At 39.5% G+C, this 141,133-nt stretch overlaps 3 protein-coding genes and 2 pseudogenes across 15 annotated transcripts; 1 reads left to right on the forward strand and 4 right to left on the reverse strand.

Annotated features, from left to right (window-relative positions):
* The first annotated feature begins 471 nt into the window (after positions 1 to 471).
* On the forward strand, positions 472 to 24,028 carry DUSP14 (dual specificity phosphatase 14). The gene is made up of 3 exons (XM_045836806.1): positions 472 to 624; positions 20,764 to 20,850; positions 22,708 to 24,028. The coding sequence occupies exon 3, from the start codon at positions 22,800 to 22,802 to the stop codon at positions 23,394 to 23,396; it is 597 nt and encodes a 198-aa protein (XP_045692762.1). The 5' UTR covers positions 472 to 624; positions 20,764 to 20,850; positions 22,708 to 22,799; the 3' UTR covers positions 23,397 to 24,028.
* Positions 21,883 to 22,214, reverse strand: LOC123817238 (annotated as a pseudogene).
* A 3,325-nt stretch (positions 24,029 to 27,353) lies between the features above and the next one.
* SYNRG (synergin gamma) lies at positions 27,354 to 101,420 on the reverse strand. Of its 12 annotated transcripts, XR_006785361.1 has the most exons (24): positions 101,222 to 101,420; positions 95,555 to 95,595; positions 90,387 to 90,508; positions 80,249 to 80,379; positions 79,272 to 79,377; positions 78,352 to 78,463; positions 75,313 to 75,519; positions 74,121 to 74,354; positions 73,136 to 73,213; positions 71,032 to 71,228; positions 69,902 to 70,150; positions 68,381 to 68,514; positions 63,251 to 63,369; positions 62,999 to 63,061; positions 58,216 to 59,163; positions 47,682 to 48,275; positions 46,399 to 46,562; positions 45,327 to 45,380; positions 44,720 to 44,816; positions 42,326 to 42,474; positions 29,421 to 29,531; positions 29,071 to 29,106; positions 27,758 to 28,065; positions 27,354 to 27,652 (listed from the first exon to the last, which is right to left on the reverse strand). XR_006785361.1 is itself a non-coding variant. In XM_045836259.1 (23 exons), exons 1-23 carry the CDS (start codon positions 101,299 to 101,301, stop codon positions 27,934 to 27,936), a joined length of 4,155 nt encoding a protein of 1,384 aa, XP_045692215.1. In that variant the 5' UTR covers positions 101,302 to 101,420; the 3' UTR covers positions 27,354 to 27,933. The 12 variants fall into 12 exon arrangements, 11 of the variants coding, with proteins under 11 accessions (XP_045692215.1, XP_045692218.1, XP_045692217.1 ...); XM_045836259.1 differs by having other exon boundaries at positions 27,354 to 28,065; positions 90,387 to 90,505; XM_045836262.1 differs by having other exon boundaries at positions 27,354 to 28,065; positions 47,682 to 48,137.
* A 2,155-nt stretch (positions 101,421 to 103,575) lies between these two features.
* On the reverse strand, positions 103,576 to 104,996 carry LOC123816876 (annotated as a pseudogene).
* Positions 104,749 to 126,965, reverse strand: DDX52 (DExD-box helicase 52). 2 transcript variants are annotated; one of them, XM_045836767.1, is made up of 16 exons: positions 126,847 to 126,965; positions 125,636 to 125,834; positions 119,814 to 119,944; positions 118,381 to 118,566; positions 116,484 to 116,627; positions 115,701 to 115,812; positions 114,816 to 114,888; positions 114,094 to 114,297; positions 112,571 to 112,661; positions 110,512 to 110,634; positions 110,244 to 110,394; positions 110,006 to 110,081; positions 108,685 to 108,756; positions 108,029 to 108,121; positions 106,371 to 106,480; positions 104,749 to 105,204 (listed from the first exon to the last, which is right to left on the reverse strand). In XM_045836767.1, exons 1-15 carry the CDS (start codon positions 126,931 to 126,933, stop codon positions 106,372 to 106,374), a joined length of 1,851 nt encoding a protein of 616 aa, XP_045692723.1. In that variant the 5' UTR covers positions 126,934 to 126,965; the 3' UTR covers positions 104,749 to 105,204; position 106,371. The 2 variants fall into 2 exon arrangements, with proteins under 2 accessions (XP_045692723.1, XP_045692725.1); XM_045836769.1 differs by lacking the exon at positions 106,371 to 106,480.
* Between the last annotated feature and the right edge of the window lie 14,168 nt (positions 126,966 to 141,133).

Here is a 141,133-nt window from a genome sequence, read left to right on the forward strand (position 1 = left end):
TCCAACAGTTACCACGAGATTTATTTTCCCTTCACTCTTGGATCCCAAATCCCAGGTTCTCCCGGCAGCATAGAAGGTGGGGGTGGGGTGAGAATCGGTGATTAGTCACTAACTGCAGTCTTCGCCCCTTTTATAATAGTTTTCTTGCCTTTAACCCTCACACAACCAGAAAGAACCCTAGTACTTCCACCCCTGCACCGGGGTCCCAAACCTGCCTTGTAAAAGGTGAAGTGGGAAAGAGAGAGAGACAGAAAGTGAGACAACAGGGGACCCCTAAAGAGGATCTGTGGGGGGCACGGGAAGCGGGTGTCGCAGACACTGGGGGCGTGCCCGGGACTAGCCGCTGGGCCACGGAGGGCGCATTGCGCATGCGCACCGCTCGCGGCTCCTTGCGTCCCTCCCTGGCTTCTCCCCCGCGGCGCACTTCCCCCTCCAGAAGCCCCGCCCCCGCCCAAAGTGCCCCGCCTCCACCCCGGGTGAGGGCGGTGGAGCGCAGGGAGCGTGCGCACGGCCCGCCCCGGGCGCGGGCGGAGGTGAGAAGGAGGGGTGAGCAGAGCGGCCAGTCCGCAGAAGCCGGGAGCCGAGCTGGAGGACAGATCGTCAGCCGCGATCCCAGTGGAACCGGTAAGTGGCCTCCGGCCCAGGGGGAGGGCGACGGGCAGGCGGATGATACTTGGCACCGATACGGCTCCAGAGCGCTGGTGGTACCAGGCGGCCAGGGCCCCGCGCGACCTTCGTCTTTGGAAACTTTGTGCCGGCGCCCCCACCTGCTCCCAGGGGTTCTCGCATCCTCTGGGTGGCTGGGAGAGAAGAAGCCCGGGGCCCTCCGCGGCGCCCCCTCCTCATCACACAGTCCCTGCCTCGCTGGCTCTCCGCGAGCACCTCCTGCTGCTCTCCTTATTCGGCGGACACCCCGAGGACCCTATACCGACCCTCGGGCTCTGGCACTAGCATCCTTGTCTGCTTCCCCCGCCCCCCACCCCTCTGCTCTGCGGCCCCGCCACGGCCTTTACCTCCTCACCCTGTCGACGGCATTCGCCCGCTCTGAGCCACAGCAGCCAACGGCGGCCTTTAGCATCTGCCAAAGGTTTCTGGTGCATTGATAGAAGCAACTTGACTTTCAGCAATGCCAAGTATTCAACTTGAGTATTTTTCTCTGCGGTGATAGATTGGTGTGCACAGTGCTAATGTGTCTTATTTTTTCTGAGTACCCTTGCTTCAGAGCGAAGTTGAGTTGTTTGTATGTGAGGGGAATTGCGTGCTGTAGCTGCCTTAAGTGGATTGTATAACAATAGTATTTTATTTAGTGGATGTTGCCAATGGTACCAGTCAGTGTTATGGTAACTGAGCATCCCAGAGGCGAGGGAAGTGACTTACAAATGCAGTTCTCCTGAGTAGGGATTTATTAAAAACAAAACAAAAAACAACCTTGTACTTTTTATCCAGCAGAACCTCAAGGCATTTAGCAGGTATTAACTAGTTTCTGTTCATTGTAATTTTATGAGCGGGGTAGGTAGAGAGCCGTACCATCCCGCTTTACAGATGCAAAATTGGAGGAAAAGAGCCAAGACCCGATTCTTTACTAACTTTAAAGGAATATGGACCAAGAGATTTAACCCAGAGTTTCCTGGAATTTCTAGTTCATGAGGCCATGAACTAGTGTAACGCTGGAACGTCCTCCCAGAGGTTGTGCAAATCAGTTAAAAATCAAAGAGTAGGGGGCCAGCCTTCTACTCCATGCTAGGGACTGAACTCTGTCACAAAGTGAAGTTATACTGGACAAGTCACAGCTGTTCTGGGTGTTTCCTCCTCTTTAAAACAAGGGGAACAAAGGTGCTGCTTCCTTTGCAAAGTTGTGTGCTTCTGACTTGAGCTGCATTTGGTGATTGTTACTTGTTGTGGACTCATAAAAGCCCCCATTCTTGAGTTCGCTTTAAAAACTCAGGGACTGAGGCACCCCCAAAATGAATAGCTTCCTCTCTTCGCCAGAGACACCTGAGAACTCATGGCAGGGAGCGCCTGAGGCAGGGACCCCATCCTGGGTGAGGGAAGAGGGTTGCAGTCGGGAGGTGGGAAGAAGCCCTGCACAGGCGGCTTGACACATGGGCACTATTCCTGCCTCCAGCTCTGACTCATCTTCTGACGCTTGGGGAAGGAGAGGTAGTTGCTTGATATTTTTGGCTCTCCCCCATAAAAGGGGAGATGGTTTCCTTCATTCCAAATCGTTTTAACGTCAGTGTCGAACGTGTCTGTGCTGCATTCTCATCCAAAATCTTTCATAGTGGTTGAATGCAGGTATGATTTCTATAATATCCTTTCATAGAATGTCATAAATGTATATATTTATATCATAAAAACTGGCCAGGTGAATAACTTCAGGAAATCCTTTAAAACTTTAGCATAAAAACTGGCATTTTTAAATGATGGTCTTTAGGAAGGTATCTGGGTGTGGTGGACTCTTTTGTAATTGGAACTTCATTTTAAGGCAAAGTGGATTAAAATACTTAAATATCACAAGAAATACTTTTAATCATCCTTTATGTAAAACATTAAAACTTTACAGAAGGTTAAAGCCTTTGGAGCATCTTTTCCCAAAGCACCTGCTGTGTGTAGGTTTATCTGTGTGTATCATTTTAGACTTTTCTAAGCATTTTCATGAATGTCCTTGCACAAAGTGTATTTTTATCAAAATGAATTATTGCAAAATTAACTGGTCTGTTCAAAGAGATTTGATTTCTATCTAGAACAGGTAGCATGCATTTTAATTACAATTTGGTTGTGAAGTTTTGTTAATTTTAATCACTTGGTAGTCTTTCCCTGGACAATGGCAAACAACCTCTTCTTAACCAACTTCAAAGCAGTTAAATCATTGAGATCCTGGGCATTCCTCTCAGTTGCAGATGAAACTTTACCTTTAGAAAAAAGGAAGTCTAGGGCTACTGTGTATTCATCTTTTCTTTGCTTATAAGGAGGCATAAAGGGAATGGAAGGCAGGGAGAGTCGCTAAAGCAACAGTGCCTGGGTATAAACTTACAGAGCGAACATTTAAGGTGGTAGCTTTAGTTATTTATGAAAGCTTTACTGGGCTGAAGACAAAGAAGGAGAAGTGTTAATGTGGGCACAGTTTAGAGCAGTAATTTCAGATGGGTGAGTTAAAACAAAATTCACATCAAGAGTTTGTGGGTTTAATTGTTAGATAGTTATTGAGGACTTTTGCCACGCCAAAGGCACTTGTGTGACTGCTGGGGTAGAAGGCAGAAAGGTCCCCGGCCTATGACAGACTCATAGTGACATTCAGAGAGGAAGTGCTCTTTCCCAAGATTTGCTAGAATTGTACTGGTTCCGAATCCCTGGAAATCAACATTGTAGTTATTTAACCTTTTTAAAAATTCTGAATCGTAGCACACAGAAAAGGGTATAAAACGTAAATGCACAACTTGACTATTTTACATAAAACACAATCTAAGCGCCTTGCAGGTCAAGAAGTGCCCTCATCCCACTTTCCCAGTGACAGCTTCCCTCGCCACCGCGGTAACCCAGCCGGCGACCAGCCTCGATTTGTGGAAAGCATTCCCTTTTCTCCCTTTTGATTTATACCCTAAATATAGATCTCTGAGCAGTGCAGTTTCATCTCGCCATTTTTTTTTACCTTCATGCAAATGGGATCAAAGTAGGAATTCTTTTTGTTGTTATTGCTTAGCTTTTATTTCACAAACTTAACTCTGTGATCTAGTTAGACTTGGAAGGGGTAAGGAAAATATGGAACCCAGTGAACTATAGCATTCTTTCAAATCTTTTTTAAAATCAATATTGTGGTAGCAATATTGATTATGATTAATATTGATTATTGAGTAATTAAAAAATTATGTGTAGCTACACAGACACATAATTTTTTGTGTAAATTTTTGTAGCATTTTTTAAGACTCATCCATGTTGTTTCCTGTGACTAGAATTAGTTTAATATATGTGTATATATGCATATACAGATATATATACATATGCACACATTAAGTTTTGTTTTTAAATTCTTTTAGCATTACATATTTTATGTTGTTTCATTCATGTTGTTACCTGTGACTATAATTACCGTATTTTTCAGACCATAAGATGCACCTGTTTTAGAGGAAAATAGGGAAAAAAATTTGAAGCAAAAAATGTAAAATATTTAATAACAAATAATATATTTCACCAATGTAAATGTAAATAGAACTTAACAGCAGCATTAACAACCATTACTCCTCCCAAATGGGGGGGGTGCGTCTTATAGTCAGAAAAAATGCGGTAGTTCATTTTTGTATGAACATACTACAAGTTATCTCTTCGTCATTGATGGATATATGGGTTGTTTCTCGTCTGGTGCTGGGTTGCAGGTGTGTGTGTATCCAGCTTTACTAGCTGATGCCTATTTTCTATAAAATAGAAATCTAAGTTCTATTTTATAGAAAACTAATAAACTAATAAAATCTTGGGGAAAAAAGAAAACTAATAAAATCTTGGGGAAAAAAGAAAAACAAAGATGACACCAGCCAACTGAGCTACCTGGCCAGGGTCTGGATATTTCCTGAAACGAATGAGTACAAGTCACCTATGTGGACTGATCCCTGTCCCTCATGTATCATCACATTTACATATATGTATGTGTAATTGTATGGTTTGGACTAACATACCACCCAAAGGACGGAGATGGTTTTTCCACTCTGTTTAGTTGACAAATACCCAATAGAACCTTTCCATTGATCTTTTTTTACAAAACAGATATATAGAGAAATTTAAATATGCAAAATGAAGTATTAAAAATAAAAATACCAGTACCTACAAGTCTTTTAAAGATTTTGGGTGAATCCTATCTCTAGGGCTAGTGGATAGCTTGACTTGTGTCCAGCCCAGAATGTGCAAGCCAGCATTGCTGGCTTTAGTGTGTGACGTGTGTAGGAACCCAGGCCAGTTCTTGTTAAAGCACCCCTGAGAACAGGTACTCACATGCTTGTGTACATGGGCAGATCCCTAAGAGGTACCAAGCACAGACCGTGGTTCGTTTTTCCTTTGCAATTTCAAAGGAACCATAGTTTCTTTGCTACTGGAATCAATGATTCTTACAATCTTTAAAGTGTACTTTTCTCTAAATCTTTAATATGAGACAGAAGATCTAGTTTAGAACTACCTCTTTTGGTATAGAGAATTTCTGTTTTCTGAGTACACAGTTGCCTGGTTAACTTTCATTGCCTGTGTTTGGTGTTGCTAGCTAGATTTAAAGATAGGGATGTGAGGGGGAAGGGAAATGAGAGAAAGAGAGGATATGGAGATGTGGGGAGGTCATGTTAGGACAGTTATTAAATTATTAAATTCAGGTATTTGTTGAGTATCTACTGTGCCTAGTATCTGCTAACAGTCTGTTTCTATCCTTAGAGCAGAAAGCTCTACAATTCTGTAGGTTTAGAAAATACCCTCAGAAAGATGCTTTTTCTTAGCTGGAGGGATGATGGAAGAACAGTAGCTCAAAGAATGTGAGATTTTCAAATTCTTTTTTTTTTAATTTTTAAATTTTATTTTATTTTTAAAATCTTCTTATTTTGTTTTTAGAGGGGGGAAGGGAAGGAGAAAGAGGAAGGGGAGAGGGAGAGAAACATCAGTGTATGGTTGCCTCTCTCATTCCCTCTGTTGGGGACTTGGCCTGCAACCCAGGTATGTGCCCTGACTGGGAATCGAACCAGCGACCCTTTGGTTCGTAGGCAGACCCTCAATGCACTAAGCCACACCAGCCAGGGCAATAGCCATTTGTTGTAGTTAATTTTTTTCTGTTCCAAATAATTTTTACTTTTAGAAACTGCAATAACTTAGAAAATTACGAACAACAAATTAACCAACACTATTACCATTCAAAATTGGTTATACTTTATCACTCTTTTATTAAAAAAAAGAAAAGCACTATAAAGTTGATGCTTTCTTGAGTCCATTCTCTCTATTCTCCACCAAGACAACCATCCCTATGAATTTGGTAGGTTTCGTTCCAACTCACTTTACTTAAATACAGTCGTGCGCCGCATGACATTTTGGTCAGTGATGGACCGCATGCTTACTCTATGATGGTGGTCCCATGCGTTTATATAGAGCTAAGAAATTCCTATCCACTAGTGAGGTCATAGGCACTCTAACTGAAGTCACAGTGCCATGCACCACTCATGCATCAGTGTAAACAGACTTGTGCCGCTTGTCATAAACGTATAGCTCATACAGTCATGTGTGGCACCTAATACTTGATAATAAATGACTGTTATTTATTTATGTATCTAGTATGCTGTACTTTTTATTGTTATTTTAGAGTGTACTTTTTCTACTTGTAAACAAAGAGTTTGCTATAAAACAGTGTGCCCTGCTATGCTGGCAGCCCCCTCACGTGTTTCATGTTTATTTTGTCTTTTGATTGCATTATTTTCTCTTGTGCTTGATTTGATCTTGTGTTGTTTTGTTCATCGTGGTTCCTAAGTATACAAAATCCACTGCTAATTTTGCCTGTATGAGGTTACGTTGGGTGATTGACCTGGAAGCAGAATTAAAAGTGATTAAGGACTGTGAAGGTTGGACATCAGTGATGGTTATAGCTCTCCGGTCAGGCATGTCTCCTTCCACCATAGCTACCACCTTGAAGAACAGGAACAAAGAGATGGAAGCCCTTAAAGGATCTGCTTCCTTGAAGGCAATGAAACTAACTGGTTTCAATGGAACTACAAGGGCCTGTGTTAGACGTAGGTCAACTTCTGATGACCTAGACTGAAGACCAGACACAGAAGCACGTTCCTTTCGGCACCCTTGTGGTAACTGCCAGAGAAAGGAGGTTGTTTTTTCCCCCCCAATATTGAAAGAAAAGGCTGAACCCGACGAAAATGTTGAATTAACTACTAACCTTGGGTGGCTTAAACAATTCAAGAATTATTAATTAGGTAATATGAAAGTGAGGGGTGAAGTCTATGAGTGCTGATATGAAGAGAGCAGAAGAATTTTTGGAAACTCTAGATAAGCTGATTGTGGAGGAAAATTACTTGCTAGAGTAAATATTCGTCATGAATTTAAACCTTCCTGTTCTGGAAACAGATACTTGAAAGGACTTTCATCCATAAAAAGGCCCAGTCAATGCCAGTTTCCAAGACAGGATAACAGTGTTGCTTGGGGGCAGTGTTTTAGGCCACAATTGAAACCCTCTGTGACCTGGCACAGTGAGAACGTCGTCGGGGCCTTCAGGCTTATCAGTGAGCACACACAGCCAGCGCATGGCGGGAGCAGGAAGAAATCGTGGGTGACTCAGCTCCTCTTCCAGCGTGCTCTCCAGAAGTGCTGTGCTAGGGAAATGGAGAAGCACTGTCTGAGAATAACAATACCTTTCAAGTATTTGCTAATTGTTGATAATGGCCCCTTACAGTTACATCCTCCTTTTATTGGTGATTTTCATCCCACTGTCAGAGTGGTGTTTGCCCCTCTAGACACCACCTCTTTATCCAACCAGTGGAACAAGGAGTCCTTTAAGGTCTACAGTGTGAGGAGGAACTTTGCCCAGGCTATTGTTGCCACTGAGGGAAACACTGATGCAATTCTGGAACAATTACATCATCAGTAGCTGCATCAAGAATCTTGTTTGAGCTTGGGGTGATGTCACCAAAGAGTGTGTGAATGGCATCTGGAAGAAGACACTCAAGAGGTTCGGTTGTTGGTGACTTCAAAGGATCAAGGATGAGGAGGCTACAGACATCAACAAGGCTGTGGCTGAGGTGACAAACACTTTAACCTGGGTGAGGAAGAGGATGACATTGAGGAGTCCTTAGGGGTGGTTCCTGAAGAATCGACTAACGAGTTGTTGGAACTGGAACAGGGATACGTAGCTGAAGATGAGGCGAGAGAAAAGGAACATCCAGGAGAAGAAAAGGAGAAACCCCTAAGAAAATTCAGAAATTTAACCAAAAGCTTTTGTTTAACCAAAGCTTTTTCAGACTTCAATAAGTTCTGAAAGAGTTTGAAAACATGGGCTCCCCAACACCAAAGCGTTTTTATTAATAGGGAGGAGTGTTCATGGCATTATCTGCTTAGAAGCAAATGTATGATCAAACCACCATGGACATAGTACTGAAAAGAGCGGCATGTCCTCAAGAAGAGCCTCAGGTGGGTCCTTCAGGAGTTACTTCAGAAGAAGGCATTGTTATCGTGGGAGACGACAGTTCCATGCATGTCATTCTCCCTGAAGCCCTTCCCGTGGGCTGAGATGTGGAGGTGGAAGACAGTGAAATTGGTGATCCTGACCCTCCGTAGGCCAGTGTGTATGCGTGTGTGTGTGTGTGTTAAGTATTAACAAAAAAGTTTAAAAAGTAAAAAACGTAAAATTTTAAAATAGGAAAAATCTTACAGAATAAGGATATAAATAAATAATATTTTTGTATAGCCGTACAATGTATTTGTGTTTTAGGCTAAGTGTTAGTACAAAGAGTCAAAGTTTATAAATAAAAAAGTTACAGTAAGCTAAAAATTTATTGTTGTAGAAAACTCTATTTTAATAAGCTTAGTGTAGCCTAAGTGTATAGCATTTATAAGTCTGCAGTAGTGTAGATTTTCACAGTAAGTGCCCTAAACAAGTGCAACTTTTTAAACAATATATTATTTTTAAAAGATTTTATTTATTTTTAGAGAGAGGGAGAGAGAAAGAGAGGGAGAGAAACATCGATGTGTGAGAGATACATTGATGGGTTGCCTTTTGCACGCTGCTAACTGGGGACCTGGTGCACAACCCAGGTATGTTCCCTGACTGGGAATCAAACCAGCAACCTTCTGGATCACAGGTTGGCACTCAAGCCACTGAGCTACACCAGCCAGGGCTATTTTTTAAATCTTTGATACTATAGCTTTACCTTTTCTATGTTTAGGTATGTTTAGCTATATAAACACCATTGTGTTATAGTTGCCTACAATACTCAGTATGGTAGCATGCTGTATAGGATTGTAGCCTAGGAGCAGTAGGCTATATCATTTAGCCTAGGTATGTAGTAGGCTGTACTATCTCTTGTTTAGTTGATTCTTCCCTTTGCTGTAGTGTTCTCAGACATACTCAGTTGCCCTCAAAATGCAATAGGCCTGCTGTCCCTCAGCGTGGAAAGGGTATGTAGCTTCATGAGGGTTCCTTCCCTACAGCTAATGCAAGAGTCTTATCAGATTATCTTATTCTGCTCGGAAACTCTACTGAATAATTATAGATGCCTTTTATTAATAAAGAAAAATGGGAAATTATCAGTACTTTATGAATGAAGTTAATTTGGTATAAAAGCACCAAAAATGTTGAGTTGGCCAGGGGTATGCTAATGAAGTTCTTGTAGGGAGAAAGTTGAGACTCACTGATTGAGTTTTAGGGATTTTGATTCATCCAATGAGAAATTAAAGGATAAGGTGATCAGGTGATGACCAGCTTCTCACTGTTGAACTCTTAGTCTTGTGCACTTTATTCTAATTTATAAATTCTTTTTTGTCTTCCTTAAAGTAATAATGAGCTTTGAAGGACTGAGATCTTATTTATGAAAAAATCTGCATTTTCTGAGATTTCATGGTCTTGCTTTTCAGAGGACAGTAGTGACTTTGGCAATTTTGAGGCACACTTATACCTACCTACCTTGGGTATAAATTCCTGACATTTTTTAAGTACTCTGCATCTAGATGTTCTGACCTATATTAATTATAGTTTACCACTTAACCAGAAATCTATGATTCTATTTAGTTTTTAGCACTTGCTCCTTGACAGTTTTAAAGTATCATTTATATAGGCTGTGGCACACACTGGCTTCCATTTATTACCAAACAAGTTTAAGTGTGATTCTGGAATTTTGCAGGCATTTTCTTAGTTTAGGTTTATCAGATTTTTCATAACCAAAGACCATCTCATACCACTTCGGAGTTTTTAGATTAATATTCAGATTATAGCTAAAGCACAATCAGGCTGACCTTATAACTCCTTGAGGTCTTTCTCTTTGCAATTTTTATATTCTTTCCCAATGAAGTACACATTTTGGTAGCCTTTAGGTCACTTGATCTGCTGTGGTCAGATTGTATGACTGACTAATCAACAGACAGACAACTCATGGAAAGGGGTTCTGGTCCCAGTGGGGTTACTGTGTTCTGTGTAGTCTGGGAAAGGCTTGTATCCTCCATTTACCTCTGATTCCTTGTCTGGGAACCATGACAGCAAATGATAGTGATCTGTGAGAGGCTGAGCATGCTTGTGTGGTTTAAATAAAACAGGTGCTTGAGTTTGCTTCTGCAAGTACAGTGGGACAGACTGAGGCAGATTAATGAGAGCATCGCCTCTCACACTTTAATGTGTATACCAATCACCTGTGGAATCTGATTCTGCAGCTCTGGGATGGGGCCTAAGAGGCTGCATTCTTCTAACCTCCAGGTTGATGCTACTAGGTCTTGGATCACACTTTCTGAGTAGTAACTATAGCAGAAAAGAGTTTGTGTTTTCCATCTGGAATCTAAAAATAAGGAGGCTCTTGAAAGGCAAGAATGGCAGCATGTTTTAAATGGATAGGTGAGAAAACATGATAGTATAATTGTAATCTATAAGACACCTCCCCAAGTAAAGGCAGTCTATTCAATAAATTGTGTTGAGAAAATTGGACAGATGTGTGCAAGCAAAAAAACAACAGCAAAAAACACTAGACCAACTTACACACACAACAGTAAACTCAACATGTATCAAAGACTTAAAACCATAAAAATCCTAGAAGAAAACATAGGCAGTAAAGTATTGGACATTTCTCATAGCTTTTTTTTTTTTTGCTATATCTCCTTGGGTAAGGGAAACTAAGGACAAAATAAACAAGTGAGACTACATCAAACTAAAAAGTTTTGCATGGCAGAGGAAACCATCAACAAAATGAAGACAACCCACTGAATGGGAGAACATATTCACTAATGATACATCAGATAAGGGGTAAATATCCAAAGTTTATAAAGAACTTGTACAATTCAACACTGAAAACTGTCACAATCCAGTTAAAAAATGGGCAGAGGACCTGAACAGACACTTCTCCAAGAGGACATACAGAAGGCTAATAGACACATGAAAAGATGCTCAACGTCACTCATCATCAGAGAAATGCAAGTTAAAACCACAGTGAGATATGATCTCACACTTGTCACAATTGCTGTCAATAAATCCACATCAGAAGATGGAGGCGTAGGTAGACACACTGTGCCTCCTTGCACAACCAAAAGGACAACAACAAATTAAAAAAAAAAACAAAAAACCAGAACTGACAGAAAATCGGACTGTATGAAGTCCGACAACCAAGGAGTTAAAGAAGAGATATCCATTCAGACCTGCGGGAGGGGTAGAGACAGGCAGTCGGGCAGAGAGGACTCACAACAAGGTGGCAGCTGGAGGACGGGGGCAGGCAAGGTGGCAGCTGGTGGACTCAGCGAGGCGGTGGATTGCAGAGCAGGGGTCCCACATTCGCGTGCGGATAAGCCGGGAGGAGAAAACTGGGGAGCGAGACAGACCACACGTCCCGGGGTTCCAGCGGGGGAATAAAGCCTCAAACCTCTGATTGAAAACACCTGTGGGGGTTGAGGCGGCAGTGTAAGGAACTCCCAGCCTCACAGGTGAGTTCATTGGAGGGACCCACAGGGTCCTAGAACGTACACAAACCCGCCCACCTGGGAATCAGCACCAGACGGGCCCAATTTGATTGTGGGTAGGAGGGGAAGTGACTGAAAGCCAGCAGAGAAGGGAGCAAGTGGCACTGCTCCCTCTCAGACCCCTTGCCCATGTACAGCAACGAGTTTTCCTGCCCTGGCGAGTACCTAAGGCTCGCCCCCTTACGTAAGAGGTGTGCAGAGACAAAAATGGCCCAAATGAAAGAACAGATCAAAGTTCCAGAAAAAAATACAACTAAGTGATGAAGAGAGAGCCAACCTATCAGATACAGAGTTCAAAACAGTGGTAATCAGGATGTTCACAGAATTGGTTGAGTATGGTCGCAAATTAGAGGAGAAAATGAAGGCTAGCTAAGTGAAATAAGGGATAATGTACAGGGAACCAACAGTGATGGGAAGGAATTCGGGACTCACATCAACGGTTTGCACTAGAAGGAAGAAATAAACATTCAACCAGAACAAAATGAAACAAGAATTCAAAAAAATGAGGATGCTTAGGAACCTCCAGGACATCTTTAAACGTTCGAACGTTCCAAATCATAGGGGTGCCAGAAGGAGAAGAGGAAGAGGAAAAAATTGAAAACTTATTTGAAACATAATGAAGGAGAACTTCTCCAATCTGGCAAAGGAAATAGACTTCCAGGAAGTCCAGGAAGCTCAGAGAGTCCCAAAGAAGTTGGACCCAAGGAGGAATACACCAAGGCACATCATAATTACATTAGCCAAGATTAAAAATAAGGAAAGAATCTTAGAAGCAGCAATAGAAAAGGAGACAATTACCTACAAAGGAGTTCCCATAAAGCTATCAGCTGATTTCTCAAAAGAAACCTTGCAGGCAAGAAAGGGCTGGAAAGAAGTATTCCAAGTCATGAAAGGCAAGGACCTACATCCAAGATTACTCTATCCAGCATAACTATCATTTAGAATGGAAGGGCAGATAAAGTGCTTCCCAGATAAGGTCAAGTTAAAGGAGTTCATCATCACCAAACCTTTAGTCTATGAAATGTTAAAGGGACTTATCTAAGAAAAAGAAGATAAGAAATATGAACAATAAAATGACAACAAATGAACAGTTACTAACAACCAAACCTAAAACAAAAGCAAACTAAGCAAACAACTAGAACAGGAACAGAATCAGAAAAATGGAGATTACATGGAGGATTAGCAACAGGGGAGTGGGAGGAGGAGAGATGGGGAAAAGGTACAGAGAATAAGTAGCATAGATGGTAGGTAGAAGATAGACAGAGGGAGGTTAAGAATAGTATGGGAAATGTAGAAGTCAAAGAACTTATATGTATGACCCATGGACATGAACTAAAAGGGGGGGAATGTGGGTGGGAGGCGGTGTGCAGGGTGGAGGGGAATAAAGGGGGGGAAGATGGGACAACTGTAATAACATAATAAAATATATTAAAAAAAATAAGTCAACATCAAGTGCTGGTGAGGATGTGGAGAAAAGGGAACCCTTGTGCACTCTTGGTGGAAATGCAGATTGGTGCAGTATAGCATTTCCTAAAAACATTAAAAATGGAGAGCAGTATAGCATTTCCCAAAAAAATTAAAAATGGAACTGCCTTATGACCCAATTCCACTCCTGGGAATATATCTGAAGAAAACCGAAACACTACTTCAAAAGAATATATGCACTCCTGTGTTCACTGCAGCATTATTTACATTAGCCAAGATTTGGAAGCAGCCCAAGTCTTGGTAAGCAGATAAAAAAGCTATGGTACATTTACTTGTCGGTGCACTACTGTGCTGTAAAAAGAAGGAAATCTTACTTTTTGCGACAACATGGATGGCCCTGGAGTATTAATGATAAGTGAAATAAGTAAGAGAAAGACAAATACCATATGATTTTACTTAAATGTGGAATCTAATGAATAAAATAAGCAGAATAGAAATAGATTCAGATAAGAAAACAGACTGACAGCTGTCAGAGTTGAGGGGGTTTGGGGAGCTTGGAGAAAAAAGGTGAACTTTGGCCTTGAGCAGAAGGAAAGAATTGAAACCCTCACAGACACAGACAACACTGTGGTGGTGACCAGAGGGAAAGGGGCTGGGGGGGGGGGGGTCGAAGGAGGTAAAGGGGGATAAATGGTGACAGAAGGAAACTTGACTTTGGAAGGTGAACACATAATACAACACACAGATGATATATTATAGTTGTATACCTGAAACCTATATAATTTTATTAACCAATGTCATCCCAATAAATTCAGTAAAAAATTTTTAAAAATGCACCTTCCTGCCTGGGCCTGTGTGGCTCAGCTGTCCCGTAACCAATATAGTAACTCAACATTTGAGTTTTATTTTTAATGTTCTATCAGAAAGCATTTTTCCCTTCATGAAAGATTGCCACACTGTGATTTTTATTTGTAAGATTACATTAACTTTTTTCCCAGAATACATTTCTGATATAATAATGAAAATAATGAGGAAACTAATATTTATTTATGACAGTGTAGGCTAAAAGGCTTCTGTGTTAAAAATGGTGACTTTAAGGTTTTCAAAAAACTAGATAAACATTTACTTTTATGGAGAAAATGTGATTATATAGGCTTTTCAAGTATGAAAAATAAACAGTGTAGGCCTCCAGTGTCTACTGGGACCCTCTGAAATTCCTAAACCTAAAAACACTCTAGCCAGATCAGTTTATACAGTCACCTCCAGCACCACTGTGGCCATTTCTGCTTCTTCAGCTTAGGGTGAAAAAGCAGTGGGGAGATTTCAGTTCTTCACCTGCTGGTTCTGGTGGCTGTCGTGGTTTTTAACAATGGGAAGCAGCCTCTGTGGCACTGGGATGGATGCTCCACATCAGGGTCCAGCACAAACAACGCCCCTTTTTTAATTACAAAATCATAAGCGTGTAATTCTGTAGCATGATATCACACCTAAGCACTCCATGTGGCATTTTAGGTAAAATGTTCAAATTAAAGCTCTGAATCATTGCACCCATATTATTACCCTGCCAACCACACTCGAGCAGGCCTTACTTCTGCCGGACCCTGTGGACTGTGACTCCTGGCAGCGATTCCGCGTCTGTTCTGGGTATGGACGCCAGTGCTGCTGTGAGGCTGGTGGCCACATGCCGGGAGCTCCAGTGCAGGGAGCAGCCAGTTGTTAATAGCTTACGCATTATGGAGATCACAGGCCCAATGGGCAGACATTAATTCTTCATTTCGTTTAGCACTTAGTGCTGTGATGCTTATTATTCAAAGAAAGCAGCTTCATCTCTGATGAGACATTGCTTATAACTTGTAAAAGAAACACCTCTCTGGGGTTGGCTTAGGACAGCTCCTTTTTGTCTGTCGCCCTGCCCCACCCCTTCCCCTGGCCGGAAAAAAGCATTCTTTCCCTGAGGAAGTAAATGCAGCTGTCAGAGCGACGTGGGAGGGCTGAGTTGAACACCACGGACAGCAACGGGGACGTCCTGGGGACGTCCCTTGGCTTTCCCTCTGGTCACGGTGTCCCAGAGGAGACTGTGTGCTGCTGTGGGAGTGTGTGTCACTCACAGCACCTCACAGTCTCAGACCCCTCGGGTGTGGGCCAGTCTCTTACCCTCCTAACAGATGCCATTGCTCTGTCTTCCAGGGTTCATTGACTGAGTTGATTTTGACACACCTGTGGTATCATACCCATGTTTTCTTTTATTCTCTATGAAGAATCTGCTAATCTTAGAACTGAGCAAACTGAGGCTTCTTATTGTGCCTACTCTGCTCAGGGCCCTCTTCTTGCTGAGATCCCTCTGCTGTCAGGAGGGCTTTCTGTGTCCCGAGCTGTGTGGCGGTATCTCCTTCCGTATTCTGGGCAGTAGGAGAGACTGGACCAGTGATCTGGGCTGTAAGTGACATTTAAACATGTTCTTAGGCAGATCCAAGACCCCCTTCAGGCGTTGAGGGCACTGGGCGGAGGTGTCAGAGTGCTGGGCGGCGGGAGATGAGGACGGCCGCCCCCGCAGTCACACGGAGAAGCGGTGTGAAGCAGCGTGCGGGCTTGAGCTGGGAGCCCGGGAAGCACCCCTCTTTTCTCCGTCAGGTGCTGTGCGCTGCGGGTTGAGGTCATCTCACCCTTTCTGCCAGGTCTCGTATTTTCTGATCGGTAGAAGAGGCCGGAGTATTAGGGGAGTGAGGATCTGGTGTCTGTGCTCTCGGGCAGAAGCTTTCCTAAGCCTTGGAGCCAGCAGTGGCATTTTAAGCAGGTTTGTTGGCACGAGACTGACGAGCAGCAGCAGGGAGCGAGCATCACGTCTGTCTCGCTTGGATTCCGCCCTGAGGACTCCCAGTCTGTTTTCTTCTCCCCGTAGCACCCAGCGCCCTATCGCTGCCCAACAAGGAGTGTGAACAGAATACTAGGCTTCTGGCCCACCCATTGCTTACTTTGGCCCTTGGTGAAGACTTCTCTGCTGAAAAGACCAGTGAGCCTGGGGCCCCTGCCTCAGGAGGGCAGGTGGCCTCCTAAACAGTGATTAGTTGGGCGACAACAAGACTGAGTCCCTCTTAATTAGGCAGTAACTAGATAACCTGGTTAGAAATTTGATTAGCATCTTCCAGATTTTCCACATCGAGGAGGGAGTTATCACCCGCAGTTTGAGAGCCTAATGTTGTGTTTAGTACATGTGACTTTGCTTTTTAAATCCCAGGATTCTGCCAGGGAAAGACTTGGGAGTGGCAAGTCACAGTGCTCAGCTGCAGGACAGGACGTTCCCCGGCAGCAGTTCTGTCCGTGCCCATTTCCATCTAACACCCACATCCGCACACCTTATGCAACCAGCTCCTCGTCCCTCCTTCTGATACGATTGCGTCTCTGTACTTCTCAGCGTACCCTGGTATCATAAGTCGTCAGGTGTGGGCCCCCAAGGAGGGGTGTAACTTTGGGTGAGGAGGCTCCCTCTGGACAAGGGCGGCTTCTGGGAAGGACTTGGGATCTCTCAGCACCAGTGCCCCGAGAGCCTCGGTTTTGAAGGGGGCTCTGGGTGGCGCCCCGCAGCACCCACCTCCGTGGTGAACTCGGAGTGTGTCCTCTGACCAGCAGCAGCAGCAGCAGCATCACGTGGGCAGTGGCAGATCTGCAGCTCCATTCCGGAACTGCTGAGTCAGAAACGGGGCGGGGGCCCTCCAGTGGTCCTGATGCACACTCAGGTTTGAGAATCACTGCATTATAAAGCTGTGACTATTTTTATTTTCTAGGGTTTTGTTTGTGTTTTTTTGAGGTATAAGTTGGCATGTAATGTACTAGTTTCAGGTGTACAACATGATGATTTGATACTTGCAAATATATTGCAAAATGATCACCACGATACATGTGTCACCATGCATAGTTATATATTTTTCTTGTTAGAACTTTAAGATTTACTCTTAGAAACTTTCAAACACATACAGTACAGTACTAACTATAGCCACCATGTATAGGTTACATCCCTATAACTTACTTTGTATAAGTTTCTATCTGAAAGTTTGTGTCTCTTAATGTCCTTCACTCATTTAGCCTCTCCTCCAGCAACCACTAAGCCGTTCTCTGTATCTATGAGCTTGGGTTGTTTTTGTTGTTGTTTTTAGATTTTACATATAACTGATACCATACTGTGTTTGTCTTTCTGACTTATTTCACTTAGCACAATGCCTTCAAAATCAATCTCTGTTGCAAATGTCAAGGTTTCCTTTTTCATGGCTAAATAATATTCCACTGTGTATATGTATGTGTATATATAATATATAGTTGTGCCAACCAGCAGGGATTGCACAACTATATGAGCGAGACGCAGGGCTTCTGGAGTCCCAGGCTTTCTTTTTGAGGGCTGTGCAGAGGTCACTTGCTCACAGACTCATCTGCTCTGAGCTCCAGTGTGGAAGAGGCAGCTCAGAGAGCACCAGGGACGTATAGGGAGGAACGGAATAGACTGACTTCAGGGCAGGGGCTGGAGGGGCAGGGGGCAGAGTAGGTTTCTCCGGGGATGGAAGCCCTGTCAGGTGCTGTCCCCCATATAGCTGTCCAGTGCAGAGAGGTGCCAATCTGAGCCCTCCCTTAACCTGGCCAACACAGTTTGCCCAATCCTGGTGATTCTCTGAGACCCCACTCCACCCAACTCATGTGCCTGGCCGGAGCCACTTCCAGCAGCTTTTCTACACGAGTGGCCTGCCTTGACTTGCACTTTGAACTTCCCTAAAGTCTCTCAGACAAGCAGTGGCTGGCCTCAGCATTCCCTGTACGTCTTGGTAAGTGGTTCTAAGCCTGGCACAAACAGCAACTGATCTCAGCTTGCACTGTAACTCCCATTAGGTGGCACCAAGCCTCGCATAAGCTGTGGCCAGGGCTGACCTGGAATGGTAGCTTCAGCTAAGCCCAAACCCAACACAAGAGGTAGTTGGCCTCAGCTCACACTTCGGTGTCCATAAAGGGTCCTAAGCCCAGCACTAGTGGCAACTAACCAGAGATCACTCTGAGCTCCCACCACAACCCCTGCACAAACAGCAGCTGACCTTGGCCTGTACCAGAGTCCCTCCCAGGAGCCTCCAGGAGCCTCCAGAACCAACACACTCACTCAGTGGCCAGCTTTGGGGCACACAAGAGCACCACCCAGATAGCTCCCCAAGTGACACAGCCAGAGGGTGCACTGAGCAGGCAACATTTAAAACTCTAATCTGAAAAGATACATACACCCCTGTGTTCATTGCAATATTATTTACAACAGCCAAGATATGGAAGCAACCTAAGTGTGTAAGAAGATGTAACTATATACAGTGGAATATTATTAAGCTATAAGAAGAAAGCTTTCCATTTGCAACAACCTGGATGGACCTAGAAGGTATTATGCTAAGTGAAATAAGTCAGAGAAAGAAAAATACCATATGATTTCACTTACATGTGAAATCTAAAAAAACAAATGAACAATCAAAACAGAAACAAACTCATAGATAGATTGAACTGATGGTCACCAGACGGGTTGGGAAGAGGTTCGGAACATAAGGTGAAGCTGGGTTAAGAAGTACAAATTGCCAGTTATAAAACCAGTCACCAGATGTCAAGTACAGCACAGGGAATACAGTCAGTAATATTGTAGTAACTGTGTGAGATGTCAGATGGGTACTGGACTTCATAGGTTGATCACTTCGTAAGTTATATAAGCTCCCAATCACTGTGCTACACCTGAAATACAAAACTGTATGTCAACTGTAATTGAGGGAAAGAAGTATGTAAATATGTACAGTCTTGTGGGACCACAAACATGAGTCCCGCTGGCCACTCAAGCTGGCCTAGATGTGTGCCGGAGCTGCAGCCAGCCCCTCAGGTCAGAGCTCCAGGACGCGCACAGAGGCCTCTTTCACAGAAAGGCGGGGTCTGTCTGTGCGGTGCTATGGGAGTAAAGCTGGCCACGGATTCTGTTTGCTAGTCCCATGGGTCTCAGGAACCCAAGTCCTGCTGTGCATCAGAGCTCGGCAGTCGGGGGGCACACCCTGGTCAGTACCCACAGAAGCTCCTCTCCAGGAAACACCAGCGCTCGGGAGTGCAGCGGAGGCTGGTGAACGCAGTGCTTGCCCTCTGTGGTCTCAGGAGAGGACTGCAGTGGGCCCTTACATGTGTGTCTGATTATAAGCCTGCCCCATGGGCTGCACGCTATGGCTGTTGAAGTTTTTTGAAGAAAACTACAGTGGAACCTCAGTTCTTGAACTTCATTCATTCTGGAAAACTTGGAGAAGTGATTTGTTTGAAAACTGAACCTCCTCGGTCTCCTGAGAGAAGTGTGAGTGATCACGGAGGCATGAGCATGAAAGCATTGTCAGGTGGAGAATCGAGACCCAAAGTTTGTTAGACAGCCGAGACATTTTCCCATGAACTTGGTCGAGAACCAAATTGTTCGAGAACCGAGGTTTGACTGTACTTTAAAATGTTAAATATGCCCATGTCATGTGCCCTTCCACTCCTAGGTATTTAAAATAAGAGAAAGGAAAGCATATGTCCACACAAATGAATGTTTGCATCAACTTCACTTGGGACAGCCTGAAGGGAACTCCGTTTCCTCCAGTAGGGGAGTAAACTGTGGTAGGCCTACCTGTAGGATGGGATACTGCTCAGCAATGAGAAGGAATGAACTGTTGATATCTTCAACAACATGGATGGATGTCAAAATAATTACAGTGATTGAAAGTCAGACTATCCCCCCAAACACTACCCTATGTCATATGATTTCATTATATAAAAATCTAGAAAATGCAAATTATAGTAACAGAAAACAGATCAGTGTTTGCTAGGGAATAGGGCTAGAGGGGGAGGTAGGGATGAATTATAAAGGAGCATGAGGAAATTCTGGGGGGTGATGGATATATTAATCTGAGGTCAGGGTGTCTCAAGACTATACACATGTCAAAACTCATCAAGCTGTATGCTTGGTGAAGTGATATATCAGTAATGCCTCAAGAGAGCTGTACAAAATAATTAAAATTTAAGTCTGATGGTCCCTGGGGAAGGCAGAGGGACAGGTGGGAGAGGAACATACTTTTAATGACACTCACAGGTGAGCATGATATCGTTACACAGATGAAGAAACAAGGGCCACCGTGGAAGGGGGAAAAATGAAATTCCAGATTGCCCCCTCGACACCACTTCCCGTAGTGGGCGTTGGTGGCTGCGGCTGCCCCTGCGGCGCGGCTCTTCATGAAGTGATCTCCCTGTGTCGGGCCGAGTTGTGGCGTCTGGCACACGACAGTCCCCACTGCTGGGCTGACCGAGGGCGCATGGAAGAGACGTCTGTCCTGTCTGCATCTCTTGCTGGCCTGTGAACAGTGTTTTACATTCCTCGATATGTTGTGGTTTCTGAATCTCTGGCATTTCAGAATTTGTCTGTTATGGCCAAAACCGTATTTATATTTATCACACCACAGGCTATGTGTCATTAATGAAAGCTGATACTTAGGTTGGTATTTCTGACTGCCTCATTCTTTAAAGGCACATCTAGATACAGCTAACATGCTTTCTTCTTCTCAGGTATATTCCAGTCAAACCCAGTTAGTGAAAACCCAGCAGGAATCTTTTGAACTTCTCGATTGGCCACATGCTTCCTTCCTTGTGTTTCTGCAGGTCTGACTTACACCCACGGCGATCAGCACTCGCTCAGGACTTTGCAGATCCAGACCCAGGGCTCCAGCAAACCCTGACCCCTCCCAAGTGAGTAGCCCCAGCAGTAACTGTGTCTGCAGAGTAGGGATGTCGTCTCACTGAAGTCCCTTCAGGCATCACAACGTCACCTGGGTGGCAATAAGCACACTTCCCAGGGGACACAGACTGTAAAGCAGTGCGAATTTGCAGGGGAGGGATTGATGTCTAAAATCTCAGGAAACCAATCATTTTGTTTTCTGTTGTTATTAATATGCACACATCTGGATTCATCTTGGAGCTTAGAATGGGCTGAGGAAGGTGAAGTTATTTAATCAAACCCAGGGTCAAGTTGGCTAAAATGGTCATTAACTTAGACAAAAGAATTTTTGAGACCATGGCCTTCAAATTGCCCAGGAGTATTTCCATGGAAATGCCACAGCACAAGTTACTCACATTTTAGTTGAATTTCCAAAGTGTTCACATGTCACAAATATGATAGGAAGAGCTGTTTTTTAAAGTAATAAAGGGCTAAAGTGGCCCTATGTCCTGGCTTTTCTGTAACTGATCCAATTCCGTATCTTTTCAGTTTATAAAGGCAGTTCATTGACTACATTACCCAGTGTGGTTTTGCAAGATCTCTATGTCTAGAATTAGGCATGGAAGTAGGCAACAGTGTATGAGAGAACATGGCAGTGGGAGGGATCAGAATTTTTTATTTTTAAAAAAGATTTTATTTTTTAGAGAGAGGGAAAGGGAGGAAGAAAGGAAAACATCAATGTGTAGTTGCCTCTCCTGCGCCTCCTCCTGGCGAATCTGGCTCGCAACTTACGCATGTGCCTTGACTGGGAATTAAACCAGAGACCTTTGGTCCGCAGGCTGGCACTCAACCCACTGAGCCACACCAGCCAGGGCCAGAATTTCTGATTTCTTCCAAATTACTAAGGAACACCACTCTGTTCAATAAGAGCAAGACCCTGCAAGGTTGTTGTACAGGAACTAGCTGGGCATATTTCTTTTACATTTCCTAAAATAGGATGACTATTTCCATCTAATGCTTCTTAAATTTATTTCCCCATTTTATTTATTTACATTTCAATAAGCTTAAATCCCTGAGGGGCACAGCATTACACGGATTCTGTGTCCAGTGGCCTCAGCAGGAAGGTTGCTTTGGGACTCAGCATGAGCCATCCACTGTTTCCATGAGCATGAGTTCTCTTTCCCCAGGTGACTCTGGCTTTGTTCCATTTGCCCCCAGGAGTCACTGGGTTGTGCTTTGCTTTGTACACATAAGCACATCTCTCACCTAGACAGAATTCACTTTCATCTCGAGCATCAACACCTTCGGTTTTAAGATGAGCTGTGTGCTCCCTCTGGTTCCACAGACCCCGCTTATAGCCAGCAAAAATGGCCTTGGACCACAGCCTTGCAGACATACTTGTCCTTACAGAAGTCCTGTTCCCAGCAGGCCTCCACAGGCTCCCAGACAGAAAGAGGAAGGCAAGCAAGTGCCCTTTTTTAAACAGAAACAGAGTGCTAAGTATTTTTATTTTTTTCAATTGATTTTAGAGAGGGAGGGAAAGAGAGAGGCATCAATTTGTTCCACTTATTCATTGGTTGGTTCATGTAGTTCCCTGACCAGGCATTGAATCCACAGCCTAGGCGTATCAGGGTAACACTCTAACCAACTGAGCGAGCTGGCTGAGGCCCAGATGGCTGAGTTTCACGTTGATTTTACATATTGGTGTCTGAGGCTATTTTTTCTAACTGATAATCCATAGATGATTTGTCTACATCCTTGAAAGAACATACTCTATTATAGAAAATAATGATTTCTTATCTCTTTACCTGCCCATTGCACAGTATTTGCAGAAGGCTGTGGTGACTCAATAGCATATGAAGTACTGACAGATAACCTGTATTTTGCAGGAAGGAGATCATAATTTCGGATTCCCTGGTGGAGGAAAACAAAACACTCTGGTCTTGCTTCCAATGACGCAAGCGTGATTGTTGGCGTCTTCATGGGCTCCAGAGGTCACAGCACACTGCCGCGGACTCTCATGGCCCCTCGGATGATTTCTGAGGGAGACATAGGAGGCATTGCTCAAATCACCTCCTCTCTCTTCCTGGGCAGAGGCAGTGTGGCCTCCAACCGGCATCTCCTCCAGGCTCGTGGCATCACTTGCATTGTTAATGCTACCATTGAGATCCCCAATTTCAACTGGCCCCAATTTGAATATGTTAAAGTGCCTCTGGCTGACATGCCTCATGCCCCCATTGGACTGTACTTTGACACCGTGGCTGACAAGATCCACAGTGTGAGCAGGAAGCATGGGGCCACCCTGGTGCACTGTGCGGCAGGGGTGAGCCGCTCGGCCACCCTCTGCATTGCTTACCTGATGAAATTCCACAGTGTGTGCCTGCTGGAGGCGTACAACTGGGTGAAAGCCCGGAGGCCTGTCATCAGGCCCAACGTAGGCTTTTGGAGGCAGCTGATAGACTACGAGCGCCAGCTCTTCGGGAAGTCCACGGTTAAAATGGTACAGACACCTTACGGCATAGTTCCAGACGTTTATGAGAAAGAGTCCCGACACCTGATGCCTTACTGGGGGATTTAGTGCCACCAAAGTCTGCATCAGCAGCCCCTTGGGCAGGACCAGCATCTGCTACACACCGTTTGCTCCCCTCTTCACCTTTCTTTTCAAATGGTTGACTTTCGGTTCTCCCTGAAGTGTTTTTTACACTGGGTGTTTGTTTATTTTAATGGGTATGGAGGAGGGGGAAACATAAGGGGAATGCGTTCACTGCTAGTAACATTTTTAAAACTAACATTTTGGAATAGTGTTTATGAAAATCTTTAACTGGCTTTTACTTTTTAATAATTTGAACAGTTTAATGAACTGTTTGGTTATGCTCCATTTTGAATCCCATGCCTTCTGGCATCACGACAGGTGCAGGAGGAGCTCAGTGCAAAAATCACCTTGGGTCCTGGTTAACCCTCTAGAGACAAGCTCTGCCTAAGGCTGCTGACCACCCAAGTGCTTAGAGAAGATGGATACCAGCTTCCGTCTCTATTGGATTAGCCCTACTCTTTCCTTCCCCCTTTATTATTTAGTAACTTTGTAAGTCAAAAAACAAAATTATTTAGCTGTTAAGTAATTATAATGAAATCTGCTGCAAACACCCTCTTGGAATCAATGTGCTCCAGGACTATATCAACATTATTTTTAATAAACCTATCTGCTTAACATATTCGAATTTTTACTGAGAAGGATTTCCGGGTGTGTGTGTGTGTGTATGTGTGTGTGTTGATGGAAGAAAGATGCTCTTCCATAATTATGTTAAAACATGGCTCCTGTGACAATGATGAACAAATCACATAAAATAGACGTCCCTGCTGAAGCATGTCAACATTTCACGTCCTTGCAGATGGGCAGGTATTGTTTACAGTGCTGGGACAGTGGAAAAGAGCAGAGAGAGTACACTCTGATAAAAGGCAGTTTTCAGTTCTCTTGGTAACTGGAGTGCACCAAAACGGAATCCTCCGGCAAAGAAACTGGTTTTCCACAAAGGTGTGCCTTTGCTTACTATTAACACACACAAATGCCCCAAACCAAACGTTAATGCAGGAGATAAGCAAATAACAATAGCTTCCCCTGTTGAAACCTGGACAGAGTTTCAACTGCTCCTAGTAAGTCTGACAATACAACTCATCAGGGACTTGGTGGTTTAATTAGTTCTCCTTTATTCCATTTCCTGAGCAGTCACTGGGCGTTGCCAGGCTGCCCCGTTCGTAGACAGGGCAGCCGCTGGGCACAGCGCCGCTTCTTTTTTTCTAGCTTCATTTGGCAGGTAGGTTGTAGCTAGCTTATCTGTGGAATAATTTTCTAGATTTTTGGTCTGTTTCAGCAAGAATCCATGAATGTAATGCCAGGGGCTGCATATTTATATAAATTTTATTTATCAGATTTTACCTGGTCTCTAGTAGGTGGTTTCCATCCAAATTCTACCTTTTCTTGTTTCATACCATTTGCCCACTTTTATAAACATGCATCATTACTGTCTAAATAGAAAAATTCCAATAGAGTTAATAGTTTCTGTGGAAATCAGAGGAACCAGAGATGCTATATCCGCACATGAATAAAAGTCATTCAAAGAAACAATAAAACAGTCCCAGGGCTATGGAGTCTGTGGCTGCTTTAGTATGAAGACAAACTGTAAGTGTCATAGTCTCTGGATAAAAGTCCAAAAAAATCACTGTCCTATAGTAAGAAAACACCTGGTGACAGATGTTCCTAGTAATTAAGGGCATTTCCTGCAGAAGTCCTGGCAAACACCACTACTGTACTGGGATGTAATAACTAAGCAATTCTTAGCCCCGGGGAAGCCTAACACCTTTCTGATCTAAATGTCAAAGAGTTTATTAGCTGGTCACAAAGGTAGGTGTGTGGCCTAGAAGGTGGTAGAGAAATTTCTGTGGTGATCCCAGGCAGGACAAGCATTTGACATTTCTGTAACATAAAGGCCCTATAATCTTTTCAAAGCTTAAGAACACACTTGTCATTAAATAAAAAGCAAGTAGAAGACATCTTCAAACAAAGAATACGCAACCTCAAAATGCTCAATTTAAAATATGCAACCTCTATAGAGTGCCACAGGAAAAATAAAACGTGGATAATATCCTAATATACCCTGTGCCACTTCTACTTCAAGCATGTCCAGACAAAAATTACACACCATGCCATGAAAATTTTAAAGGCAAAACAATTTTTAAAGAAGGGCTTATTAATTGCCACTCAAGCAGTGGGGTGAAGCTGCCAGCACAATACACAGTGTGGAAATAAGTAACCTTGGTTACTGTTTCCAAGGACACTGGACTCGGCTAACAAGAGCTGAGGTGAAGCTGAATGCAGTGTTGAGTCATTTTAATAAACTTGCATAAATAAAATCGGTGCAATGGTATTCCACACTCCCCAAATCCTTATTGGTGGTATCTAACACGACATTTCTGTAAACAGATACTGAAAGTAATGAGTACTTTCCGTAGCGAAGGCCTTTGTTGATGTTTGCTGTATTTTCCTTTTCCTCCTCCTGTGGAGGGACTAAACCTACCGTACTTGGGAAGGTCAGCAGTAATTAGAAATTTTATCAGTAATTAGAAATTTTATCTAAGAAATTGGGAATATATCTAGGAATGGAAATCAGTCTAGTTAGCAGGTGAGCATACTTTTAAAAACGTTATTGATTCAGGCCATTGTGACGGGATAATCCATATAGCATTTCAAAAACAAAAAGTCTCAGCAGTGTACATTGTGTCAAACTGGGTGATATTCCGGCCAAGGTAGGTTTTGTCATGGTCTATTGTGGCATATACAAAACCAATGAGAAGCCTGCTTGAATCCGGGTGCCCTTTGAAACCCTCGGTGCTGCAAGGCTGAGCTGGAGCACAGAGGCCTCGGGAAAAGCCTGCTAGAAACTGGCCCAGGTGCGCTGCCAGTAACACTCCACTAGTCCTGTGGCGAGCAAAGGCTCTGAAGGTCTCAGTCCTTAGTAGATGGACATGCTATCAATTGGCATGAATGAGAAAAACAGACTCATCTCATCAGCACCCCCTTGCATTCTGGTGCACAGGAAGGTGAAGCAGAAGCCTCATCAATCTCTGTTTAATGAAATATGTTCTATACCTTTTCTTGGAGAAGATGGAGGTAAAAGGTGTAACATAGAACAAAACATTTCCTTAAAGTTTTGTCCTGAGAAGGGAAGGGGACCTATTAATTATGCAAAGCAGCAATTTTATAGGCAAAACCAAATTTTTTAGTTCACAAATAAGAACAGCCTAGGTCAGAGAGCATAAGCCATACAAAATGAAACATTAGGGTTCAGAATCTCTTCACAAAGCACATGACTAACCACAGAAATGCGTGTCCTAGACGGGCACGTTCTCCCCAGGAAGAACACCGTCTTCCCCCGGTGGCTTCCCCCCGATTTCATGCATGTAGCTTGGGGTGCAAAATTCCCCACAGAGGCTTGAGCCTTTTCCTTCTAAAATTCAGTGCTCTTTCTGAACAATTTTCTTCCACTGCTTCTAAGTTCTGTAACCTTTTCCATAAACACACATCATACTATTTGCCTCACCAGGCCAGGAACTCTGGCTCCTAAGCCTGAATTTTCAGGTCTCTCATAGAGGTGCTGCTAGGGCAGGCAATACTGGTACCTATGCAGTCATTCTTGGAAGTCTGGACAGAGGCCACCGCCACAAAGAGACTTCCTTCAGCTGTCTTTCCAAATGGCCTGAAAACAGCACCCAGCCCACAGCCTGCGTGTGAGGCAAAACAGAAGGTTTTCAGTGAAGGCCCCTTAAGGGGAAGGATATTCATCTTGATACTCAAGGATTTGGGTCTCTGTCCAAACGAAAATCCTCCACGGCTCAGTACTCAGGTCTGTTAGGAGGAAAAGTCTTGAAAGTTGACAGTTTTAGAAACGAAGGAAGAGAGCAGAAAACTAACTGGTTCAGCTGCATCAGCAAAGTTAGGAAGTCTGCCCTTATCACTGTTCAATGGAGAGGGACAGAATTCTTTCTGTAAAAAGAACATTTTAATCACAATTTTCCTTTATTCATTTCAGATATGCACACACTAAATGGGGATAAGTGCACCCTACTTCACAAGACGTACGTGTTCTAGATATAAATAAGCAGTGGCTCAGCATTCTAGCCAATTCCAATCCTACAACAATAATTTAATTTTCTTCAAATATCAGTTCTTCACAGTTTCAATACTGCAGCAGCAAATTATTCCTTAGATAAAGAAAGTTGTGGTCCCTATTTTAAAACACCTTAGGAGAACTAGAGGTAAGTTAGCAAACTACAGATGACCTTTGTCCCCTGGGTCCTACATGCAGTTTGGGTAGGGCAGTTTTACCACAAATCCCAAAGACTGGCAGTGGGACCCAGGGGACAAAGGTCACCTGTAAGAATGACTGAAAACTACTGCAGCTTTTTTCACACCCACCCGTTGGGGAATTCTTCATATAAAACACAGGTGAACTTTGCAGTACTTGCATTCTGTTCATTGGTCCCTGTCACGCATGGGTGTGACCCCCCCAACCCCGCCCCCCCCAGAAAAAAACCCAGCTGGTACTTCGTAGAGGAGCTTTTCATAGCAAGTCAGGCAGGATGAGGCCAGGAGGTTTGGGTTCAACACAGTTGATCCAGAAGTTGGCACAGCTGGCGTGATACTGGTGTCCTCCGTACGCCAGCTTGAAGCTGTCTGTCTCCGAGTTGAACGCCTGCCGGGGACAGACAGACACGTGGAGCACGTCAGGCCTCTGCACCTCGGAGCCGCACGTTCACTTCTCCGGGTCACAGAGGCCAAGGCCAAACTGGCACACACACAAAAGCTAAGCAGGTAGCGATTGAAATCAGGTCAGAAAGTGTTTCACTGCTAACTAAAGGTATAAAAAAATCTTTACCATTAAACCCAATTTCAGCAAAAGGCAGCCAGGTTTTTCATGGGAAAGGCAGAGTCTGGGGGCGGGTAGGATGGTGTCATGAGAAGGGCAAGTAACCCAGCCCAAGGCCGTGGTTAATTTTTATCTCTCGTTGTGAAGAAGGAAGCCTTTCCCGGAAGGTAGCATTTGACTGTAACATGTAATCCCTTAAATTTGGTGGCTAATTACAGCACTATCATGAAAGAAAATGTAAAATTATAAACTCTTAGGGTCCAATGCCATTGGGAGCTGATAACTGAATCAACATAATTTAAAAGTCCAAATAGGTACAGGTTTGTTAAAAAAAAAAAAAGATATTAAACACAGGAGAATAATTTCCAGGTGAATAATGCTTATAGGTGAGTTACAGCCAGCCACTCCTAACCGCAACCACGTCCTGGGGACTATTTATAGTGCTTTTTAAAGCATTACAAATAAATAAATAAATAAATAAATAAAACGAAACTCTAAAACCCAAACAATTTGTTTTTTGTCTGATAATGGCCAAATCCTGAAGCTCTTTAATCTCACTGTGTCATTGTAATTTCCCATCTTCCAGAAGTTGCTCATTCTGTTGCTCTGCTCGTCACAACACCAGAAGCCAATTATGAGACACAAGCATGCAAACAAGACAGAAGTGGATCCACACAGACAGTTAGTTGACTAAATCAAACATGGGAACAAAGATGACTCAGTAAAGCATCCATGACTGGAACAGTTCGGGATGCCGTGGAATCATCTGATTTGCCTTCCACACTCAAAATTAAGATGGAGACACTAAGATAATGTGTAACTGGTTCATACTTTTTTAGGATGTTCCTCTGCAGGCTTCTCTTCTTTCTGAAATAACGTTGAAACCATAAGGTCAACAAAACATCCAGAACAGAGCCTCTTGCCTGCAAACGACTCCTTTTCTCATTACCACCCTACCGGGTGCGGCAGGCACAATGCAAACCCCACGCTTCCCCTCAACAGCTTCCCCCACTGCCCTTTTGAAACGGTATGTCTATTTCTGTGGTCAGATTTCAGGACTTCATAAAATCCCCACCACCTCTAGGCACAGACCTTGCAGCGAAGTGATCTAAATGGGGTTGTCCCCCAGGCCACGTTTAGAATGCACTTTGCCATCTGCAGGGGAAAGGCGTGTGACTTACCCGGCTCCTGGAGTCCACGTTTAACAGGCACACCCCACAAGCAAGTTCCTGAGCATTTTTAATACCAGGCCGCAGCATACAAGAGGAAAAATCCAGTGAATTTTCATCGGGCTGTGAAAATGAGATAAACAGATAAGAACCTGGTAATCCCAAATGCTTTTGGCTTCATTCCCTGATCACTCTTCCCCAGTAGGTCCAATAGCAAATTAAGTAAACTCTCTTACACCATCAGTACAATTCAATTTCCCCAATGTTTAGTGAGTATCTGCGTGTTCTGAGCACTAGGGATGCTAGCATGAGCAAAAAAACAGTGCCTGTCCTCTGAGAACTCAGTCTAGGGTAGGAGCCTAGGGCAGAACTCAGGGAGCACAGTGTGATGAAAGCCATACTAGGGGTAAGTACCGAGTGTCAGAGCCCCCGTGTGTGGGGGCTGAGGGGTGGCTTACCTCAACCCCAGGGGAAAGGAACCTGATGGCAGCAAATGCTTCCTAAAACTTAGATACAACTTGGAGGAGTCCTGATGGGTATATGCGAGGTGAAGGGGATGGGAAGGATGAGTTAGGGGAGGGAAGGACACTTATTCTATGTAGAACAAGCAGCCTGGGGAAAGGATCTAAGCAAAAGATTGGGTATGGGAAGAAGTCTTGGGGGAGGGAACCACACTTATGAAAAGGGTAAGGGATGGAACTGGAGCATGAGGCCTTGAAAGGCACATACGGTGGTGAGGCTTTATCCTGGGAAGCCGTAAGGGTCCTAACTGGATCATGGCAGAAGCCAGTGTGTATTATGGACAGATCCCTCTGGCTGCAGTACAGGCAGTGAATTGGAAAAGGTAATCTTTAAGGTATGGGCCTCAGTTACAAGGCTGTTGTAGTCCGGGATACAGACACTGAAAGTCTGAAGTAAGGTAGCAACAGTGGGGAATGGAGAGAAATGGACATATGAGAGCTAGGAAGGCAGTAGAGTTAACAGGTCTGGGTGATCAGGCGATCTATTTTTATGCCAGGAGGGGAGAGGTCTTGGGCAACTGAGGGGATTCACCATAATAAGGCACAGGAGAGCAGAACCAGGTTTGGGGATGGGGGATGGGGAGAAGAGCTCGGTTTGGTCCAGGCTAGTGGAGCTGCCTATGGCACAGCCAAGTCCTGATGTTGCATAAGCAGGCAGCGGGAGATACAGTCCTACTGCTCGAGAATGCGAGATCCGGAAGTCATCGCCTAGAGACAGTAACTCTAACAACGGCTAGTAAGTCAAGCTCTTACTTGTGCCAAGTACCACACTAAACTCTTTACATGCATTATCTACTTTATTCTTTAGAACAAATCTATGAAATATGGAGAGTGTAGCTCCATGAGTAAAGGGGCAGGTTCCAACTTTGGGAAGCTGTTTCTTGAAAGTTAAAATATACATTTACTATACAAACTTGCAATTCCACTCATAGACATTTATCCGAGAGAAATGAGAACATATGTTAACAAACGTCTTGCACAAGAGGTGTTCATAGCAACTCCATTCTTATTAGCCAAACGGGAAATAGTGTCTGTCTACACAGAGAAAATGGATTTTAAAAAACCATGGATATTTTCAGTGGATTGCACACAGGCCTGTGAAGCAAAGGGTTGCTGGTTCGATTCCCAGACAGGGTGCATGCCTGGGCTGCAGACTCGGTCCCCCATAGGGAGTGTGCAAGAGGCAACCACACGTTGAGTTTCTGTCCCTCCCTTTCTCCTTCCCTTCCCCTCTCTCTAAAAAATAAAATCTTAAAAAAGACATGGATATTAATACAGTGGAATATTAGCGGCAAAAGAGATCAAGCTGACACATAAAATGACATAGATGAATTTTTAAAACACACTATGCAGAAGAAGCCAGATGGGCACAGAACATTATATACATTACATAATTTCATTTACATACAGTTCTAGAACAGGCACATCCATGGTGCTGGAAATCTAGGGAAAACAGATCACTGGGTGTTTTGGAATCGGATCAGGGGACTGAGTGGAAAGTGACAACATGGAACTTTAGAGTTGATGAAAATACTCCGTGTGTTTGGGGTGTGGACTACATGACTATATGCATTTGTCAAAGCTCATCTAACTATACATTTAAGATCTGTGCATTTCATTGTGTGTAAATTATTCCTCAATTAAGAAAAACACTTGAAGCCCTGGCTGGCGTAGCTCAGTGGATTGAGCGCGGGCTGGGAACCAAAGTGTCCCAGGTTCGATTCCCAGCCAGGGTACATTCCTGGGTTGCAGGCCAGAACCCCCAGCAACCACACATTGATGTTTCTCTCTCTCTATCTCCCTCCCTTCCCTGTCTAAAGATAAATAAATAAAATCTTAAAAAAAAACACTTGAAAAGTAGAACAAGCAAACAAAAAACACCACTGAGGCAAAAAAAAAAAAAAATGATTCAGAAGAGTTGGATTCTCAATGTGAAGTTTTAGATACACCTAAACTAGTTTATTTTGCTTATATGTGCCCTAGAGCAGGGTTCTCAAACTTGCCAACACTGACATTTTAACTCGGGTAACTGTTGTAGGGTCTGCCCTCTGTGCTGTAGGATGTAGAGCAGGATCCCTGGCTGATTTGGGGGCAAAATAGTCCCCCCTCTCTCACCATTAAGCCCTGGCCAGTGTGGCTCAGTTGGCTGGACCTAGTCCCATAAACCAAAAAGGTTGTGGGTTCGAGTCCTGGCTGGGGCCTGTATGAGAAGGCCACCAATGTTTCTCTCTCTCAGCAATGAAGAAAATGTCCTCAGGTGAGGATAAAAGAAAAAAAAAGAACTGACTTTCCAAAGTGGAAAAAGTATAATGCACACAAGCTTGTTTATTATAAATGTCACTGATATGAAGGACATGTGGTACACAATTTACTAGTAATAAAATATATAATCATCTTTATTGCAAGTACAATAGCCACTTGATTTGCACAGAAGGCTTTGAGAATTTCTGCCCAACTCCTGGATCCATAATCAACCTACGCTCACACTTTCACGAAAGAGCAGAGTTCTGATGTGAATTTTCGTTGATGTTTTCTTGTCAAGGACTAGGATTAAAGTGAAACAGCAGAGACATATTTCAGAATTTCACTCATCTGTCAAATTTGTGCTCTTTGCTGAATCAGATAATATGGGGTTGGCTAAAAAGTTCATTGATTTTTTTCCGTACAATGGCTCTAGTAGTGCTTAGTTGTCTTTAACTTCATTTGAAACAATTTTGTTTGATTCTATTGTGACAACTGTCATATCCGCATGAATAAAAAAATTGGTGAATTTTTGGTGCAACCATTTTAATTTTGAAGATTAAGAAAATATGCATTTCTGGCGTAATATGCTTTATTATTTCAAGAAAGGTAAAAATGCAACTGAAACACACAAAAAAGATTTGTGCAGTGTATGGAAAAGGTGCTGTGACTGATCAAATATGTCAAAAGTGGTTTGGGAAGTTTCTTGTACTAGTGACATTTTGGCTAAATAATTTTTGCTGTGGGGCTGTCTTACACATTGGAAGATGTTTAGCAGCACCCTTGGCCTCTGCCCACTAGAAGCCAAGAGTCAGAGATAGCCAACATACTCAAAATGTTCAAATCAATAAAGTTATTGGTGAAAATGAAAAATGTATCATTTATTTTACAGAAAAAACTAAACAGACTTTTTGGCCAACCGAAAAATTCTCGAATACTGGAGAATGCTTCCTCAACTCTGTTCTAGTCACAGTGTGATGGCTCCAGACACACACACTTCTAAGTTTAATCTGCAATCCTAACACTTTCTCTATAACCTTCTTCAGTCTAGACAATCAACAAACAATAAATCAAGCCCTCGTTTGTAGCATTTGAGATTTCCATGGTATAAATACTCCCACCGTGGTTGATTTCAAGCTACCAGTGTGACGTCACTGAACATGGAGTTGAGAGGAGATGCCTGAGACGCCATCAGATGGAACTTCCACAGATGGCTGCAATAGACCGGGATGACCAATAGGCTGGCTTGTGCAAGACTGTTCTAGTTCCAGCTCTGAGGAAACCCTCGGTCCTGAGCAAACCAAGGTAGTGGCTCGTCCTAGGACAGACATAAATGACCTCAAAAGCCAAGGACTGGGCAGATGGCAAAGAAAGTCAAGATTGAAGGGAGTTGATAGGAACCAAGTAAAAGGGTCAAAACGACTGTCCTGTCTTGAGAAGCAAAAACGAGAGCAGTGTAAGTCAAGGGTGAGAAGGTTGGACGGCCACCAGTGTGGGCCCAGAGAGATGCCTGACAGGTGCTGCGGTGCGGTCCTGCGAACAGTGGCTGGAGGGAGGTGGACACCAGGGTGCCGCAGTGCAGTGGTCAAGGATCTGGGAGCCTGGCATGCTGGCTGGCTGTGTTGTCATCATGGATACCGAGGTGACCCAGGATGGCGGAAAATCCCTGCCAAAATAATAGCTACCTACGTTTTCTATAGTTATTTAAGGCTGAATCACTGAGGAGTTACTACAATGTTTTTATGTTTGCAAAACTATATTATTCTTCCCCAGAAAAAAAGGCTCCTGCCTAGAAAAATGTGTAGCTTATATACGATGCTTCCCCATCCCTTACTAATTTGAAACAGTAAACCATGGACTAGCTCTACAAACCTTTCTCAAACTAACCTGAGCTGAATCCACTCAACTCACACCTGAGGAAAGGAGGGCAGTCCTCGAAGAAGAGGGGGCGGGGGATGTCTCAACTGTGGGCCTGAGCACGCTGACCTCGGTGACTGCCGGAAAACTCCACGGCCTTAACTGACCCAGAGGATGATTTCCCCTTTTTAGCACAGTCGTGGCCACTTTTGTCAAATCTAGAAGTAGGTGGTATTATCATTTGTTTGCTGTCCGATGCTGTCACCTGTAAAATGGTTACATTTCATTTGCCACCCCCCACCCGCCGCCCCAGCTGGTGCCGGCGCCTCAGAGATGTAAGAAAGTGCTCTGGGAAAGGACAAAATACTCTGAGTGACTATCACAGCTGGTCACACTGACAAATGAAACTAACAAGTTTTCTGAAGAAAAACACAGCAGCATCTGAATCTTAAAATTAATCAAATTAACAAAAGCCCTTTAACATCTGTTTACCAAAGGGATAAGGGAAGCAAAAAATGAAAGGTCATATTGTAATCTCCAGTGAAAATTACAATGCTCTGCATAAACTGCCCTGTGGTTAATCTTTCAAATGGTAAAACCAAATGGTTAATCTTTAAAATGTATTTATAAAGGCCTTTATAATGCATTCTGCAAGCAGAGGGAGTGCTGCAGCACACAGTAACCACGAGACCCCCTCAGCGGCCGCAGTTCTGTGAGAAGGTGTGCCCTCTACAGGCCACCTTAAGTTAAACATCACTTATTTTAATTGGGAAGTATTTCATCCATTTAGTAAGAGGAAAAAAAATAGTTATATTATACATTAACAAGTCCCAGAGACAGACTGGGATATGTCATCCTGAATCTTTAGCCAATAATAAATTGCTAAAATGATATGTCCAAGAAAATCATTATTAAGGAAGAAGACTTTGGTAGTAATTACTGTTCTTAACCAATGTTCTCATTTCCCTTCCATGACACTAGGCATGGCCGTACAACTGGCCATGGTCAGCAGCCTGTGAGCATAAGTCACCTGTGTCATTTCTGGAAGGAAGCATTTACGACTAACATGCTACGTTCCCTTGACCTTCCCACTGTGACCAGCTGTATTCCACGTGGCGGAGGCTCTGTCAGCCTAGGTCCCTGGGTGAGAAGGGCACAGCACAGAGACCCCTCCAACTTGAGATGGGCATGTAGTAGGAGCAAGAAATAAGGCCTTGTTGTTTCACATTGCTAAATCAGGGTGTGTGTGCTGGGGGTGGGGGGCAGGAGGACCCTGGTTTGTAATCCAGCATAGCCTAGCCTAAACGGACTGATATAAAATATGATCTAGACAGAGGCTCCACAAGCAATTGCAGACTTTTGGTTTGCATTACAATGTAACCATTCTTCACTACAATGTATTGGTTAATTTCCCCTATTGCTGCTATAACAAATTTGCACAAATTTATTCACTTAAAACATAAATTTACTCTCTAGAGTAACAGTTCTGGTGGCTGGAATTCTGCATTCCCTGGAAATTCTAGGGGAGACTCTATCTCTTTGCCTAGAGCCCACCTGCATACTACTTGGACCATGGTCCCACAGTCCATCTTCAAAGCCAATGGCATAGCATCTGCCCATCTTTCCTTCTCGGCTTCCACTGTCTTGTCACTTTTTCTCATTCTCACTCTCCTGCCTTCCTCTTATAAGGGTCCTTGTGACGACACTGGGCCCACCTGGATTATCCAGGACAGATTCCCCATCTGAAGATCCTTAACTTAGTTCCATCTGTAAAGTCCCTTTTTACCACATAAGGTAACACACTCGAAAGTTCCAAGGGTTAGGACGTGGACACCTTTGCAGGCGAGGGCATTCTTCTGACCACACCCACCTTCTGTCAACTGAGAACAGTCCAGCAAGACATGAGAAAGGTTCTGTCTCCAAAACACTGGCAGACCGGCAAGATGATAAAAACACTATCATTATTAAAAATAAACTGTTTTCCTGATATGCCACAGTAACAGGGAGGACTCTGAAATTCACTGCTTATGTCACATGGAAGAGGCACAAAAGAATTTGTATTATACTGAGAAAACAGTGGAATCAAAGCGCCTCTGTGATTTTCAATTGACTGGAGCCAGGAGAATGTTTTTTTCATAGATTTTACATGGCAAAGACAGATTAGTTTTGTTTTCCAGGACTGAGTCCTTCTTTGTTCCAAACCTACTAAACTTCAACACATCTCCACAAGATAAAGCCTTGGATAACAATTCACTTGTCTCACTACAATAGGTGGGTTTTGCTTTCGAGTTCCCACGCGGTCTGGGCCTAGAGGAGACAGGCGTCCACCACAAGAGGGAGTTTGAGTCCATGGGCAACAGGTGTAAAGGAAAGGGGAATATAAAACCGCTGGTACAACTTCCAGCTTAAGTAAACATTAAGGAGCCACGATGTGAAGTTTAAGACTGTGTACTCTGCTCTCCTCAGCCCAGGCACCGTGACTGCAACGCAGCACTAACAAGCTGGGGTTCCTCACCGGAGCAAAGTACTAGACGTCCTTTAATGGGAATCATTACATGAAGTCTTCATGAGAAGAAACAAGGCTTTTTTAGCGTTCTTAATGCCAGGACTAACAATGTAGAAAGAAAGGACTTTCAAAGGATGACATGCATTCAAATCTCAGATTTGTCAGTGTCAGGGAAGTTTCATCTCTGAGCTGCAATTTCTTCACCTGTAAAAGCAGGGAATATGCTACTGACCTGGGACTGATACCAGGATTAAATGAGAACAAATGTAAAGCACATAGTGCAATACTTGGCAGTTTCTAGTTGCAAAATAAACAATGACTATTACATTAGCATTACCAAAATCAAAGAGCTGACTGTGGCAATTTGGTTCATTAAGGAACTTTAAATTCTACCTAAAATGAAGCAATGATGTAAACAGTTAAAAGATTCCTAATACAACCTCAATCCTGCCTCCTATTCTGGAAATGAGTTCCCTGCTTTGAGCTTCTAATCCAGAGTCCTTGCAGTGTGTACAGTTTTCTCCCAAGTGAACTGAACTACACAAGTGTTGGTTTGTGTCATTAATATTTATGCATCTAGTTTTAGATGCAGTACCTTCTTCCTGCCGTTTCATACCTGATATTTCCTCTGTAGAATGCATGCTGTTCTCCATGCAGTGGGCAACTCAAATAAGTTTTATAGACCAAGGACCTACCAGTTACCAAGAGGAAACAACATGGTATAATTAGGAAAAATACCTGAGCAGAGAATGACTGCTTTCCTGTTACAGCTAACCCGGTGAGAAAAGCAATCACAGAAAAGCATCGGCAGAGAAATGAACACTCAGTGGTGTTCGTGTGCAACCTGCAATGCATTCCTGTGCTGTCTAGTTGTAGCTAATTAATGTCTGTAACCTACCTGGTATCTAAAGACATGTCAGGTAAACTCACTCTCTAGACATAAATGCCAAAAATGGATGTTCCCAATGGGGGTCTGAAGGAGAGGGGACAAATGCCAGGCCACTCACCCCCCCCTTTCCTGACATTCTGTCACACGGGGGGACTTAGAACCACTATATGCGGAAAGGGCAACACTTTCCAGGCCACATGGGTGACCAAGTCCTAAGGCTTTCTTTGAAATCACAAATCAAATTCTATGGCTTCTTTAAAAAGGCCCGAACCAAGTTAATCATTGGCATAAAAAATCGGAACAGGGGTTACCTCCGAGTGGAGTGATGACAAAGCAGGAGCAGGAAGAAACTTTCTAGGGTGGTGGAATATTCTCTATCTTCACAGGCACATGGGTTATACGGGGTCAGTCTGTCAAGACTTAGTGAATGGTATAACTAAGATTTTTGCATTGTACCATATATACATTTAACAAAAAAAAAAAAAGAAGAAGGAAAGAAGAAGAAAGAAAAAAGAAGAAAGGCAGGGAGGAACGGTAGGCCTGAAGGGGCCATCAGAGCAGAGAAGGCAGACCTTTCTCATGAGCAGCTGTGCATCATGGGAGCTTAGAAGTTTGGGAGGATGTCCGTGGACAAAACTGGCCACCACCTCCTCGGGAGAGCAGCTGCCTTGAGAAATAAACATGTGACAGCAACCCAGGCCAGGATTCTCCCCAGTTAGCCTTTGTCCCAAACTGAGAAGGCTAATCCATACCAAGATTGGGTAATGCACTTGGTCTTCTGTGATCCCCTTTCTTCAAAGAGCTCACGGAGAACAGGGATGCTTTGCAATCACAGCCATCTTTTTCTAACAGTACCAAAGAGAAGAAATGGGCAGCTAGCTGATTTGAGGGTCTGTACCAAAATCTAGTTTTCGAAGTGTTAATTACAATGAGAAATGGACTGCCACCAAAGCAAGGAACCTTAAAATCTAAATGGAAAGTAAAAGGCTTTGGAATTACTTTATAGTCCTGAGATATAAATAGGGGTAAAGAACTTGACTGTTTATATCAAGTTGCTGCCAGAGAGATTCCTGGGGTTTCACTGACCTTGATGCTAAGTACCAACTCACTCTTCCCCAAAAGGCTTTTGCCCATGTCTGGGTTTACCCACCCAGCTTGTGCACTTCAAGGAGGCAACAGAGTGTAATGGTTGAAAAAGCAGAGTTCTGACTTTCACACTGAACCCAGGTCTCAACAGTATCTCTGTGCCTCAGTTCCTTCATCTGTAAAAGGGGTAGAATAAAAGTATCTACCCTCATGATTTTTGTGAGTATTAAGTAAATAACATCTAAATAAAGAGTGAAAAACTGGGTCTAGCACATGGCAAGCACTCAGTAAAAGGTGGCTAATGATGATGATATTCAGGCTTAATCTGGTTCATATTAGCCCCAGGTTATGAAGGAGAAGGTGGATGAATTAGGAGATATACACTGAGCTCAAGATCCCTAATACTTGGTCTTAGATACCTTTTTGCTATAAAAACATGGAACAGATAGATTTTGAAGAGAGGCCTTGGCAAGACGGAGTAGAGAGGCTCTGATGAACTACAATGTCACTGATGCAAAGGCAGCACACGGAACTCCATGGTAAAGGCCGGGTAGCACCTCCTTCTTCATCCCACAACCTCACAGGCGCCCTCGCATACCTCCCTAGCCAGCCAGCTTCCTTCCTAGCTGGAGCTTAGAGATATTTTAAAAACCCAGGGATTTATCACCCAAACACAATCGTATTATCATTTTGGCAAATTTCCTTCCAGCTGTGTAGTAACAGTTCTGTGTTATTTCGCAGTTTATCTCCTTTAAAGAACAGTTGCATAACATCCAAGTATGAAGAGCCACACACTTCACTTGACTAATCTTCTAGATTTGGACTTTTAGGTTATTTCCAATTTTTACAGAGAACAATTCGTGCATTTAACTTGCTTCTTTTTGAGAGTTTGTATTTAGAAATGTTGCCTTAGGAAGTTTTCAAGTAGAATTACCGCGTCAGCCACTCTGAACGGTGGTAGGGCCTTTAATTCACTCTGCTTTCACTGGGTACCTGCAGAGAGCCTGGCACTGTGCTCAGATCGAGAACAAAACATAGATACAATGTGGTCTTGGCCCCTGTCCTCAAGGAGTTCACAGGCAGGGGGAAAACATACACATGCCAAACACATTTTCCACAGGGTGGTACCAATTGATATTAAATGAAGTACCTAAGGAATGGTCTACATTTTACCACTTCAACCCTGTTAGGATTTGAATAAACCAAACCAAAAACTGATTATTTGCAGGTAAAAATGAAATCTTGTTTTAATTTGAGTTAACGCTTACTATTAGATGTGCTTCCCTTTTTATGAATCACTTCATGTTTTTGCTGATTTTACTGGGATGTTGGTGTATTTCTCACTGATTTGCATGCTTTCCTTTCAAAGCAAAGACATGAGCCCACCATCCGTATGCACTGCCACACTTTTACTTAGATTACCATTTTGTCTATTTTTTCCACACTCAGAATGACTTTCACTAATTTGTACTTGGAGGTATGCCCCTTGGCCTATATTCAGAGATGTCATAAGAAACTACTCCATGAAACTTGTTACTTTATTTATTGAAAAGATATTTAAATATAACGTAGGTTACATTAGCTTCTTCTCTACAAGAGCCCACAACAGAAATTCCTGATACTAGTACCAGGAATAATTATGCTTCTCGTGAGCAGTGGGTTTGTTTTTATGTTATGAACACAGTGAATCATGGAAATCATCATGTCTTCTTTGTATCAATCCAGGTCAACTGACCAGCTCACTACTAGCAATGTAAGCACTTTAAAAGCACACATTTTTATATACTTAGCTTCATTCCTGGCTTTATCTTACTTCCCTACTTTCATTTTCCCTATCCATTTAATTAAAAATTTTAATCCAGTTACTAAAATTACTACATATACAAAAATGCATACCTAGTTTGAAAAAATGGGAAGGTTCAAAAAAGTACAGACGAAAGTAGAAAGTCCCAGCACACATTGCATTAGCACACAAGGGAGTAAGGGACACAGCTGACAAGCCAGTGGGCGAGAAGCAAGTAAACACACAACCACCACCAAGTGTGGTAAGTACTACATGGTAGGGAGGAGTGTGCTGTGGACACACAGAAAGGGCATCTAAGTCAGGCTGAAGGGGTCTCTGGAATGACTTCTGGGGGAACAGATGCAGAGGCCAGAGGGAAAAGCAGTCTCACAGAGAAAGAGGCCCGGGCAGCCCAAGAAATGAAAAAGATCTTACACACTGAGCCAAGGAGGTTTAAACTTGATCCTGAAGATACCAGAGAACCCACTGTGGAGTTTTACATGGGACTTAAATGACACAATTAGATTTGCATTTGAGAAAGAAATGCCTAATAGTGGTGTATAAAAAAGATTGATAAGAGATAAAAAAATGTTAACCAGTAACTCTAGCTATGTGGTCAGAAGTGATAAAGGTCTGAATGATTTAATACATTAAAAAAACGAGCTTCCACTTCTGTATTTTCTAACTATTGTTAATATGTAAAAATGCTATGAATTTTTGCCAAACTCATTCAATTTAACCTCCTGAATTCAGATTTCTTGAAGTATTTTATATTACCAAAAATATAACTTATCTCTTCAAATATTTATACTTCATTTCTTATTGTATTGGTCAGAAGAATAATTAAAAAAAAAATTACCCAAACTGTATGACTTTAGGTTAGAAATTGAAAAATGGTACTAGAGAACAAAATAGAGATTTTGGAAATGCTTTAAACTCTTTAAGAACTTAATATGACAAACCAGAAGCAAGTGTGGAGAGGATAACAATGTGGAGAGGATCCGCCGTGTAAGACGTGGTGCCGAGGCCACAGGAACCCACCCACCAGTGCAGTGCAGGAAGACTGCTTCCCACCACCCTGCACTCGGATGGGCCACAGAGTTAAATGTAGGAAGAAAAGAGAGACAACGGAACAGCATGTTTATTCCAGCTGTGGAAAAAAGATAAAGTTTGGACTACTGTGAAACAAAGGATATTACCAGAGAAAAACTGAGTAGGTATGAGTATATAAAAATGACACAGTTCTGTCCAGTGAGATGTGAAAGAGCGGAGCAGAAGAGAAAAACATACTGGTATCAGCTTACTAACGTGTGTGCACATGTGTGCATACAAATCTACTACAAATATGAAACATGTTTGGTCAGCCATATTGCACTGAATAAACATGGTCCAGTGGTCAAAAGAAACAGATAATCGGTTCACACATAAAGGAGATAAAAATAGTAAACCATCACTTGGAACGTTGGATAGCCTCTCGGGAAACACGCGAACTGTCAAACACACTTTGAGGGGATCGCACCCTCTGAAGGAAGAACCTGACAGAGAGGCAGAACACAGTGTGAAGAAGCGAAGAGTACGCGCAGCCGGCGCCCCGGCAGCTCGCCCATGCGCTGCGGAAAGCCAGGTCATGGATGCGGCCGCAGCTCTGGAGGCATGCACGCGTGTCCGTGTGCGGTTGCCCGCTCTGACTGCTACCTCCACTGAGAAGAGCTATATCCCAAAAGGGAAATACCATTATTTTTGTTTAAAGGTATTCAGAGAACCATTCATAACAGGAAAAATGAAAATAATCCAAGAACCTAAAAAAGTAAAAAGGCCAAACGAACCATAGGATGGCAACAAGGTATGTCATACAGTTTTTTAATAAGGGCGCATACACGGGCACACGAGTCACTAAAAGTACAAAGAAAGGAACTCCAACCAGTACTCTGCAAAACATGCATGTATGTGCGTAGATTAACAGGGACAGGCACTCTGCTTTGGAACTCGGGTTTCTGAAAGGAACGCAACCGCTGGACTGTCTGAAAGGCTTACCGTGAGTGTGGCGAGCGACATGAAGCCGATCAGGTTATTCCACACTTTATCGATGTCCTTAAGCAACTGCTGCAGCTTCTCACTGCACACCGCAGTGGCTTTGATCCCCAGCTCCACACGTTTGGTCACCCTGTACACCTCCACAACACCTGACAGGGTGACAGAGTGGAGAGTTAGGTGCTGGGAATATAGAGACAGAGACGGCAGACAAGGCCGCACTGCTGCCTGTTGACACCTTAGTTGGAAAGGACTCCATCTGGACAGAGGTGGATGTGCTGTTCCTTGGACCAACCACCTCTCGATGCTTCAGCATAACTCAATGGTGAGAGTGTAAACCCTAGAGCCACACTGCCCTGTCACTTACTAGCTGTGTACCCTTGGGCAAATACACGACCTCTTTGTGCCTCAATTTCCTCATCTGTAATATTGAGTTAATAACAGTACCCGACCCCACAAAGGATGATTGAGGGGATTAAATAGGTCAATACTGTAAAAGGCTCAGAACAGTGTCTGTTGAACAGTAGGCATTATGCAAGTATTAGCTATTTTTTTCTCCCTTTTTAATGAGCCCATCTGTTTCAATTTGGGAAATACCATTAAACTTGCTTAAAATGGGAACATTAAAAGTTTAAAAGAATCTGAATATCAATATCATCACAAAGTAAGAAATATCTCATTCTGCCCTGGCTGGCATAGCTCAGTGGATTGAGCGCCGGCTGCGAACCACACATCGCAGGTTCGATTCCCAGTCAGGGTACATGCCTGGGTTGCAGGCCATGGCTCCCAGCAACTGCATATTGATGTATTGATGTTTCTCTCTCTCTCCCCACCCCTTCCCTCTCTAAAAAATAAATAAATAAAGTCTTTAAAAAAATATCTCATTCCTATGAATGCCCAATAACTTATACTCTGTGGCTTCATGTATCTTTTTTATACACTAGACAGGACTCAGAACAGTTCTTTTCCTGTGGTTTCTGATGGTGGCTGAACTCTTCCAGCAAGGACAACAGGTGGCAAGTATCCCTACACTAGAAGGTCAGCCACCTGACGAACCCCTGACCTGGCTTGAACGGGGAACCCCCGTCCCTGGCCTCTCTAAGAGAGGACTGGAGGACTCCAGGGGGTCTCTGCAGGGGGCATCATCAGCCCTGTGTACAGCACTGTGGCTTTTCCTCTTCCTCTTCCAGGGGGACAGGGACTGTTGCCCAACCTACACCAAGTGAGGGGCTTCTACGACAATCTTTCATGGATACAAGGAGACCTCCTAGAATGAAAGACAGGCAGCCCATTGCCTGGTAAACTCCTGTTTGTGCAGTAGAATTGGGCCTGTCGGGGTAGGAAAGAGGAACTACAGTGAGGCTGCAGGAGCAAAGGGGGAACCACATCCCTTCACTACCCCCTCACCCAGCAAATATTTTTCAGTGACTACTCTGTGCCAGGCATTAATCTAGCTGTTGGAGACACAGCTGTGAACAAAACAGGCCAAAATCCCTCCCCTCTTAGAGATTCATCCTAGTATAAACAAGAACAATAAGTAAAATACAGGGTCCAGCACAAATAATGTCCCCTTTTTATTACAAAATCTTTTATTACAAACTCATAAGCATGTAATTCTGTAACAGAAAAATATCACACTCAAGCACACTATATGACATTTTAGATAAAATGTTCAAATTAAAGCTATAAATTATTACAGCATATTATTACCCTACCGACCACACTCAAGCAGGCGTTACTTCTGCCGGACCCTGTACATAAGATATTAAAGGTGACAGGCCAGGGAGAAAACCAGGCAGGGAAAGGGATAGGAAGTGTCAGGGTGGGGGGAGGAGATACAGCGGTAAAGGGGTTGGCGAGGAAGACCTCACTTAGAAGGTGACATCTGAGTAAAGATCTGAACAGAACAGGGTCCAGTGCCTGTGGCTCCAGCCCGAGCCCGAGGTGAGGAGGACAGAGATCGGGGTTCCCAGTTGGATCGGGATGTTTAATAGCTGAAGGTGGCCAGGGAGTTAAGGAACCTGTGATGTCATTACGGGGTACAGGAGACAAACTGACAGAGCGTGGTAAGGTAAGGCGCTGAGTGGAGAGCCAATGACTTCATTTTAATGTCTCCCCTAGTTCAGGCTCTGATAAACCAGTAACACAGACGTAATTGTACATCGTTGCCACTATGTTATAACTAGGACTGGGAAACTTGGCCATAGAGACCTTAAGTCAAATAGTCAAATAATTGTTTCTGCTTATGACTTAAGTGTCTTATTTACAAATGCAGGTGCTACTTAATAAAGTCATATGTAACTTGGGAGACCTAGATTAAGCTACTTAACATAAGGGGAAACTGAAAATATTTCAAAGTGTCCTGATTTTGAATAAGTAAAATATAAAAGAACATACCTAATAAATATTCCATGCCTTGAGCTGACTGGATAACTTCTGTGCACACAGAACTACTACTGATTCCATTTAAGGTGTCATTTGCTTTCTTAATGACCTACAAGAAATGGCATCACATCACCCGACATATTAAGAAAAGTCATTGCAAATCAACTTACTATTAGTAAAAAACCCAAGGGAAAGCCCAGGAGGTGTGAAAAAGCATGACTAACTGATGTATGTACAGTATGTATGCTGAAACAAATCCAAAAATTTAATTTTTTAACCTTGAAGAAACAACCCTCCATTTCTTTGGGAGAGAAAAGATGGAGGTGCTTTGGCTCAAATACTATTTTGATTTAGGCAAAGCGAATGATTCCATTTTGCTATTTCTTAAACACACTGACAGATGAGGGCACAACCGACAAACGAGCCTGTGTCTGCTATCACAAGTGTGAAAGAAGCCTCCCTCAAGATGCACGACCTTCCACAGAGCTTCGCTTTGCCCAGGCCGTTGAGGGCGGGCTCTCTCTGGTTTTGCCTCTGTCTACTCGCATGCTCTGAGAAGGCAAAATGACACAAGACAGCACTTGCACAGAGGTGAACACCAGCACAGTGACATACTCACTTCTAGGGCGCTCCCCAGGCATCGCTGCCATTCATAGGCATATCTCTCATTCTCCTGTGAATTTTATAGAAAGAACTGGGTTAAAAGGACAAGTCTGGAGTCCTCTATTTATGTCAATTCAGGGAGCACTAGAAGACTGTCCTTTTTATTAAAATCACTCTAGTTCAAGTACACTTTTTTTCCTTAGATTTTTATTTATTTTTAGAGAGAGAGAAGGGAGGGAGAAAGAGAAGGAGAGAAATACAATGTGTGGTTGCCTCTTGCATGCCCCCCACTGGGGACCTGGCCCACAACCCCGGCATGTGCCCTGACTGGGAGTCAAACTGGTGACCCTTTGGTTTGCAGGCCAGTGCCCAATCCACTGAGCCATACCAGCCAGGGCTCAAGCACAGTTTATCTTATGAACCTACTAGTGACTATTTAAAATTACTGGTAAATGTAACTTCCAAGCACATGACTTGTGGATCTGAGGGAAATGTTTTGTATTGGCTTCTCTCTGCAAGTGTTGCTTCATGTGTTCTAGTGATAGCATAAACTTCTGCAAAGGTGCTCATCACACAGGTGTCTAGTGTAAGATCCCCTATCAAACCACCAGCTTTCCACAGTTATAATTCTGCGTGTGTGTGTGTGTGTGTGTGTGTGTGTGTGTGTGTGACAAGTGGGGTGGGGGAGAATGGTAAAGTGTTGGCTCTGCAAGGAAGACAGCATGGGACTAAGATATAGCAACCATAAACAGAAGATTCATAACATTCCCCCTTCTCCTCCATTTTTGATGTTTTCACATTCACTGAAATGATGAAGTTCAAGTGCTCAAAAAGAATTCCCTTAAACACATCCCCCCTTGTGAAGTCCCACGAATAATTCCGGTGTTAAGGTCACTAACTACCTTCAGGGGATGTCAAATCTGGGAAATATTTTCATCCAGTGACAATGTCACAATTCCCTCGCTTTAATTACATATTCTATGTCTGGTTCCTTGCGTGTCCTATGTGAAAGCTGCAGGCATTTTTCCTCAGGGCCTCTTTGCTCAGCTGGTCTCTGACCTGGCCCTGTGGAAAACTGCCCCACTCACCTCCACCTCTCCTGTCAGATCTTTGTACTTGTCACGGATGACAGGCAGAGCGGGCTTCTCACTCAGAGTGTTGGAACGGTCCCTGAAAGGCTGCTCCAGAGCCGGAGAAGGAGAACTACGGCTTATTTCTTTATCGCCAAGGCTCAAACTCCTCTTGTGTGATCCTGGGAGAAGTGGATGACATAGTTAAAGGTTTTGATTACTCAGCTTAGTTCAGGCAGAGGCTCTTGCTAGCGTGGGCCTCCTCTGTAGATGTTTATGTCACGAGGCATTCAGAAACACCACCCTCATTCCTTATGCCAGGCAAGGGGCATGATGAATGCTTTCCATTGAACTCTCTTGCTTGGTTCCCCTGCCTTTACTTTTCTCTACTACTCTTCCATGACCTATCATCATTCTTGCATAATTCTAGTAGCAAATCATTGCAGTCTGGAGGACTAGCATGGCTTTGTAAATATCAGTGCATCAGCACCGTGTTACCTTTCCAGTCTTAGTTATGGATTTGCACCAGTCTCCTATGTACTCTCTCAATCTAATGGAAACCAATGGTTCCTTCTGTCAAGGGGGGCTTAGCGCAGAAGGGGCAAACTCAAATGCCTTCGGAGAGCAGGCAAGTGAAGTGAATGACTGGAGTCAGTCAGTCGGAGATCAGAAGTGCTGGAGACTGTGACACTGGGGAGAGTGTAACCCAGTGGTTAGAGGGGGGCACTGCTACTCAGCTCCAGCTGATGGTCAAGAGGTGGGAATGCAGGCCTAATATTGCCAGGTATTACTTTTCAAGAAAAGCTAGAAATCCAGACTGTGAAATCTCATGATTTTTATGTGTGGCAACTGCTTCACACATTAAAAAAACCTTTGTGGGTCAATAAAACAGGCCAGCAGGCTGGATCCAGATCTGCAGCTACCACACTGTGGCCTCTAGATTCGTAGGTACGGTCTGCAGCCAGGGAGCCAGAGAGGAGCTAGCCTGCCCACAAGTGGATCAAATCCATTTCTCTGGCACTTTTAACACAGCGCACCTCTAACCAAACCAGCTACTGAACTACAGACTGGGTGCTTAGCCCGAAAAGCAGTGACCTGAGGAATACTGGTTTGACTTGAGTTCAGTCTCAGGGAAACCTTTTTTTATTTTTTAAATAGCTATCTGTAATAGACTGATTTCAAACACTGGGAAATCTATTTCCTGCTAAACTAGGAACCAACTTTTCATCCTACGAAAGAACATCTAACACCTCAGTGGAAAAAAACCAGGATGGTAAAAATCTATGCTGAAAGCTACTCACCTTGCACAGAAAGGTCAAAGGTTGCCAGCTCACTTTTGATCATTTCTTCACTGGATTTCATTTTGCTCTGTGAATTGGCCACTAAGAAGTCAAATTTGCTAATTTTGGGCTTTTCACTTTGAAACTCTCCAAAGTCATCTGAGCATTCTTTGGGGGTGTCGTGAGAAGTGCCGCTGGAAGCTGGGCTTGGACACGCGGCCTCTTGGCTCCACTCGGCGGCAGGCAGGTCCTGTCTTGTGAGCTCTTTACAGTCCCTGCTTTCACTTTCCCTTTGCTCACTGGTCTGAGGGACCACATCTTTAAAACTGGCAAAAGCTGGGAAAGAGGTCTCTGGAAGAGCATCTTCACCGGTGAAGGTTGAGCCTTTGGACAACGATGTCATGGTGATGTTTTCAGAACTGCCAAACGAAGTCTCTTTCTTTTGAAGAACTGAGGCAGCTGAGGAGGATCTGCTTCCTGCTGAGAGGACAAACGGAGAGAGTTTTCTGCCCTGAGATGCATCATCCCTGTCTGACCAGTCATAGCTCGTAAGTGTGCTCACTGCAAAATTGCTACTGTAGGTTCCAAAAGCAGCATATTTTAAGTCCTCTATATCTGAAAGGGAAATAAGACCCCACAATTAGAGGCAAGCTCACGATTTAGGCAAAATGCCTTAAACTCTGCAGAAGCAAAATGTCTAGCATATTTGATTAGTTTTATGCTATGTTGGAGTTAACTAAATTTAGAGCTTGTGCTAAAATTAAAGGAGTTGAGCTGTAAAATCTGATCTTTAAAAACCCACATTAGCCTTGACTTGTCATTTATATTTAGTTACAAAGAGTCATTTTCTTTGGATATAAAAATTACTGGAAAAAAGTTCATCTGCCAGTGTATATATTGTTTGATATGAGAATAGGGTCATTTAATAAATCATTCACTTATAAACTTTAAAATGTATTTGCAGTATTTCCTGGCTAAAACATGTCTTTTTTGCCTTGATCTTGGTAGAAAATGTTGCTTTCAAACATGGACATATGAAATGTACATAAGAAGCTAATTAAAAATTGACACTTTCTCAAAACTAAAATGAAAATATTGTTATCTAACTTTTAATCAATTATTAGGAGTTTCTGTCTCAAACCAGGCCAAATTTGAAATTTTAATTAAGCAGTTACTTACCTAGTTGTTATTTTGGTCAATATGGACATCATATTCCTGTGATGGAATATGAGGAAAGAAAATCAATCTAATCTATGTTAGTCCCTAAAAGACAGAGTCAAAAGTCTGGGTCCTGTTGGGCTCTTGTTTCTCCTTCAACTATGTATCAGCCCCTCATTAAAGAAAAGAAAAAGAAAGAAATGCTGGGGCAAAAGACTCATGTTACATTCTTAAAACATGTTTAAATAATTTAAGAGGTAGCATAAAGCAGCAGAAAGAATGTAGGTTTTTGATTTACACAGACCTGGGTTCGAATCCCAGCCCTGCTATGTACTACTTGCGTGGCACTAGGCAAGCTACTTAATGTTGTTTAGCCTTGGTTTGTTACCTGTAAGATGAAAACACCACGCACGTGGAAGGTCTGTGTTGTGACAACTAACAATAATGGATGTCAAGGACCCAGGGCTCTTGGTAAGCAATACATAACAGCTGTATTTGTAGAGCACAGTGGCCATCAGCCTCAATTTGACATTTAGTTGCCACTTTAGGGGTTAAAATGAAATTATTTCAAGGTAAAAATGAAACTATTTCAAGGTAAAAATGAAATGTCCACTCATCATTTTAGTGGTCTTACTAGAGAAACTTTCTTGTCCATGTTAGAAAAATCAAAACCAGCTGAGGCTAGCTCAGTACACGACGGGCAGCAGGTGGAGAAGCTGCCTTTGCAGCAGCACCGTCCGTTCGGTCTGGCTAGCACACGTTTAGTGTCATCTCAGTCACTGCTGTACACGCGGAAAGGAGGCCACATGCAAGGCTCCCTCTCTGATAACCACAAGCATGGTTTACAAAGAAAATGCTCAAAAGTTTTGTGATCCAGGTTTCCAAAACTAAGTCAACAGGCGAGCCACACTGGGTCATTCTGCGTTTCACTGCACTGCTACAAGAGCTCAGGGACTCCTGACACTTCCACGGCTCTTCTAACAGCGTGCCCCACTTCTCTGCCCAGCCTCTCTTTTTAAACCCTGTTAGGGAAAGGGTACTAAATTAATAATAAAGCTGGAACACCCTAGATGTACAAAAAGGCCAACCAGTGAAAAGCTAATAACTTTCACCAAACAACAGTATATTCTAAAATTCTGTAGTACAAATGGTACCCTTCAAATCTGGCTTACTAAACAGGAGGAAAAAAGGTTTAGGTGAGAAATGTATAATTTCAAATGAATGAAAAAAACTTTAAGCAAAACACTTAGTCTCTGGTGGTAGTGTTTTGTCTTCCCCACTATTTAAAAGGGATCAGAAAGCACCCTGATTCAGATGAGGTGAAATTCAACCAACAGGCAGTTGCAGTTAAACAGAAGACTAGTCTTCCAGGGGTATATTCAGAAGAATGTTTCACATAACAGATATTTTTATTATTAGACCCTATCAGAAAGCTCTTTGGGGAAGTTATATTATGAACTGGTCCCAGAATCTCATCTACTAAAAGAGCAGCAATTTTTCTAGATACCAAGGTAAATTTAATGAAAAGTTAAACTCTAGTTTAAACATCACAACCAGGTTGTAATGGCAGTAAAAAGACCCTTTTGCTCAACTATGCAACAAAGAAAAAAAACCCCAGAAATGACTGTAGTGTAATCACGTAAAAGGCATTAAAAGAAATAAGGAATTACCTTAGCTGACAAGTATTTTTTTAATGCTACTGGTCTTTAACAAATCTTATATTTTATACTTTAAAAAATAATGAAAAGTAAATATACAGGATATACTAAAATCAAGCCTCAAGGTTGATTTTTAAATTTTACTTTGCTTATTTATCGGTTACTATAGTGTAAAAAAATTTACTGAAGTGCGATTCATTTGAACACATAAGGAAGTAATAAAACTGATATTGGGTTGGCCAAAAAGTTGGTTTAGCCCTGGCTGGTGTGGTTCAGTGGATTGAGTGCCAGCCTATAAAAAAAGGGGTTGTCCCTGGCTGGTGTAGCTCAGTGGATTGAGCGTGGGCTGGGAACCAAAGTGTCCCAGGTTCAATTCCCAGCCACGGTACATTCCTGGGTTGCAGGCCATAACCCTCAGCAACCGCACATTGGTTTCTCTCTCTATCAATCACATTGATGTTTCTCTCTCTATCTCCCTCCCCTCCCTCTCTAAAAATAAATAAATAAAATATTAAAAAAACAAACAAACAAACAAAAAAAAGGGGTTGCCAGTTTGATTCCTAGTCAGGGCACATGCCTGGGTTGCAGGTCAGGTCCCCAGTTGGGGGCACAGGAGAGGCAACCACATATTGTTGTTTCTCTCCCTCTTTCTCCCTTCCTTCCCTTCTCTCTTAAAATAAATAAATACAATCTTAAAAAAAAAAAAGACTTCACATAAAAAGAAGTTCACCTAGTAGTGCTTAGTTGTCTTTAACTTCATTTGAAACAATTTTGTTAGACTGTATTGTGACAGCTGTCATGTAAATGTGCATTTAAAAATACTTATCAAAATTGGTGAATTTTTGTGCAGTCATTTTAATATTGAAGCTGGAAGAAGATATGCAACATTTTCGGCATACTATGCTTTATTATTTCAAGAAAGGTAAAAATACAACTGAAACACACAAAAAAGATTTGTGCAGTGTATGGAGAAGGTGCTGTGACTGATCAAACATGTTAAAAGTGGTTTGCAAAGTTTCTTGTACTAATGACATTTTGGCCAAATAATTCTTTGCTTTGGGGCTATCTTACACATTGGAAGATGTTTAGCAGCACCCCTGGCCTCTACCCAGTACAAGCCAGTAGCAGAATATAGCCAACATACTCAAAATATCCAAATCAATAAAATTATTGATGAAAATGAAAAATGTGTCTTTGGTTTTATGGAAAAAACCATACCGACTTTGTGGCCAACCTAATACATAGGAATGTGAAAGCATTGTACGTATCTCTCCTACACCTGCGCATTTACAAACAATATAAAAACAGAGTAGTATTTCCCAGCATGGTGAATATTAGTAAGCCATGTTCTAAGAAAATGAGGTAAATCAGTTCACTGAGGGTAGGTTAAACCAAGAAAATTCCTCATTTCCCATGTTAACTGTTCTACATTTTCTAGGCAGTCAGATTATATCTATCTGTATTATGGGCTTAAAAATATTACAGATTCTGTAAGACCTACAACATAAGTGATGGAAGCTCTATCTGGGAAAAATAATATGAAATAACCCACAGTTTATTTTGTAATCACTGAAGTTGCTACAGATGGGTTTTCCGTTTGATAGCTGAATTCTGAAAATTGCAAGAGAAAAAGGAGAAAGAGAACAGAGAATGGATACAATAAAATGAACAGAGAGGCACTACTGTATTTCCAATTCTACGGGGAAACTCAGAGTCTGTGCTAGGTTGAACTGCAATTGCACACATAATAGGCCACAGTGTGTGCTTTAATACATGTATTTGTTTCCACCCAGGAATGTCCTATCACAAAGGCCAAAGGAATAAACTGTACAATCTGCTTTTCATCCTGTATCTCAAATCACAACATGGACTTCTCGCTTATGCTAGTAAGTAACTCTATCAGTCTGTTCCATAACCTCCATTAAAAGCCCCTCTGAACCGATGCTGTACATGAAAACAGGCATTTCTTGGAACAAAGAACGTGAGCTGCCACTGCAGGACACAGAGGCCATGCCAATTCCCCTGGACATTTTCTAAAGCTGTGAAGCATATGCCCAGGTGATTAAGAGTTACACAGGCTTTTGAAAAAAGGGGTTTGGAAAAAAGAAAGGAGATACATGTGCAAATTCCACTATTCCCTAGTATTTTATAGAACAATAAAAATGGTCGATGGACTCAGGAAGGGTCTTTGAAAATAATTATGTATCTTTTAATTTTCAATGCCAATTTAATCCAAATTTCATTTACCAAAGCAAACCATGAACTATTTATACATTTCAGCTTCTTTCTACCCTGGCCCTATTCATATTTACATTCTCTATTAATTACAGAACCTGGTCTGACTAGGTCCTGTAAGTCTCCGACACTCTCATAGGTGTTGCTGAGGAAAGCAGGAAAATACTGTTGTCTAACTGCTTTCCAGTGTTCTCTAGTTGGCACAGCAACCCCCATGCTTCTTCTGTACTGGCTCACACACATCTCTGCCATGCTCTGCCTGCTATCTGTACGCACCTTCAGTTTTCCATGTCAGTGCTGCAAATTCAATAAAGAAAAGTGGTAATCCTGTGGGTATTTTAAGTCAGAGGAGGCCAGAAGGCCAAGAAATGGTGTCAGGACATACAGAGAGACTGCTCATGGTCATCATTAAAAATCTCATCAAAAAGCCCTGGCTGCTGTGGCTCAGTTGGTTGGAGCGTTGTCCCATAACTGAAAGGTTGCAGGTTTGATTCCTGGTCAGGGCACAAACCTGGGCTGTGGGTTCAATTACCAATCTGCGTCCATATAGGAGGCAACCAATCGATGTTTCTCTCACATCAATGTTTCCCTCTCACCCTTCCTCTCTCTCTAAAAGCAATGGAAAAAAAAAAAAAGAATGCCATCCCGTAAAGATTAAAAAAATTTTTTTAAATTCATCAAAAACACCCTAAATGAGCACAGAAAATGGCAATTACAGTTGGGGCCCTTTGGCTCTGCACTGGAGAGGGCGGCATGCAGGAGACCCTCCCATGCACATGGCCTTATTGTGCTCTCAAAGATACTAGGCCAGCTTATCAAAAGTATTCAGCTGGTGGAAAAACAAAGCTAGAAGCAGCTCTTTGAAAATAAAATAATATGCCCTGGATGGTGTGGCTCAGTTGGTTGGGGCATCATCCCGTAAATGGAAGGTTGTGGGTTCGATTCCCAGTCTGGGCTTGTACAATCCCTGGTCCTGTCACCCAGGGGAGGCAACCAATCAATGTTTCTCTCTTGCATTGATGTTTCTTTTTCTCCCATCGATGTTTCCCTTCCTCCCTTTCCAAAAAGCAATGAAAAATGTCCTCAGTTGAGTATAAAAAATTTTTTTAAATAAAATAATTTGATTCTTTCAGTTATTTTAGGATTTAGCCCAGGTTCTTTGATGTTACCAGTACCTTCGACATGTTCATTTGCTACTTTTAAAAATCAGCAGGGGTTTTAATGTGAACACTAGAGTGATTACAGAATATTCATATTGTACATTTGTATAATTTCTCAGGCACTGATGTATGAAGTCAAGCACTAGTGGTATCTTCCTTCACTTGGTACTGGGCTAAACAAAACAGTATTTTCTTATTTGTTTAAACCTAGAGCATACAGTTCTTTAAGTCTTCATTGCAAGTTTATATTATTATATTATTAAAACTCCCCCCCCAAAAGTAAATGTTACCCTGGAAACATTAATTGTTCTATCTGTGGATGTGATTATATTACATGCAGTTACATTTAGTCATTTTCTGCAGCCTGCTCAGGTAACTGCAGAAAGTAGGTAAAATAAAACAGTCCCAGACAGACCAATCTAGCATTAGATAATTCCACCGACAAGGGACTGGCTTAGTCAAAGCTTCCACAAGACTGGTCTTATACATGGTGCCAGAAAGTCCTAAATTAAGGGCACCTAGTATTATCACTCTAGATGGAGCCTACACTAAAATCTCTGGTGGCCAAATCAGTTAGCAGTACGAAAGGTTTTTGAAACCAAGTATTATCAACTTTCTAAAGCACTGTGCCCTAGAATACGTATTTTAAATGGCAGAACCAGCTTTTCTTAATCTAAACCCAAATGTGCAACTTTTTTCTTTCTCAAATGGCATATTTCAGATAGTACAACTGATCTCAGGAATGCTATTAAAATCCTCATCTTCAATGGTTTAATTTCCTTTCTGCCTCAAATTTTAAAAAAGAACAAAGACCTAAAGCCTCATACTGTAAGAAAAATGTAAAATTTAAATTTTAAGCCATAGAAACAACCCCCTTTTGCCAAGGTTTATTGGTCTTGGGTTTCTGGTCTGAATATAATAACACACCCAAGATTTTTTGCTATTATTATACTTTAATACGGAAAATTTTCCCCCAAATTTGGCCTATTCTTGTTAATTTTTATGGATCTTCCTAGAATTCTTTTCTTAAAAATGGAAATGTTTAAAGTCTTCTTCTTCTGAGAACCTGCTTTATGGACTACGTGAAAAACAACTGAGCACGGCTGCACGGCCCATTCTAGAGTGGAAAGAGAGTGCGCCCTGCAATGAGAGGATGCTGCACCCGATTTCCACTCAGATCGAACTCAGCCCTGAAGACTTCCTGGTGCTGGCACTGAACACTTTCCATCACCGAGATAGCAATTTAAATTCAGCTTACATTTACTGCGCTCAGAAGTCCATCTTAATACCACTTGTAATTTATTTTAAATTAAATTTACAGACATCTAATTATTAACAGATGTGTCCATCTTTCCCAACACTCAGCTCTTAGGTCTGTCCCCTCACCTCCCCCATCTCCTCATCACGAAACTCCTACTGGAGACAGGTTCTGCGATCTGTAGTGACCAATAAAATCTCAGGTTATTCACTGGCAGAAAGGAGTAAATTTTATAATATGTAAAATAGCATACAGTTTACACTTTAAAAATATTTAAAGTTATATTTTAACTCAGTGCCACGTTAAAAGCTTTTATCAGTGGAGTCATAAGGGGAAAGGCTAAAATGCACTAGCACTTCTCTTAGGAGACGGGTGTTTGCAGAAACAAAACAAAGAGGGGAAGCCTCTAACCAAAGGAGATGCTATTGCTTTACACTTGATATGGACCAGGGATTTCTTTGATCTAACCCTGAAAAAGTAAAAATTACACACATCCCCACACTTTCAAAATATGCCAAAGAATTATTTATTAACATAGGACTTACAGATCACAAAAGAGTTATACAGAAAAGCTGGAAAAGAAGTCATCAGAATAAGCATGCAGATCAGTATTTGCAGTGGAATATACCAAAGCAAGTTCGAAAAGGCACATTCACACAGAATATGTCTAACTTGAAAAAAAGACATCAGGAAAGCAGGCAAAAAAAAAGGTGCTGATTAAAATACAAAGATTTTCAACGTCAAAGAAGAGCTACTTTACAGGTAGTAGGTAGGTAGGTAGGTAGGTAGGCGGCTACAGAAGTCTTGCTAACCCTTTGAGTGTCACAGATGAAGGCAAGCTCTTGCTGCCTAGGAAACTAAATGACCTTAATGATGGCACGTGAAGATGCTTCCGTGCCAGAGAGATTAAATTTGGTGGGGGGACAAAAGCAGTCTACTTGAAATTATATGCAGCAAGGGCTCAAAGGGTTAAATGTAATAATATGCAGAGAAATCAGGCAATGTTATTAGCAGTATCTACCTTCCATACAAAGAATTATAGCAAGAGTTAAAGAGACAGTATCCCCTTCAGAGTTAGGTTAGGGTTTCTAAATAGGATTAGGTCCAGAGACAGTAGTCTACTACGTTTTATCCTCTCTTCATGAGCCCACTTCTACGTTCTCTAAAAAGTAACTTTAACCCTCAAACTAAGAGAGCAAGAGATACTGTGGTCAACATGAGGATAAAGAAAAACCAAATTCCCATGAAGTCCCTGCCATTTTCACTCTACCATACATTGATGCAGCAGTTCTGCCCAATGGCAGTACAGTGCACTGCTCAGGCGTCAACCCCTTTAACAACCGCTCTAAGGGGATACTGCTCCTTTCCACAGGTTTACAGATTAAAGGGAGGAAACAGTCTGCTTTTAAGAACATCCTCAAACTGAAGATACTTGGCTTGAACATTACAGGTTCCAAGCTGGGAATGTCCCAAACATACATAAAAGAACATGAGCACAGGAAATTGTTTTAACAGGTCAATCACAACAGACTCAATCCAAAAACCAATTTCCCCTCCCCAAATAAAATGGAAAAAAAAAAAGGAAAAGACATCCAAACCCAGATTAGACTCATCCATAAAGACATCTAGCTTGGCACTGTGAAAGAATATAGATTCACTTTCAGAAAAATAGCTTCTAATTAATAATTTCAGAGTCCAGAAGGCTAGTTTACTTGTTATGGGATTTTTAAATAAAAATCAAATATTGTTCAGAAAATGGAGCACTTTGCAACCAACTACAGTGGCTCAAGAAGCTCATACAAAAAAGAGAAATGAACAACAGCAAAATAAAATATATAGGAAACCACTTGCAGAAAAGTACAAAAAAAAGAAGTAGCCAGTCAGGGGCACAAGGAGCTCTGCAGACAGCCGCTGCACTAGGAAATACCTCGGTAGGTAGCAACGGGAACCACAATGTCTACGATAACTTGCTCCTGACTCAGCACCCTGTTTAAGGATACATCCAACACTGCAATAGCCAAAGGATAGATGCAATTTTGTTTTCTGCCTGCAAAAGTCATAACACTTTACAATTTCTGCCTGAATCTGTAAACTTGGAAGTGTGTTATGCGCTCCTCTCTAGTTAAAAAACAGCAACAACAAACCCTTCATATGCATAATAAATTTTCTAGACTAATACAGTAATACTGAGATATTTCTCATTATTAAAGGCCACAAAATAGGTTTATCTTTCTATATATATATGTATCAAATAACAAAACAAAATAAAAACTAGGACACTTGGGTTTCTAGTTTTTATGACGTAAGTTAAACTAGAGAATAAACTGCTACAATACAGGAAAATCCATACAGAATTTTAAGAGGGCTCCCTTGTAGTTTCCAACATTTTATGAGAAAGTGAGTAGTTACTCTATTCTACCATCTACAGATTTGTCACAGTTTAGTACTTCCAACAATAGAGTTAACACTGAAAACTTTACCTGAAGTCCACTAACAACGCATGCCCTCCTCTTTGCCAGACCCTGGAGCACGGCAAATCCACACACAAGCGCTTTCCCTCTCCTTCTCTCATAGGGACGTGGCAAACTGCAGTACAACTGGCTAGATATTCTTACTTTATTGACCTAACAAGAGTCACTTTCTGTAGACCAAACAGAACACTATATTGGCAGCTGTCAAATATACCCAAGGGAAATAAAAAAGAGAGGGAAACACTGACCTCACTCACAGAAATGGAGGAACATTACTGACATTGCAAAAATCTTTATCAAAATTTCTGACAATGTACAGTTCATCTAGCAGTGGATTTTTATGTGCCTCTGACATCAAGTTGGTGTTAGATTTCAAAAATAAGAATATTTTGGCTATTTAAATATAAGTTCCATAGTATTCGTGGTATCCATACATCCAAGTATCCACAGACTGAAATTTAATACTGCTTTAAGGGGTCTGGTAACAAAGATGTTAATTATTAGAAATTCATGAAGGTTAAGAGCCAGAGCCTTACTTGTCTGTGAATTAACACCCGCAGAACCATCTTTGAAATCTACGTCATCATCACCAGAGCAATCTCACCAATTCCTCACCTGCAGCAGGAGGATGCTGGCCACTAACTGTTGGTAAATCCAAAGAGCTATCAGACATGACATGTTTAAGATCTCCTCCCACATCAGCCAGTTTCATGTCAAACTGCACAGAGAGTGCATCTTCAGAGTCCTCCTTGCCAACACTACTGCCACCAATGGAAGGGAGATCCAAGGACTTCACTGAAGCAGAGTCTTCTTTGGTGTGCCTGAAAGCCACTGCTTTCTCTCCCAGGGATTTGTCTGAGTTCATGGAAGAAAATTTACTGGAGTGGAAATCGGCAAAATCATCATCACTTTTTCCTGAAGGAGTGTTATCTTTCAGTTCTTCAGTGCCTAGCCCAGATCCTTCCAGAGAAAGCTGTTTGAAGACATCGTATTTGGTGGACGCAGCAGCTGAGTTTTGTCCACTCTTCACTATGTTGCTTGAGCTGCTGGTTAGAGCAACAGGACTAGCTTCCTCTTTAAGGGCATCATATTTGTCTTCTGCCTTTTGCTCAGATGAAACGGAGCTATTACTGAAAGCAATAAAATCTGCAAAGTCATCCTGCTCCCCAACAGATGCTGGACTAGAATATTCCCCAAAAAGGTTGAATTCTCCAAAATCATCAGCCAAACTAGAAGATTTAGTTGCTGCCAACGCTGGCGTGGCTGCAGCCGATCCTATTGACTGTGCTCGTGTAGAAACAGATTTTGATGCACTAAATGCAGGTGAAAAAGACAACAGTTTCTCACTGCTGCAATTAACTGATGAAAACATATCTAAATCTGCTAAGTTCAGAGGAGTTTTCATTTGTGCTTGTGGTTTCTGCTGTATAGCTCCTGAGGGGAAGGTGGCTGGGAAAGTTTTGTCTTTTGTTGGTGGCTCTAGTGGTGATATACTGTCGGCAGTTTTAAAATCGGTGAAACCATCATCAGTCCCTGCAGCTCTGAATTCTGCGAAGTTTTCTCCTGAAAGAAAAAACAGAGTCAAATAACTCAGAATGCTGAGCTGAAAACAACGTGATGCACAGCACAGTAAATGACAAGCATACTTCCACAGACGTTTCCCTTACCGACTTGACATAATTTAGCTACAGTTTAAACCCTACCAAATACCCTTTACAAGCTACATATTTGTCTCCACACTGAAGGCTAGTGATATGAAAATAAAAACCAAACCGAGAGCACCTAACAGTGTCATTTTCATTCGCTCCCTTTGGTGTGGCGATAAGTCTCCCGGTGCTGGACCCTTCAGTTGGCCAAAAGCACTGCTTGCAGGACTTTTCTCACTGTGGCTGCCCACCAAAGGCGCAAAACAGAATAAAAAGTTGGTGTTGAAGAGTCATACTAAAAGAGTGACCCTTTAAAGATAAAATGTGTTACATGGTGATCAATCAGGAAAAACACATCACAGGTACCAATGAAATATTATGAAAATATGAAAAACCCTGCATCTAATATTAAGGATGTACAACCCTTTGTTTAATTTGGCATGTTGAGCATGTAGTTAGATACTAGTTGTCTTGCTCAAGTATATGGAGGAATTAATTTAAAGGGAGCTTTGATGAAAACCTTTGAAAAGGTATCTACTTATTTGTAAAGCATTCCGGCCAAGGCCACACTGTGAAGCAGCTTCTGCCTATATTCTCCAACACAGAAAGTTAAGCTCACAAAAAAATCTGTGAGAACTTGGGGTTTTTTTGAAATCAGCCACCTCACTGAGCACTTCTTTATTAAAATTTAAAGGGATCTCAATACACACCAACTCTATTATTTATTAAAACTTTCAAAGAATATGATTTAAACTTTAGCTTATACTGTGCTACTCTGAGGATGGGATTATGTCAGAATTTTTTATTAAATTTTTTTAGAGAAAACAGGTATTAAAGTAGTTCTCATAAATATTTAAATAGACTCAGTTAGGATACTGATAAAAATCTGGAGCCGTGATTCTTATTAGGTTTTCTATTCTTTATTATCATAGTAATGTTATCACTCACAGGTATGAGACTGGGATGCAAATGATCTTAGTTTTCCAATGGTATCTAAAGGTCTTCCATAAAATCTACTAGGTAATACCAGGTAATGAAAACCAGAGATAAACCAAATATAAATATTGTTATACCAATATCACTCATTCAAAAATATGAGTGCCATTTCTAAAGAGTTATAAATTAAAATAAAAGCTTTAATGTCCTCATCCACTTTTTAAATTCTATTTATCCCTAAAAATGAGATATAGAAGTATATAAACTATAAAAATGTATTTAAAGCCAAAATCCAATTCGTAAAATTGTCACTGAAACAATATAGGCTTTAGTGGATCGTGCATGTAAAGTGATATACACATCTATATATCAAGTGGAAAAGCATGGAAAATAATGGAAGCTGGTTTCTTTTCCTAATCTGAGAAATGTAACCAACTCACCAGCAAAACTCATCAGCACAGAGAAATCCATTTAATATCATGAGGGAAACTTTAGAAAGAAAGGAAAAGCTTTCAGAATTCCTCATTTTATGTTCATAAGATGTACCACAAATAAAACTATAGTCAATTTCACAAACTGACAGGAGAAGCAGATGTAAAACTTAAAAAAAATTACCCTAGTATTTTAGGCAAATATATCACTGATATTTATATTATTTCTGTAAATGAAAAGGTAACAAGCAACCAATTTTTGTCACAGCCAAGATTTTTGATGTGTTGCTTTGAAATATCTGTGAAATTGACAAGTTTTGCCTTATTATTTTTAAAAAGAAATCACCACAGCAAACTAAACTTACTGATGAATTGTAAAGTTTTCCATTGGAAATGTAAGCTGGGTGAAAGGGTTAAAAAGAATGAAAATGGGTAGGTTTACAAGTTCAAATACAAAGGGGACTTGGGGGCAAACAATTTAGTTACAGTTATTTGAAGCTTGCAAATCAGCAGGTCCACTAAGCATATTACTTCATGGGTAGCTTTTCAGTTAACTTCTGAATCCTCCTAAGTTTGCCTCTCAAATTGCTACTTTTTAGGCCCTAAAAACATTTCAAAAGAGATCACTTTTTGCTAAAACTTCAGTAATTCTCACTTATCTATATAAAACATTTTCCTCATCAACCTAATTTATGGTTTAAACTGGAGGGTAGAAAAAAGGAAATATTATTAAACTTGTTTTGTAACCTAATAAACTCGAAGCTCTAAATACAATACCATAAGATTCTTCATAAAATCTAAGTCACTGAGGTATTTTGTCAGGCTAATGTATTTGTTTTTTAAATTTTGTATTTATTGATTTTAGAGAGACAGAGAAACACTCACTTGTTGTTCTACTTATTTATGCATTCATTGGTTGATGATTTAATGTGCCCTGACCTAGGGTTGAACCTACAACCTTGGTATATCGGGATGATGTTCCAAACAACTGAGCTACCAGCCTGGGCCAGTGTATTTTTAATGCAAGTAGAATAAAATATGTTCTCCTAAAATAAACAAATTTGGCATTTCTGCTTGGAAGGCCATAGAGTTAAAGTTAAGATAGGAATGAAAGCAAGCACACAAAAATGGCAACACCAATCTGGGATTCTGTTAACAAAGTACCATAAAGCAGGAATAAGGTGCTGCTTACATTTTGGTGGCACTTCTGTCTTTCCCAGGAATAACATACATATCATATGAGCATTAATAACATACTACACAAAGAACTCTGATATTAAATCATGCTCTTTACTCCAAACTTGCCTTGGCCCAAGAGTTGATGAAAGCATTGCTAAATGACAAATTAACAAGGCAAAAGTTCCTCGGGTTTATCTTTGTACTCCTAGTACCTAATATAGGCATGGAGGAAGAAACAGTTATTACATTCTAAAGGCTTGAGTGAAACACTAGGAAACATTTCTTAGAATATAAGAACTGTAAGGGACTGAGTATCCAGAAGAGGTAAGTCTCCCTTTTTAGAGATATTTAAGTAGTACACTTTCTACTTTAACTTTCACATATACTTACCTTTCCTATGTTTTCTTCCCACCCCTCCCACTCTCACCCTAATCCCCTAGGCAGAAAGGTGAGAACAATTGGTTGTTGAAGGATATTCCAAATTTGAGCAGAGTACACAGAGGCAGAACGTGGTACTGTTCCCAGGAAGAAATCCTCATTAGAGTATACAAATTTCATAGCATTTGCAGTTAAGCTTTGAAGAACATAATGTGGCGTATGGATTATCTATAAACCCTACACATCAGGTTTACAGTAGTATTTAACAACAAGCATAACTTTTAGGCTTTAAAGATACGGCTCTCACATTGTCATTCTACATACCTTTCCACTCTATTTGAGCCCTTCTATCAGAGGTGGAAGCCAAATATGCACAGAAAACCCTTTTACTTCACCTTATTAAATTATAACCAATTCTGGAAATCTTGAAAAGTAAAAGACTGGTTGCTGCCTTCTGTACAGTCCACAGATCGCTGCACTGCCAGCAGCTGAAGTCTTAGGGACATTAGAGTAACTGGAAGTAGTCACAGCCCTCCATCTGATACAGGAGTCTAATGTGGCTGAGGGCTTCTGGTGAAAGGGAACACTATCTTTAGAGGAAATCAAATTGCTCTGGGGTTTGACCTAAATTTTAGAAAATAATTTGCAATAACTGAACCACGTGTCACCTCCTTGTAATTTCCAGAGACACAGAAAAAAAAAACCCAACAACAAAAAAACCCACACACAGTAAAATAAAGGCACTTTCAATATTACTGAAAGAATCTTCAAAGATCTCTTTTATCAGAAATTGAAATAATTTATTCGTTTAAGGAATCAAAAACTTACCTGAAGATTTACTCTCTGCTGTCTGTTCAAGTTCCCTGAAAGCACTATATTTATCGCCAGGCTCTATGATGAAAGCACAGAAGCTCAAGTAAGGTTAGGAACCTTGAAATCACAACTCAAGAAAGTAAGGCAGACAGGGTTAGCCGAACATACTTAGCATGTGATATAAGCATTGTACATTTACCATAGAAGGTCCCCACTAACAACAAAGATTTACATTCACAGGTTTATGAATTCACCAACTGCTTTTACCTCCAAATGTAACAGTATTTTCAGAGGGCTTGTCAGTTGCAATTCCTTTGAACACAGCATATTTATCCATTGAAGCTGATGCTTTAGTTCCAGAAAGTGGCATCAACAAAGAAGGGGCACTGAAAGGGGAAAAAATATTTCTTAATGACGAAAACACCGAATCCTTTCCTTATCAAGTAGGAGCTTAGAATTAAAGTGGCAAACAGTTACCTGGTTAAAACTTATGACTCCCTGCTTTAAAAGTTCGAATACATATACCACAAATGATAAAAATCAACATGCTAGCCCTGGCTGGTGTAGCTCAGTGGATTGAGCGTGGGCTGCAAACCAAAGTGTCGCAGGTTCAATTCCCAGTCAGGGTTCGTGCCTGGGTTGCAGGCCATGACCCCCAGCAACCGCACATTGATGTTTCTCTCTCTCTCTCTCCTGCTCCCTTCCCTCTCTAAAAATAAATAAATAAAATCTTTAAAAAAATCAACATGCTTTTTTCTTGAAAAAATATATTAAAACAACACCCACCCAATACTTCTCTTGATTGTTTGAAGAGGGGTCAAGATCCACATTGACCATCTAACCTCTTTAAGCCATAAAAACAATTGGAATGTCATTGGAAATAGATGATCATAGAATGATGACCTACTGCAATTTTAACTTTAGGTCCATAAAAGTGAACTGCTCCAAATAGGTATCCCCAATATTTTAAAGTAAATTATGTGATCTATCCTTAATGCAATTATTCTCTAAAATGGGGTCACAATGAAGAGGTGGAATAGTTGAGATAAAAATCTATTTATGAAATGTTGTTCAAGCTAAGAATGTTGCTCCTCTTTTGATCATATTGCCTTGCTTAATGACAAAAGTTCACACATCTGATAGCAGCAGTAGAGTTAATACAATTTGCATTTTTGGAAGGATCACACAGCGGTTCCCAGAAGCTATCTTTTCAGCAAAACAACAATCACTTCAAAATTAGATGAAGATACTTTTGCTTGTGGTCATATTTCTCCCAGGATGGAAAAACAGTATAATGAGTAGTATCTTGGTGGGTAATTCTTGGACGGCTTACCACACACTATAAAAGCACTGCTTTTTTCCCTCCCCTCTTATCAGACACAGGCAGCTCCCAGGAAGAACAACCTTTGCATGTGAATGATTATATTTCACCACTAGTTTGTGTCACTCAATATATCAGACACTGCAAGTTATATAAATGGATTTCTATTGAGTTCTTTGCCCTGGAGCAAAAATCTTTCCACAGTCATTTAAATCTTCTTATCAGTGGCTTCCAAGCAAGGTAAGAAACTCAGCTCTTACACATACATGTTAATGGGGGCCCATAGTGCTTTAGGACTTCTGTTATCAAACATTATCATTTCACATCACTACCAAACAGCTGCTACATATTTGGTCTTGACGAACAAGTCCTCACCTGTATGTTGTAGGCGAATTTTTAAAAGTTCCATAAGTAATTAAACTACAATTCATTGAACAGAATGTTACACAGGAATAAAGGTAATTAATGTCTTAGGAAAAAAACACAAAAGTGAATGATCTATTTGTTTTACATGACCTGTCAACTTTAGCTATGGTCTTTTAGAGTCCTTTGGTCAAATCTTCTACTAAATGTGACATTTAATTGAATATTATGAATTTCAAAATTATTTTCAGAATTGGAGGAAGAAAAGAGGATCTTGTTGACTGAACTCAATAAAACAGCTCCATTAAAAAAAAAACCAATAACTCAGACTGGGATTTTATACATATTACAAATAACTCATTCTGGTTCATTTTCTGAATGCTTTATTTAACAAAACAAACTATAATCACCATGGAAATGTTTACGCTAGTTATAAAAAGTAGTTAACCTGTTCTAAACATAAGAACAGTTATTCCTACTGTGTAATACTCTGGTACTCAGTGACAGGCATATTGTTTTAAAATTTAAAAACCTTCCTTATACTGAAAGATAAGACTGTAAAGAATTTGGCTATGAAAAAAGGATTTTGCTTTTTCTCTAGTGAATCCATTTGTGCTTTGCAATTATTCCTGCTAAATACATCCATTTAAAAAGCAAAAAAACCCTAAGCAACTCAAAACTCCTACACCTTAATCCTATCCCGTCTTCTTCAGTGCCCCATGTCTGCCTCACTTATTACACAAGGCTTCCCCAGTGCCTGACACACTCAAGCATTTTCTGAATGGATAAGTGAATGATGTTGCTGTCTTTAGATCCCTTTTCATGCTGGTGCAAGCACTATTTCTCCTTTGACTTTGGCAATCAGTTCAACACTGGCTCCAACTGATTCCTCAGATACACCCTTTTCAGTACTGGTGATTCTAAGGCCCAGAGCACCTCTCACCATCTCACAACAGGATTATCATGATGGCAGCTGAATTTATCCCCCACACAGTAGCAAGAATCACTTTCACCATGCCACATCTTAGTTCTAAAATGATTTAGAGATTATGTCACAAATCATAAGACATCCCACAGCTGGTGTTGCCCTTATTAATGTCATTTTTTCCCAGACTAAAAATACTCTCCAATCCAGCCTACTTCTAACAATTTACTTTCCTTCTCATGTTCTCTGACAAATAATGTCCATTTTTTGCTTAAAAATACCACCCAAAGTGGTCTCACCTAGGCTTAGCTATTCATATTGTGATATAACAAATATCCTTTTAAAATAAACTCACAATATGGAATATAGACTATCATAAACTAGGGAAATCATTATATATGCACACACACACTTAAGGACCAATTCTAAGAGAGTTTTATCACATAACATAAATACCCAGATAAAACTACGCTTCACCCTGGCCAGGTGGCTCAGCTGGTAGGAGCACTGTCCCATAAGTCAAAAGGTTGTGGGTTCAATTCCTGGTCAGGGCACATATCTAGGTTATATATTCAATCCCTGTTTGGGGTCCGTATGGGAGGCACCCTCCCCACCCTCTTTCTCTCTCTAAAAAAACAAAAAACAAAAAAACATGTCCTTGGGTGAGGATTAAAAAAATAAACAAACAATACTGAGCTTTTTGAGAGCAGGAATTGTTTTTTGCTTCTGTATTTCTAGTGCCCACTTCAATATCTGGCATATAGCAGATACTAAGTAAATGCTGCTGAATGAGTAAGTAAACAATGATTGTGGATTCTTAAGACAGGAGCAAAATGTTTTCATGCAATGAAAGCATGGAAGTAGTCAAGTCGGAGCTGAGTAAGAAAATCTGTGAAGACTGGCTGTGTATGAAAGTAAACTAGGACGGGGAGACAATGCCACACAAAATTGCTAATATCCCACACAGCTCAGGTCTGGCCTCCATCTTAAAACTTTTTATACCTCAATTTTAATTTCATGTACTAGAGGTTTTTTCCCCAGAGGAATGAACCACCCATTTGATTACTTCAGTTTATAATTTTCATACTGCAATACAATCATCCAACAAACCTTTATTAAGTACATATAATGGGCTAAGTACTACATATGTAGGCACAAAAGATTGTGTTTGGGTACTTACAGCCTAGTGAGGAAAATAGTCTGGTAACCCAGTAATTATAATTAGGGCACAGATATTCATAAGGTACCTTAACAGGAGAGAGGAAGGGGCCCTTAACTCATCTTGGAGATGGGGACTGATTCAGAGGGGCTAGTAAAAACTTCCTATATCAAACCAATTTTTGAAACTGAACTAGAATTAACCATAGAAAGAATTTCAGACTGAAGAAAATGTAATATAAAAGGCTAGACGCTTGAAAGAGCGTGGTAAGTCTGAAGTCACCCTGGCATGACTGGAGGACAAGCCGCGGGCAAACGGCAGCGGTAGAGAGAGTAGGCAGGAGCAAGATCACACACGGCCTTTCCATGCCAGGCAGAGGTGACAGAGCTGGTGGTGGTAAAGAAGAGAGGAGGGAGCCAAATAACATGTTTCTGACTTGGTGACCGGATATGGTGACATGATTCACTAAGAAAGGAAATGATGAATTAATACATTTTTATTTAAGTAGGAAATCAATGATTTAACTTTTTGCACGTGATTTGAGATGCCTCAGGCCATTCAGATATGTTCTAGATAGTAGAACATTCTGTTCAAAGGAAGAGATATGAGAAAGAAATATTATTCTGTGTCTATCGGGTTAATATGCATGCTGGTATAGAGGGCTTGGAAAGCCCTCAGTAGTAAAGCTCTCAGAGTAAAGCTCTCAGTAGTTTAAAGTCACATCCCCTCATATGTTTTTTTTCTATGTGTCATTTACATTTGTTTGATATATTCTTGAAATCAGAATAATTTTTTTCCCTAATTTGTAATTCTCTATAATGCCTATCCCTCAGTTCTTGGGACAGTGTATACACAAGAAGTATTGACTAAGAGATAATCAATTCGTTAAAACAGAAAAATGAATGGATCTGCACAAATAGGAACATAAGAGAAATGGAATATGTATCCTGACAAAAGCAAGTTCCAAAAAACCTGAAGTAATTCACATTGCTTAATCAAATTCTGGTATGTTCCACTCTGCAAAAGAAGTATCTAAGTATTTTTTTTTTAAATGTTGAAACGGTACTGAGAATGTACTGAATCAGTTACTGTACCTAAAAGTTAAGCTAGTACATAAAACATCAGAGAAGTGTTTGTGCCACTGTCTGTGCAAACAAACAGAAATATGAAGGCCTAAAAGTCACTGATGTCAAATATAGGAGAAATGTGAATAATGATATTTGGTCTTTTGAATTATGATTTCTATGGAAAATGAATAGTACACTTATTGCAAAAATATCAAATTACGTGCTCTAGTCTAAAAAACTTTCAACAGTCGAAGACCTGGTTCTAATGTAAGAACTTGAAGTCATCACTGCAAAGGCACATTCTGCTCTAATACATCAGGTTTAGGACAGGCAAAGAAAATACTGGCAAGCAGGTGTGTACCAGGAGGGACTGGAAGGCGTTGACGTCTAACATGGACAATGCAGACCAAAGTCTGAAGAGTGAAACTACGAATAAAGAGGGATTAATCAGGAAAACCATGAGAGTAGAGAGTCCTAATCCTCTTACACTTAGGGTTTTCATCGAGGATGTCTCTCCCTCAATTACTAAATACCATGTTAACTATATTCAACTCTTTTGTACCTGTTTCCATGCTGGGAATTACTTGTTTTTGAAGAAGCAGACAACTCTTGGAAATCACTGAATGAGTCATCAAGGGATCCTGGCTTAGAAGCATCTTGAAAATCTTGGAAGTCATCTTCTTCTGGTTTTACCACCTAGGTTTAAGAGGACATTTAACTAGAAAGCATGAAATTGATAAAATAACAAATCTCCAATTGTCAATTTCTAAGACTGCCTTTTAAATTCTACATTTAGGTATGACTACTTAATATTAGAAGAACACCCTTTAGATAAAATCAACTCAAAGACTTAATTAAGGCAGGAATCTTACATTTTTAGATACTCTGATGTACACATGGTAAAAAGCTGATTTGAAAGGCTAACCTGTACAATTTTTAAATAGCTAAGTCATTTAATAGATTACTGAGAACCTCTCATCTTTCAAAAACCATTTTATACATGTCTGTAAATTTAAAGTGATAAAAGCTTGTTATAACCCATCACCATATAAAGTTAACAGTGAAAACTGACTCCAAATCCCATGCTCTGGGAGTGAGTACTGCTAACAGTTCATTGTTTTATAGAAAAATGAACTTATATCATTATCCGCTTTAAAATGTAATTAAATGACATGGACAGCTTTTCAATGCAGTATATCTAGATCTATCTCATTCCTTTTCATGATCCATTTACCACTGTAGGAATGAACCAAAATTTATATAACCTTCCTTTTCCTGATGGACAGTTAGCTATTTTTATATTTTTATGCTAACAAACAATGCTATAGTAAATATCCTTTTGTATCTTCGCTAATTTCTGTGGGACAGATTCTTAATAGCATGACTGCTAGGTCAAAAGATACAGAATTTTGATAGCTACTGCTGCCTTCAAAAAGGCTGTACCGATAAACTCTTTCCCCTACATCTTCACTGACATTAAATATTATGTTTTTAAAAAATGTTTGCTAATCTAAGAAATGAAAAATAAATGGAAGTGCCTTAATTTCAGGTTTAACAGCTTCCTCAAGAGATACAGCCTAAGAATTTAATTAACTTTATTATTCTGGATGTTTAAAATATGTTTACTATAAAGAACTATGAACTTTTAGCCAAAACTCAAGTATCTTAGGGCTTAATAAATTGTCTCATGATTTTTAAATAATGAAAAATTAAATTTTGTATTGTTTTAATACTGTTTAATTTTTACCTTCAGAGTCCATCATAATCCAGCAGTCCTCTCTGTATCTCTGTTTTTCTTTTAAAATATTTTATTTATTTATTTTAGACAGAGGGGGAGGGAGGAAGAAAGAGAAGGGGAGAAACATCAATGTGTAGGATGCCTCTCTGGTGGTCCACTACTGGGAACTGGGACTGTAACCCAGGCATCTGCCCTGACTGGGAACTGAACCGGTGACCCTTCCGTTCGCAGGCCAGCACTCAATCCACTGAGCCACCCCAGCCAGGGCTTCTTGGTATCTCTGGAAAAAAAGTTGCCCAGATCCACTTTTAGGGATTATTTGGAATATGCAGCTTCTCCATTTACCTGATTTGCAGGGTAAGTTGGCATGAAGCCACTGGAAGCCTGGGCTGCAGCTCCCCCCACTGGTCCAACAAGGTTAATGCCCATGACTGGCTGTCCGAGGTTGAGGGGCATGGAGCCTGCAGGGCCTGAAGGCATCCCAGTGGGCTGATTCACTGCAGTAGGCAAAGTCATAGGAAAGCCACTTAAAGTTGGAACAGGAGCTGCTGGGAACTGGTTTAAAGCATCAGGACTTATGGCAGGAACACCCCTCTATACAGAAGGAAAATGAAAACATTTTAGAGGATCACAAACCACATACAACCTAAATCTGGCAAAGACAGACCAAAACGTAAAATCTGTAGCCTTGGTATAATTCCACTGTTAACTCTCCCAACTCATTAATTTGATACAAGAAAATAAATTACAAGGTTAATGCAAACCTAGTATTCAGCAAAGAAAGGGCCAATACATATCAATTCTGACATTTTTACACTCTGACAAGTTTGGATAATTTCCTATAACCAAATCATGATTACATATATTACACATGGTTTTATAATATATGAGAAATTAGTGACAGATGGAGAATGCTTTATCTATATCTAAGGAATTTTATTGTTATTTTTTAGCCTCACTTTAGTACATTATATGGGTATTGATTTTAGAGAGGGTGCGGGTAGAGAGGGAAAGAGAGAGGGAGAGAAACATCAACTGTTTGCCTCCCATACACACCCCAACCGGGGATCAACCCCACAACCTAGGTGTATGCCCTGACTGGGAATTGAACCTGCGACCTTTTGGTGTGTGGGATGACATTCCAATCAACTAAGCCACCCAGCCAGGGCTCTAAGGAGTTTTAAATAAGGACATAAAAGGACAAAGAGTAATTTCATCTATTGCTAACTAACTTTCAAGTTCAGAAGGGATATATATAGTCAGGCCAGAGGATTTTAGTGTATTGAACAGTCTTTAAACAAAGGAATATTTTGCTAGTGCTTCATATAAACTATACATTTTTGAAGTAATGTATCTTGAAAATGTTCTAAATTTCAATGTACAAGGACTTCTATGAGGTTGTAATCACAAAGGATTCATATTCTCCCAATTTATACTGAAAAGTTATTTGATCTAACTTAAGAAATTATGTCTACCTGTGTTACTGCTATCATGGCGAGAACAGTATAAAGTTCTTCTTTAGTAAGTTTGCCAGGTGTGGTTCGATTAGCTAAGGCCCATATCTGTCCAAGAGTTTCCCTGGGAAGTCCAGATGACATCAGAATGGGATAAAGTTTTGCAGTATCGATTCCAGTTGGAGTCATTGTGGTTTCTAAAATTTTCTTATAGGCATCTATTAAAGGCAAGACCAGATTAGAAACATAAATATATTTCAGCTGATTGATCTTTTTTGTTGTCATTGTTGCTTACACGAGAATAATCTTAAGTCACACAGCTTTAATAGAACCAAAACCACGTCAGAGTTTGAACTGCTGTCAAGATATTCAAGTGCAAATATCTAGCAGACAGTCGAGGTCTAGTACTTAGAAGAGAGGTTGGAGCTGGGTCCTAAAGATGAAGATTTGGGACTAAGGGTGAGAGGAAGTCTTACAATTAGTGGAAGATAGTAAAAACAGTAAAATGTATATGGTACAGGCAGATGCTTTGGAGTTAAAAAAGAAGCTGTAATGATGGTGGTAATAGTTTGAAAACAGCAGCTGGAAGCAAGATTTATACAAGTACCACCTCTTTCGTGCCCCGATGGCTATGGGAGGAAACATCACTGGGTAAGGTGCTATGAAAATAGAGCCTTCAGAGAAAATACAGTTTCAGTTAAGGTGAGGAAGCAGAAAAAAAGGGGGAGCTTTCATAAAAAAATGGAGCTTCGAAAGGACAAAGTGAGAAAGGCTATCAGAGACAAGGTTGCCATAAAACATACAGGATGCCAATACTGCATAGGATATACTTATACTAAACAATTTTTTGCTGTTAATTCAAAATTTAATTTTAACTGGATGTTCTGTATGCTTATTTGCTAAATCTGACAACCCTTGTTAGAGGAGTTTGGGGGCTGAAAGTGGGTAGGGGAGAGGTAGAGGAAAATGTTTAAAGCAGAAACTTTACACCTATGATTTAAATATGGATTGCAGGTTAACAGCCTGGTCATGACAACACATATTTTGGCGAGGAGATTCTATGTGCACAGATGTTTGGGAGAAAGAGAAAGAAAGAAATACAAGCTGGCAGAAAATGGACAGAACTCCAAAATACACAAGATCCAAATTTTGTCGGGCTTGAAGACAGAGAGGAAGAAGAAAAGATGCAAACTGTCTAATGGGTAGGTGGAAGCAAACCTATTATTTTCATGTACAACTGAAGTCCCATATCAGTTTAGGAAATTAGCCTTTCAATTCACGATTATGTGATTATGATATAAAGTAGATATTACCGGTTTCTTTCAAAAAGAAGTTCAGCTATAGGGATCTTGCATGAGTTTTATTTAATCAAATGTGGAACAACTTTAGTCTATAAACAATCCAGAAAACTGAAGATCTGATGAAAGTTTAGTTTACCTTTAGTTTACAAGGGGCTGGCAAAGTACAGCAAATACAACATTACAATTTACTAAGACTGATGAACATATTCTATTGTAATAGTCATTATTCTATACCCATCAACCATGGCTTAAACAGACTTTTTCTTTGTATCAGTTGAATACTATGACAAAATTTACCATAGTAAATTTTTTTGGCTCAGCAGTAGTAACGTACTTAAAGAAAAAAGTGAACATCGTCTGCTAGTGGAGAAGATCTGCTACCTGGTCTCTTAGTTCACATGCTATTACGTGACAAAAAAGTCATAGGAATATTTTAAAAATATTAACTAATCACCAAGAGTTCAGAAAATTGCATAACATATATTAGTAATACTCTTGATAACTTAATTATCTATAAAAATATTTTACGTCTTTTAAAGCATGATAAATCTACGAAAAATTTTTAGAAATAAAAGTACATGGCGGTCAATAAACATTAAAGCAAAACATCTGCCCTTCGCTCACATAGTTATTTCATAGATGAGGAAGCTTTAAGAAACATTAGACTTAGAATTCTAATTTTCTGTACTCCTTCAGAAAAAAAATAAACAAGGAAAGTTACAATTCCTTCTGCATATTTTATAACCATGACAGTAGTTACAACTACATTCACAACATTTAAAGCAAAATGTCCAGATGGGAATCTTGGACAAAGCTTTTATTACCTGGAACCAAACTCTCATTGCAAATCCAAGGAGGCATTCTGGGCTGCACAGGATCCTGTGAGGGAAATACTCCCACACCTACAGGAAGATAAGGAACATTATCTCGAGTATATAATGGTCTATTTAGGAGATGCGGGAAGCACACCGAGTCATAGTATTTTATAAAAAGAGCACAGGGTGGAGCCACCAAAAAAAAGTCACCAATACACTAAAATATTTGGTTTCTAAACAACCTCCTATACATTACTATGTCTTAAAGAATCTGCTAAAAAAAAAACCTAAGGTGTACCAAATCAATATTTTGAATCATACGAGACTTGCACCATCTCACATGTATTACAAATTAAAAGAAAAAAATAAAATAATCATTGGTTTAAAAATTATATAGTAAAAAAAGTGTAGTTACCCAGGCTTTACTTACAGCTTTTAATGTTTCTTTACATCTGATTTCTTTTTACCTGATTATGACACCACTGCCTTAGATATATAGGATTTTTGCTTTTTATTTTGTCCAATGAAATATCCTGCAAAAGTTTACCTCCTAGGCTGCCCACATTCTAATTCATCTCTGCAAGCTGAGTTTAGAACAATTCACCAACTTTTGGAGAGCAGTGTATCAGATTTACTTCTGAGAAGCAAAACTTTATTCTCATTGGTGACTTTTCCAGTTAAATTTAAACGTTTCAACCTTTATGGAAGAAGACAAAGTGAAAGAGGAGAAAAAGAGTTTTTATAAAATAAATTTCAGGAATGATTCTGATTTTAAAAACTATCAAAAATTTTTAAAAGGAATAACAGTTTATTGAAAGAATTCAGAGCAAAATCATAGGGGTTAATTGGAGAAAGGAATGCATTAAATATATTTTAAGCAAAATTTTGATTAGCAAAATCAAGCAGCATTCATTTTAAGATTAATGCTTAAGGTGTTAGCATTTGAGCGGCATTTGGTTAAATAAACTTTTTGCTGAATATTTCATGAGCTCACCACTCTCTTCAACAGGCAAGTTTTGTTCAGAAGTCTTTTCTGCCTCTGCAGTAGTGGTGCCACTTACACGTCCATCTACAGCACCCCTGATAGTGGCCGTTAAACTGGGATGGTTCTTACTGGAACCTGGGCCTTGGGCTCTGTGCCCAACTTCAGAAGCATTTAATTTAAGTTGTTCCTGCCCAGATGTACTTATATCACAAGATACTAGGAGCTTCTCCTCCAAAGAAGGGCCTAAACAAACAGCATGAAGGATTATTTGTATGTAACTGCAAATTTCCATTTTTTTCAATCACCCATTTCCACCCCCAGATTCTAAAGGGAAGACCCTCAGTCACTCACTACACATGTGTAGAGGACTTCAGAGACAAAGAGATTTTAAAGAGCTTAAACATCATTACCTACTTTGATTCTCAAGAATGCTATGAGAGAGCAGGTAGAATGGTATAGTGGAAGGAGTACTACCTTAGAAATCTCGTGGCTACACAAGATGTGGACACTCACACTAATTACTGGTGAGACCCCTGGCCAGTAACATCATCGTTGGGTCTGTTTCTACCTCTGTCAACTGAAAAGGCTTGGAGTAAGTAAGATCCCTGAGATTCCTCTCAACACTACTCTGTGTCTCATGGCATGGTATGTGGTTACCTGCCCCAACTCCCATTACTTCACAGTGACAAAACTGAGGTACAGAAGTGTTTAAAGATTCATCTGAGGACAAACTGATTATAAATGAAGAACCTGAACTAGAGAGAGCGTCTTCTAAAGCAGCTTTCCCTGCCTCATTTCTCTTAAGAAAATGATATTAGTGATTTTTCCCAAACAAGAGTAATCTTCTGAAGAAATCTGTTTGTTTTTAAAATTCTAAGGTGGTTTAAATAGTATCTAATTTAGAAGCAAAAGTTTTCAATCACTTTTCTAAAAAGTGAGGCCCTCGAAATTTAAAAATCTAGTTTCTTATTTTGGTGAATTTCAATAGTACTCATATATTCAGGTACATGCTTCTTTGTCAACATCACTGTATTATTCAATGTATATAAGAGAAATAAATAAGCCTAGATTATCTTAAGAATACTTTCATTAATATTCTAGGAGTTACCTGCTCTCTGTACATTGTATAAGGCTGAAGCAGTAGAGAAATAAGGAATTTGTCCAGGGACACCATGTAAGGCAAAAGACTCTAGAATCTGACCTGGAGGGAGAGGCTGTGCTCCAGCCTTCTGTGTATGCAACTGGCCAAGTGGGGTGGTGGGATGGAAAGACTGAAAGGGCTGGGAAGTGGAAGAAGGCCCACATGTGGGAACTTCAACAGGCCCCTGCATAAAGTCACTGAATTCTTCTTCATCAAGAAAGGCAGGTGATGGGGAGACAGTTTTAGAATGAGATGATGTGGGATAATCTGCAAAATGGAAAGTGGCAATGAAACACACAGAAATGAAAATCATAGGGAGAAAGAAATTAAGATGTAGTACAATTCCAAAAGAATATATCAAAACATGAATAGTGCAGGTGAACAGGAAATAACGTGACAAGAGTCAAATGGACTTACACAATCAATACAAAATACTTTGATGTCTATTCATACACATCTTTTGTCTTTTTAAAAAGAGGTTCTATAGCTATTCTGAATTTTGTTCAAAACCAGAAAAATATAAAACTCAAAATTTCTTTCCTTCTCTTATTAAGTTAGTACTAATTTTTTCCCCTGAGATAATTTACATCACCACCAATAATTTACATCTAAGTGATGATTACTTTTGAAACTCCAGTAATCTATTTATCTGGATAATATTCTTTCAAACTAATATACACCAGAAATAAGCAAGTCTATCAAATGCTGCCAAAGACATTTTGAACAGAAACAGACTCTGATGATTAAATTTCATTATGCCAGTAAGAAAGAATGTATGACACATACTTATAATTTTTCATATATCATGTCTAATCCATACACTTTGCATAGTTCACATTTCAGTAAAGTTACCATGTGAAAAATGAAAATTACAAAAGACAGCAAGAACATTAAACACATTGCCAAGGTAATATTTTTTGTGAAAAGCATAAAAATTGGGACACCATAAATTGCTGAGTCAAACAACTTAAGAGTCAATTTAAGAAAGTAAATCTCGACTGACTAAGGACTATGGTTACTTTAGCTCTAAAGAATATAAAGATCGCTGTAGCCTTTTACTGTTAAATGTGAGACTCTCTTATGTGATAAACCTTCCTTAACAGGAACAACACTTACTATAAGGCTCATTTACAATACCATCATTGCCATAGTTTTAATTACTTTGAAATGCTTTAATATTCACTGAAGTCTAATGTCACAAGGGCAGTCTTTTTTAAAAAGACTCATTTGAACAATGGGGACATGATATGTTTCTCTTCTGGACATTTCTCCTTTGGATCTGTGAAATAAGACCTGGAAGCACTGAAAGAAAGGTCTATAAAAGATGCCAAATGAGTATGTAAAATTATTGTTTTAATTAGTTTTGTTTAAAAAGAGAAAGAAAAAAAGTCATACCATAATGAATTCCAACCTTCCCAATAATAGTGAGAACACGGATTTAAGTTTTCAATTTAGGTATAAAGAAGTAATAATTGAAAATAGAGAATGACTACATTTTTAAATGGACCTATTTATTAGTAATATGGCTGTAAAAGCTAAACCAATGTTTCTTTATCTTATGGGAATTATGTGAATTCTATGTGGTACATATTTTGGCTTATAAATTCTTGCAGCTCTATATATGATTAATAAAATGTAGAAGTTATATGGTTAATTCAGTTTATATATTCAATATTTTCAGATAAACAGTCTATGGGGGCAAATTTAAAGATGCATTTGGTGGTAAAAGACTGGAAACTCTATATATTTTAGGCCTAAGTTTAAGACTCTAACTGAAGAAGCTCTAAAAATTCCTTGGGCTTGCTCCAGAAAAATCTTTTTCTGGCTAAGCATGAAGCAGTTAACTAGAAATAGCTAACTCTACACATGTTGACTGAACTCACAAGATTATTTGAGTATCAAATCACCAATTTATTATTTCACAATGAGATTGTTAAATGACACCAGGTTGCCTAAAAAGGGCATTTGATATGGGTAGAATGGTGTTAGACCTAAAAATGACCACTCCTCTCTGCTGCCTTCTCCTTTGTTCCACATCGGGTCCAGTCTTAACATTCCAATGTCTATTCTTAAATTACGTCTTGGCCAGCTTATTCAACTGATAATTTTCACTTTTAGATATGTTTTCTGAACTCAACCTGATCACTAACTTCCATTTTCTTTCCAATCTGTGTATACTTTACTTTAGAGCATATTTTTGAAATGATAATCTGAGTATATGATCTAACAGGTGAAATTAACAGAACATAGTCAAAACTGTCCCCGAAAGTTGAAAACTGGTTCCTGTGACAATATTAGAGTACTCTTTCCTGACATCTCCTATGAAAAGAACTATATAAGGATTTAAGATAAAATTTATCAACATAATATATGCCAGCAAGAAATAGTACTTGATTGGCTGAATGATTTATGAAAGCTGTTCACCTATTAATGGTGTGTTATTTTTGAGATCTGTTGAGAATAAAATATAAAACATCAAATTTAAAAAGGATACAGTAAATTATATAAAGGCAAGACTCCTTTCAACAGTTAAATGTTCAAAACACATGCAAAAAAACCTATCCCTTTACCCTGCTCTAAATAAGCATTTTTTTATTATCTGATGATAAATGATAATAAAAACTACAAAGAAATGTATTAATGAAACTAAAATTTCATGAGGAGCATTATTAAACCCATGGCTTTTTTAAAGGGGGCATTTAAAAAATTTCTAAGTTTAATCAAATTAAATAAAATCTGAATTAGCTCATGAAAAGCAAAATTCTTTTAAAACAATGAGAATAAAATGATAAACGCCTTAAATGGTGACGTTTGCTTTGAGTGAATGGGTTTTACTACTGTTAACATACTCATGCATACAGAAGAGTTATTAGTGAGTTGACATACTGGCATTTACTAGAAGACAAAGTTTTTCTCTTCTCAAGGTAGTTAGTTATCCAGATCAGAACTCTTAACCCACTGTAAATTTTAAGACATCCAAATCCGTACTTAGCTTGAAGGAAGAGGTCAGCCCTGGCTCTTCACACATATAATGGTCAATTAAACACACAGGGAACATAAATCACCTTCCAACAAAAGAAAACCTTTAACTTAAAATACCTGGTTTCTTAGGGTGTGATGCTGGGGTAGGGTGCATCTTAGCATCTCTGGAAAACCCATCCAAGTTTCCTTTTATGGCTTCCAAAGCATCGTCTCTGCTCTTCTCTCCTATCTAAGAGACAACAAACATACTCATATTTCTTCACTTATCTCTCACTTCTAAATACTCCCAAATTAAAAGTATAGATATTAATCTGTTCCCAATGTTTTTATCACATCTTTTTTTTAAAGATTTTATTTATTTTTTAGAGAGAGGGGAAAGAAAGGAGAGAAACAGAGGGAGGGAAACATTGATGTGCTAGCAATACATCAATTGGTTGCTTCTCACATGCCCTCAAATGAGGACCTGGCCCACAGCCCAGGCATGTGCCCTGACCAGGAATCGAACTGGCGACCTTTTGGTTCACTGGCCAGCATTCAATCCACTGACCTATGCCAGTCAGGGCTACCACATACTTATGATAGTGAATTCTCTAAATCAGAAAAATACTTAGTGTATAAAACAAAGGCATAACATAACACTGTATACTATAGAGTCTATAGAATATTTTTATAGAATATAAAAATATTTTTAAGAACATAAAAATATTAAAAGGCCCATTTATAAATATCTTAGGATGCAGCTGTTATATTATGTTAATACGTCAATATTCTATATTAATGCCTCCCTAGAGAAGACTACAAACATTCCAATGCTAGTAAAAAAGAGTTGAGAAGATTGGCTGATAGCTCATTCCCTCAACAACACAGTGTCTTTTACAGGAGAGGAAAAATCGTTTACTTTTGGATTTTGGTAAACTAAAATCAATCAACCACAGCCTCAGCTCGGCTGCTAGTTGACAAGATCTACTGAAAGAGTGAGAAGAGGCGCATGCAGGAGTGTGTGTGTGCTGTGGTGGAGGGGTGGCGGAATATATTACCTTGGGTTTCACACTACTCAGAAGTCTGAGCTTTTGTTTCTGTTCTTCAAACTGACGCCTCTTTCTTTCTTCTTCTAAGAGCTTTTGCTGCTGTTCAAATCGTTTTCTGGAGGAAAAACATTCTAGTAAAGCTTCAAGGATTATCAACTGTGTTACATTCATATTTCTACTGACAATTTCAACAATATCATCTTACATTTCTAGAACTAAAAATGTCTCTGCTAATTATATCTAGTTTTTTTATGACAGTCCTATTTCCCCACTATATTAACTTCAAAATACAAGGTCTGGCAGAAGTAAAATGCCTGCTTGAGTGTGATTGGTAGGGTAATAATATGGGTGTAATAATTTATAGTTTTAATTTGAACACTTTCTCTAAAATGTCATATGGTGTACTCAAGTGTGATAGTTATGTTATAGAATTACATGCTTATGATTTTGTGATAAAAGATTTTGTAATAAAAAAGGGGAATTATTTGTGTTGGGCCCTGTCTATGAGTCTAAAAAATGATTTACCTAAACTACAGAAATGAATTTCTTGTCTAATTTGCAAGACAATCTTTTGCATTGAAAAGCAGCCTCAAAAAACAGACTGGGAGGTAGACAAAATAAAAACACTTTTGTTCTACATGTAAAAAAGAAACTTCCTCTTGGGAAGGCATGTCATATGGGAGAAAGAGCAACTGTCTGGGAGTCAGGAGACCTGCCTTTGGGTCCAGGCTTTGCTAGTAACTGTGTAACCTGGACTCACAAGTGGCTTCATTTCTCTGGACCTCACTTTCCCCAGATGTACAATTAGAGGGTTGAATTAGAGAATCTCTAAGGTCCCTTCAGGCTTTAAACTTATAGCAAAAGTATTTTAAAGAGTGTTAAAGGCAACATGACTGTTAGGGTTTTGAATTTGCATTAGAGAACATTTGAAATGTTTAAAATAACAGCTATCATGTTTTTTATCCTTGAATCCCAAGGTCCCTTACTGCTGCTCTTCGGCAAACTGCTTCTGCATGTCTGGAGTGTATTGTGGGCCTGGAGGACGCATCCCCAGGAATGGCGCTTGTCCCAGGTAAGGCATTCCTGCCGCTGGCACTGGTCCCATTGGTATCCCTGCCTAGAAGAAAAGGACGAAGGCTCAAAAAACACAATTTCTCCTTCTAATTACTACAAAGAAAAACTGTAACTTCCATAAATTCTTTCTTAATATTTTTATTAATGAGCTATATAAGTGCATTTCAATAAAGGGTTCAAAGAGCATAGGCTAAACATTGAAAGTTCCCCTTAATATCTCACTCCCTTCACTTCCTTCACTGTCCTAGAGACGACCATGGCTAATGGTCTGAGGGGGTGTGTGTGTGTGTAAATCTTTCAGGCTGAGTGTGTGGGGAAGGACACATACACCCAAGTTATTCATTCTGGTGAGCTTACACATAGGGAAGCACACATACACCCAAGTTATTCATTCTGGTGAGCTTACTAATGCCCACTGTTTGAGAAGAGATATATCTTACAAGTCTTTATTTCCAGTAGTAGATAAGAGACTGCTACATGGTAGTTATCCCACAAATGAGATTAAATAAGCTTTTCCAACATATATGAATAATGAGTATTTTCACATTCATTATCACAGGCCTAATATCCAAATTTTTACTGTAAATAAACTGTATTTAGTCAATAATAAATGATACATCAGCTCTGACTGGTGTGGTTCAGTGGGTTGAACTTCATCCAGCAAACCAAAATGTCATCGGTTCAATTCCAGGTCAGGGCACACGCCTGGGTTGTGGGCCAGATCCCCAGTTGGGGGCATGCAAGAGGCAACCAATCAATCTTTCTCTCGCACGTCAATGTTTCTCTCCCTCTCTCCCTTCCTTCCCATCTTTCTAAAAAGAAATAAAATCTTTTTTAAAAAGTTACTAACCTTTATAAAATTAATGAGATATCAATGATAATGGAAGGTTAATTTTTACTGAGTGAAAATTCTTCTACTCCTTAACCTCTTCCTTAAAAGATCCCCCCCCCCCCGCCGCCCCCTAACTGAAAACCTGGCTGCCCCTGGAAGCCCTCTCATTTGGAGATCACTGCTGCTCTCCCACATTTCCTACAGATGGGGAATATTCCTCCTTACTGCTTATGAACCTTTTCTCCTCTGTCCTCCTTCAAAGACCTGAATACATTTTAATTTCTTGCTATCAGATTTCATCATTTACTATCCTATCTTATTTATGTCATCTACTGATCCTCAGCTACCTCGTTCTTCAGCTGAAGTCTTCAGAACCTTGCTATCTTCCATTCTACTCCTACACTGCACTCAGTGACATTGTGGTATCAATAATCACACGGATGGCTCATCTAACACTGTGGCCTTTCGGGTCTCTGACTCCCCACAACAACCATGTCCAACATACCATTCCAGCTTGATTATCAGACCCAGTTACTTCATCATCTCCAAAGTCTTGATTTTAAGCATCCTAGCACTTTTTTCTTGGAAATACAAGTTACTTTTAATTAAAAAATAAATAAAAATATAGATCCTTGTTAAACACTTCATTTACAAATATGCAGCCTTATTTTAAAATGTGGTAATGCTCAAAGATGGCAGTTGACTTCACTTATATATATACCATGTTCTTAAAATATCAGTACATTGGCTTTTAAGTTATGTTCGGCCCTCCAGCTAAATTCTCAAATAATTGTCAAGAGTCATATGTGCTGGGCCCTGGCTGGTGTGGTTCAGTGGATTGAGCGCCAGTCTGTGAACCGAAGGGTTACTGGTTCAATTCCCAGTCGGTGTATGTGCCTGGGTTGCAGGCCAGGTCCCCTGTTTGGGGTGTGTGAGAGGCAGCCACACATTGATGTTTCTCTCCCTCTCTTTCTCTCTCCCTTCCCCTCTCTCTAAAAATGAATAAATAAAATCTTCAAAAAAAAAAAAAAAAGAGTTGTATGTGCTGGGATAAGCCCACCATTATGCTAAACAAGGTATGTTCTAGAGCCAAAGGTGACGTATTCATGAAATACTGGTTTTGATGTGACAGAAGTCACATGAGCACACAGATTTAATGGAAACAAAGTGATAAACTAGCAAATTTGCTTATTTAAAAATATATTTTATTGATTATCAATAAAATATATTTTACATATATTCATGTACGTTTACAAATTTTATTATCAATAAAATATATTTTTACATATACTATTACAATACAATGTACTATTGTATTGTATACAATATACTATTACAGTTGTCCCATTTTCCCCCTTCATTCCCCTCCACCCTACACACCCTCTCCCACCCACATTCCCCTTTTAGTTCATGTCCATGTGTCATAAGTTCTTTAGCTTCTACATTTCCCATACTATTCTTGCCCTCCCCCTGTCTATTTTCTACCTATCATCCATGCTATTCTCTGTACCTTTTCCCCCCTTTCTTCCTCCCACTCCCCTGTTGCTAACCTGCCATGTGATCTCCATTTCTGTGGTTCTGTTCCTGTTCTAGTTGTTTGCTTAGTTTGTTTCTGTTTTTGTTTTAAGTGTGGCTGTTAATAATTGTGAGTTTGCTGTCATTTTACTATACATGTTTTTTATCTTCTTTTTCTTAGATAAGTCCCTTTAACATTTCATAAAATAAGAACTTGGTGGTGATGAACTCCTTTAATTTGACCTTATTTGAGAAGCACTTCATCTGCCCTTCCATTCTAAATGAAAGCTTTGCTGGATAGAGCAATCTTGGATGTAGGTCCTTGCCTTTCATGACTTGGAATACTTCTTTCCAGACCCTTCTTGCCTGTAAGGTCTCTTTTGAGAAATCAGCTGACAGTCTGATGGGAACTCCTTTGTAGGTGACTGTTCCCTTATCTCTTGCTGCTTCTAGGATTCTCTCCTTCATTTTCACCTTGGCTAATGTAATTATGATGTGCCTTGGTGTGTTCCTCCTTGGGTTCAACTTCTTCAGGACTCTCTGAGCTTCCTGGACTTCCTAGAAGTCTATTTCCTTTGTCAGATTGGGGAAGTTCTCCTTCATTATGTTTTCAAATAAGTTTTCAATTTCTTCCTCTTCCTCTTCTCCTTCTGGCACCCCTATGATTTGGATGTTGGAATGTTTCAAGATGTCCTGGAGGTTCCTAAATCTCTCCTCATTTTCTTGAATTCTTATTTCTTCATTCTTTTCTGTTTGGTTGTTTCTTTCTTCCTTCTGGTCCACTCCATTGATCTGAGTCCCAGTTTTCTTCCCATCACTATTGGTTCCCTACGCATTTTCCTTCATTTCACTTAGCGTAGCCTTCATTTTTTCATCTAATTTGCGACCAAATTCAACCAATTCTGTGAGCCTCCTGATCACCATTGCTTTGAACTGTGCATCTGATAGGTCGGCTATCACTTGGTCACTTAGTTGTATTTGCTGTGGAGCTTTGATCTGTTCTTCCATTTGGGCCTTTTTTTGTTTTGTTTTGTCACACCTGTTATGTATGAGGGGCAGAGCCTTAGGTGTTCACCAGGGAAGGGCAACCCAGTCACTGGGTTGTGACACTGCATGTGGGGACAGGGGCAGAGAGGGAACAATGGGGCTTGCTCTGCTCTCTGTTGGATTTCAGTCCCTTCGGCCGCTTCCCTCAGGCAAACTAGGCCTTTCTGGTGCTCATTCCCATGTGGGTGGGCTTGTGCATGTTCTAGGACCCCATGGGTCTCTCCAATCAGCTCTCCTGTGAGGCTGGGAGTCTCTCCCAGCACCTCAACCCCCACAGGTGTTTTCAATCAGTGTTTTGAGGCTTTATTTCATGGCGCTGGGACCCTGGGTTGCATGGTTTGTCCTGCTCCCCAGTTTTGCCTGGTTTATCTGCGTGAGAATGTGGGTCCGCCCGGTCAGCCAGCCGCCTTGTGCGCAGTGCCTTGCTTCACAATTGCCACCTCACTGGGTCTGCCTGTTGCTGTCTTGTGCGCCCAGGGCGCCTTGTGCGCCTGGTGCCACCACTTTTTTTTCTGTGACCCCTCTCTGCCCAGCTACCCGACTCCACCCTTCCTACCGGTCTGGATGAATGTGTCTATTTTAACTCCTTGGTTGTCCGATTTCCATACAATTCAATTTTCTGTCAGTTCTGGTTATTTTGTTTCCAAAATGTTGTCCTTATTTTGGTTGTGCGAGGAGGCACAGTGTGTCTACCTACGTCTTCACCTTGGCGGTAACTCCTAGATTTGCTTTTTTTAAAAGGTGTTAAAATAACTCACTCTAAATTAAGCAACTATTTGGGAATTATAAAAACTGAAAACCTCATCCTTTTCCCACCTATAAGGGAAATAGATAGGTGGTGAAAATAATGACTAGTAGTGTTTCACATAGTCTTGTTGATTTAACATATAATTCCAAAATGCAAATATTTAAAATGGTGTTTGAAGATAAATATCTACAATGTTAATCTTGTGTATGCTGGGTTAATGTGATTGTTCTATTTACTTAGACATGTATCATCCTGATAAGCTTCCCCACACTCAACCACCACCCCGTCCTTCCAGTTCATATAGCCCAGCAATCTCCTGTCTCATTAATGCCTCCCATCCATTAATCTTACCAACTTTCCTGTTACCCACCATCTTCATGACCTCACTTCTCTTCTTGCCCAGTGTAGACTCCAGAGTTCAATATTAAATGCCCTTGCTTCTTTGCCATGGTCTCCTGGGAAACCTCACCCCTGGTTAAAGTCAATTAATGTCCTTCTCTTATCCTAATACCCAAGCCACTGAACCTCACTGACGAGAAAAACCTTGAGGACTCACTTTAAATTTTTCACCATAAATCTCAAGCGGATCCCCAATATAGGCCTGTCTTGTGAGGGCTACTATATAGGATTTCAGTCCTTTGAAGTTTCTTGAGAATTGCTACATGCCAGTATATGGTTAATTTTTAATAAATATTTTGTTTTTTTAAAAAGAAAGTATATTTTGCAATTTAGGGGTGGGGGAACAGTGTACTATTACCCATTATTCAACCTTGTTAAGTTTGTTTAAACTTATGATTTTACAGATTGTGGATTTGTCTTTTTCCTTGTCATTCTGTCAGTTTCTATCTTATACATTTTAAGGCCAAGTTATTAGGTGCATACAAATGTGAAACTGTTATATCTTTCTGGTGAATTTAACTTCTTATCATGATGAAAGACACCTTTATTGGCAGGCTTTTAAGAATTTTTGCCTTAAAGTATATTTTTGTCTAATTTTCCTTTAGCTACATCACTTTTTGGGGTTGTTTTCAGTGTTTATCTATTTTTTCACTCCTTTAAACTTTCCTGTATCCTTGTGTTTCAAATATGTTCCTTCTAAGCATTAAGTATGATATTGTCTTTTTAATTTTTTTTTTAGTTCACTGATTTGAAAGGGGGGGTGGAGAGAAACATCAATTTGTCGTTTCACTTATTTATGGATTCACTGGCTGATTCTCATATGTGCCCTGACCAGGGATTGAACCCGCAACCTTAGCATATCAGGAAATACTCTAACCAACTTAAGCTGTCTGGCTAGGGCTAGAATTTTGTCTTTTTAAATGAATCCTCTAGACCATTAACATTAATAAAATTATTGATATATTTGGGTAAAACTACCTTATTTTATGATTTGTCCCACTTTTTCTGTTTCTTTTTCTTCTTGTCTTTTTTTTGGATTGGCTATTTTTCCCCCATTCTACTTTTTTCACCTTTACTTGGTTATAAAGTATTTATATAACCTATTAAGGTTACCCTTGAAATTACAGCATACATTCTTAACTTACCAAAGTCTAATGATAATATCTCTTTCTTTCATAGAATCCAATGATCTTAAAACACTAATTCCATTTACTAGCCTCCCCCAAGTTACATACTATTATTATATGTATTTTAATTCTCTGAATATTTTAAAAGTTCATGAAAACATTATTGTTTTTATAGAGACTATATACATTTAGATTCACCACATATGTATCTCTTCCTTTGTTCTTCATATTTTTCCTGCATTTGATTTTCCATCTGAGATCATTTCTTCTTTTGCCTAAGGTCCTTCTGTTACTACTTTATTTAGAATTTCATTTATTGAAAGTCATTCAGTTTTTTTTCTGGAAAAAATGGCTTTACCTTCATTCTTAAAGGTTGCAGTTATTTTCAGTTAGTACATTGAAAACATCATCCAATGTCTTTTGGCTTCCATTTTTTCCCTTTGGCTGCTTTTGAGATTTTCTCTGTCTTTGGTTCCTGCAGTTTCTCTGTGTGTTGGGAGATGAGGATTTATATTTACTTATTCTCACTGCCTGATACTCATAGCCTTGTGTCATAGTCTCAATATAGTCCTGGTGTTGGGGGACATGATCAAGGGTGGCTAGCTTATAAAAGACACTAGTTTCCACCTTCCTCTCTTGAATCCTTCACTCTGGAGACCTCTCCATGTGGGACTAGAAGTCCATCTAAGGCTCCTGCCAACAGCCCGCACTGAACTGCCAGCCACTGACTGGGACATCTTGGAAGCAGATCCTCTAGCCCCAATAAAGCTTTCAGATGAATGCAGCCCAGCCAACTTCTTAACTAAAAACCTCATGACAGATTCCAGGCCAGAACCACTCAGCTAAAGCTACTCTCCAAATTCTGGCCCATAGGAACTGAGAGGTGTTTATTGTTGTTTTAAGCACTAAATTTCTGGGCAATTTATTATGCAGCATTAGATAACTAATACAATCTTGCTTGAATTTATTAGGCTATCTGAATCTATAAATTAATATGTCTTTCAATAGTCCTGGAAACTTCATAGCCAGTACCCCTTCTTGCTTTCCAGAACTCCAACTAAATATGTGTTAAACCTTCTCATTGTAGATTTAAAATCCCACATACTTTTTATCTTTTAATCTTGTCATACTATATTTTTGATGTTTCTGCTAACCTATCTTCAGGTCATTAATTTTTTCTTCAGCCATTTCTAATCTGCTGTTAAACTCATCCAGAGTTCTTTTGCTTAACACTTTTTAATTCTGAAATTTCTATTTATTTACTCAAATCTGCTGTCATTCATTTATAATTTCACATTCCCTGCCAACATTTTATAATTCAGCTTGTATTTCTTAGACCATGGAAAATATAGTTGTGCCACAGTCTTGTCTGCTATTTCCATAACTGATGTGATTTTGTGATTGTTGTTTCTGTTGTCTACATGTGTGCTGGTACTCATCCTTGCTGTTCTGTTTCTGTGGTTTTGTGCATTGAACACTGTGTTTAGAAATTTATTTGTAGGAACATATTTATGCTAAAGGAATGGTATAATCTCTGGAGAGGATTTTGTTAGATACCTAACAAATTTTTACCAGGAGGCACTGCAAAGTTGGAAAACTTTAATCCAAATTCAGGACCTGTTTCCCTGGGCCATCAGATGACAGAAAGTCAACTTCAAGTCCATGTGCAAACAGGTTTACTTCCACTGTATTCCCCCTCTGAGATATCACCTCACACCCATTAGGACAACTACTATAAAAAAAAAAACAACAACAAAAAACAGAAACCAACAAGGTTGACAAGTATTTAGAGAAATCGGAACTTCTTTGTACTGTTGGTGGGAATGTAAAATGGTACAGCTGCTGTGGAAAAACAGTACGGAGGTTCCTCAAAAATTTAAAAATAGAATTACCACGTGACCCAGCAGTTCCACTTCTGGGTATACACCCAAAAGAACTGAAAGTAGAGTCTCAAAGAGACATGCGTATAGCCATGTTCATAGCAGCATTATTCACAGTAGCTAAAACACGAAAGCAACCCAAGTGTCCACCAATCTATGAATGAATAAGCAATTTCATTCATAGCCAGTCTTAAAAAGGAAGACAGGGAATAAAAAGGAAGAAAATTCTGCCCTGGCTGGGTGGCTCAGTTGGTTGGAGCATCGTCTTATACACCCAAATGCTAAGTGCTTTATATAATTCCTTCAATCCTTTCTACAACCATATTGCCAAGGTATTATTATTTCTCTGTTTTATAGGTAAGTGGCAAAGCTGGGATTTGAACTTGGGTCTGCTACCAAAAACCCATGTTTTGTTTTTTAATTCACCTCCCCACTGCTGTGGCTGCTTCTCTTCAATCTCTTGTGTTGGCAACTCACTCACTTAAGACTGACTAATTGATTTTAACTTATTTAAAATTTTATTTTTGAATTATAGTTTACATTCAATATTATTTTGTTTCATTTGTTTCCATACACTATGTTTTTAATTTAATTTTTATTTTTTTAAGACTTACTTATTTTCAGAGAGGGGAAGGGAGGGAGAAAGAGAGGGAGAGAAACATCAATATATGGCTGCCTCTCACGTGCCCTCACTGGGGGCCTGGCCCATAACCCAGGCATGTACCCTAGACTGGGAATCAAACCAATGACCCTTTAGTTCACAGGCCAGCACTCAGTCCACTCAGCCACACCAGCCAGGGCTTAAATTTTATTTTTCAGTTATAATTTATTCAATATTATTTTGTATTCATTTCAGGTATATATCATAGTAGTTAGACAAGCATATACTTTACCAAGTGTTCCCCCTGATATTTTCAGTACCCACTTGGCACCATATATAGTTATTACAGTATCGACTATATTCCCTATGCTCTACTTTAGACACTCAAGACTATTTTGTAACTACCAACTTGTACTTTTCAATCCCTTCACCTTTTTCACCCAGTCCCCCAATCCCTTCCCTTCTGGGAACCATTAGTCCATTCACTGTATCTGAGTCTGTTTCAATTTTGTTTTTTCATTTATTTTGTTCTTTAACTTCCACATGTAAGTGAAATCCTGTGGCATCTGTCTCACTCTCTTATTTATAGGTTGAGATGCTGAAGGCTCTATCCTGGACTATTTTTTCCATATATAGTATTCTTTTTTTTTTTAAGATTTTATTTATTTATTTATTTTTAGAGAGGGGAAGGGAGAAAGAGAGGGAGGGAAACATCAATGTGTGGTTGCCTCTTGCATGCCCCCAGCTGGAGACCTGGCCCACAACCCAGCCATGTGCCCTGAGTGGGAATCGAACTGGTGACCTTTCAGTTCACAAGCTGGCACTCAATCCACTGAACCACGTCAGCCAGGGCCCATCTATAGTATTCTTAAATGTTTCTATTCACTCTATAGCATCAATTACCTTCTATGTGTATATGACTCTCAAATCTATAATTTTCAACCCAGAGTGAAAAATGACCAGAGTTTACTTTTTAAGTTGTCTCTGGACAGCCCCACTTGAAGTTTCATGTGTCCTCCAAAGTTAACAATATGTACCAATCAGTAACTGATACCCCAGTTAGTTGCTCATGTGGAAAATGAGGAATCAATTTGATACCATCTCCTTTATTTTCAACAACCAAACACTCAGCAAGTCCAATTGATTTTATTTTTAAGTGGTTCTCAAAACATCCATGTCTCCATCCCTCTGCTACCACCCTAATTTAAGCCAATATCTCAGCTGCTCTCACTACAACAGTCTTTTAATGATTCTTAAATCCACTTTCGCCCCTTTGCCTCCAGTCATTCTCCAATCAACAGTCAGAATGATCTTTTTGAAATCCAGATCCAATTGTGTCATTCCACTGCTTTAACCTATCTGCTCCCTAATTATCTTAAGAGAGAATTCAATGTGTGATATGGTTAAGCATAAGCAGACTAAAGACTTAGGTTCAACTTCTGGCTGACTATGATGTGAGCATCCTCACAAGGCTTCAGTTTCCTCATCAGAAAAATGGGGATACTATCTCTTTAAAAAGTTGTTATGGGGTTTAGATAACTTTAAAAAGAAAGCTCTGAGCCTTCTGAACAATGACACTGTTCCTTCCATGAAAGCTGTGCTGCTACTTCTAACAATGCTACTTCATGCCATCAGGTCCCTGGGTTTTCCAAGATATCAGTCTAAAATTCTTCTAAGCCAGTAGTCATAGAGAAGTCGCCAGATTTTCCTCAAACGATTTATCTTTTATTTTTTCTCTCTTTTATGAATATATCTTCATTTTATTTTGAAGGAAGCCACCTAACATGTAGACTATACTTATTTCTAAATATAACATTAAAGTCCTAATATGTAGCTATTAGTATATAGACACCTAACAATAATCAATAATTTTGTATACAATCAGCTAAAGAGGCAAGTACCTGCATAGCAATAGGTCCTTGGGACATTTGAGAGCTGTAATTCATTCCTATCATGCCTTGCATATTAGGCTGCATGACAGAGACCATAGGAAATCCTTGTTGCTGCATTGGCATCAGACCTGCTGAAAAACACAAAGGTAGTATTAAAGCCAATGTGTTCTAAAGTGTATTTTCTTAAAACTCTAAGTACCCAAAGGACTTTTTACTTGGAAGGTGGCAGAGTTAGCGGAAAAAGCAAAGGCTCTGGAGTGAGATAGACTTAAGTGTGAATTCCTACTCCATCATACTTAGCTATGTGATCTTGGGCAAGTTATAAAACTTCATCTGCGAAAGGAAGATAATAATACTTGTTTCACAGAATTTTGGGGCATACTTACCCGTGTCATTCTCTCCCACACTGAATAGGGCTGCCCATGATAACAAATAGGATATTGTGGAAATGACAGCTTTGTTCATAAAAACCACTGCAGCGTCCTCTTTGGACTGTTGGATCACCTCCTCTAGGGAAAACCACTGCTTCCTTATGAGAATATTCAAGCAAGTCCCATGGAGAAGCCACGTGGCCAGGAACTGAAACCTCATGCCAGAAGGCAGCATAGATTTGCCATCTCTGTGAGCACTGTGAGCAAGTCATCTTGGAAACAGATCTTCCAGCCCCATTCAACCTTTAGATGCCTATAGCCCTGGCTAATGTCTCTACTGCAATCACTTTAGTCCTGTGCCAAAACTGCCCAGTGAAGCCCCTCCCATAAACCAGACCCCAAACACAGGGTGAAATAATAAAATTTTTAAAGTTTTGGGTTAATTTTTTATGTAGCAGCATGTAACTAATGCAATAGTGGTTAAGAGCATGAACTAGGGATGCCAACTGAACCATCATCACTTGCTAGTTTTGGGACCTTGAACAACCTGCTTAACTTCTGTTCCTCAGTTTCTGATTTGTAAAACTATATAATACCTAAGATGCTTGAAGAAATTATATTCCTCTTCTCTTTCACCACAGGGATGTAAAATATATAATGCAATGGCAAGAAAACTATCATGAAGGCATGACTTAGAGTATAGTATATCCCAAGCTTTTCCAATGAAGTACCCCCAAGAGCAGTGGAGAGTAAAGATATATCCCTCTGGAATTTAATAAACACTAAACACCTACCATGTTTTAGACACAGTTTGCTCATCATGTATACTTGGTATACAACAGTGAGCAAAACAAAACCTCCACATACCCTGAACACAGATTTCAATCTAATTTTGCATTTTATCACATATTACATCCATGTTGGTTCTACTGTAAGAAGCTTTTAATCAAATTTTGATTTGAAAAATTAAAGGTCTAGTACAACATATCATGTTTATCTGATGTGTTCTATGAGCCTTTGGGGTTATTTATACATGGTTTAATTTCAGGAGCACGAACATCCACTTTTGTAGGTAACATGTATTAGTGGCAAGCTATTCATTTATTCATTCAATTATTTATTCAAGTGTATGAGGGCCTACCCCATGTCAGGCACCATTCTAAGGACACAGCAATGAACAAAGCCAGGTCTTTGCCCTCATGGAATATACACTGCCATCAGAGGAAATAAGTAATAAAAAAATAAGTATATGCTAGGTGGTAATAAAAGGCAGGGCAACAAATAAAGCAGGGTGAGGGGGAAGGGAGAGTTAGGGAAAAGACTGGTTCTGTTTCATAGTCAGAAAAGGGTTTGCCAATAGGGTGGCATTTAAGCAAAGACTTGAAAAAAGTAAGGGAGAAAGCCATGTGGATATTTGAAAGGAATATTCCAGAAAAAGGAACATCAAATGCAAAGGCCTTAAGGTGTCATGGAGAATTAGAAAGCACAGGCTGAATAAAACCATAGTCAGATGTTTTTCCTCTTATTCCTTTGGACGTAAAGTTTTATTTTAATTAACTTTATTTAATTCTTGAATGGGTAACTCAGGTAGTATTTGGTACAACATTTAAAAGTATAAAGGTATGCAAAGTGAAAAATAAGTCTCATTTCTCTCCTTTCTCCTGTTTACCTACTCATGATCTTATGGCTACTCTTGCTGTCAGTTTCTTGCATATGCTTTCAGAAACAATCCATGCATAATTTAAAGCCCTCAAACGATCAAGAAGTCCACTCTAACATATGCTGTAAAAAGAAAAAAATGTCTAAAACAGATCCAAATTCCAGAAAAAAAATTTCAGGGAATCTTTTGGGACCTCTTGTTGTCCTGTTCCTTTGCTGCATATATAGATTTTTACTTCAAAGTTTATAAAAATGAAATATAAACCATGATAATGAACACATAATTGTAATACCTTCTTAAAGAACAAAAGATCTCACCTTGGCTGGTGTAGCTCAGTGGGTTGGGCATTCTCTCATGAACTGAAAGGTCACCAGTTCGATTCCTGGTCAAAGCACATGCCTGGATTGTGGGCTAGGTCCCTGGTTGGGGGCATGTGAGAGGCAGACCAACTGATGTTTCTCTCACACATTGAAGTTTCTCTCCCTCTTTCTCCCTCCCTTCCTCTCTCTCAAAATAGATAAATAAATCTTGAAAAAAAAAAAGATCTCAAACCATTTGATCTAAATCTGGGACATATCACATTACAGATAGCTTAAATAATGCATAATGAGAGCACAATGCAAAGAATACAACTGATCCTTGGAAAAATTTACCTGAAACTCAACCTCCATCACTGATTATTAATGGAAAACAGTATAAGCCACTGACCACTTGCTACTGAGCAGCTCTTTATCGTTCATCTCTAACAGTGACCTCGGAGTCTGTTTCTCTAGCAAGTCTACCATAAGCAGTCAACACTGGCATCGTGAGAAGGGCCAGTTTTCAGAAGCAGCCTGGTGTGTGGAGAGAAAGAGGGCACAGTGGAAAGAGAAAAGTAAGAAGAAAGAGGGGAAGGGCAGACAACCCCTCCCTTCCATGTCGTGTCCTGGTGGCATGGCTGTACTCCTTCACTGCTGTTTCCTTGAAGTGAAAGCCAGAATTGATATTGGTGGTCCCTGGTCTGCAACCATGACAGGAGAGAGAGAAATTGCTAGGGATAAAACTGAGACTAAAAATAGTTAAAACAGAATCAGAATATGTGATCTCTAATCATGTATTATAATAAGACCAAATTTATATAGAGAAAATATGGTAGCGAAAAATGCTGAATATGCTAATAAGCACAAGACAGACACATATCCTGCCCAATGGAGCTAACCATCTAGGGCAGCAACTTTCAACCAGTGCTGCAAGAATGTCTAAAACATGCACTACCTGACTACTTAGTCAGGAGCACTGACCTCTTTTTCCTTTAGATTGCCAAATAAAAAAATGACAACAGCCAACACAATAGCTGTCCAGTGTGAATAAGTCAGAATTATAACTACTTTTTGTTAGAGCAGAGAAAAATATATTTTTTGGTGTGTTGCAGAATTTTAGTAATTAGTTTGTGTGTGCCATGAGATGAAAAAGGTTGAAAATTGCTGATCTAGGAAGGGACTAGATAGAAGGAAAAAGATGTCATTTAGAGAATTCTTTAATTCTCTTGTTCTCAAAGTCTCCATCTCTGTCAACTGTTAAATAATAATCTGTCAATAACATGTTTTTTTGAAATAAAACAAAGGTAGTAAAATCTTAATCATTGCAGGTAACAATATTTTTATCTGACATATCTCCCCAGGCAGGGAAACAAAAGAAAAAATAAACAAATGGGACTACATCAAACTAAAAAGTTTTTGCAGAACAAAGGAGACCATCAACAAAATAAAAAGACAACCCCACAAAATGGGAGAATATATTCACCAATACAATTGATAAGGGGTTAATATCCAAAATTTATAAAGAATATACAAAACTCAACACCAAAAAAACCAAAACAATCCAATTAAAAAATTGGTAAAGGACTTGAGAGGACATACAGAGGGCCAATAGACATGAAAAGATGCTCAATATCACTAATCATCAGAGAAATGCAAATTAAAACCACAATGAGCTACTATCTTACACCTATCAGAATGGCTCTCATCAATAAATCAACAGACAAGTTCTGGCTAGGATGTGGAGAAAGGGGAACTCAAGTGCACTGTTGGTGGGAATGCAGACTGGTGCAACTACTGTGGAAACCAGTATGGAGATACATGAAAAAATTAAAAAGAAATCTGCATTTTAACCCAGCGATCCCACTTTTGGGAATATATCCAGAAAAACCCAAAACACTAATTTGAAAGAACATAAGTACCCCTATGTTCGTTGCAGCATTATTTACAATTGCCAAGATATGGAAGCAGCCCAAGTGTCGATCAGTAGATAAGTGGATAAAACAACGATGGGACATTCACACAATGGAATACTACCCAGCTATAAAAAAGATTTACCCTTTATGACAGCATGGATGGATCTGGAGAATATTATGCTAAGTGAAATAAGCCAGTCAGAGAAAAACAAATACCGTATGATTTCACTTATATCTGCAACTAACAAGCAAAACAGAGACAGACTCATAGACAAAGAGCAAGATGACAGCTATCAGGGTGGAGGGGAGGTTAGGGAGTAGAGGGACTGAAGAAAAAGGACTTGTGGACATGGACAACAGTGTGGTGATTGCAGGAGGGAGAGGAACATAAGAGGGCTACATTGTAATGGAAAAATACAATAAAAATTACTAAAAAAGGGAAACACATGTTCATAAAATGTAAAAAACTGGAAAAGAATTTTAAATAATATCTTGTTACCTTGTAAATTTATTGAATTACTTGATTAAACAATAATTGGGCCAATCTTAAAAAAAATTTATTTAGAGAGAGAGGGAGAGAAACATCGATCATTGCCTATCCCATGCCCCCAGATGGGGACCTGGCCCACAACCCAGGCATGTGCCCTGACTAGAAATTGAACAGGCGACCTTTCAGTTTGAGGGACAGTGCCCAACCTACTGAGCCACACCAGTCATGGCTGTAAATACAATATTTAAATAAGTTTGGGAAAAATGAGAAATGATTCTTATTAATCCTCAAATTATATAATTTTTAAAAAATTTTAAGAGAAGATATCATATATATTCAAGACTATAGGAAAATTTTACTATTTGGCACAATAAAATCTCTTTACCCACATAATCTCCAAGTCAGAAACATAATAATGAAAAATAAACTTAGCCTTTCACTTACCTTGAGGGGGTCTTAGTCCACCTGCAACTGGAAACATGAAGCTGAAAGCAGAACAAAAATACATTGGGATCTTCATATGTACAAAGACTTCAAATAAAACATGCCATTTTCTACATAAATGAAAAAACGTAGATAGGGCCCTGGCATGTATTCTGCAGTATAATATTCAATCATCCGCTACCAATAGAGAGTGAAAATCCACAGGCGTCATGACAGGCAGCCTGGTAACGGAGGAGGAAATTTTTTGAACTAAAAGACAGAAGGCCTTGAACCTAGTCCTGATGCTGTCATTGCGTGACTTCCCTGGATTCCAATTTCCCCATCCCTAAAATGAGAGGATTTGAATTAGATTCAATTCAGTGCACACTGAGTGCCTACTACATGAAAGTAGTGAATTAACTCACAGTCCTGTTGGAGACACAGGTGAAGGCAAATAACTTTATCATAAGACAGAAGGTGCCGAGTGCTGTGAGAGGTCCAAAATACTAATAGGAATAAGAAGAAAAAGACTTAATTTCATGGGCTATATCTTATATCTATAAGTTTTGTGGAAGTATCTTTTGACCTGTATCTAGGGGAGGCACACTATATAGTTTGAGCAAAAAAAGCTCTGAGGTCAGAGCTATGTGTTCAGAGATAAGACTTAAGGTTAAGTACCGTATTTTACCGTATATGATGCACACTTTTTTTGCCCAAATTTCTGAGGGAAAAATAAGGATGCGCATTATACATGGGTAGTATTAATTCCGTATCTATATACGTTTTTAATTATTTTATTTATGCTTGTGCATTAAAAGTGTAACTCTAGAAAACAATAATGATGTCCGTATGCAAGATAATACCCTGGAATATAATCATCGATTTTGTTTTTAAATATAAATGAATAAATAAATGAATTAAAAAATTAAAGTGAAACATTTTTTCCTAAAAGTCTGGGCCAAAAATGTGGTGTGCACCATACATGGGAGCACATTATACATGGCAAAATATGGTATAAGATACAGAATTAGAAAAGTAAACGGTCTGTAGAAGGCCTTTAAAATGTTTATGTTGAACATTATATAAAGACAGAGCATTTTAAATGTGGTAATATATATATAAAATTTTAGCACTGTAACCATTTTTAAGTGTACAGTTCAGTGGCATTAGATATGTGCATTCACAATGTCGTAAAACATGCCATGATCCATTCCAAGACATTTTCATCATCCCAAACAGAAACTCTGTACCCATTGTCCAATGGGTCTAATCCTCCCCCGCAACTCCCAGAAGCCACTATTTTACTTTTTATCTCTATGACTTTACCTATTCCAGCTACCTCGTATTAAGTGAAATCATATAAAATTTGTCCTTTTGTATCCGGCTTATTTCACTTAGCATGTTTTCAAGGTTCATCCATGTTGTAGCATGTATAAGAACTGCATTCCTTTTTATGGCTGAATAATACTCCATATATGCACATACCACATTTGTTTATCCATTCATCTGTTGATGGACGCTTGGGCTGTTTCCACCTTTTGGCTGTTGTGAACATGCTGCCATGAGCATTGGTATAGAAGTATCTGAGTTGCCTCTTCCAATTTTTTTTTTGGGGGGGGCACACACCTAGTGTTGGGAGTGCTGGGTCACATAGTAATTTTATGTTTGTTTTTGAGAAACTACCAAACTTTCCATAGCAGCTGCACCACTTTACATTCTCCTACCAGCAATGCATGGAGGTTCCAATTCCTTCACATCCTCACTAACGGCTGTTATTTTCTGCTTTCTTAATGATAGTCATCCTAAAGGGCATGAAGTGGTATCTCATTGTGATTTGCGTTTGCATTTCCCTAATAATCATAAATGTGCTTTAGGTTTCCCTGGTAATAGGGTATGGCAGAGAAGATGATCCCTAATCTTAAAAGAAATGTAAAGGGCCATAACCCAAATAGTAGCAAGGGCAAAGAAGAGGTGAAAGTGATTTAAAAGGATGAATCAACAGGACTGGACAACTGCCAGCATGGGGAACAGTAGTGAAAAAGCAGAATAATAGCAGAACATGATACTAAGATTTTGAGCCTGAGCAACTGCGAGGGTGCTGATGCTGTTGACCGGAGACAGGAAGCCAATGTGAGTCGGTCTGGGGAGAAAGATGGTAGTAGTGTGTCCATGAGGAGCAATTCAGCAGGCAATCAGAAAAGTCACTCAAGCTCAGGAGAAGGGTCTAGGTCAATCTAGCTAGGCTCTTTTAAATAAAGGTTAAAAAACAAACAAACACTGAGCTCTAATTGTAGATGAAATAGCCAAGGGAATGTGCTTGTATAGTAACAAGGCAACAAAGGACAACCTTGGAGAATTCTTACAGTGACAGCTGAGAAGGGAACGGTCATCAGGAACTAACGGAGTTGGTTATAACTGAAGAACAACCACATTTCAGGAAGAAGGAAATACGGTAAATAATGTGTTAACTGGATAAAATGTTTAAACTTCAAGTTGAAATTCGGAAGTTCTCAGTATTTTTAAAAGTTACTCACATACTGAGATTGATAAATTTAGGAGAAATACAGTTAAGTAATCAACCTGTTGAGACTTTTCAAAATCAGTCTCAAAGATTACAATGACCAATACGGTTCAGTGGCTAAGTAAAAGCTGGAAACTCCGGCTCTGCCATAAAGTGACTGAGAAACTGTATGGAACCCCCTTCACCGTCCTGTCCTGTTGCCCCTCTGTCAAATGAGGGCACAGAATCACAAGTTTCCCAAGGTCCCAGCTTAGATGACCAAATAGACAAGAATGGATGTATAAAGGTTACTTCAGAAACAAATAAAAACTAACTTAAGAACATCACTGATGAACATGACTTACTCCAGTAATGATTTAGCAACCCAAACTACTTAGTGACCTATGTATCACTCACATGACTCTCTGAAATGTTTAGACAACTACTGTCAACATGCTTCAAGACTGGTTAGACAAGATAAGGCAGAAAAGTTAGGCAAAAAGCTTGGTACCAAGATAACTAACAATTTGATTTCAACTATTTCTTACTGATGTGCAGTGTGAAAGCAGAACTGTGAGCTCCGCTTGTCACATTCATTCTTCTTGCCCACTTCATTCACTCTTCTTTGCAGTTACCTTTGCTACTAACCTAGATCAGCCTTCACTTGTCAGGCCTGGACTCCTATGAGACTTCCTAATGGATCTCATATAGCACAAGTGAGGGCCAACTTCCTAAAGGACCATTTAATAACCACGCCTAAGGTTAAAGCTATGCTCTGATTCCCCCTTTCCCTCCTCAGTTTATATTCAAGGACCACTCCAGGTTAGCACAACTTTCTTGTCCACTAGTCATTCCCACTTTTATGACCACCTCTTGACCTCTTCCTCCAAATGAGGCTCTGCGGAAATACTGCTTCTTCTTTGCCTTCAATGTAGCCTGAGTCTACAAATATTTACAGAATGACTTTTCTATGTGCTAAAATGTGCTAGAAACAGCGAACGATGAAAAGATGAGGAAGCCCTTAAGGAACTTATTAAAGAGCAGGAAAAATACTGACAAGCTTATAAATGATATCCCTAGAAGGATACAAACTACTCAAGACCTTGCAATTCTTTCTATGTAGTATTTGACTTAAAAAATGTATACTTCTTATCTGTTGGGTAAATTCTGCCCTTTACACAACTCTACCATTTATTCTCAAGCAGCCCATTCAGGATACTAATCAAAAGTAGGCTAATATTAATAAAGTTAGAAAATGTCATTGCTTTTTGCTTAGTCTCTTAGAACAGGGACAAGTATCTAAGAAATATGGTAAGTTATAGTTCATGGATTTTCTCTATTAAAAGCTGAGAGAGGTTACCTGGTTCCTCTTACCTGGTTCCCCCCCCTCCCAAATATATATTCTTAGGCTACCATAGTATTAGCTACCTCATAAAATAATCTCAGCTCTCACCACTACTCTCTAAAAACCACAATATTCTTTCTTCATACAGCTTCTCAGGCTCAGAATTTTGTAATACATGTAACATTTCCCATACATTATTCAAGGTAAGAGTTATTTTAACCACTTTTTCTCCCATATATCCTCTAGAGTTTTAAAATGCAGATGTTACTACAATCCAATTTTACATAGGAAATACATTTTAAAATCAATCATTCTCATTTCTATCACAATACAGGCCATATTAATTTTTTTAAAAGTCTATGCTTATGAATCGATGATGTTAAAATACTATTAAGGTAAATAATCCACTCAACCTTCTGCACCTGAGATCCTCCCACCCAAAAACATAAAAAAATAAAAATAAAATAAAAAATAAAACACCCTAGAAAAAAAATAAAAAAACCTGGCTTAGAATACCAAGTCATTTTACGTTTATATTATCCCAGAACGTGGAGCCATGATTAATCAAATACTTGATTAAATTAATCAAATACTTGATTAAATGTACTCAAGAACATTTTAGAAACTGTCATCACATACACAAAAGAAACAGAAATTATTACATATTTGTCTTCCCCAGTCAGAAACTGACTTATATTGAATATCCATGAAAAACTAGTGAATGAGTGGAATTAGACAACAAAAGAAAGAAAAGTTTTAAATCTAAGTGAAAGATGTGTAGAGGAAATGGGAAATGGGGCTCACACAGGTGGTTTATTGGACAGTGGCTGCTTTCTTTTCTCTAGCATATATATAAGCACCTGCAAGAGGTGATGACCTAAAGACTACAATTTTGTAGGGTTCATGACTCCAAAATTAAATTATTGCATATCAAAAAATGAACACTTTGTTTCCCAAAGATAATTTAGAATGCTTTGGATAAAACGTTATTAATCGCCAAACGTGGAGGCAGTATGTGTTGGCTAACAAAACAGAATCAGACTAGATCATTTATAGAAGTGTAAAACTTCCCAGAGTGAAATGTTTCCTTAAATGACAAGGTGCAAATTTTCATTTTCCTTATAGTTCTGGGTACGAGAACCACAAGCAATTATTAGGTGAATTAGACAGAGGGCAGATTTGGTTAAGGGCTAAGTGAAAGTCTAGAAGCTTTGTTCTAATAACTACATAACGGCTGTTTAACAATTATTATTTTTTTTTAAATAAGGAAACAAGCCTTAAAGAGTTACATCTACAAGGGCGCTATTTACTCATTGAAAGGTCTTAAGATTTTCCTGCGGTTTCTGCCATGTTAAAATGAAAAGGACAGAACAATCTACAAGGGAAAAGAACAGTACCACACACACATCTTAAAACAATTGTTCGTCTCCGTGACCAGATTTTTCAGAGCCTCCCCTACAATGTCCTGGTCAAGCGCCTGGAGAGGAAGTGTCTAGTCGCTACAGAGCCAGCCAGAGCAAGAAGCGAGGCGCTGGGGTTCCTCCCTTACTCAGCCCAGGCCGGTGCCAAAGCAGCCGAGCGACCCTCACCTTCCCCTCTTCTGCTCCCCGCCCTGAGGCGTGCGCACGCTCCCGGCACGGCCGCAGCAGCCAGTGCCCCAGAACCTGGGAAACAGGAGCCGGGCACCCGGGCTCCATCCTCCCACTTCGGCCTAGGTGTCTGGAGGCCCCTACTCCCGCACCCCAATTCCAAGGCAAAAAGGGTCAGAGCTGGCCCCCATAACCGCCAAACACCCCTCGCTGGTGGCCGCGGGGCGGGTCCCCGCCTGGTTCTTCACACCCACCTGCCTCCCCCGGCGGCCCCGGCGCCAGCTCCCGTGGCCCCGCCGCCGCCGCCAGCTCCGGTCCCCGGCCGCAGCGCCATCTTGCTCCCGGCCTGCTGCCGCCGCCACCTTACTAACAGCTGTCAACCGAAGACAGCCACTTCCGGGGCAAACAGCAGACCCCCACCCCGCCGCAGACCGGGCGACGGGGCGGGACCCTGTGCCCACGTGACCTCCGAGCCGGGCGGAGGGGGCGGGGCGCCCCGTCACGTGATCCGGTCCCCGCTGCGGGTGGGGGGGGGGGTCCGTCAGGTGCAATTCTAGTTCTGGAGCTGTTTGGGGCGGTGTCCTGCTGCGTTCCTGGGAAGCTGATTCATTCTCTGCCAAGGCTCTTTGGAGATACACTCTGGCGGTCGAGCTGCGAGGCGTCGTCGGTACTTGGTTCGAAAAACCATAATCTTGGTTAGTGGAAAGAGCAGGTTGAGTCCTGTTTTTTTAAACTGGATGGTGGGTACACAGGTATTTATTGTTAATCACCTTTGCACACAAAGAATAGATGGATCCTCAGTGCCCCTTGGATACACCTTCACAGAGCCGGTTAGTGATCAGTGCTCTCCACTTTCCCCCTGGAACTCGGTGACTTACTTTTGGTATCCACTCCAAAGCCGAAGGTATTTAAATTTTATTTTAGTAAAACAATAAACCCTAGCCACACAAAACCTCTTCTGTTTGGTTCTGCCATCGTGCCACCCAGTAATCAGGTATTTCGTACAGTTTCGCCTCGGAGATACTGCGGTTTGGTTCCAGACCACAGCAGAAAAGAGGGTATCACAGTAGAGTCGTAATCTCTGGTGCAGGGTGTGGCCTTCAATTTGGAGGAAACAACAACAACAACAACAACAACAACCAAGCCCGCAACAACTGAAGAGCCGTAAAGCGAAGCACAATAAAACCAGGTATACCTGTACTTGCCAGCAGGGGCAAAATGGTGGTGTTTAGAAAACAGTTTATAATGTTATGAATCTGAGCATATTTTTACTGTGCTTTTTCCCTAATCAAACTGTTAAGTAAAATATAAAAGTCGAGTATAAACTTTTTCAAGCCCTCAAGTAGTTTGCTTACTAGCAAGTAATGGATTATAATTAGCTTTATCTGTCACTCTTGCCTCAGGGCTTTTACAAGAACTTAGTTTGTGGGAAGTTATCGTTTATTGGGCACAAATCACTGGTCAGGGATTTACTGTATTTTTCCAAATTTTCAGTGTCTCTGATAATATTGGCATTTTACAGATGAGAAAACCAAGGTTAAAAGAAGCTGTAATTTGCTTAGGTCATACAGCTGCAAAGCAGCAGGACCAGTATGCAAAATCTGTTTGACTTCAGAGTCATTGCTCATTTCACTAGACCCAACTACTCAATTATGCATTCTTCTTTCATAATTGTCTACTAATTTCCTTCCTTCCCTTCTTTAGGTGAAACTGATTTGTGTAGCAGATTACTTCCAACTGATATAAAGGTGGTAAATTCAGTATTAATCCATTGACAAGTCAAGGCTATTACAGGTTTATGTAACCACTTTTATTTAAGGATGGGTGGTTACACAGGAGAAAATGCTAAAAAAGAGGAAGTCAAATCAAATCAAAGTATATCAAGGATCACAGATGTGATACCTGCCTGGAATACTTTGTTCTATCTGCAAGGCTCAGCTCAGGATGTCAGCTTTCCATGACATTTCCAGTGTGGGTCAGATGCCCTCCTGTGTGATACTTGAGCCTTGTGGCCTTATGTCTAACATAGACTTTGCCACACTATTTGTCCCTTTACTTTATCCCTAACCACTAACACTGGAAGGGCAAGAACTGTTATCAAGCCTTATATTCTGAACTAAATGTTTGCTTAAGGAATATTTATTGTGAATTTACTACATGTTTTGCACAGGGCTAGGTACTTCTGACCTTGAGACAGTTGGTATTACCCCCAATTTCATAAATAAAAAAAAAACTCTGAGAAATGAAAGAACTTTTTCAAAGTCATACCGTTGGCAACTGGGTGGCAGCAGCACACTTACCTTCAGAATATAGAGGCAAGGATCTGTTAGAACCAACAAAAAAGCACATGCTTGTAAGTATTTTTGGCACCTTGTAATAATGAAGCTCCATTTACATAAATTCTGAAGATGAACAATTTTTGTCCCATCTAAAATATTCTAGTTGGGAGCCTACCTGTCCTGACTCTGTAGAGTAAAAGGCTAAAAATAAAGGAAATGTTTCATTCAAATGCTGCTGAGAAAATGTTATCTTCTAGTATTATAGTAGTTGGTAATAGTAAACTTGAACATTCATGTCATTCTAAGTACCTGACATGTCTGAAGCAATTTTATTGATTGCATAAATTAACCCATTTATTAAAAGCTAGCAGCATTTCAAATTGCAGTTTCTGCTGGTCTTTCAATTCCTTCAGTCTTCTGACAGCAGACTTTACTGTGATGGCAGAAGTGGTGTTGTAGGTCCAGGCACCACTGGCTGCTGTTTGCATGCAGGAGCCAGTGCCAGACCCCACAGCTCGTCTCTGCATCTTGGTTTCACCACAGAAGGAGCAAGGGTACTTGGCCTGCTGGCTGATTTCAATTTACTTCACCATTTTCCTGAGGGAGGCGCCATAATGGGTCCCTTGTGTGCTGACAATCTGACCTTCTTTGTGTGTTTAGCCACGTTGCATTGCAAGCTAAATTGGAACCCAGAGAGGACTGAAGTTGATTTTTTATTCCAGTGTACAACAGTTTCAACGGAGAAAAATCTGCTAATGAATAGTGTCCATCACTGCATAACCATAATCCTTTACCTTTACTGAGACCTGCTTACAAAATGGATGAAAGGCCCCAAAGCCTCAGGAAAGATAAGCTGTAAGAGAATGCAGCCACAGGTATATCATGTAACAGGAACCCTCTTCCTTATCAGGATAAAACATTTATCAGTTTTCGAGCAAAGTCATCTTGAATGGAAAGAGACAGGAAAGAGCATGGTTAAATGATGAAAAGTAAAAAAAGGGAGAGGCTGACCAGAAGCCTATAGTTTCAACGTTACAACAGGTAAAGTGTGAGCTACTTTACCAATGAGGTATAAAGATATTTAATAGACCAAAGAATTTAAAATCCTAGAGAACTTGCCCTGACTGGTGTGGCTCAGTAGGTTGAGTGTGGTCCCGCAGACTGAAGAGTCACCAGTTTGATTCCTGGCCAGGCCACATGCCTGGGTGGCATTCTGGGGGCGTGAGAGAGACAACCTATTGATGTCTCTCTTGCATATCGAAGTTTCTTTCCCTCTTTTTCTCCCTCCCTTTTCATCTCTCTAAAAGAAAAAATAAAATCTAAAATCTTAGAGAACTTGAATAACCAGCCACAGAAGAGGCATCTCTTTGTTGTGCTTATACCACAGAAAGCCATCAAGAAATTAAGACAGTAAAATGAAGAGTAGTAAGTTTCTTTTTGGTAGATAGCCTCTGCTTCTTGTCTATTCAAAAAACAAAAAACACAAGGTTGAGGGAGGGACATTCAATCTCAAGGCTTTATTTTGAAAATTTGGTTCCAGATACCTCTTCATAACATACATCACACCTTCCTTCACACTTAAAGGGAAAAATCCTTAAGAATTCACCACATTTGGGTGTTGCCATTTTTAGCATAAGCTTTCGTTCTTCTATAAGAAGCATCTCTCTGGATTCAAACCACAGAAGTGTTGATGAATATTATTTTCATCATGTAATTGTTTAAAAGTCACGTACAAATTGAAAGCTGACATCATGCACTGAAAGTTTATGATTATTTTTCACCAGTCCTATGGTCTTGTAGTTGATTTCAACTGCTGGTGCAGGCGATTTTCAGATGAAGTATTCCATGAAAACAACATTCATGTTGAGATCACAAAATTATGTTTTTGATAGTCTTTAAATTTTTTTTAACTTTTATCTTCAAGAGCCTTCTTGCTGTTCTGACCAGTGACCTTTTTCCTGTGACAAGGAAAGTAAGGAAAGCTGAATCAGATATTCTAGCTGTATGTATTTTTCAAAAGTCTACTAGTTGAATAAACATGGACTGAAAACCTACTGTATAATCAAATATATGAGGCACTAGGAACACAAAGATGCATTAGGTCTCTGTCCTTCAGAAAACCACAATCACCTAAGTGAGACGGAAAGGTCACAGTAAACTGCTCTACATTACACCATGCTACAAAAGACGATTCTGATCCTGACTTAATAGTAAGAGTTCACAATGATTAAGTGTTAATACTGTTAGGAGTGCCTTTTATGTTATCACCTTGGATAATCTTCCTAACTTGGGAAGACAATTCTATTGTTTTCCTCATTTTACAGATGAGGAAAATGAAGCAGAGTGGATGGGCAACTTGCTGATCATCACATATTGGTAATGAATGTTAGACATGAATCTCAACAGTCTGATTTTAGGGTCTGGTAAGTGTCATCAACACAGGAAAAGGAAACAAGTTTTGAGAAAATAATCAATGCCTGCCTACCATAGTATAGTAACACAAAGTTCCCACATGTATATTAACTCATGTACTCCTCAGTCAACCCCAAGTGGCAAGAATTGGTATTATTTTCTTCCAGGGTTAGAAGCTGGGCCTGAACGTATGGACGTACGAGTATCAGCATAGAGGTATAAGCTGAGGCTATAGGTGTGGATAGCATCCTTAAAGGAACATCTATGTTGGAAAACTAAGCTAGAGTCTTTGTAGGCTATGTTAAAAAGTATGGCCTTTAATTTAAATGTAGAAAATTGATAGCACTTCAAGTAGGGGTTTAGTGACAAAATTTATACCAAGTATCCTCAAAGTCTTAGTGCAGCTTTAAGGTATTTTTCCTTTTATTGAATTTATTAGGGTGACACTGGTTAACAAAATTATACAGGTTTCAACAGATGCACAAATCCCACACCACATCATCCGACCACTGTATTGTGTATTCACCACCCACAGCTTTAAGTTTTAAGAACCTCACAAGGTAGAAATGCTATCTATAAAACTGACAAAAATAACATTGAAAGTACAGGACTGCATTTGCAATCCTAGCTATAAGATCACCCAAAGAACAGGGTTCTAACGCAGGTAAAACAGTTCTGATACAGCCCAGCAGAAAGAAAAAAAGTGACATACGTCAGCCAAGCAGAGTGACCGTCTCTACCAATCCACTAGTCTTAAGTGTCACCCAGAAACTGCTGCCACAAAATATTTGAAAATCTGCATTTTCGGACCATAAGATGCACCTAGGTTTTAGAGGAGGAAAATAGGGAAAAAAATTTTGAAGCAAAAAATGTGGTAAAATATTTAATAACATAATATTTCACCAATGTAAATGTAAACAGAATTCAGCAGCAGCATTAACAACCATTATTCCTTCCAAATTGGGGGGGAGGGGTGTCTTACACTCTGAAAAATTTGCTGGGTGGCTCAGTTGCCTGGAGTTTGTCCCACAAACAAAAAGGTGTGGGTTCGATCCTGGTCAAGGCAAATACCTAGGTTGCAGGTTCAGTCCCTAGTGGGGGGTATATATGGGAGGCAACCAATCAATGTTTCAATCAATGAAACATCCATGTTTCTGTCTCTAATTGTCCCTTCCTCTCTCTAAAATCAATAAACATACCCTCAAGTGAGAATTAAAAAAAGAAACTATTAAGAACTCACAAAACTAAGTACAAATAAAAGGATTACTCTTTCAAATGACATTTTTATAAATTTGTAGCATTTACTCTTCCCAGGTTATTAAAGCTTAAAACTGAACGGAAACTTTGGGACACTCTACTCTCTATATACTTGAACTGAACGGTATTTCCCACAGTCAGTACCAAGTGCCAGGTAAGACTCTTACCCCACTTAGAAGGCAAGTGCATTCCAGCTACCATGTCTTTGTTCACCTTGTTCCTTCTGCATGCCTGAAGGTTACCTATCCTTAAGGATTGTTCTACCTCCTTGAAACTTCCTGTGACTATACTAATCCAGAATGATTTTCTCCCTTCTCTAAACTTCTATTTTATTTAAGAAATTATTCTCTCTCTCTCTTTTTTGCATACTAATTTCAGGAAACAGGTCTCATTTTACAGTCATTTGTATAACCTACCACCAGCAAGTACTTGACAGGACAATAGATACTCAGGAAATGCCTACATGTCATATATAGTATATATTACCTGGTACTAGTAGAATTTGAAGAGTGTCAGTTTCCATAAATAGCAGAAAAAATAGTACTGTTCAGAATATATTAGCCTACTCCTATCAAAACAAGTAGTTTCCTAGCAGTACTGAGCAAAAAAAGTAGTCCTATGTGTATGCTAAAAAAATCTATTACTTAAAGCCCTCATTCAACTCAGCAAAACTACTATAAATTTAACCAAGGCATATTTTTAGAGGTTTTACAGTGTGCTTCTGCATAAGCTAAGATTACACTGAAACCCTGCCCAGAATATGGAGGCTTCAAGGAAAACCTCATTGACATGTATCCTGTAACTACTGGCCTCAGTGTTCTGCTGCAAGCTGTGTGGCGATGGCGGGCAGTGCAATTCTAATTCACAGGGAACTGAAACCCAATTTTCAGAGGTGGAAAAAAAATAAATACTGATATACACATACGGAAAAATTCCAGGGCTGATTCATCCAAGCTTCCAAATCACAGCCAACCTAAGATATATTACTTTTATTATATTCTATAACATACTGTACACCTATTAATTCTATTTCTAAATAACTTATCCTAAGGAAAAATGCCTACATTAACTATATAATGGAGTCAACAGTTAACTTTCTCACCACATACTTACCGTTTACCCTTAGCTTTTTCTAAGAAGTATTTTGGAGTTGTACTAATGCTTTCTCTTTGCAAAGGCTTCTTAATCATCTTTTTCTTTTGTTTGCTGGAAGTTACAAAGACAGGAAAGAATTAAGTGAAAATTTAAAAGGTAAATCTAAACTATAACTATACAAAATATTTTGATTGTTGATCACAAAATTCATTTTTTATCTGCTTACTGGTTCATCCACACTGTATCCACTTCCTGTACTAGATTACCTAATAGCATTTACAGAGGTTAACACAAACACATGATAAATTCAATCAATTTTTAAAAAGGCAGTGATTGTGATTAAAATAAGTCCTTTGTCAACCTTATATTTTGTGCCAACATGCATCAGAGTTTGATTTTGGCCAATTTACTGCTGTATACCAACTTTATGAACTAAAAATCTAATTATATTTCACTCACATTGAATAATTTCTTTAAAAATCTAAACACTTAAAATTTCAAAGATAAAAAACTGGCAATGAAAGAAAGTACAATATACATGGGTATTTAAAAGGAAAATTTTTATCTTAAAATGTTCTTAATAGTATTGTTAGAACAATGTGTAAGATATGAAAGCAAGAATGTATATGCCAAGAGAGAGAAAGAGAGCCGGTCTGGCTCTCTTAAAGTTGTACCTGAGCAGTTTCTGGAAGCCCTTTATGTACTCTGGAACAGGACATCCCGCCTGCTGTATGACATTGGCAACGCTGAAAGAGGTGCCCATACACATAAATTTATATTTAATCAAAATGATGTTTATGAACTTAAATCCTCTGTATAAGAGGGATTAAAACTATACAAACAAGAAAGTAATCCAGTAAAGTGTTTTGATATGTTATCGATCATCACCAGCTGTCCTCACACTGGATGACTGAGAGACTGTCTGCTGGACTAAAGTCGATGAACTAATGAATAATTTTAGATAGCAGCTATTTCAACATTTATTTCCTCAAACCCTAAAAAGCTACTAAGGTCAAGCTTGGGTGAGACACTGACTGAAGCCAGAGTCCAGCTTAAATCTATTAAATGATAGTGCTCACTGTGGGTTTGGCATTAAGTTTTTCATCTTCACAAAACCCTTTGTAGTAAGTACTATCATTGCCCTTGTTCCCGATGGGAAACTGACGTGCACAGTTACACTGATGGGGGCGGGTTATCAGATTCACATGCTTGGACTGGCTGAGGAAACTGCTCGGGCACCCAGACTGCATCCATACCCCCCATGCACGTACACGAGACAGTCTGCTCAACGCAAAACCAAGGCTGGCGGAGCCAAAGCTCTGAAGCACAAATCAAAACCTTCGCCAAAATGGACAAACTCAAAGTACAAGTTGCTTTCGGCCATGAATTAATTTTAGTTGTTACAAATGTGATGTGTTACCAATTATCATCAGCCTAAATTTTCTGTGGGCAGCCAAAATGTAGGAAACTCAGCTTCTATATTAATATCTATGCTGATGTGCTAAATGACAACCCATGATTCTAAAAGTGTATCAGGTTATTCAGGCCTCAAGGGGCTACAATGAAATAATATTTGACTGTGTTATGGAAATAATTTTTCCTGGGACTAAATATAAAACTCCATCTGCCCCTAAGAGTAATAAGAAGGATACACTACAGTAAGAGATGATTTTGATGGGGCTAAAGAGACTCGAGGGTTAATTTTAAACTACTCGCTCATTCCAAAACCTTAGTATTACATTGTGAGTAATATCAGCTGGTGGCTATTGGGAGAATTCTGTGAGTTACTAAAATTTGAGAATATTTGTTATTAAAAATAATAATGGAAGGGCAAAAACAAGGCTTTTTGATCATTTTCTCACTGCTGAAATTCGGTTGACTATTACTATAACAATTTTAGACAAAGCTGTTTTGTAATTTATCTGTTAACTGTGTATACATATAAGACTAATGAATCGACATTGCAAACTTAATAAATTATTTTTCCTAATTTACCTTCTTAATAATGGTTTATCATCTTCAGTGAAAAATGTAACAGCTTTTCCTTTATGCCCTGCTCTTCCGGTTCGACCTAAGAGAAAACAGACCATTAAAAAACTTTTTGGGGGGAAAGGGACCTTCAAGATTCACATATAAAAGTCACTGGATTTTTCACAGCACTAAAAAATGAGCAGGGTTGCAGCGAACAGCAGAGGTGCTAAAATAAGGCGTGTAGAGTCAGGGGACAACTCACCTATCCTGTGGATATATTCCACTGAGCTTGTTGGAAAGTCATAGTTGATCACCAAGTTGACACCTTTGAAATCAATCCCTCTGGCTAGCAAAGCTGTACAAATAAGGACCCAGATCTTTCCTGCTCTGAAGCTGTGGACTGTGTTATCTCTCTGTTAAAAGAACACATATTAAATGTTTCAGTGCTACCCTAAGAATGAGTGTAAGTTATAACAATATTTTAAATTTAGTTGTTCTTTATCATTTTGAAAGTATACATTTGAGTGTACCTGTTCCTGTGTTCTGTCCGCATGAATAACATCCACATTAATACCTTCATATATAAGCTCATGAAAAAGTTCTTTAGCCCTTTCAATGGACTGAACAAAAACAAGAACAGGTGGATTGAAACCCTAAAAAAGAAAGGCAAAAATCAGCACACGTAACCCATAATTAAGAATATAAACTCAGTATTTCATATGACTTTAGTTCATAAAGGAACCCAGTTCAATTCAGTGTACTTTCATTGCCAACACTTCTAGGACAAGTGGTCTAAACTGCCTGTCTTCCCTATCATCTGTTCTCTACACTGGGTTCTTTCCAATCAACTTGAACTGTACTCTCCATCTTGTAAATTCCAATAATCTTGCCTAATTAACCCCCTTCACCTTTCTACAGAGATGAATGCACACTCCTTCAAATAATCATCTCTTGGCCTCTGTGCCTCAGAACTTTTTTGATTCTGCTTAAAATGCAATGACTGTGTTTTTAATTCACTATCTACCCTAATTGTGGGTATTCTCCCAAAGCTTAGTTCTTGGTTCTCAGCTTTCTCAATGTAATATTTATCTTACTAAGTTAAAATCTCAGTTATAAACTACCAGCTCTAAACAAATGATTTCTACATTTACACCCTTTTCAGAATCTAATGAAAGCCATGAAGCTTTCCAATAGGCAACCATACATTTACACAAAATCTAACACAATTTCAGAGGGTTCACAAACCTCCTAAAGTTCATACATGACTAAAAATATGTAGTATACAAGCCTATATATCTGTGAAAACCTTCAATTTTCCTATTGTCAAGTGATATCCTTGAGAATATTTTTAAAACTAACACATAGTATTTGTTATGTGCCAACCACTATTATAAGTACTACATGTGTATTGACTCACTAATACTAAAACAACTCTAAGAGGTAGATATTATTATCCCCATTTTACAGATAAGGAAACTGTGGAACAGATGTTAACTTGCCTAAAGCCAGGATTCCAGTCCAGGTGGTCTGGCCGGAGAGCATGCTCCTAACCACTCCTGTCGTCACCAGGCACTTGCAAACACCTTTCCTCTCCATCCTCCAACCACTGTTAACGCTCCACCACTAAGGCTGTTACCTTCATTTATTCCTCCTTATATCTAACCAGCCTAATTTAATAGCATGTTAATTGGGTTCTTTACTTTCAGCCTCTTTCCAATACAATCCATCTTGTATACCACTGTTTAATTCTCCTTAAAAATTATGTGGTCACATTCTGCAACACTGTTCAGTGGTTTCTTTTAAATTGACCCCAGCTCTCCTGTCCAAACTGATCATCTTTAATTCCTACCCTAAACTCTGTCCTTAGTCTCCAAACACATTCATTGTGCACACCTCTACCTCTAAGACTTTACTACACCTGCCTCACCTTTTAATTCCACAAATCTTCACGGCCCAGATTAGTAGCATTTCCTGTACAGGGCTTTCTCCAACCAATTCAACTCACCCTGGTGGTCCCCTTATAACTATATGAATGTTTAAGAAAAACACTGTATAGCCTTTTATAGCACTTTACCACAAACTATCTTACACAAGTGTATTTATTATAGCCCTAAAAAAGATGAAGTTCTAAGGGCAGAATTTAGGATTTATATTTCTTTTATTACCCATCTCTCCTCACCCAACCCTTCAGTACTTAACCTTTTAACTATGGCTTCTACTCAATATTTACTGAAGGGATACAAACAGAAAATCCCAGTCATTGTCCTACTCATTCCGCAATGCCCCAGGCTCAGTAAGAAACCAGCAGAGGGATGGGGAGAAAGGCAGGGGGCAGACACACATGCAGATGTGGAAAAGGGCTTTCAGGGCATCAGGCAGGCCTTCTCCTAGCCTACCCTGAGCTAGGAATAGAAAGCTTACTATATCCTAATAGTTGAGCCTCTCCACCTTGGGATAAGAGCTGGCCCAATGTACTTAACAATTTACCACTGGATTGTTAAATATGATGCCAGAAAATGCGCAGCCTCCCACCAGTAATATAAGGCTTAGTGAACTTTATCAACATTCAAGACTGTTTTACAAATATACCTTTTTAATAAGTTCTCTCATGGCTAGAAGTTTTCCAGTCTCAGACCCAACAAAGAGAAGCTCTTGTTCCACAGTCTCTACTGCAGAATTCCTGAGAAGAAAACATACCTTATAGTTTGCAAGAGCCAATTTTTGCTTCCCTCCCCCCAAAATTCTAAATAAATGAAAAGTTTACACATGACTTCAAAAGAATGAACTTTTCCATTGTCAATATGAGTACTTAATTATATATACTGAACCTGAAGTTATTTTTAAATGTTTTATTGTAGTTATAAAATTGTTAATCAAGAAAGTTTGAAAAATATAGCCCTGGTTGGTTGGAGCATCATCTCACACACCAAAAGCCTGTGGATTCTATTCCAAGTCAGGGCTTATACCTAGGCTGCGGGTTCAACCCCTGGTCTGGACGTGTACCGGAGGCAGCTGATTTATGTTCCCTCATTCACACTGATGAGTCTTTGTCTGTCTGTCTCTCTCTCTGCCCCCTACCCCTTCCTCCTTCTCCAAAATCAGTAAATATATCCTCCGGTGAGGTTCAAAAAATTTTTTTTTAAGTTTGAAAACTATAGAAAATGTAAACAATAAAATAAATTACCCACAATTCTACCATTTTAGAATACACTTTGACATTTTGTTGTGTTCTAGTCATAAACTTTCGCATCTAATTATTTACTTACAAAATCTTTCTAAAAGTAAAACCATTTGTTAAAATAATGAGAACATTTTTAAGGCTGTTATTATGTATAGCTAGATTTTTTCTTTTTATTAATATTTTTCTCAACAAATTGCAGAGTTCATTTATAGACAGACATCGGGACTAGGGCTTTATTAATGCTCTATAAGCTGCTATAATACATTATACTGTATCATAAATATTTTTTCATTTTGTTGTGTGCCTTCATAATTACAGTTATGATGAATTTGTTGTATTTTCTTTTTATACGCAGGAATTATGTTTAAAATAGGGTATTCTTTACTATTCCATCTGGCTTTATTTTTATTCAACATGGTATTATAAGTACTTTTTCATAAAGCTGCAGTCTTAATATTTATCATTCTACTGGTTGTATAATATTCTATCAAATGGCAATATCCTAACTTCCAAAAAACTTTTTTCTACCAGGGAGCATTCATTTAGCATTAATATATGCCAAAATATTTTTAAAAGGAATTATAAACCAAACCACTCAGTAATGTCAGCTTCCTCCTCTCTGGTCCTACTTAGTTAAGACATCGAAGAAATTAAATCCTCTGAATGGCCAGAGAACTCATGTTATACTCTGTGGATAGGAAAAATCAATGAAAAGCGTAATAATGGGAATATTAATATAACAATCTTCCCTTGGGTTATTCTAAAATACAAAATCCTTAATCAATCTTGACTTGAAAGAATACATTTCTTTCAGTAAAATTCTCTATTTTTAATCTTAGGCCAAACAACTGACCTTCTTGAGTCTAAAAAAATGACTTGTACTTAGAGAGACAGAGAGAGGGGAAACAATGGGATAGTGCAGAACAAGTACCTTGCTCCAATGGACACCGTGATGACATTGTCAAGATTGAGTTTGCACCACTGCTCCACATCATACGCAAAAGTTGCACTGAACATAGCTCTTCTGACCTTGTGGGATGTGCAGGCCAGGAAAATAGAAGCCAGCTGGTCTCTGAACCCAGTTTTGCCATCTTCAAAGAGTTTATCTGATTCATCTACTATCAGCCATTCAACACTAAGAAATAACAAAACAACTGGTGGAAGGGGTTGTGGGTATTAAACTGGAAGAACAGACATCTCACTAGACTATGAGGACACATGAAGTCAAACCATAATGCTGCTTCTCAGACCCACTTACCACGTCACAAAAAGGTACAAGAAAAAAAAAAGGGAGGAAAAAGGTAAAAATAAGATAAATTTGTGTACCTATTCCCTTAGCCTCAAAGATATGAGGTTCCATTAGCAAAAACAAAGCTTCACATAGACTTGATAAACTCTACCACCACTGCTGAAAAATGTGAGAAAGTCTAGGGGGATTCTGGGCTAACTGTTTATCCTACAATCTGTAGTTTTCTTCCAGATCAGACAGTTATTTTTCTATAAATTTAATGAAAACCATTATTCTCAGCACCAACACTTACTGAAAGCTAACAGACAGTAAGCTCCAAAGGGCAACAATACAAGCAACCAAGGACAACATATAATCAACTAAATGAAGAACACACATAAAAGACATTAAAATATTATCTGTACCTTGTTAAGTCTATTCCTGGAGGATCTTGTTTTAATAAGTAGATAAGTCGATTTGGAGTAGTCACAAGAATATCTATAGGAAAAGCAAATGGTATAAATTGCAAATGCAAGTTTCACGCCTCTTGGACTGGAGAATTAGGCCTCCTGAATTGCAGTTAATAACTGAAGTGGGGAGGGGGTGGTTACACTCACACGCCAACAACATAAAAGTTCTTCCCTGTCAGGAAGCTAACATACACACTGTATTTTTTCATCATCATAGCACAAACTAGTACATCCCTTCTTCACTATATTTGATCTGTCTTCTCAGCTTCTAAGAGGCAAGAACACTATAATCCAACAGTATGATTTTAAATTTTGTTTTTAAGGAAAATCCTTTTCAAAAGGAAATTTTATTCAGAAGCTCAAGATAAAAGACAGGTAAAAGCAGATTCTCTGGCTGTATGAGGGTACAGATGTAAGCTATTCTTGTCTGTAGAGTATTTCCATGGCCTTTAGTATAAGGGAGGATCTCTCAATCTCACTACATTGACATTTTGGTCCAAACAACTCTTTCATTGTAGGGGTCTGTCTTGTACATTGCAGGATGTTTAACAGCATCCTTGGCTTGTGCCTACTATAGATTAGTAGTATCCTGTTTCCAAATATTGCCAAATGTCCCTGGAGGGTCAGGTGTGGGTGAAGGGCAAAGCTGCCTTTGGTTAAGAACCACCAGTATAAATTTATATAACTACCAGGTGAGAGTGGGGAAATCTCTTTCACTTTCTCTAAAAATGAAACTAATGATATGCATGACTACCCTCTAGGAATGCTTAGGTGTCAATTAGGGTATTTGTAGCGTCTAGGTCCCCTTCATGCTCTTCCTGTCAAGCATGAATCCCTTACCAAATTTCTTAGATGATTTTGGTCCAAATTTCTTGGCTGCAACTGCTGCTTTGTGGATCATGTGTATCCTGAATCCTGTTCCCTCGGATATTTTTACTAGCTCTCGGTGAATCTGGAACAGAAAATAATAAAAAATATTAGCTGCTAAAATACTTGGATAAGATGTATAGTCTCTTACATTATTAACAAATCCTTTACCACTCCATAATTATCTGAAATTAAACCCGGATAATGTGTAGATTAACCTGGAATCTCAGCAGTCTGGAACTTCAACGCCTAGTAATATTCAGTAGTTTCTTTGGGTCTAGTAAATGACTTTTTGAGAGATAAAACCAAAACTCTTCTAATCTGTTACGTACTGTTTTTAGAATACAATACTGTTATAATATTATAAAACTATTTCATACTTGGCATGCATTTTACACTGAGTACACTGGACAGTGGAGCAAATGATTGTACAGTTTTCTCAAGGACTTAGTAGAATTTTCATTTTTCTAGGTGACCAAAATAAATTTTAGAGCAACTATGTATTACAGTAGCCTCTCAACTTCAAGGCTTTTATTAGAATATTCCCCCCAAAAGTACAAATGTTAATCATGTTTTAGAAAATGAGGGAAGATTTGCCTGTATGCAATAAGATAGTAGAAGCATGCTCTGTACAGAATACTTGACCATGACAAAAGACACAGGCCTTCCTCTTCTGAGACCTTGTTATTACCCCCAAATAAGAAGATGACTGCAGCAAACACCAACCATGGCCTCTTTAGAAGCTGTAAGTCATACCTGGCTGGCAAGTTCTCGTGTTGGTGATATAATCAGGGCCCTGAAGCCTTTATTTGCGGGTTGTTTCAGGTGCATTAAAATGGGAATGCTAAAAGCCAAAGTCTTTCCAGATCCAGTTGGAGCAGAAGCCAGAAGTTCTCGACCCTAAAAATGGAGTATATTAAACACAAGGAAAAGTACATAAATTTTTCCGAGCCTGGTCAAATAATGCTACTGGCCATACAAATAACAAATAAAATGGTATGTGATAAATCCACTCATTCACATTCTCATCACTCTTCTATCTTCTCCCCTATTTGCTTCTCTGACCTCATCCACCCCACCACTACCACCCCAACGGAGCTTCGAGCACTGCCACTGGCATCCACTTGAACGGCATAAAGAATGTGGACAACGCCCTGGCTGGCATAGCTCAGTGGATTGCGCGGGCTGGGAACCAAAGTGTCCTAGGTTCGATTCCCAGCCAGGGCACATGCCTGGGTTGCAGGCCATAACCCCCAGCAACCGCACATTGATCTCTCTCTCTCTCTCTCTCTCTCTCTCTCTCTCTCCCTCCCCTTCCCTCTCTAAAAATAAATAAATAAAATCTTAAAAAAAAAAAAAAAGAATGTGGACAACTAAAATCCAAAGAGAATTCACAACCTCAATTATTTCCATTATTTCCATTGTTCTTTGCCACGATATTCTTTATCAAAGCAAAATTACAAAAGCAATGTTTTGTCCTGACAACTGTATAGCTCGATCACTAGGGGAGGTTTTAATAAGGAACAAAATGGCTGAAAGAAATAAAAAGTGGTGATAACCTGGGTGACAGAGTAATGAAGAGGCTACAGTCTTCGGTAGGTCACCATGACTTTCAAAGGTTTAAGCTAAAATCATGACAGAAATAACCTGACAGAAATAACACAACAGAAGGTTATTTGACCTTAAGTGAAAGTCAAAGCAAATTTACTGAGTCAACAACATTAATCGAATGTACTTTCACTTCAGTTCCGGAAGAACATGAAAAGGACTGGCACACGGTGTCCTGTGACTACCAGGACTGAAGGTTGTCTTCATTAGGTAGGGAAAAATGTCATCACTACAAAAAGAAACCTCAGAAAACATAATTTCTAAAAATCTAGGTTGATGCACACATCTATCAATAGGTAGATATGCAAACTGTGATACATTCAATGAGTAAAAGAAACCAGAAATGAAAGAATAAATAATGAATGACTCCACTTATCTGACATTCTAGAAGAGGCAAATCTAATAAATGGCAATAGAAATCAGAACAGTAGTTACCTCCAGGCAGGGGTGGGGCGAGGACATAATGGAAAGGGCACAAGAGAATTTTCTAGGGTGACAGAAATGTCACACACCTTCACTGGGGTGATGATCACATAGGGTATACATCACTGAAACTCACTGAACTGTGCACTTAAATCTACGTACTTCATTGTAAAGTATACTTCAATAATAAAAAGTATTGGGGAAAAACAGGTTAGTACAAAAATTCTGTATTTTTGAAATACTTCCTGGAAATTATAAACTAAATCATGGATGAATAAACAGAACATAGTTTCTATCCTCAGAGTGTTTACACTCTTGTAAAAGGAAAAGATGACTATAATTAGTGCAAATACACAGTAGTGTAAAATGTAAATTAATGTTGCAAGAAAAAGAACACACTAAATACCATGGAGAGACTTAGGTGGTAAAGGAAAAGATCACATACAGCTGTAGTGAGCAAGACAAGTTCTATAAAGGCACAGGCACTGGAGATGGACCTCAAAAATTATGTGAGGATTTCAACAAAGATAAGAAAAAAGGTAGAAAGAAAGATTTCACACACAAAAGAGGACAAGCAAACACAGGAAAGGAGGTCAGAGGCACTCTAGACCTTCATACTCACGTGCAGCATAACTGGAATGGCTTGCATTTGGATTGGCGTAGGCATCTGGAAGCCTGCATCTAGAATGTTCTGAAGCAGTCGAGAATTGATTTTATATTCCTGTTCAAGTTGCTGAAATGTAGCAATTGGGTCAGGAAGATCAGTTCCTTGGATGTGAATTTTGTGTTTATTCCGCAAGAAGTTTATCTGAAAAGTGAAATAAAGGGGTCTCCATGGATATGGTAAAAAATATAAAGCAACAGTCCAGGATAAGCTTTAGTAGTATATTTAACTTTTTGGTTAAATTTGAAGCCCCTAAAGATACAAACATTAGGTACATTTCATGTCCTTTCATAGACCTCCATAACAATGAAACCTAGCTATCCATGCTTTCTTCATATTAATGTATCAATGTTATGTTATTCATGTTAATGCGCTGTCCTACTCATGACTTACAATTTTATGTAAACTTTTAGAAGGTAGGCATTTTATCCACCTATTTCCTTTATATGGCATTTAGCATACAAGTGCCAGTCCATTCGGATGCTTTACCCTAAACTCTGTTTATTAAACTGAATGCTAAAAGTGGTGTTGATTTGGTTTGTGAAATTCCCATTCTCTGATTGAGAGAGAGCCAAATTCTAGATTCTGGGTTACTGAAGTGAGCTGAACAATATTCTCCATGTGCAACACAGCAGGTGTGCAACAGACATGACAATGGCTCATTTGTTGTTTCTTCTGCATTCTACTCCCCTAGTCCCAAGTTATAAAATAGGTTGCCTTGCCGGTGTGGCTCAGGTGGTTGGAGCGTCATCCCATAAACCAAAAGGTTGCAGGTTCGATCTTGAGTCAGGGCACATGTTTAGTTAGGTTGTGGGTTCAGTCCCTGGTGGGTTAGAGCACAGACGAGAGGCAACTGATCGGTTTCTCTCTATCGATGTTTCTCTCCCTGTTTTCCCCTTTCTAAGTATGTCCTTGGGTGAGGATAAAAAAAAAAAAAAGAATAAAAAATAAAATATAATCAGTTTCTTAAGAATTCTAACTCTCAAATCCCTGTCAGAGGAAATCCTTCTAAACCAGTGAGCTTAACATAGGGGAGAAAGGGGGCCAATTTTATGTTCATCACAAGAGATTAAGAAATTTTAAAAATTTAACTCTACATACATTATCAATCTTAAAACTTATGTAGGTCAAGAATTACACAGCATAAAAATAATATTTATACTTATATATCAAGAACTATATATTTACTGACCTGTTCAAGTTTCAAAATTTCAAACTTAAAAGTGTTCAGCCACAGCACAAACACTTTGCTTAAAGTTTTCATTAAAGTAAAATTCAAATTAATTAATCTTCTATCTTAACAAAACCACACTCACTTTTATCAACAGAATAATCCAGGGATGGTAAAAAAGTCACTAGGCCAGAAATTGGGGCTAAGACATTTTTCTAACCTTTTCTTTTCTGATATGCTCCAGCTTCCCTGAAGTTAGTTTATTTTCTCTTTTAACTTTTTTATCTTCAATCTTTGCTTCCACCGATGATATCCACTGTATAGTAGAACCTTCTTCTTCTGAAGTAATTTCTAAAATATATTTTTAAAAAATTAAAAGATTTTAAGTGCAACATTCTGTGGCATAGCAAACAGGTCATCCCTTTACACTAAACAAAAGAAAAGTACTAGTTACAGCAACTACATAAAAGAAAGTAACAGAAAATACAAAAACTGGAAGAGGCAGGGTCTATGTCGGTAAAAATCAGAGCTTTGATGCTCATTCTCTTCCTTTTGTTATTTCAGCTGTGTAATAAGTAGAGGACTGCATCCTCGAAAACAAGAGATTAACTGAATAACTACTTTAATAGAAGTTTCAATGATGCAGCCAGCTTTTCTGTATCTAAACAACCAGCTAGAAAATAAATATGATGAAAGAAGAGATATTACTTGTAAGAGCAATGAACACAGCACAATATTAGTATCTACTCAATAAAATAAATTCAGTTCTCACTAAATCTATAATAACATTAGTTTAATGAGAAGTAATGACAAAACTGTTTTGGAAACTGGACTAGCTAACTTTAAAGTTTATATGGGAAAATAAGTATGTAAAATAACCTACAAAATTCTAAGAAAAGTAATGAGCAAGGACTGCTTTTGGAATTTTTAAATTTTTTTTCAACTTGATTGAGGTACAATAGACATACAATATACTTAAGTACACAATGTGAGGAGTTCTGACACATGTATACACCTGTTAAACCATCACCACATTCAAAGCTATTTCCATCACCTCCCCAAATTTCCTTGTGGCCCCTTGTAATGCATTGCTCCATCGCTAGGCAACCACCTACATGCTGTCACTGCAAATTAGTGTGCTGTCTGGAAGTTTGTAAAAAATGAAATCATGTAGTATTTATCTGAAATGAAATTTAGTTTGGCTTCTTTCATTCAGAATAGTTATTTTGAGATCCCTGCTGGACTATGTATCAATAATCTTAACTTTTTATTTAGAGGTTGCATTCCATCATAGGAATATATGATTAGTTTATCTTTTACCTGTTGAACATTTACATAATTTCCAGTTTTTGGCTACTGAAAATAAAGCCACTATGAACACATGTATACAGGTCTTTGCGAGGACATATGTTTTCCTTTCTCTTGAGTAAATTCTAGGAGAATAAGTGGGTGTCTGCTTAGCTTAAAAAAAAAAAGTCCTTTGTCAATGTATAACAACAAAGACTACTGGAATTTTAATTAGGCCTGCAATGATTCTATAGATCACTTTAGGGAGAAAATATTCATCTTCCCAATCAATAAACATAGTATGCTATACCACTCGACTGAATTTTATAAGATGTTACAAGGCCACAGTAACTAAAATAAGCTGGTAATGGTGTATGTATACAGAAATATAAGTCAATTAAATAGAACAGAGCCCAGAGACAGACCCAAATATACAACAGTCCCCCCTTACCCATAGGGGATATGTCCCAAGGCCCCCCCCATGGATGTCTGAAACCAAAGATAGTATCAAATCCCTTATATATTGGTTTTTCCTGCCCACACATACTTATGATAAAGTTTAATTTATAAATTAGGGACAGTAAGAGATTAACAACAATAATAAAATAGAACAATCATAAAACTATACTGTAATAAAAGTTATGTGAATGTGGACTCTCCCTCAAAATATGTGGGGTTTTCCACTTAATATCTTTGAACCATGACTGACTGTGGGTAACTGAAAGAGTGGAAAGCAAAATCACACATAAAGGGGACTACTATATATGGAAAGTAATTTTAAAATAAAAGTTGCATTTGAATCCAATAGGGAAAAGATGGATTATCAATGTATTAGAACAACTAGCTAATCATCTGGAAAAAATTACATTAGTTCCCTATTCACTCCTTATTCCATATAAAATCCCAGAGGGTCAAAGATTTCAATACAACAAAACCAAATTACACACAAGAAAACATGAGTGAATTAAAAAAAAAAGTTGTTTTTAAAATTATTTTATTGTTGTTCAATTATAGTTATCTGTATTTTCTCCCCACCCCCTCCAAACGCACCTCCCTCCCTTGCTTCTACCCTCCCCCTGTAAAAATAAGTTTTTAATAAAGGAAAAGATAAATTTAATACATAAAATGGAAAAAAGATGAAGATGTGCACATGGCAAACTAGAAAACATCACTTGTAAGCATAATATGCTAAACATAGAGCTAATTTCCTTCATGTATCTGAGGCCTAATAAAGAGAAACAGATGAACAATCTAATAGAAAAAAGTGCAAAATACATGAGGAGACAAATTTACCAAAAAAGAAAACTCTCATATATTGCTGATGGGCATCACAGAATAACTTTTTAATTTTTTTTATTCTCACCTGAGGACATTTTGTTTTCATTGCTTTTAAAGGAGAGGAAGGGAGAGAGAAACATCGACATGAGAAAGAAACATGGATTGGTTGCCTTCACATACGTGCCTGGATGGTGGATCCTATGCTCTCAGACCTGGGATCAAACCTGCAACCCATTTCTGTGCCCCGACCGGGAAATCTAACCCAAGAACTTTCCATTATGCAATGATGCTCTAAGCAACTGAGCCACACTGGCCAAGACTAGAATAACTTTTATTTATTTATTTATTTATTTATTTATTTATTGTTAAAAGATTTTATTTATTTATTTTTAGACAGAGGGGAAGGGAGGGAGAAAGAGAGGGAAATATCAATGTGTGGTTGCCTCTTGTGTGCCCCGTACTGGGGACTTGGCCTGCAACCCAGGCACATGCTCTGACTGGGTATCAAACCAGTGACCTTTCAGTTAACAGGCCAGCTCTCAATCCACTGAGCCACATCAGTCAGGGCTAGAATAACTTTTTTGCAAAAATTATAATTATGCTCCCTTTTATGAGACAGTTGTTATTAACAGATCCAAATCATTACTAATCCACAAGATACTGAATTTTCCAATGAAAACTAGTTATGTCTATACACCGTTGTTGCTAAATGGTTATAGAACATATCTAGGTGTTTTTGACTGTCCTCCAACATTTGAATTCTTTTCCTAAGTTTGTGGCAGGTCTATTTTTTCAACTAATCTTGGTAGAAAGCTTTATTAATGTCCTTGCTTCCAGGGAAGTAAAATGACATTTATTGCAACACTACTAATAGCAGAAAAGAAAAAACAAACTACATGTCCATCACACAGGAACTTGTTACACTAGTTATAGAATATATAATGGGATACTATGCTGTGTTAAAACGATTAACTTCCTACTGATTCCAAACAATTTCCAACACACATAGTTTTTTATTTAAAGGTGGGGGAAGGGAGGGAAGGTTCAGAACAGAATAGCATATAGAGTATGCTATCACTCATGTTTTTAAAGGGAGGTATAAATATATGAGAACAGAATTATCTCTACAAAAATACGTAAGAAATTGATTAACAATGGTTGCCTCTGGAGAAATAAGGAACTAGACCTAAAAGAGTGGGAAGATTTACTTTTCACCATAGTATAACTTTTTAAAGCTACATATAAATATTTACTTTATTAAAAGAGCTAAATGGCAAGAAAAATTAATAGGTATAAAGATAAAGATGTCTCTAGAGTACAGAAAAAAAAACCTGTGAAAAATAGAAAAGCAGACAAATTCACAAAAATTGAAATACAAGTATCCAGTAAAGCATAAGAAAAGATGCTCACCCTCACCAGTCATCAAGAAAATATAAATAAAAGAAGTTTCATTCATTAGATTGGCAAAAAACTTATGACCAATAGCACCCAGCAATGACATGGGTATGGGAAATCATTCTGTAATATCTGCTCAAAGAAAGAAGTGTTCATACCCTTCACTCAGTGACTCCACTTTTGGGATGCTAATTACAGAAATAATAGCATCTGTATAAAATTTTATATATATACACGTGTGTGTATATAAACAATAGCTGAACTTTTTCTGGATAGGCTATTATTTTTACATATACATATCCAGAAAAAGTCCAGCCATTGTTAATAAAATAAGAATGGCCCTGGCTGGTGTGGCTCAGGGGACTGAGTGCTGGCCTGTGAACCAAGGGGTCGCTGGTTTGATTCCCAGCCAGGGCACATGGCTGGGTTGTGGGCCAGGTCCTCAGTGAGGGGTGCACAAGAGACAACTACACATTGATGCTTCTCTCCCTCTTTCTCCTTCCCTTCCCCTCTGTCTAAAAAATAAATGAAATCTTTAAAAATAAATGAATAAAGCAAGAACAGTTTGTACAAATCAATGTAACCTGGCAGCCAAGGAGGGTGGACTGTTCATGTGCATGCATGAACAATGATGACTTCACTGCACTAGTCAGTGGGTGTGGTAGATGCCATTGAGTGAGCATGTGTACTGTGTGGCCATCACATTCAAAATGACCAAGTGTTAAGCTTGAACATTACTCTGTGAAACTATGCATATAATTCAGAAGGCCACAGCTATGGGCAACTGGTGATTGGCAGCTTCATCACAACAATGCACCCTCTCATGCATCACGTGATGTAGAGGTCTTTGGTGAAATATTAAATCATCCAGGTGACCCCGCCCCTTACAGCCCAGATTTGGCACCCTGCAACTTTTGGCTTTTCCCAAAACTAGAATCACCTTTGAGAGGGAAGAGATTTCAGACCATTGCTAAGATTCAGGAAGAAATGATGGGGTAGCTGATGGCGACTAGGAGAACTGAGAGAGGTCCCAAGGTGCCTACTTTAAAAGGGACTGAGGAGTCATTGTCCTATGTATAATGGTTCTTGTATCTTCTTCAATAAATATCTTATTTTTCATATTACATGACTGGATACTGTCTGGACTGTCTGTCTGTGATCGATTGACTGAAGTCATATTTATTTATTTATTTATTTATTTATTTTTATTTTAATCATTGTTCAAATACAGTTTTCTCCTTTTTACTCCCAATCCAGTGCCCCCCTCCCACCCTCCCCACTTCCCTCCCATTACCACCCTCCCCTTAGTCTATGACCATGTGTCCTTTAAGTTTGTTCCTGTGAACCCTTCCCACTGACCCCCTTAAATTCCCTCTTCTCTCCCCTCCGGTCACCATCAGCCTGTCCTCTATTTCAGTGTCTTTGGTTATATTTTGCTTGTTTCTTTGTTTTGTTATTTAGGTTCCTGTTAAAGGTGAGATCATATGGTATTTGTCTTTCACTGCCTGGCTTGTTTCGCTTAGCATAATGTTTTCCAGCTCCATCCATGCTGTTGCAAAGGGTAGGAGCTCCTTCTTTCTTTCTGCTGCATAGAATTCCATTGTGTAAATGTACCATAGTTTTTGGATCCATTCATTTATTGATGGGCATCTTGGTTGCTTCCAGCATCTAGCTATTGTAAATTGTGCTGCTATGAACATTGGGATGCATAGGTTCTTTTGAATTGGTGTTTTAGTATTCTTAGGATAGAGTCCCAGCAGTGGAACTGCAGGGTCAAAAGGCAGATCCATTTTTAGTTTTCTGAGGACGTTCCATACTGCTTTCCATAGTGGTTGTACCAGTCTGCAGTCCCACCAGCAGTGCACTAGGGACCCCTTTTCTCCACAACCTCTCCAACACTTGTTGTTTGTTGCTTTGTTTATGATGGCCATGAAGTCATATTTATAATAAATACCTGGAAGCAACCTGAATGCCATCCACTGACAAATGACTGTGTATTGTCTGACTTGTAACCATAAGCCTGAATTATTTTTATAACTGAAAGAAGTTAAATAAAGAGAAAGACAGAAAGCAAGCACTAACCTGAAGTCATCTTCTTCCTCTTTTTCTTGTTTTGCTCCCTCTTCCTTTCAGTTAGGTTCTCTTCTTTTTCCTCTTCATCTTGGAGCTCCTGATGAGTTCTTGATTCTCCACACTCCCCTGGGACAGACTTCTTGTTTCCAAAAAAATCCAGTCTCTGTAGCACCTCTGAAGAATCAAAGTCATATTTCCTTTTTCCTACCTAAAACCCCAAAAATGAAAAGTGAAATCTACAGACTGGTATTACATTCACCCAAGCAAGACCAACAGTAAAGGAATAGGTCCAATGACTCCCTATCATTTTTCACCAAATATTTGTTGCACTTACAAACATGTGTGGGCAAATGGAATCCAAGGTGATACCTTTTCTGATTTTATAACAGTAATCATAATAATCGACATTACAATAGTCAAAAGCAACAAACATATGCTTATCGGCATAACACATGCTGTCAGGCAGACTTCTAAACATGATCTGTATTAAATTATTTCATCCTTCAACACTATCAGGCAAACAGCAATATTACAAATGAGAAAATCAAGGCACTAGGAGGTTAAGTAACTTGATTTGGACCCAAATAATCTGGACCCAGAGTTCGCCAGTCGGAGAATGAAGAAAAACATACATGTCTCACAGACTCGCATAATGTCCCTAGACCCAATACCAAGGTTGACATTGAAGATTTCCCATAATTGGGCCCCAACTACTCCCTATTAACCACCCCACTACTTCCCTATATACGACCTCCCATTTCTAAATCTCTCTTCTCATTGGTTAATTAACATTCCACGGGTTTGCGGGATTAAAAAAAAAACCATACCAAATTAAGTGCGTGCCCAGCCAAATCCGGGTAGACTATAGTGAAATAATCTGTTCTCTCCACTGAGTTTTTTCTGTTTTCAAAATTCCTTCCCACTAGTTTCGAAGAAAAGGTTACTTTCGAAAGAAGGATTCCAACTGCATTTGGAATAAACTAAGAAGGTGGGGGCAAGGGGGAGCGACTCCTGGCCAAACCCAAATAAGTCAACAAAAGGATGTGAAACAAGTTAATACAGAATGCCGGCAGGTCTGCGGGTACACTAAATGCCAAAGGAGATGAAAATGCCCCCAGCCTGGCCACGGGATCTCCGAGGGCAGGCTTCCCCAGCAGCCAGTTCATTCTCCGGCTCCTGCTCCTCAGTTACTCCGGCTTCTGTCCGCTCGGGCATGGTACCTGGAATCGGGCTGCGTCCGCGGAAAAACGTCTCACATCGAATTTAGCTCCAGCGCCGAGCCGGCGAAAGAGATCGTGCGTATCCATCTTTACCCAGAAAGCTCCGCGGTCCCACAGCGCCTGCGCAGAGTACTTCTCCCGGGAGGTCTACTAGGCCCTGGGCGGAAATGGCTGGGGGGGCGGGCGGGGCTCGGAGCGTGGCTTCTTTGAGCTACTTAGTTCTTTTCGTCCGGTAGTTCTGTCTGTCATTGTGCGTCATGTGGTGCGTCGTAGGGTCTGTCATAGTTTCTGTTCTCTCAAAAAAAAAATTATCAAAAGCCTCTTATACAGAATACTGTTCTAGACTTTTAGGGATACTTTGGTGAACCACTTCAAGATCCTCAGTTCACGAAACTTAATATTTTAGTGGGAACAGAAGATATTGTTAACAAATAAGGATAATTTCTGAAAGTGAAAAGTGCTCTCAAATAAAACAGTGTACTGATAGAGAAAGTGAAGGGGACCTAAGTTTAGGTATATTACTCAGGTTCATAATGATGGAGCTATATTTGAGCAGAGAGGAGGCAAGATTTCCCAGATCTGGGAAACAGCGTTGGAGATGGAGGAAACGCCTGTCTGCAGAAAGGGGAAAGGTCTGGAACATTGGGATATAGAAAGAAGGCCGGGGAGACTGGAGACAAGTTGCAGTGAAGCAGTGTGGTACAGATAAGGTTGGAGGGACAAATATAAACCAGATCTCACAGAATCTTATAAGAAGGTCATAGTAAGAAATTTGGATTTTCATCTAAACAACCTGGGAAGCTTTGCAAATGTACTGAGAGTGCAACTATATTTACTTTTTTCATTGCGTTTGTACTGTACAAAATTATTTTCTTGTGCATTGCCTCTCCCGGGTCTAGAATGAAAGGCCGTGAGCACAGGGATCTAATATGTTTCCCTGCTGTATCTCCACTTCCTGTGTGCTCTCAGTATGTACCTGCTGAATGGATGAGTCAATGTTTTACAGAAGATTACTCTGGCTGTTTGGAGAATGGACCATAGAAAGGGTAAAAATGGAAACAAGGAAGCTGGTCAAAATAGAAATTGTGATGGTGGTTTGGGCTAGGGTGGTATGCGTGCTGGTGGAGTTAAATGGAAAGATTTGGGATATATTTTGGAGGTAGACCTAAACACATCCAATGCATTTCATGTGGAGATGAGGTAAGGGGAGGAATCAAAGATCACTCCTAGGTTATTGGCCTGAAACTCTGGGGAGATGGCACGCCATTTACTGGGCTAGGGAAGATTAAGGGAAGAACAGCTTTTGGGGGGAAATGAAACATGGAAGTATGTGTGGAATCAATTGTCATGTTTTGGATATGTTAAGATGCCTAGTGGACTGCAAGTGGAGACTTCCAAGTAACTAGGTAGTTGGTTCCCTGAGTCTGAAGCTCAAAGAAAAAGGTTGGGACCGAAGAAATAAATGTAGGAGTCATCAACATATAAATGGTACAATGGAGTCACATCAGACAAGCATTTAACTTACTGAAATTGAGTTATGCATATTCAACCGAAGAAAATAATATAGTGTATACTATAGTATACTCAAGGAAACCAAGTGTGGAGTGAGCATACGATGGGAATGTGAATCCGCTGTACCCTCAAGATGTGTTAAGCCCTGATTCCCTTTTATAGTGGGAGCATCGTGCTGTTGCAATTGTATCTACTGTTTAAAAATAAGTACTTGTTTTTCTAAGTTAAAGCCCCAAGTACTTCATCTATTGCTTAATAAAAACAATTTATCTCAAAATGAGAAGGGAAAAGTTGAATCTTTGAGCTTATTAGGAATAATAAGTGTTGGAGTGTTGGTCTTTAATTTGGCACATAAACATGACTACATTCATGTATAAAGTCAACACGTATGAAAGCACAACTACCATACTTCGTGGGTGACTTAAGGAACGTCCAAGAATAATTCCACTCTCTGAGTTCTTTTTTTCTTTATCAGCTGACTTTAGAATCCAGTTCCTATGTAAGTGTGACAAACCCATCTCTAAAAACCCGTATCTTTAAGTGATCACTTAGAGAGGATAGGCAGGGAAGAGAAGGAAACCCCAGACTGACCCTTAGCGTACTCCAACATTAAAGATCAGGCAGAGAAGAATACACCTATAGAGAGTTTGAGAAAAAGCAACTCCTTTGGGTTCAAAGGAGGGTTTTTTTGTTTGTTTGTTTTTGATATTTAAAAAAGATGGGCATGGGATGTTTGTAAAATGTAAGGAACGAAAAGATGGAAATTGTTGATGCAACAGAGAATGGAGAATAATGGGATGGGTGGGAGTGTTGGAGGGAGTGAGGAGGGAAGAACTGATATGAAATAATTTCTCTAAGAATGGGGAAATGGACTTACTAGGAAAAGGCATACTATTGCTGGGCAGTATTGCATAGAGACGATCAATTAAAAAAGAGACTAGCCAGCATGATTCAGCTGCTTGGATAAGGGTGTGAGGAAGTTGTAGTGTTGGACTTAGCCAAGGTTAAAATTTTTCCAGGTAAATATGATAGAGGCTATGGCAGAATTTCTCATGTCCCATCCCCATTCCCCCACCCAAATTAGGCCCCCGGGATTGATAGTTGAACAGAGGTTTAGCCTCCTGAGACTCCAGAAATAGGGATGACTCTCCTCATTAAGAATAATACTCTGGCTTGTATTAATAATCCACTTTGCTTCCTTTCTTTCAGTGTTGAATATGTGCTTATATACTTTATTTTCATAAGCATGTAATTAGAGTTAAACAAGTTTCAATTTAAATCCACCCAGCCTCTCCATCTCTGAGTCCTGACTTGATCAGATTAAACTCTCTAGGACTAATTTTCTCATTTGTAAAATGAGGATCATGATAACTACTTCAGGATTGTTCTGAGGATTAAGCTAGGTTTATGGGCCATGGTGTATAGTGGAAAGGATATAGTTTTGAATATTGGAAAGATTTATGTGGAATCCAATTGTTATCATTTAATAATTTGATCATCTTGGATGGGCTATCTCACTGGTCTGTGCCTCAACTTCCTCATTGGTAAAATAGGGATTATAGGAATATAGTATCTACCTTGACAGCTAGGGATAGTGTAATAGTTCTCTGCACATGGCTCAAAATGTTTAAAATGTGTCAAAGTACTATCTGTCTATCTGTCTATCCATTGACATCTATCTATCTATCATCCTAATACATATGTAGTTGTATAAAGCATTTACAACAAAACCTCAAGTATAGTAGGTACTTAATAAATATCAGTTCTTTTCTATATTTCAATCCATTCTCCTGGTACAGTGGTTCTTGACCCTAGTTGCACATTAGAATCCCCTAAGGAACTTAAAAAAAAGAAAAGAAAACTGGGTCTCACCCTCAGAAATTCTGGTTCAAGTGTTTTGGAGTAGCAACCTGGCCTATAATTTTTGAAAGCTTCTCAAGTGATTCTAATTGCAGTCACAATTAGAAATCACTGCTAGAATTATCTTTCCAAAGCCCAAATAAGACCGTGTTGCTTCTCTGCTTAAAAATCTCCCACGACTCCCCCTTGTCTACTGAGTGTAGTCCAAGCTCCTAGCACGTGTATGCCCGGCCCTGAGCAGCAATTCTCAACACTCAAGAAGTATGACACACTCCCACAAATAAGTTCAGCTTGGGTTAACTCCCTCTAGCCCTTTTCTTTCCCAGCTATGTGACTTGGGTAAGTTAACTTACCTTCTCTAAGCTTTAATTTTATCATCTCATTACAACTTTGCTTCTTCTAGATATAGGTCTTTGTACATACTTTTCTTTCTTCTTGGTATGTCCTCTCTCATTTTCTTCCCTGGCAAAGTCCTTCAAAACTCAGTTTATTTGTCCTCTCCTCTGTGAAGCTTACTTCAAATGTCCCCTCCTTGACATAGTCCATCCTCTTTCTGTGATGTCTCATGCCACTTTATAAATACCTCTATTTTAGCTCTTTTCCTATTGCATTGTAATTATGTTTCCACATCTGTTTTACAGCAGACTTTAAGCTTTCTGAGAGATGGGCCTGTATCTCATCTATCTTCATATTATGTTTGCCTAGCACAAAGTCTGGAAGTATTGACTTCATAGTAGGAAGTCAATAAACCTTGTTGAATTAATGAAGTGAAATGAAAGAAACAAAGATCTCTGAAGTGGCCAACATTGTGCGCTTAGGAAAGGACCTATGTTCTTTGCTTAGTACGTTGTAATTTGGCTGAATGAATGAAGTCAAATGGAAACTGTCAGACTTATATAGTTTCTTTTTTTTAAAAGTTGTTTAATTGAGGCCTGGCTGGCATAGCTCAGTGGATTGAGCATGGGCTGCGAACCAAAGCGTTGCAGGTTCAATTCCCAGTCAGGGTACATGCCTGGGTTGCAGGCCACAGCCCCCAGCAACCACACATTGATGTTTCTCTCTCTCTTTCTCCCTCCCTTCCCTCTCTAAAAATAAATAAATTAAATCTTAAAAAAACCCTCCACTTAGAAAAAAAAGTTGTTTAATTGATTTTAGAGAGAGAGGAAGGGGGAAGGGAGGGGGGAGAGAGACAGAGAGAAACAACTGATTTGTTGTTCCCCTTATTTATGCATTTATTGGTTGATTCTTGTAGTGCCCTGGCCAGGGATTGAACCACAACCTTGACATGTCAGAATGGTGCTCTAACCAACTGAGCTACCCAGCCAGGGCCATCATTTCTTACCTTGACAATGTCCAGCTGACTCATTAAGGGACCATTTCCTTTTCAGCGCAAAACAAAACAAAACAGTTAAAAAATACCATCAATAAAAGTGACAAGGAATTGAATCATGGGTTTGTATAACTGGAATTTCTCCAAAAACCAGTATGGTCTGACTGGCAGACACACATGGTTTCTCAGCTGTAGCAAGTGAGAACAGGAAGTCTGTCCAGCAGTGCAGTGGGAGCTAGTTGGGAATGTCTTGTTATGATCAGAGTGATCACGCCATACCCTCAAAGTATGTTTTTGAGAATCTTTTCTCCTCCACTCCCTATTTATCATTTAACAAAGTCTGTTATTGTTTTTACAGTATGCTTGGCATGGGAGATTTGACACAGTCTTTGCTCTCAAGCAGCTTAAAGTCTACGACAGACAGAGAGCTCTTTACAAACAGAGCAAGAAAATTCTCTAGGCACTGTGGTATATGTTACAGGATGTAAGGGAGTAGTCACTCTGTGGAGGAAGGATGGGCCGGGCTTTGTAGAAAGTTAAGAAAGGTCTGTAGAGAAGAGAAAGCTGGCATATCCTTAAAAATAAGATGCTGACGAATTAGACAAGACAGGTAGAGCTAGGTAAAGGGAACAGCAGCAACAAATGTAAGGGAGCATGAAAAAGTCCCATTGTGTTTGGGGGTCTGCTAGTGATTCAATAAAGCTGAAAGCAAATGATGCAGCAAGAGACGGAGGGGGACAGGTGGGTAAGGACTATTCCCATATACCTTGTGGGTATACTGAGGAGTGTGGATTTCATCTTGCAGGCACTAAGAGCCATTAAAGGATGTTAAGTCACTGATATAAACAGTTTTTAATTTTCAAAGATCACTCGCGCAGCAACGTGGAAGAGAGGCAAGTCTGGAGTTAGAGAGGCCAGAAGAACACTGCAGTGGTGTCTAGTGAGGAAAGAAGGCAGCAGTGAAAGGGAAGAGGAGAAGGAAGCAGACCTAAAGGATACTGAGGTGATAAAGTTGATAGGACTCCCTTAGTGACTGAATGTAGGAAGATGAGAAGGAGAAACCTGAAATAATTCCCCAGTTTCAAACTTAGGTGACTAGGCAAGGGCAGCTTTGCTCATGGAGATGGGGAACATTGGAGGGCTAGGTTTGTATACGGATGACATAATAAGTTTGACGAAGTTGAGTTTGAGATTTTTCTGTAGGCCACCTGAGTGGAATTTCTAGTGGTCATTTGAACATAAGAATTATTTTTTTCTTTGCAAAGGGAGGTAGAAACTTTTAGATCACAGCTTTAGGGCCTTAATTAAAATATAAGTCAAGGAGAGGGTGATTGGTTATAGATTTTTAAAAACCCAGCAGCCATTCACACTTTGACAAAAATCTCACTTTCTTTGGGGCTAAGTTTTCAGTTTCAAATTTTTAGGATTCACCAATCCAAATCAAGCATTTAAGAAATCCAAATTCTTGTACTTTGTTTATTGCAGCATTATTACAATAGGTAAGATATGGAAGCAACTTGGGTGTCCATCAATAGACAAGTGGATAAAAAAGTTGTGGTATGTATGTACAATGGAATATTACTCAGACATAAAAAAGACTGAAATCTTAGCCATTTGCCACAGAATGGATGGACCTAGGGGGTATTATGCTAAGTGAAATAAGTCAGACAGAGAAAGACAGATACCATATGACTTCACTTATACATGGAATTAAAGAGCAAAATAAACAGACTAGAAAGACTCATAGAAACAGTGAACTCACAACCATCTCACAACCATCTCACTGATGGTTGTGAGAGGGGAGAGGTTGGATAGCTGGGTGAAAAGGTGAAGGGATTAAGAAATACAAATTGGTAGTTAAAAATAGATGTAAATAAAATACAGCATAGGGAATATGGTCAATAGTACTGTAATAGCCATGTATGGGGCCAGGTGGGTACTGGAAATATCGTGGAGAACACTTTGTAAAGCATGTGATTGTCTAACCACTACGCTGTACACATGAAACTAATACAAATAATATTGAATGTAAACTTTAATTGAGAAATAAAATTAAAAAAGACAAATTCTTAATACTTTTCATATATTTTTTTCCATCAAGTGTCAACAGAATGCACTTTTCAGGCCTTAATGTAAACATAATGCAATGTAAATGCAACTACTCAACTATTCCTGTAATTGGGACGGATTTCAAGCAGCTGTTGCCAGAACCGAAGCTGACCTCATGGTGGCACTGCAGTACCGGCAGAAGGAAGGGCTCTCTAAGTGAACAGTCCACATTGAAGAGTTGGTATGAACTCTGGGTCCACAGATAGACCCCACTTAGTTAAATTTTCTGGGGGAAATTTATAGAGGAGGATATGCTTTTCTGTTTTTAAATCATCTCTGCCCTAAAACTGGATCAATGATATCGGTGTATAATATAGGGGCATGTCTCCATCCAAAAAAGAATTCATTGGGGTTCAAAACTAACCCAAATGATATTCTTATTATTTATTAATAACTACAATGTATTGGTGCCTACAGTATGCTGAATATAGTTCTGGGTACCTTTTATATTACATGAACTCATTAAACCCTCACAACAGTCTTATGAGATTGATAATCTCATTTTTCTGAAGGAAAAACTGAGGCTCAAAGACCTTAAGTAGCTTATCTCTCAAATCATATAGATGGTAAGTAGCCAGCTACATTTCTAGTCCACTCTGTATGATTCCAAAACTTGAGCTCTTTACACAAGGCTTCATTACCTCATATTATTGATGCCAAGATTAAAGCAGTAACAAATGAAATGTGGTTGTCTTTGGGTCTAGACTGTTTGGCATGACATGGTTTACATAATTCTGTATTTAAGGAGTCTGGTGAGGACCCCAATTGTGAATACGAGGCATCTTAATGAAACATTTTGTCATATCTGAGAAACAGGATATGGCCACAAAGTATGTCACACAGGGTATTTCTTAATTACAAAGAGAAAAATAGTACATTTACAGTGAAAAACTCTGGCAGACATTACATAAACTAAATGATCGAAGTATAAATGATAAAGCAAATACGGTAAATTTGTGCCATAGAGAGATTCTTTCCCTTTCAGAGTGGAAAAACCAGAGGGACAGGGAGGATTTGCTGGCATCGCTGGTCGGCAGTGGAGCCTGTCTGTGATCTCTGTCTGTGAAAGCCCAAATCCACAGAGGTTTCCAAATAAAACATTCACCTTTCTCAGGGGCAGAGAACTGCTGGTGAATATTAGACCCTGTATAAAGGAAGACTCCTAAAAGAAAGATACCAATAATAAAACTCCAGGATAGTGTTTTTATACTGAGCATAGACCGCAGAGGTGGGAGTTAGTTGTCCTTACATCTGGTTAATCAAGAGTGTCAAATCATATTTATAAAGCATTTTTAAAATGCCTTATAGACTTCAAAGCCGTAAATCTTCTTGGCATTTCTGGGGGTTAATGTCAGCATTTGGTATATTCTCAGCCCATGACAATTGCCAATCTGTCTATTTTTAAAAGAATTGTTCTTTTAGTGAGAAGGAGAGGATGTCTGAAGAAGCATTTTTCCCCACATGTCGGTGTTTGCATGATTTACAGCATAATTAACCAGCCCTGTTGCAACGGCAGACCAGCGCCCCTCACTATTCATCATGTTTCCAGTGACTTCACAGCATCAGCTCTGCTTGGGAAGAAATACCTCCTCCTTGGAGATGTAAAAATATTACATCCCTGGCCATTCCCACAAGCAGAATGTGATCCATTCTTATATAGCAATTGTTTTTCAGATCTAAGGGGTTTTCCCTGTTATTTTTGTACATCACTACTCGTGGAGCTAAAATCTAATTAAATAAATACACATGAAATCTAACACTGCTTAGGAAGAATTTTGTTATTGGTTACTTATAATCACAGGAACACATTTGTTAAGGTATAATTGTGCTGCATAAAAGACATAGAAAGTCTGATAACTCAAAATCTAAAACAAAACATCTGTATAGACAAATCAGTAATGAACATTATCACAACAGATTCTTTAAATCTCTGTGTTAAAACTTATTAGATATCTGGCCCTGGCTGGTGTAGCTCAGTGGATTGAGCTCGGGCTGTGAACCAAAGCATCGCAGGTTCAATTCCCAGTCAGGGCACATCCCTGGGTTGCAGGCCACAGCGCTCAGCAACCGCACATTGATGTTTATCTCTCTCTCTCTCTTTCTCCCTTCCTTCCCTCTCTAAATATAAAAATAAATAAAATCTTTAAAAAAACTTATTAGGTATCCAAAAAACTTCAGTGTCCACTTTTGGCCCAGTAATCCTACTTCTAGGAATTTACCATAAATATAGAGCTCCAACAGTATGAAACTGCATGTGCACAAGGTTAATTATTGTAGCATTGTTTGTATTTGCACAATATTAGAGACATCCCAAATGTGCATACAGAGGGGAGCAGTTGGATGAACTTTGGTACAAGCACATAATAGAGCACTATACATCTGTAAAAAAAAAGAGGATGAGGAAGATTTCTGCAAACTGATATGGAAAGATTTTTAGCAAAGTACGAAAGGGTATTTAAATATGCTGTCTTTTATGTAAGAAAAAAGAGAAGTAGGAAAATACATTATGTACTTTTTTTTTACCAAAAGGGAAATAGGACAGATAAATAAGAAACTAATGAGACTGGCTACTCACGGGAGGGGGGTGGGAGTGAGTTTGAAAGGTTGAGGAGGGTAGGCACTGAGCAGAGGATAGAGAGCGATATTTCTCTTGAATATTCCTTTGTGGGTGGTTCTATCTCTTGGAGACATGTTAATGATTCATCTCCTAAAACAAAACAAAACACACAAAAGGGGAAATCCTAAAATTGGAATACAAACAAATCAACCAACCCAACAGTTTCAAATGAATAATATAATGACTGAAAAGCAGGTGTGTTTGGGAAGGAGGGGGAAATAACCCAAGTAACTTTAGAATAACACTTATTTTACTGTACACTCTCAGACTAAAGAAAAAAAATGAACTGCAAATGAATATTAAATCCTAATTGGGTTTTTTTTTGCAATGGTTGGGGGCACTTGGGAGTAACGATCTTAAAACTAGTTTCTGTGTATTCTAGAATTGGGTAAATAAGTAATAAATATATTATGGACAATGGGATTCAAGATTCTCACTGAGAGAAGAGAGAATTACAAATATGGAAGGAGAGAAGAGTAGAATTAATCCTATAGCATTGGATTAGAATTACACATGACAGTATGAACTCATGGTTTTTAATATACATAACTTTGGATGTGTTCGTGCATATATATCCTAGCTCTGTTCACTGAGAAAGCCCAGAAGCAATGACACCCCCGAAGCAATGAGTACACCTAGCACACAGAACTTGGTTTCTGAATTCCGTTTGTTACTAAAAGGAACCTGAGCTGCTTGCAGAATTGGCTGATTCTAGAGCTAGAGCTGGGAAAGAATAAAATGAGTCTTGAACATTAAATTAAGATAATAAGAAAATATATTTATGAATGATATATGTAATAAGAGGTTAATATCAAAAATATATAAATAACTCATACACATATCAAAAAAATATAGCCTGATTAAAAAGTGGGCAGAGGACATAAACAGACACTTCTCCAAAGAGGACATGCAAATGTCCAACATAATCATGAAAAGCTGCTCAACATCACTAATCATAAGGAAAGTGTGAATCAAACCCACAGTGAGATATCGCCTCACACATGTCAGAAGGGTTATTATCAATAAACCAGCCCACGAGAGCTGGCGAGGACCCTGGCTGGGTATGTCAGTTGGTTAGAGTGTCATCCCGATACACCAAGGTTGCAGGTTCAATCTTTGGTCAGGGCATGTACAAGAATCAACCAATAAATGTATAAATAAGTAGAATGACAAATCAGTGTTTCTCTCTCTCTATCTCAAATCAATAAAATTAAATTAAAAAAACAAGTGCTGGTGAAGATGTGAAGAAAAAGGAACCCCTGTGCACTGCTGGTGGGATTGTAAATTGGTGCAGCCACTATGGAAAACAGAATGGAGGTTCTTCAAAAAATTAAAAATAGAACTAACATATGACCCAGCAATTCTACTTCTGGGTATGTATCTGAAGAAATCAAAAACACTAATTCAAAAAGATATACGCATCCCTGTGTTCACTGCAGCATCATTTACAATAGCTAAGACATGGAAGCAATCTAAGTGTCCACTGACAGATGAGTGGATAAGGAAGATGTGGTACAAATGCACAGTGGAATATTACTTAGCCAAAAAAAGAATGAAATCTTGCCATTTGTGACAACTACTAAATGTAGAATGGATGACGGAATTAGAAAATCACTATTTGGCAAACAGAGTAATCAATCACTGAATCATCATCAATGGATGGTTTAAACTCACGGGTGAAATCTGGATAAGAAACAGGATCTTTACATTGTAACAAAGCATGCTCTCACAAGATATTCCTCAATTATACAGAGAAAAGTAGTAAATCTACAGAGGAGAAATTTGGCAGATACCATATAACAAAATGATCTAAGTAAATGATAAAATAGATGAGTTAAATACCAATATTTGGGGAATCTTTGTGAGGGGTTTACAGAATGTGTTTTTGTTCTATTTTTTACAAATGTTCGATAAGTTTGAAGTTCTAGCAAAATAAAATGTCAAAAATAGAAGTAGTGAAAGTATTTCCTAGGAAGATGTTCAGCCACAGCAGGACAAAGGCTGTATGTAATCAGTGTACAGCAAGTTAATGCCACCTGCCTCCTTAGCAGAACAGCTGTGGAAAGCCATCACTGGGAGTAGGGGGTGGTGGGAGGACAAAAACCTTATTAAATGTTTCCTTCAACAAATTTAAAAATATACATTTTCTGTTTTCGTAAAGCTGTAAACCTGTTGGAAAAGAGTTTTGGATAGCACTTTTTAAAAACTCTATTATGCACCAGGAATAAATTCTATGTTTCTAGTCATTAAAAAAAAAAAGAGTGGATAAAGATTTCAATCCTAGGAGACCTAAAAATCAAGTAAATAAAAAATAAGGAAATGGGATAATTTGTGTTCTCTTCCTATATGGTAAATTTAAGTAGGAATTTCTAATTATGATGGCAGTTATAAAGTTTTATTGTTACTGATGCATACCCCAAAACTGTTTTTTTTTTCTATCACATAGAGATAAGTGTATGATCATTGAAAGAACTGTCCTGGTGATTTGAAAGGTATCATTCTAAATATCATTTATACATTAATCCACTTCATCTCACCACAACCCTGTGTAGTAGATACTATTATTAGACTCAGTTTACAGTTGAGAAAAACCAATGCTCTCAAACTTTCTCCATTAATTATATTCTTACTGTCCCAGTAATTTTTATGGCAACTCAGGCCAAAAGAAAATACCTAATAATTTCATTGATTAAGTTGTTAGAATCAAATATCTTAACACATATTTATGATTTCACAATTTAGTAGCCATTGAAAAATACATATCAGCTGAAAGAAAAAATAGTATTCTTATTTTGTTTTTAAATAATCACCGTTACTTGCTAATGGGATGTATGAGCCTGTTGGGCTGCGTACATCTCAGACCTTGAACTCAGATTAGACACTGCCATACTCATTTCCTGTTCCACACTGATGTTCATACAGTACTCACTTTTCGTCACAGCAACTGCAGGAAATCCAGCTTTTAAAAGATATGATGTCACCAAAAGGATAGCATTTTAATGTTGTAACCATGATCTCACATAATTTCGACAAAGGTGTTGCCCTTGAAAATTTAAAATATTTTATGTCACCCCTTGGGCTTGCTACTGTGGCACCCTGCGGTGCCTTGGGGCACGAGTTTGAGAACTGTGGATCTAACACAGGATTATTATTCAGTTTTGAGGACGAAATTTTTGGAGAAATAAAGATCAGATTGTCATATTTGATATTTAATAATTAGTATGAATGTTAAAATTGTATAGAGAGTCATTATTTTTAAAATCTTGTTCTCCATGTATCTTTTCAATGCATTTCTTTTTTGGTGTCAGTTTTATAACTTTATTCAACAATCAGCAGTTAGTTCTCATCTACATTAACTGTAGATTTTTAAAAGTGGTGAAAGGTATGTAGGCAACCAATGTATAGAGCTTGTTTGGCGAATCTTCAAACTCATTACATTTTCTGGGCAGTGGCACTCACTCGGACACGGTATGAGACAATCCTTGTTCCTGTGGCCCAGATGGCTTTGCTGAATCTGGTGTCAGTGTGCACACCTGGAGTTCCCATCTCCTGCACAGCCAATTTCCGGAACTCTGAGTGCCCGAGGGGCACGCTTCCTGACACCCACTCTGTGGATGTGTTTATGAACGTTGATGATGTATTCTCTGGTCACTGCCTCACTGATGGCAAAATGGCCCTTCTTCTTGCCACTTTTCTTTGTGGGAACCACTATGCAGGGCCCAGGTCGGGAAGAAAGTAAATACAATGCATGTCTTTTATTCTGTTTTGTCTAATTGCTTTGGGATAGACTTCTATTTTACAGATAACAAAACAGAAACATAATCACCTGGCTCAACCAATAAAATGTTAATCTCATGTGGGTCAAAGGTAAATGCTCGCATTGAAGGAGTGAAAAGCAAGGACAGTACATGATAGATGTTTCAGTGGATAATATGTGTAATAAAAATATTTTATAACACCAACTGCATAGGGTGAACTCAAGGAACTTTGCAAGTTTAATTGGACCTCTCTTTTAAGCAAATTTATTACTTGAAATTTTGAATGTTCTAAACTGGTATTCAAGGAACTTGATTGTTTTATAAAAGAATATTGTTTGATATTCCATAGTACCTTTCAAGTATGGTGTGGTTCACTGAAATTAAGATGAATGCCTAAGTTTTTTGAACACACTATGTTATGCAATATCTCTTTGTTGTTCACACTGCATTTTGAGTTTTCTGTCTTTTAGGAGGAGAGGAACCAAAACATTCTCCTCCTGATTGTATACAAAGGGGAAGTGAGACAGAGAGCCCCAGTGAGTTTATTCAGCACTGCACAGTAAGAAATTAGAAGGCATCATTTACTCATCTGGGTTATAAAAATTCATGCAACAAATCATGTATAGCATGTTAGTATCTAACAGTTATAGATCTTCTCACAATAAGGTGATGATATATGACAATCAATAAACAAAATCAAAACTGCCCATTTTATATGATCTTGTGTTAGAGTTAGTGTACATCATTTTTGCCCAAGAATTAGTCTCTGTTCTATTGACACAATCAAGATAATGCCAGGATATAGTATCTCCTGAGTGATATGGCTGAAATAGGCTTAAAGAAAGACAGATGGAAGGAAATGCTCACCCTGTTTGATTGCATAGCCACAACCAATGGTTTACTTTGATTAATGTACCTTCTGCTTATAGTAAAAGCATGAAAAATCAAAAAAAGTTTCACTTCACTTTGCCATCAGCATTTTGACGGCAGAGTGACAAAACAAAGCTATGGGTCCCAGGGCATTGAGTAAAACACCTCTGAGAGGGATCTTTGCAAAGTTATTCTGTAACCCAGACTTTCCTTGGGGACTCTATTATTTTA

The sequence above is a fragment of the Phyllostomus hastatus genome, unplaced genomic scaffold, assembly GCF_019186645.2.
Source record: "Phyllostomus hastatus isolate PE091 unplaced genomic scaffold, TTU_PhHast_1.1 phas_contig_210, whole genome shotgun sequence".
Classification (NCBI taxonomy): domain Eukaryota; kingdom Metazoa; phylum Chordata; class Mammalia; order Chiroptera; family Phyllostomidae; genus Phyllostomus; species Phyllostomus hastatus.

Coding starts and splice junctions, on each gene's coding strand:
- DUSP14 (XM_045836806.1), top strand. CDS start 22,800: ATGGGCTCCAGAGGTCACAGCACACTGCCGCGGACTCTCATGGCCCCT.
- SYNRG (XM_045836258.1), bottom strand. CDS start 101,301: ATGGCGCTGCGGCCGGGGACCGGAGCTGGCGGCGGCGGCGGGGCCACG. Junction 80,380..90,386: donor AAGGACCTATTGCTATGCAG/GTACTTGCCTCT, acceptor CTTTTCTTCTAG/GCAGGGATACCAATGGGACC. Junction 73,214..74,120: donor CTTGCCTGTTGAAGAGAGTG/GTGAGCTCATGA, acceptor ATCTTCCTGTAG/GTGTGGGAGTATTTCCCTCA.
- DDX52 (XM_045836767.1), bottom strand. CDS start 126,933: ATGGATACGCACGATCTCTTTCGCCGGCTCGGCGCTGGAGCTAAATTC. Junction 125,835..126,846: donor CGGACGCAGCCCGATTCCAG/GTACCATGCCCG, acceptor TTGGGGTTTTAG/GTAGGAAAAAGGAAATATGA. Junction 114,298..114,815: donor CCAGGAATAGACTTAACAAG/GTACAGATAATA, acceptor GTTATTTCTTAG/TGTTGAATGGCTGATAGTAG.